The 141,496-nt window shown below is 42.7% G+C and overlaps 1 protein-coding gene across 2 annotated transcripts; it reads left to right on the top strand.

The window, feature by feature from the left end:
* The first annotated feature begins 53,708 nt into the window (after positions 1–53,708).
* Positions 53,709–131,191, top strand: LOC115597193 (contactin-associated protein-like 4). 2 transcript variants are annotated; one of them, XM_030442947.1, is made up of 25 exons: positions 53,709–53,810; positions 54,378–54,693; positions 73,881–73,991; positions 81,258–81,451; positions 85,801–85,948; positions 88,802–89,005; positions 97,435–97,610; positions 97,734–97,880; positions 103,495–103,762; positions 104,220–104,369; positions 104,450–104,621; positions 108,097–108,203; positions 109,542–109,661; positions 109,902–110,102; positions 110,469–110,631; positions 110,767–110,894; positions 111,007–111,177; positions 111,870–112,088; positions 114,034–114,273; positions 116,387–116,587; positions 120,129–120,262; positions 120,725–120,812; positions 124,680–124,895; positions 126,604–126,675; positions 129,388–131,191. In XM_030442947.1, exons 2-25 carry the CDS (start codon positions 54,609–54,611, stop codon positions 129,573–129,575), a joined length of 3,903 nt encoding a protein of 1,300 aa, XP_030298807.1. In that variant the 5' UTR covers positions 53,709–53,810; positions 54,378–54,608; the 3' UTR covers positions 129,576–131,191. The 2 variants fall into 2 exon arrangements, with proteins under 2 accessions (XP_030298807.1, XP_030298808.1); XM_030442948.1 differs by lacking the exon at positions 53,709–53,810 and having other exon boundaries at positions 54,053–54,693; positions 126,609–126,675; positions 129,388–129,505.
* The last annotated feature ends 10,305 nt before the right edge of the window (positions 131,192–141,496 follow it).

The following is a 141,496-nucleotide window of genomic DNA, read 5'->3' as shown; positions in this document are numbered from 1 at the left end:
TAACACAAGTAAGTTAACTTTAGTAAATAGTGTAACTTACCCAGAATCAACTCCAAATCAGCTCATGGCGCTTTCAGCCACTATGGTCCTACTCTCTGGAATTCTCTTCCACATGAATTACGGTCTGCTACAACAGTGTCTTCTTTTAAAAGTAAACTAAAACAATTCCTTTTTTGCAAGCTTTTAGTTATGTTTAAAGAGTGTGTTTTATTTCTGTCTTGTTTGTTTTAAGAATTTTTATTATCATTATTATTATTATCTCCCTTTTTAAATGATGATAATAATACATTCTTGTGTGATTTTATAATGTCCTAAATGTTTTTTATACATGTAATATATATTTTTTTTATCCTATATGCTATTTTATGTTCTACAATGTATCTTTGTTTTAATTTCTTGAAGCACATTGAGTTCACGCTGCCGTATGAAATGTGCTATATAAATAAATTTGACTTGACTTGACTACTTACATTAACACGACGTGAGTTACACCACTTACATTAAGAAACTGAATGTAGAACTTTAACTTACTTACTTACTTTACTATTAAGTATGAGCTTTCAAGTCAAACCAAGTGGTTTTGAGCCTAATCCTAACCAAGCAGTATTCCTGAATTAACCTGACTAAATGGTTTTGAGCATAAACCTAACCAGGTAGTTTTTTGGGCGTAAATCTAAGCAAGCAGTTCTAAGCATAAACCTAACTAAGTAGTTTTTTGAGCCTAAACTTAACCAACTAGTTTTTTGGGTGTAAACCTAACCAAGTAGTTTTACTGAATTATCCTAAGCAAAAGGTTTTGAGCCTAAACCTGACCAGGTTGCTTCTTGGGCGTAATGCTAACGAAGTGTTTTTGTTTTTTGTTTTTTTTTGTTTTTTTTGGGGGGGGGGGGGGGGGGGTGTAAACCTAACCAAGTAGTTTTTTGGGCGTAAACTTAAGCAAGTAGTTTTGACCCTAAACATAACCGAGTGGTTTTGAGCATAAACCTAACCAACTAGATTTTTGGGCGTAAACCTGACCAAGTATTTTTTTTGGGGCGTACACCTAACCAAGTACTTTTACTGAATTAACCTAACCAAATGCTTTTGAGCCTAAACCTAACCAGGTAGTTTTTTGGGCGTAAACCTAACCAAGGGTTTTGGGTTTTTTGGGGGCATAAACCTAACCAAGTAGTTTTTTGGGCTTAAACTTAAGCAAGTAGTTTTGAACCTAAACATAACCAAGTGGTTTTGAGCAAAAACATAACCAACTATTTTTTGGGGTGTAAACCTAAGCATGTTGTTTTGAGCCTAAACCTAACCAAGTAGTCTTTTGGGCTTAAACCTAAAGAGGGGTACACACATAAGGATTTTATAAATATTAAGAGATTTTTTATCTGTAGAGCCCCCACACATGAAGATTAAAAAATCAGCTTTGATCGTACTGTGTGTGGTGTGCTCCGATATTCTCAGCACATGACACCACACACATAAAGATTATCTGTCTCACAGCCGATCTAGAATCTAGTCCTCCGAGCCAGAAATATCGCGTGATCAAACGTGATCTACAATAACCAATGGCAACAACCCCAGCGTCACCGGGCTCTTCATAAACGGAAAAGAGCATAGACTGTATATAAAAAAAGAGTAAATAAACGTTTTAAAACATGAAGGACATTGAAGACATAGAAGAGGGAATGATGGTGGTCCTCGAACTATTGCCGTACGAAAAATCCGGGTAAAAAAAGAGAGAAGAGAGTGGAAAAAATCCTGGAGACAGCGGGAACAAGGACTTTATAGTCTACTGAGCGAGCTAGAGGTGAGTAGATTTATAGTTTATTTTTCGCACTTCTTTTTCTTTTTTTTTTTTACATCCACTTCCGTGTTCCTCAGTCAGCTGGTTGGCTACGTCGCGTTTCACGTCACATTTCACGGAGTAGTGACTCAGGAGTCGTCGGCTTTCCCCACACACATGAAGATTTTTCGGCGCAAATATTGAACAAGTTTAACATTTACGATTGTCGGCCGCGACCCGTTTTCGAGCAAATTATCAGGACAAGATGACTCTTAACACACCACAGACCACAGGATAATCGTATAGGATAATCTTATAAGACAGAAGATAATCTTCCGTGGTCAGGAAGGGGTAAAATCGGAGCAAAATCAGCCCGATTATCCTTAGGTGTGTACCCCCGTTAAGCAAGTAGTTTTGAACCTAAACATAAGCAACTGGTTTTGAGCCTGAACCTAACCACAACGTTCCTGAAGGTAGAGGGTAAGCTTTCTTTTTGTCACAGCTTTGTAAAAACCTCTACTTACTCCATCTTAACAAGCAGCAACTTTATAAATCTCACATCTTTCTTACAATCTGCTTGTGGATCTTTTGAGTGTCATTAAGCTTCACCTGACCCGGCAGCTTCAACCTCACAGGACATTATCCCCACTGAGGTGGTATTCAGCTTGATGCTTCCCAACACATGGCGCCGGTAATGCAGGTCTTCCAGCTGATCGGTGGTCTCTCTCCTCACAGCTTCACTCTCACTTTATTTAATGTCAGTCGCATAGACTCTGCCCCCCCGGCTATCTCCACGTATGAGTTCCTATCTGGAGAACAGTGTTTTCTGGCCATTCGTTGTCCTCTGGATGATGCTGGGGGGAAATGAGCCTTCACATAGGGCTGAGCAACATGACAGCTCCCTGATAGCAGCATGTTATAGTTTATTGCCACAGATCTCAGCTCTCCAGCGCTGACAACATTATCCATCAATCACACATGCACACACACGTGAACGCAAACAAACACAAGCACAAACGTTCATTCATCCATTCTACTCACATTCTTTGGAGAGAAGAAGTTGTGAGAGGGGTTGTGAATGAGCTCAAAGCCTGCCGGGCTGCAGTGGATGATCATTTCATCTATTTCATCACCGGCCATTTCTTAGGAAAGGTAACTGAACCTCAATTTAATCCAAGGACTATTTAACTTAAAGATTGAATCAGTATGATTTGACCGAGCTTTTCGTCAACGCACCACAAAGACAGTTGATTCTCAGGATGTCAAATAGCCACATTCTGGGTCGGTGAAATGTCCCGAGCACAGCAGCAAGCTGAGGGAATAAGAAAACACAAGGGCTGCAGGGTCTCTGCAGATATGACACACTAACAAGCCTCTTCTCCCCATTTCAGTCTCCCTCTCTGTCTGTTTCTGTCTTGCTACGTGAATCTTTTGATGTTGAAAAGGCGACGCGCAATGACGCAGAATAAAAATAATCCATAATTCCCTTCAGATGCATTAAAACTAAAGTAATGAACCTGTTTTGTAAATGTTAGGATTAGAAATGACAGATATTTGTGTTCAAATGTGGTGAGTAAAGTGAAAAAAATGTCAGAAAATAGATCAAATAAAGTACAGATAATTCTTTGTACTTTGTTACTTCCGAACTTTATGATTTAACTTGTCGTTTGAAACAAATGACTCTGCAAAGCATCTGGTTATCACAGCTGTCAGATGAATGTAATGTGATTAAAGGTCTATTTTCCTCTAAAATCTGCTGGTTTGGAGGCATAAGTAGAAGTAGTCAAGTAAATGTACATATTTCCCCACTACTGCTTATATTCATCATATTCTTCATATCATTACAAAGTCCAGAAAATCCTCTTTTTAAGTTTTTCTACCTTTGGGATTCTGTGTGGTTTGCTCTCACCATGTCCAGAATGTGTAACAGCTCATTAAATTCCCAACACAACCTGCAGAGCCCAGTCTGATCACAGTTTTAAAGTTTCTGTGTGGGCTGAGCCCTCGGAGGTCACACATTTCCACACATGGCCGTATGAGTTGAAGCCCAAATTCAGGCTGGCAGGGGATGAGTCGGTTTTATCTTTCTGTGGAAATATTTCAGATGTTGGAGAGATAGGTCGATGCTCCGACTTTGCCCAGCTGCTTTGTTCCCTTCCTCGGATTGACTGCTAAGCATTCTGCTCTTCTGTGTGTGTACGTGTGTGTGTGGGATTCGCAAAACGGGAAATATGCTTTTGCAAAATTGAAGTTTTTTGATTTCCCTCATTCTTTTTGCAGTTTCATTTCAGCGCCTTTACTGTCAGTGGTTTGGGCACTAGGTCTCCCAGTTCTTGGATGCAAGATGAAATTGTCTGTTTTTAACTATTTGTCAGATGTGTTGAACAGATTGAGGGTGGAGGCAGATAGAGGAGAGAGAGGAGAGAGAGGAGGTGGTGTGGCATGCAACAAAGGTAACCGACCGGAATCAGACCTGCAAAGTTGCTGTAATGTGGCATTTTGAAAGTCAAGAAATGAGTATGTCATATTATATGCAATTATTTTCGGTATTTGCTTTATATAACATACATTTATAAATACATAAATCGATTGTTCTGTAAAGTGCGAACAAATCAGAAAGATCCCCCCAGACCACTGAAAGGTGGACCACTGTCCTGAGTTTTCTCACAAGATCCACCTTTGGGATGAACACTTTAGCGGATAAACACATCAATCTCTTTATCCTCGCTCGTGGTTCCCTGCTGCTCTTCTCAGGGTCACCCATCCTCTGGAGCCGCTCTTCGCTGTGACAGTCAGAACGTTTACATGCACAGCTTAGTCGGATAACAGCCAGAGTTCGACCATGCTACTCAATCGGACAACTGCAATTGTCCGGGTATACATGCCTGTGAGAAAATCATACCCCGGTACGATAGGTGGCGCTGTAAATATTTCAACTAGTGGTAATAGAGCCACCTCCAGCTGAACTCTTTATGTCACCAGCAACAACAAACTCTGCCTCGGCATTCGAGAAAGATGGCAAACGAAGAGTGAGACGAAGCTACATCTTTGTACACTTCGTATATGGTGTACATGATAATTACACAAACTAAATGCACAATGTCGCTCTTGCTTGCAGTTATTTCGTAGGAAAGAAGCCTGCGCCACCATCGTCCTTTTACTTCCGGGTAATGCGAGTAATGCAACTATCAATCGAATAATCTGGGTGTTTTAATCCGACTATGAGAAATCCGATCCGGTCCAATTTTAGTCATTCTAAGGTGTATACATGCATCTTAAAAATCCAATCATAGTCGGACTAACCCAATAATTCGGTTTTCTCGAGTGTCATGTAAACGCAGTGATGTGCACAAAGGGGGGGGGGGGGGGGGCAGGGGGGGCAGTCGCCCCCCTTCGTGGCCCAATTGTTGAAAAACGCGCGCTAAAGTGCTCTCCTGAGAACCAAAACGCGCAATAAAGTGCCCTCCTGAGAGCCAAAAAAGCGTGCCAAAGCGCCCTCTTGGTTGGCAAAACACACTAAACTGTCCCCTTGGCTGGTTAAAACATGATAAACTGCCCTCTTGGGAGCCAAAACATGCGCTAAAGTGCCCTCCTGGGAGCCAAAACACGCGCTAAAGTGCCCTCTTGGGAGCCGAAATGCGCGCTTAAGTGCCCTTCTTTTCGCCCCTGCCCTTCAAAAAGTCTGCGCACGCCACTGTGTAAACGCACTGAGTGTCTCTAGGCTCGGTTGCTGCCACCCGGCCTGTCTCGACCTAACGAGCCCAGAGACACTGCAACCGCGACAGCCTGTCAGGATGGCGTCTTTACCGGGGCAACTACGGCTCACACAGCGTCAACCCATTAACACCAGACAACCACTGGAGATACATCCAGTGTCGGACTGCACACAACAAACCAGACAAGAATTAGCTATCTAGCATGCTACTTCCTGTGCATGTAAGTTGTGAATGTTAACTTTGAAATAAATCGCAGCAGATTTTCAGAAATGCTGATGACTCCATCTTCACCCAAACTTCCAGCTTTTGTTGCACAGGTCTTCACTGTAAAGCCGTACCTTATTTAGTTGTGAAAAGAAACACTCTGTGTTCTGATGGGGAGGACAGCTGCAGGAAGTGTGTTTATTTTCAAAAAGCCGAGAACAACAGAGACAGCTTATAAAAAAACAGTCTGACAGGCAACCAGACAGACACACTCGCTTACTCAGCAGCCGGCGAGTGAACGTCAGGACAGCCTGAGATGAGGGTGGTGTTTGTTTTTCTCTCCTTCGATCACATTTATGTAAGAAAGACTATGATGGATGTACCTGCTGTCTGAGAGAGAAACAGATAGAGAGCGTTTCAGAGGCAGAGCTCGGTATTAAAGGATCACCGGTTTGTGGTGGAGTAGGTGCAGACAGTGACACATGAGGGTGTGATAAGAAAGGATCTCATATCGATTCACACCTCGCGCACAAACACAGAAATAGACACAAGCTCACCGAATCGATCCTTGACGTGTTCACTGTAAACCCAGTGATTCGCTTGCGGTGACCTCATATCTGCTTGAAGAGGTCAACAGACAAACGACCAGCCTCTTTTTTAATCCAATCATGAGCTTTTTGAAAACATTGCAGACCAGATGTTCTTTATTCCGCTGAAACCCCGCTGGTTTGAGTGACAACTTATCTGATGGCTCACACAACACCTCTGCCCTCCTACGGCTCCATCGATACTGTTGATCACAGCTTGTTATAACACTGTCTCCAAAACATCCAAGGATCAGGTTAAAGGTGCAATACATGAGTGTTTTTTGTTGAAAACATACAAAAATCTAATTGGCAACAAAACAAATGATCCATGTATGAATGCTTTATAGTATAGTATAGTATTTATTGTTGTTTTTAATGTTTAATGTGTGAGAGTGTGAAGAAACAGTGTCTATGATGTCTTTTGACTGTGTTTCAGAGGCATCGAGTGAAGTTAGCATGCCAACCAGCTAGCTCTGGCCTGTTTTATCTCTTAGCACCTCAAGAGACGACAATCCTGTACTTTCAGCTGAATGATGTATGCGAGCAGCCGTGAGTTTTCTACATATTTCACAAACAAAAAACCTCACAAAGTGTCAAAGGAGTAAATCGTTCAACACATATTTTCCTCATGAAAGAGAAAAATATAAGAGGCTTTAATGTCTCTTTAACTCGACACAAAATACTAATAATTCAAACTTGACGTCGAGAAATTAAACTCATTAATCTATTCTTGGTTTGTCCTTCCATACTCTGGTTTGAAATAAGTCCTCAATTCACAGAATAAGATGTGACCACTCTCCTGTCACTTGACGTGTCTTCTCGTCCCCGGAGTCGTTGTCCTCGTCAGAGCTGCTGTAAATCACTGCTGTGCTGTATCCCCTGTCATCAAACTGGCCCCTGTTGCTCTCAGAGGCTGTGTTCGGTCCAGCAGTGATCACTGGGAGGTTGTTGTGCTCAGCTGAGCTGAGGCTGTTGGCCGCTGGCGATTCCCAAATGTTGCAGTCCAGGCAGAAACTGGTCAGCTAATAGGGCAACTGAGATATACTGCCTCCTATACTTTTGGATCAACATTCATTTACTGCACATTGCCCCTTTAAGATTACTCAACCGATAATGTAGGCTACCCTGTCATCTTGAACTACTCCATCTGTTTTATTATGCTACACACAAGTAATACAAGAGTATACAAGCATTGTTCAAAGGAATTTATTATGGCAGCCATGCACCAGGACTCAGCATCACGTCTCTGTTGAGAAGCTGGAAGCTGAGGTGGATTTTAAATAAAACATTGATGCTGTAATGCATGTCTTTGATTTATGTGTGTGTACAGTATGTTTATGCACATGTGCAAGGGAACCTCATGGTACAAGTTCAACCACCTTTACAGCCTCAAGCTCTATCAGTGTGTCTTGATGTAAAAATATATTCCTTATTGTCTTTTATCTTTAATATAATCATTGGCGTGTTCTTATGATGCAGTTTGGCATAACGAGTCTCCACCTACACCAAGCTTATGAAAGTTTAATACATATCCGACTGTTTATTAAACATGTGGTCTTTACAGAGAAAAATCATAAAGTGACTGTGTTTCACATTTTCTTCAGCAACGGCAGCACTTTGTAAACTATTCAAATAAAATCTGATGCCGGTACAATGTCAGTCATAAAAGGGGTGACCTTGTTTTTTGCCAAACAGCTGAGACAAGAGCAACGTCATGATGTCATTAAGTGATTGCAGCTCAGTGGGTTTTATGTAAATGATGTGAAAGGCAGCCAGAGTCTCTGCTGACATGATACATCCAACCAACACAGTGACACGACCATACCCAGACACATGACCCTGTTTTCAGACCTCTATATGAGACAAGGTTTAGGGAAGTTGCTGAATGCAGCTCTAATCCAAAAGTCAATGATTTAAAAACTTCTGCTCCGACAAAAATCTCCTTCACCAACTCCGACACAGCGCAGAGGACAGCTGCTTCTCTAAGCTTTTCATTCAGAAGCATTTTGGAGAGGAGAAACAGTCTATGCGCAGAGCAAAGGTGCCCATCAGCGAGTGGGAAGCAGAGGAGACGAGACACTGCCGTCCAAACCAGAAAAAAGTTTTTAACAGGTCAAAGTGTCAGCAGGGTACAGTGACTTATTGACTGTCAGGAAGTGCTAAAACATCCACATGTAATCCAAACAACATCAGCTTTTTCTACAGATATTGCAACTTTCTTTCTCAAAAAGTTCTTCAGTCTCAAAATATCACAATGTTTTTCCATCACTGCATTTTCTCTCTCAATGTGGCAATCACAGTTTTTTCTCAGTGGCTGCTTGACATTATTCTTCATGTATATTTTCTTTAAAATGTGTCTATATGAGGGTGACGTCTCCGCGCTGATAGCCAGTCCACTTAACGACCACGTCCCATGCTTCCGTATATTTGATGTCGTATTTTCGCGGTGGAGAGCGTTTTGCTGCTCGTGCAAAGTTTTCAACGGACATCGATGTTTCTTTGCATCTTTGACTGAAATAAAAATATAAATACTGTCAACACTTCCAGCTGTTGAAAGCGTCCCTGTGTCCCTCAGCCTCCATCCGTTGGTCGGCTTTTTTGCTGGTAGCCGACACTGTTTACGTCAACCTCCAAATCCTTTTATTTCTAACAGGGCTCCTGATACAGCATGAAACAAGACAGCTCCAGGAAAAAAAGGAGGAACACATTTCGATCGTTTAATCTAATCGCCGGTGCCCTTTTCAGAGCTGCACTTTCATTGATGCAAGTATCGCCTCATTAAATGTTAGCACGTAACAGCGAAGCACTTTGTATACCGGTGAAATTAGCATAGGGCATTTTGTTCACTGCGAGATGGACTAACTGTTGAACAGCTGAGGGTCGTGTCGCGTATAGCAGCGGCACACGTTCATCTGCTCCTCTGTGAAACAACAACAGGTTCCTGAAGTGTAAACGCTGTCGTTTAAACAGCTCGGGAACAACCGGCAACTGCGTATCTGTGCCTGCCAGGGTCCAGCACTCTTGGCTCGGCCAGCGTTTCCCATCCTGTCACACGGCAGATTGGGTCTCTGTTGACCTTTTCCTGTAATTATGTTCTGTCAGTGTGGCCTGTCTGCTGCTCAGAGTCTAATTCATATTTGGCTCCAGAGAAAGAGCTGACCGACCGCTGAATTAAGTCCACGGTGATGGGCGTTTTAATCAAGACACCGAGAGCGATGATAGAGAGCGGAGAACATAGACGGCAGTAAAAGTAGCTTCAGAAGGAAATTAAACTATCTATCTATCTATCTATCTATCTATCTATCTATCTATCTATGTAAGTTGTGGTTTTGCTATCAAACTAAATGCATCTTTCTTGCTGCCCTCCAGTTTTTCTAGGGCAGTGAAAACTTCCAGCTGAGCGTCGACCCATTTTGCTCTGAAATGAGGCGCCATTAGAAAAAAGCAGCAATGTCTCCATGTGATCTATTAGGTTTTTTTTTAGGGTTCATCGCCCCGCTGCCTGGTGGAGGAGAGGTTGGGGTATTTTTTTTTTAGAGGAAAATCATCTCTGTCTGGAACATTACTTTGCTCTTCCTCCAGTGGTGGAGCGTGCCTCCAGTTTAAAATATCTGGCATTTCTCAGAATAAATGCAAATGCGAGCGATGAAAAAAAAGTGTCAGTAGCTGGCGGGAAAGGAGTCGGAAAATGCTCCAATTTAATAGGTCAGCGCCGGAATTTGAGATATATTGTGGGAGTGAACTGTTCACTTACACTGGTCTTCAGATTTTCAGTCAATTTGCAGCCTCCAAGCTTTGTTTTTTTTAAAAGGAGAGGTTAGCAGGAATGATGACCAACAGAAGAATCACATTAACATTTCATGAGTAGAGATCTGAAGAGTTTGACTCATGAAAACTACAACTCGTGTACAGTTCCTCACACTTCTGGAATCCATTCAATAGCTACAGATGTTTACTGTGATTGAGTGAAGGGAAAGAAAGATCTTTAATGTTTTTCAGAGGCAGAAAATCAAGATTCTCCCCATGTTACCAACAGTGTTCAAACCCTGAGAGATCCACAAATTTACTCAGGCTTCATTTGGTTGCCTGTCACTGATTCTCGGATAGGGAAGTCTGCAAACCATGAATAAAACTTTAAACCATTACCTCATCTGTGAACATTTGTGCCTGAGTCTCATCAGATGGATTTTCATCAGAAGGGGTGGTTGTTTAATGGTTTGCTCACCACCAGCGAGCGTGACCGCGGGAGCATCCGTCTTTATCCGTCCGAACCTGCCGGATTATTTTACTGTACATTAGCCGTAAGCTAACGTTAGTGTGTTTAAATTCAAGTCAACTCTCAGAGGCTCCGGTTCTTTCTCTTCTTTTCCTCTCCCCTCTGTTTAACGACTTTATGAAATAAAATGTATTTGCCCTCCGGCTCCAGTCAACAGGCTCGGCAGGTCGCTGCTGCAGTCAGGTTGATAAATGGCAGAAAGGATAAATCCCCTTTTTAATTTGAAAAGTTAAAGAGCTATCCCTGAACTTTTCTCCCAGATCAGAGCAGAATGTGGGTGTATATTCGTCAGGTCTGGCTTCCTGCGTAACACTCGGCAAATGTCTTTTTGTTTTGTTTTGTTTTGAGGCCTCCAGCAGCATGGAAATGTAACTTCCTGGAGAAGAACACCTGAACTTCTACCGGGCAAACGGGGCATTTAAACTCGGGGTTCAGCGGCTTCTACAGACATCATGACAGACGTGAAGAGATTTAAGAGGATGCCACACACACACACACACACACACACACAGTACAGGTATTACTGTAACTCTTCACCATCTTTTGTTTTTCACTCGGCTTTCACTGCCAAACTGACGAGATTCAATAGACTGCTCGGCCGGAGAGAAAGATCTCGATTAAGATAGGCCTGAGTGACTGCGGGCTTTACGAGCTGAACAGCTTCTCTCCAGCCAGTAATGGGAAGCAATTCAAGCCGGGGCTGAAGCAGGACCGGGAGGAAGACGAGGATAACGCCAGCTACAAAATTAAACCCCTGGGAAGCTGTTGCGCTTCACAGAGGACCGCTTGGTATTTTCTCGAATCTTTTGTCCTATTTATGGACGCCATTAAAAACAACGAGTGAGCGCTTTGTGTCGTGTATTTCACCTGCGTTTACAGTGTTTTCAGCAGCGCCTCGCTTTATTTCTACACACCAGGGAATCCGACAGCGCAGAGGAGATAATGAGAATGTTAATACTGTTGTCATATATGTATATATTTGTCAGAAAATGGCTTGCGCACAGGAAGTGATGCGTCTCATGGGACAAAAGCTGTTTTGAGTAAACAAGCAAACACCTGGGTAATTAGTATGAAGAGTAGAAGCCATCATATGGAATTAGATTTGTGCCAAAAGAAACAAACAAAACTTCTTAAATGTCAAACAAAAACAGGAATTTGAGAGAACATAAAACTCATTTCAAAAATAAAACTTCAATCAAATCAAATAATTTGTCAAATAGTGTAAAATATTGGTCTTTTACTCTTCTAATAATGCATTATTTTGTTTACGGTTCCCTCTGCTGGTCTCTCTCCGCTCAGATTTTTGCGCTGACTCTCAGCTTTGCGTTCTCTCTGCAGCTCTTTCTCGTTTGCGCTCCCTGACTTTTTGTTTGCAGTTTTGGCACAAACCTCTTGGGTGGGCGGGCCTTTTCAGCAGAGCGTCCCCATTGGCTAATTAGATGTTGACTGACACAGCTCAGTACCTATGTGTAGATAGCTAGCGCGCTAAACGACCCTGGCTTTAAAACGGAGAGAAGAGGAGATGACGACGATGACAACGACACTGAAGAACAATATATGTATGTCATAACTACTTACACTTCATTAGTTTTTCTTGTTGTGGGTTGTTACTGTTGGTCTTCATTGTCGTTGTCATCTTCTTCTTCTCTCCGTTTTAAAGCCGGGGTCGTTTAGCGCGCTAGCTACCTACACATAGGTACTGAGCTGTGTCAGTCAAAATCTAATTAGCCAATGGGGACGCTCTGCTGAAAAGGCCCGCCCACCCGAGAGGTTTGTGCCAAAACTGCAAACAAAAAGTCAGGGAGCGCAAACGAGAAAGAGCTGCAGAGAGAACGCAAAGCTGAGAGTCAGCGCAAAAATCTGAGCGGAGAGAGACCAGCAGAGGGAACCGTAAACAAAATAATGCATTATTAGAAGAGTAAAAGACCAATATCTTACACTATTTGACAAATTATTTGATTGCGGTTCTAAGTTTTATTTTTGAAATTAGTTTTATGTTCTCTCAAATTCCTGTTTTTGTTTGACATTTAAGAAGTTTTGTTTGTTTCTTTTGGCACAAATCTAATTCCATACCATCAGAGGTGGGAAGCAACAGAACACATGTACTTGAGTAGATTTATCTGTTTGCCTATATGATAAACTTTGTACTTTTACTCTCTTTTAACACAAATATCTGAACTTTCTACGCCTTCCATTTTCAAAACAGGATGTAGTTTTACATTCATTTGAGGAAAATTGTGGATTATTTTTATTTTACTCATTGCACACCGCCTTCCCATCATCACAAAACCGAATTCAGCCTGTCGGTGCGTATAAAGCCATCAGACGTAGCGAGAAGAAAAGACATGTAAAGAGATGGAAACAGACAGCGAGGGTCACTGGATTTGGGAGAGTTCAGTTGGCCGGTAGAAATGGAATTCAGGAGGATACTTTCACATTTTGCGTACATTTCTGAGCCTGAACTTTTGGTACTTTTACTTGAGAAAGTAAGTTAATTCAGTACTTCTAGCAGTTTTTTTCTTTCTTGTCTATAATATCTGTACTTTTGCCACCTCCGGCATCCTCCACAGATTACTGGGTGTCTTCCTAATCGACTTCACCGCTTTCCTTCACTCCGGCTTCAGGTTTGTCCTGTATCACCAGAACGGATGATGACAGCGATAGTGTGAAGTCACAGCGTTTAGAAGCTCTGACAAGACTGAACACTATCATTGCAACCCAGTCACCAGCATAAAGTATACGTAGATTATAATGAGAAAAAAAACAACATCACAAGAAGTCAGAGGGAGAGTCTGAGAGGACGGAAAAAGACCTCAGTGTTTATAATCATTCAAAACAGACCTGATTCTCCTTCAAGTCCTCAGCAACAGCTTCACATCAACATGAACTAAACAGTAAACACGTAGGCCCATTAGCTCAGAGTACAAGATGTCTTCCTGCTCCACATATCCAACAAACGTCACGAGGCACCGTGTGGTATCTGCAGTTAGACAGCACATATAGAACAGATTATGTAGTTCGACATTCCACCTAAATGTTCATCCAGTGTCACACTTACAAATGTTGAAACGCACCTGTCTCCGGCTGGTCATTGTTGCCTAAACAGTGCACAGCTTACCAAGTCTCCTGCTCTTGCTAAATATAATCTCGGTGTAACTTTTCCGAGTGGATAAACTCGACCGGTCTCCGGGCATGAATTTTACATCGCAGCATTTAAAAGTTTTTGCTACAGAGGCTCTTTGATTACTGAAGTGGAAGCAGAGAACAACTTAACAGCAGGCTTACAGCAACAAACCGCATCTCCAGACTCCCTCAGACAAACTCGCCGTACATTCGTGCATTTATTTCGGTGAACTCAGAGAAAAATCCTCGACCTGAATTTGCAATCACGGCATTGAACGCGCAGTGAAGAGCGAGAAGATGACGACCTTCTTTTTAACATCTTTTTTTTTTTTTACACCCGTGCTCCGAGCACATGAGGAACAAAATAGCGCTAAATGACTGAGCAGTTATAGTTAATGACTGCTAATCACGGGCTTTTTACTCAGAGCTGGCGGTTAAACCGGAGCATCTACTCAGGATCCAGCACAGAGTTCAGGTGTAGAAGGAAAACAGGGCGCTGATTAGCGGTAGATTTAGCTCCTCACGCTCACCTTGAAAGATAATCAAAGAAGGGGAATGTGGGTAAATAAATGCTCAGTGTAACATGTGGTCAGTGGTGTCATTCAAACCACCTGTGAAGAGGTGTTTGACCTGCATTTGTGTTTGATGCTGTTGGCAGTTCAGCCTCCTGATACTGGGCTGAATCCAGCGAGTAAATCCAGTCAGCCACAGAAATGACAACACCGGGATTGTCCTCTCTGTTTGAGCTGCAGGCCAAACAAAGCTCGCCACCCGACCGTCCGTCCGTCTGGTAATTCCTTGCGTTGGACTTTTTTTGAGAGCAGCCTCTCTCTTTCTCTCCCAGATGCCTTCAAAAGCAGCTCGGCATTAGCTCGTGTGTTCTGGAAATGGTTCAAAGCTATTGATTTTCGTCTTTGAAACTTGTATTCCCTCCCTGAAGGTAAAGATACTGAAGACTTGTTTCCAAGCTCAAAAGCAAAAACGCCCCGAGGATCAATACAGGGCATTCTGTTTTGTCTCGCTCTTGGTTCTTTTTTCTTAAAATGTGGAATACAGCAAACTGCAAAGAAGCCCTACTGTCTTTTTGATCCTCTTCTGACAGTATTTCCTCCCTCGTAGCATCTGTCAGGTTATCAGGATGAGACCCGAGGTGGTGTGTACACGTGTCGGACATGTTGGAGTGTCACAGGTTGCTTCTCCTTGGCTTTGTGGTTGGAGAGAAGCCGCCGTGGGTCTGCAGCGGCTCCTCTCACCTCGCTCGGACACCAACATGAAAGCGGCCCTGCTGCTGCGTTTCTTTGTGTATCGCTTGAAGCAACATCCAACATATTTCCGACGCGCAAACCACTTTGTAGCTGCATCTTTTTGGTCCCATCGCAGATATAAAAACAGCTGTTAGGATTGAAACTTCAATAAAAAAAAGGGGGTTTATTCGGTGGTTGCAACACGACTTTTGTTCGCAGCACACACAACACAAGAGCCAAATCAAAACGTCTGCAGACCACATGATAATGAGTGGAGAATTGCTCATGACTGTAGCATGTGAAGAGGACAAACTTTACATTTCTTCAGGGTGAGTTCTTAGTTGTATCTTTTGACATACTGTGCTTATAACCTGATTAAGTTTAGGCACAAAAACTACTTAGTAAGGGTTCGGAAAAGATCATGGTTTGGCTTGAAATACCAGTTTTTACCTGTCGCTGCATATATGGCCGAAGGTATCTTAAAGGTCTTGTTGAAAACATTTGGTTTTGTCACCAAAAACGTGGCTGGAAATGTTCCTGAGGTCTCCTTAAAAGTATCCAGTGGTGCCAGGTTTCCAAAAGTTTAAAAGCTGTGGTCCCTCATCAAACATATCCAGTGTTTTCACACTTATATGTCATGGTTTGGCCATCCTGAACGAAAGTTCATCCATTGATCCACCTGCCTGACATCTCCTGCATTTAATGTCCACCTTTTATGTTCTCAGCGTGACATTATAAATGTTGAACCTCAGGTCTTAAACTTTGGTCGCTCGCTTAGCATCCTTCTCGCCTATAACTCCACCACCAGCCCCTCCATAGCACCATATGAAACTCAGTTCATAAACTTAAAATGTGACCGTGATATAACATGTTCTGCAGATGACAATACACGTGTAGTACAAATGTCAACCTATCCGTGTTTTTTTTGGCAGAATCCTTAACTGCAAGTGGGCTGAAAAGAAAAAGAGTTATGTGGAGGCATAATAAAAACCCAGATCCAATGAAATATACATCACAAATCTGTATAAAAGTCAGTCGTTCTGCAAGTTGTAAACAAGCAAGGCCTCGGGTAATTTACTCAAGACATACATCATTTCTTGCAAAGGCCGGACAGATGATCAATAAGTGCTTTCCCTCAATCAAACTCTGCTGACATCTAATTGGACAAACACGCAACTGATTTATCAAAACCCTCCCCGGACTCTGGATGAATCGAGGGGATGTGGACGGCCTTACAGTTGCAGAGTCACGTTTTATTCCACTCTTCAGTATCTTCTTCAAACAGATGCTGGGGCTATCAATCAAAGGCGGTAGGTGTCTCCTGATGGATGGGATTATACGCTGACTCCCTAAAACCATCTGTTTCTATTCAAATATTGGTGAAGTTGAAGGATCTTTAAGGTAAACACTCAAAGTTCACCGACAGCTGCAGGGCTCATCTGATTCACAAACAGATGTTTACCACGGTAACTTTTTTCACGTCTTTTTCGCACCCTCTTCAAATGTCTTAACACCTTCCCCACGTGCTTCTCTCTAATTTAATTTAAATTCTTTGCTTTCATTTAAATTAGCGTATGTGTTGCCGACTGGTAGTTTGAAAGACAGAGCAAACAGAGTATAGCGGCGCTCTGTGTTGTTCTTCTTCTTTTCCCTCGGACACAAAATCCTTTAAACCCTTCTCGTTTCCAGGCTCCACACTTCGGCTCCTCGGTGATATATTATGAGCTGCCTCTCCTCCTCTATTGTCCGGATGACAAAAGTCATCCCGACCATCTTGCAGGACCACGATAATCTCTGACTAGTTCAATGAAAATCAGATGTCAGGGCGTTCAAGCTTATGAACAGGAGGTTTCTGAACTTTTCATTGGCTCTTACGGATTCTTTCTGCATCCAGAGGAAAAGATGCCAATTTCCTGTGACATTTTGGCTCGATGAGTGACGGAGGAGAATGGCATGTTCCTGAGTTAATGAGATTTATCCAGAAAGGCCAATCTGCTGATCGAAATGGCATTTCATCCCCCCTTTTTAGATTGATCATTTAGTGGCCAGAAAAGCAGACTTCCCCCCAACAGGCTGAACAAGAGGACACGACTCCAACTTCACACCACTGAATCAATTACTGGAACCGTTTAGGGAAAAGAGGCTTTTTTTTTTAGTTCATTTCATAACTACAGTAAAGAGGTTCCTCTGAGCGCTGCAAAACTTCAGAGCCGACAAAACGACAAGACTTAAAATAAGAAGCAGAGGCGCGGATTCATCCTGTTACCGAGCGAGCACAGCAGGTGACGCAGACGACGGATGAAAGCAAGATAACTCATTAAAGGAGAGATCCAACAGGAACATCTTGTGGCGGAGAAAACAACTTTCTTTTCCAATTTTCCTTTTTGTATTCGACTCGAAGGCAGGAGACAGGGTGTTCGGCAGTAAGGTTTGATTTATAACAGCTCAGTAAACACGGATTGATTAAAACTCAGACATCTCACATTACACAGAACCAGAGTTTCGACAGTTTAAATGTCTTTATCTCGATAGCAGATCCTCACGTCTTCAATTGCAGTCATTGAAATCATGTTAAAAAGGCTGAAAAGGAAACGTGTCCAAGATGTCTGAAATGTTTTGACTTTCTTCTTCAATTTAACCTTGTTAGGGAACATCTTCTCTCTGTAATGAGAACAGATGAAAAAAAGTTTACCTGGATGCAATACGATCACAGTTTTGCACGTAACTCACCGTTGCTCCATATCACAGAGTAAATGAGTGACTGTAAACATCAAATCACCAGAAAAAATGTTGTTTCCGCAAATCACGGACATGTTTCTTAATGTGTAGAGCTGCGATATGATTCCTGATCAGTGGGAATGATCATTTCTGCGTCACAATTTTCATTTCCACTGTAAAAACAAACTATTAAAGGAGTCATCACCTGGTTTTTTTTACATATCCAGTCCCTCTTGGATCGCTTTGGATCAATTCTTAAAACATATTAGAAAAAAAAAAATTTTTAAAATCAAACATAGAGCTTGTTCTGACACTTTTTCATACCGCGACTTTCTCACGCGAGATTATGCGCGAGGTTTTGACCGGTCCGGATGTGCATTGTATGAATATGTAATGAGGCGCACGTTGATTGGCCGCAGGAAGGACAGAGCTGGAATGGGGGGCGAGCCTGCATGCACACAGACTCCAAAACATAAACAGCCCCCTGTCATGGCGCACACACTAAATGACGAACCTTACGGAATTCAGGCATTTATGTACGAGCCGGAGTCGGAAACCGAGCGGGAGAGTGAAGAGGCAGAGACGGTGGAAGAGACACGTTTACAGCAGGATGTCTCTGAATGGTAAATTCTTTTTTTTTTTTCCTTCTTCTTACTTTTCACACTCGTGTTTTACATGTAAGACCTGAGTTTTAATGCTGGCGGTCACGATGTATGGCGTGAAAATGACAGCGAAATAAGCAGATTTGGCGTGCTCACTCAGAAACTCTGGCTGAGGACGGCTGTGAGCCGATGCTTATGCAAGTAGCCTCCTGTGGTAACGTCACCACAGGAGCAGAGTCAAAATCTCGTGCTTTAGGAACACGCACCCTTGTGCGCTATTCCTGTTCGGAAAAAGAGCCAAAGTGAAAAACTCCAGCTTTTCAGGCAAGTTTCAACAGAGGTCCAACACCAATATGCATGATTTAACGAGAGAAATTCCGATTTCCGGGTGATGACTCCTTTAAAATCATGATGGTGCCATCTGTTGGGGTCTCTACATGTTCCAACATCTCTGCAGCTCAACAGTTCTTCACTATAATGTTGTTTTTGCTGCACTTTTCACCCTTATCAAATAAACACAGCTTCTTGATATTTGGATATTGTGCAGCCCAACATCTGACATCATCTGCGCTGAAACTCTTCAGTTACTTTTTCAGAGACTTTCATGTGAAACGATGATCTGACTCAACGTTGAGAATTTCATACATCTGACAATCATCTCACTGAAATGTGTATGAGACTCTGTTTTATTCATCCATGTGTGGGCTGTATTTGTGTATCTTCTGTGTGTGTGTGTGTGTGTGTGTGTGTGTGTTACCCCCTGACGGCAGACGCTAATCTTTTTCACTCTATAACCAACAGGCTTGAGGGGTTCACCGCTCTCCACCAAGGACAGATGCTAATCAGATTTTAGAGCAGATTAGCATACAGGCGTCAAGAATCTCTTTTCACACGTTTTATATTTTTCACAAAATAATGCTGCTGGATGTTGATGTCGAGTCCCTGATCCTCAAACTCGTAGAAAGCGAAGTGAAGTTGTCTGTGGTCAGTTTTACTTTTTGAAATGTTTTGTTTTCATTATTTCATAACTTTCGTGTCAAACCAACGTGTGTGTTTTTGTGTACATAAAGATCTACATTAAATACAATCAAGCATTAGCAAACAATATGTGAGTTTTTCTTTTATAAAGCACCTTTTAAAGACAAAAAAAAATGCTTTGACAGACAAAAGCAGATACGTAGATAAACTTGACAGATCGGGCGATGCAAATCGTTTTGTTACAGCAGCGCTATCAACGGAAGATTTAGAGAAACAAAGAGATAAAACTGGAGATTTAATTTGGAGAAAGAACACACACAATCTATTACAACAACATTTAGTGTGTGACAGCCAACGCAAGATGTATCTGCAGCACATCCTCATGATGAATTTCTCTGAATGTTGCTTTGCCTCCAAAGAAATTGGGGCTGTGAGTTATTGGATATTAGAACCTGTTAAACCTACAAACCACAAGACTGAATTAATGCCGCAAATCTTCACAGCATCCGCCATATGTTACTGTGTGAGAGTGTGTGTGTGTGTGTGTGTGTGTGTGTGAGGTTGAGGACAGTTTGTGATATTACACACTGACACACGCTCTTTATATGTGAGTGTTAAGTTTGTTGCCTCCTTCCCTGGTTGTTTCAGCGAGTTCTACACCTCCAGTCGGAGGTCTCGACAAGCTCCACAGGAGCGAAAACAGCAAACACGTCTTCTCTGTTATCATCCTCTCCCTCATTTTTATCATCAAGAGTGCACATTCTTGTATTTCTACACCGCTGAAAAGAAAGTGCCCTGATTAAGTGAAATTTCACTTAGATTAAGTGGGGTTTTTTTTTAGAAGTGAACAGTTTTGTCCATCTGTTCTCTCTGTGTCACATGCATGGAATCGTTAACTGAAAATGTTCTTTTCTTTTCTTGTGTTCAAACTTTTAAAGAAGCATAATGCTCGTCCAACACATCCTCATACTGGAAATGGAAATTGCAAATCATTCCCAAAACAACACGACTTGTGTGGTGGACCACATGTTCTATGCTTGTAGTTTGGTTTGCTGGTTTAGGCAAAAATAAATACTTGGTTAGGTTTAGGAAAACATCATGGTTTGGGTTTAAAGTGATTACATTACTCGTAACTTTGGGTAAGAATCTACCTGTGTTAGCTGCAGTTACGTTATTTTCTACATTGGTGAGTTTACTTTTAGTCTCACAGCGGACACGAACATCGATCTCTTGGGTGGGAGTCCTGCGCTTGTTTGACCCGACTAAACAACCCTGACCTCTTGCATGAAGACTTTCTCTTTCCTTATACAACTTCGTCCTTTGCTTCTGTGATAATTACTACGGCCACTAGAGGTCGCCACCTAACAGGAAAGGTAAATATCGGTTGTAATAAGCTGCTTTCACAGTTGACCTGCTCGTTTGCATTTCAGATGACATTGTCTGCAATTATCTTATCTTGCAACGTAATATCCACTTGTAGCGATGTATTATTACATGATATTTACAGTTATTTTAAGGGAGGTTGCAGGTTGAAACCAACTTGATACCTCCAATCTCACTCTCGCCTTTAGTGGCCACTAGAAAATGCAAAGTAATCTTATGGAGCTTGATGTTTGGTTTGTCCATTCTGGGTTACTGTAGAAACATGGCAATGCAAAAATGGCCGACCCTGTGGAAGAGAACCTGCTCCCTCTATAGACATTAAAGGTTCATTCTGAGGTGACAAAAACACAACAGTTAATTGCTTCAGGTGATTACAGACTAATGAAAACATCATGAATATTACATTTCATTGGATCCTCCTGAATGCTACACAGTGGACCTTTAAAAGTCCTAAGTGACTTGAACCACACAACCTGTCTGGATGCAAAATTCTGTATTCTGCAGTCAAAGTCCTGCACTGTGTTTTCCCACCATCCAATACTTTAATTATCACAACGTCATGGAGAAAACAGTTCAGTCATCTGAGCAGAAAGTCCGTTTTTGTAACAGCATCCGCACACTATGTAGCGATCTGTCTGCTTCATAGAGAATAAAGCAAAAACATAACAATGTGGGAGGTGTCTTCAGAGAAGAGTCTTTCTGTAAATTGGACATTACTCTGTTTTTCTTTTGCTTTGGAGTTTAAGAAGTGTATTCTCCACGCACCCCTCACTAATCCGTGTTCAGAGGCGGTCTCTGCCAACACTCCGTCCTGGCAGCAATCACAGCCACCAGAATCAGTCGGGAAATCACTGAGCAGTCAATCATCAGCACCAATCACAGGGAAGGTGAGTCTAATCAGGCCGGAAAAATCAATTTGCTCCATATAAGGCGCGTTAACGGCTTCGAGGAGGAGAGGAGGCAGCGCTGCTTAAGTGAAGCTATTTTGGAGCAGATTAGTTTAGGACTGATGAGCTGAGTTTGGCTGCACCACACTGCTGCTGCCAGGCAGGAAGCAGCCTGTGGTGGCTCGTATACCGAGTGTGTGTGTGTGTGTGTGTGTGTGTGTGTTTATTTTAGGTAAAGCCTCTGAAATAATTCTCTGCAAAGATTTATTTTTGGGTGGAAATGTGATTAAAAACATTAGTAATATAAAGGTATGGGGGAGAGACGGGTTATTAAAAAAAAACAGTTTGCAGTGTTTTTGCACCATTTCATGTTTTTATCCACTTTTTGATTTGCTGGAACATAAAACACAATAATATAACACAATGCACAGTAATAAAAATGTGAAACCAGCTGAAGCACATCTTCTCTGTTTTAACAATATATGTTTGTTTTTTCTACTTTTTTTCAGAAAATGAGCTTAGAATGAAAAATGACCAGCCTCAGCTGCGGACTGCGTTGTAAAACTCTATTATGTAAATCTTATGAATGCTGATGAAACAGTGCCAACATTATGCAAATCCAGATCCAAACTATCATTTTAAGACAATGGCCAGGATTAGTTTTATACCTGCTCGGGATCACCATGTTGGCGTTCTCATTAACGTGAGCGGACGGTTGTAATCCGGACGTTGCACGAAATGACGAGCAAATGACCTCGCAGGACAGAAAAAAAGAGAAAGTGACGGTGTAAATCTTTTGATTATTCGTCCCCACTGGATGATTTTTATCTCTGTGTGTCTCTGGTTGCCTGGCTTCAGTTCAGATGATCAGAAGAACATCAGAGACCGATGATACAAACAAACATGAGAGGATCTCAGATCTAAAAAGGCCCCTTTTCTCATTCAGGAACACTTTCATGCATCACCTCTTTAACCTTTTATCCTCATCCATCTCGCTCTCGGCCTCAGTTTGGCTGAGATTACTGATGAAAGAACAATGTTAGACCTGAGATATGATGGGCTGACTTAACTACGTTCGATACAATTTCACATAATAACAGTGAACCGAGTGATCTCTTTCTATTTCCGGTGTGTAGGAGTTGCAGAAACATCAATACAAGAGAGTGAAAGAACAAATGCTGGACTGTACTGAGTACACTAACAAATACTGTCTTTCATTAGCCTGTTGAACACATGCGTTTTCTTTCTCCTGAAAATGTCTCCGAGCTGTTTTCTCGCAGCAGCAGCCTTGTTAACCTGTTTAACACGCGACAAGCTACCGGTCAGTTCATTATACAAACCAGGAGAGTTCACATCGAAGAGAAATTCATTTAAAATTCTAGTGGAGATCCAAAAAGTTTCCAAAAGAGGATACATGTGAGAATAAATTACTGTCTGAGATGTGAATGAGAATGATGCTGCATCTTTCTTTACTATCTTTCAAATGTTTATTCTCGTGTAACTTTAATGAGATGAAACACACCTGAAACATTACACCCTGTACTGCGGTTCAGCCTTATTTTACTCTTTAAGGGTTGTAATCCAGACTATTGAGAACTCAGAGTATTGTAGCGCGCTCGTATTTCGCTGCTTGTTCCGTATTTTGCACTTTGACGATGGAAGAGGTGAAGAAAAGAAGAGCGAAAACTTGGTTACTTTACTAGTTTTGGACCGCTACAGTCCAGGCACGGGCAGCAAACATGGGGAGAAAGAGAACGAGGGCTATAAGATGCAGTGCTTTTATATTATACGTGCAACAAACTAGATGTAAAGTTTTAATTAAAAATGATGAACACCTCGTTTTGAAAACCGTCAGTTCTAAAAACGCTTCACCACACCGAGCCACAGTCTCCTCCTGGGCAACTCTTCAGCTCCTTGAGGGCTTTAAATCCTTTTTTAATAAATTGGACCTTCATCTGCGGGATTTAAATGGAAACATCCCTTGCGGTGAATAGCTTCCATTCACATTGTTCAGGCTTAGCACAGGGGGACAGAGCTGCTTTATGCCTTTGTGACTTTAAGCCGCTCAGAATAAAGAATTCATAATTACTTCTATGGGCCCTGTGAAAGGTTTTTCAATGACCCGCAGCACAATAACCTTTTATAGAGTAACTGTTGAGGCTGAGGGCGATGAGTGCAGATAAAACCGAGCACTTCTGCAAAATACAAGCGGCAATAATAGAGGGCCTGCTAAAACTATAATTAGGGAATTTAATGGTAGCTAATGAAGCTGCAGTGGCTCCTAAATGCTGAATAATATACAGTGTTTTAAAGGTTGTGCAAACAGGAACTTGAAGAGCGCACAGCTTCAGCACCTTTCAGCGACACCTTCCTCAGAGAGAAAATCCAGCAGTTTTTATTTGAGATGATGTTAGTAAAAGTAAAATACCTCTAAAGTTCAGGAAATGAATTAAATATTTTTCCAGCATCAACTACGCTTTGTCTTCCCATGAGAGTTAGGTCGGGTATAATTTAGATATTTCAATCCAGTCTGGTTTTAATATTCAAGTGTGAAAAGTCAAAAAGACGAACATTAATTTTAATGTGATAGTTTTACCTTAACATAAATTTGTTTCTGCGGATTCAGTTGTTGGTTTGAGATTGTGTTTGAACGTTTGCAAGTACGAAACTACTGGATATTTTTAGCGAGACGTCAGGTAGATTATAATCCATTCTGTGGCCACAAAACGGGATATTTTTGATGAGACTCTGGGACATATTAGGATGTAATTGTGGCAACAAAACCAGGTATTTTAAGCCAAAACCTCATCTTTTCCTGACTCTGAGTGGGTTTTATATCTAAAGTCAACCAGACCATGAGCACAGCATTGTTAAAACATGACATTTAGAACATTTGGACATGTCTGTTGTATGCATAAACATGCATCGATTGGGTTGGATTAGTATATTTTCTGCCTAAGCATGCACAAATACAACGTTTTCTCCAGCGAGTCACTAGGATCTAATGTTAGCAGTCAACTTCTCAGCAAAACACAGTAACAACCAAGGTTGACATCTATGTATATATCGCATAGACGTTTCTGTGGTGACCAAAATTGGCTATTTTTTACGGGAAGTCGGGCCGTATCTCCATGCGTGATCATGGCAACCAAACATGTATTTTAAGCCAAATTATGATCTTTCTCTAACTCTAACCAAGTGGTGTTTGTGCTGAAACCTAACCAGAATAGAAATGCAGCGTTGTGACGAGAGAGAACTAGAAAATTCAACCCGAACAAACGTAAAGTAGCAAAATACAGAAACGTCCAGTTAGAACTGATCTGTGGTTTTGCAGAAACATACTTCACTAAAATGTATTGTGGCGACTGGGTTGAGCAGAAAAAGTATCTATTGGAAGATTAAGTGAAAACATACATTAAAAAAAAACAACTATTTGCACAAATAGAACAATCTGCTTCTGGGACATTAATTAAGGTCTAAAATAAACACAATTTCTTCTCGAGAAACCTTTAAAAAACAAGCACTGTGGTGATTAATTTGATCTTGACAGTCTGTCACCATCTGATTGGTATATAAGACGATACGACACATTATGTTCAGTAATTTGTTTTTAAGTTGGTGTGCTTTCACATCACCTCAATAAAAGCTTTTATTCACGGCGACTAGACGGCAGCAGGGGTTGTCAGAATGTGCTCATGCAGGACGCAGCGGGCTGAGTGCTGTCACGCTGCTGCGTCTGTAAACAAAACCCGCTGCTCCATTAAAGTCACACCTTTTAAAAACACCATTAAATAATGAGAGGATTAAGCAGGAAATAAAGGTGCTGGGTCACCTCACACTAATCATGACCTTACAGTGTTATTGCCCGAACGTCATCGTAATGAGACAAGACCGGATAATTATTTTTGCATATAAGCATCGTTATTCCCTCAGAGGAGGAGACCCTGCTGCGGGTGGTGGCCGGGCTGAGATGATACGTATCTCAGCCGCTGATCAAACGAATAAAAAAAGCATTTTTAGTTGTTTTTTTTGGGAAAATTGTTGTTGACGTGGATAAATGTGGATAAACGTTGGAGCAATAACTGTGAACAAATGACGTTATGGTTTAAATGTTAAAGGGAATGTCAGTGATGTTGTTGGTTTGCACTGCAGCTCTCTTGTTGTGGTTTTAGTTTTTGTCTTTTTATGGATGGACAACTTTGTTATTGATCATTAATACATTGTCTACTGATAGTTTGACAAATTTGGGAGGAACACTTATTTGTTTAAGAGTTCGGAGGATTGATACCACGCACAGCAAATACATTTTATAGCTGAAGACAGCTTAGGTTAGCGTAACACCAGGACAAAGAGGGAAACAGCGAGCGTGATCCAAAGGTAACAAAGGCAATCTACCATCATATCGTGTTTTTTTTTTGGGGTCCAAATCTGAAGTTTGCTTCAGCTACTCTGATTCTGATTGTGCCCACATGCACATTTGCCTTTGGTCATGTCATCATACAAAATAACCAAGAAGGAGGTTTCATCTTGATCGTTTCATTCCTGTCATCTTAATTGGATGCTTCCAGAGAGGAGCAACGGCAAATATTGAAGTAGAGGTCTGTCAAACAACGACCTCCCTGCGAACTCAGGTTGTCGTGGTTACGTGGGAGACACCTTAGTGGTTCTCAGGAGCTCTTGCAGTGAGATACAGTCAAATAAAACCACTTATGCCATATTATCTCGCCTAAACGAAAAGCAGGATCAGACAAAGCTCGGATGTTTTGGCTCCTTTGATGACATTTAAAGGCTGAATATTCTGAAACCAAAAAAAAAAAGGAGAACAAAAGCTGCTAATGCTTTATTTTTATATAAAATAAAGAGCCAGCTCTCCTCCCAAACAGATGGCTGCTCTTCACACACACACACACACAGACACACACACACTGCCAGCCAAACACACAGAGGCAGACAAGGGCAAAGTGGACAGAGATCCGGGCCAAAAGTGTGCAGCCGGCTGACACTAGTGGGATTAGGATGTCTGTAGTTTTATTTGTATGTATATGTGTCTTCGTCTTCGTCTATAGCTACGTGCCTCGTTATGGATATGGCACCTGGCTCACTGCTACTAAGAAATGCTAAGCCTTAAACATGCAACAGTGAAGCCTTTCCCGTGCATATATAATTGAATAGAACATGAAATATTGAATATAATGAGGAAACCAAGCCAGCACTGAAAATAGAGGGTCTCTGTGGGCAGTCCAGATAGTTCAAGGACGAAGGGTGCACATTTACATGACAGAAATCCAAGAATGTTAATAACTTATCATTCTGACCCGCAGAGCTGTGTTTTTCTTTCTCCTCTGGTTGTTTTCTTTCCTCACAGCTGGCCGTGCTGCGGCGGTGTTTTCTTTCTCCTCCACACTCCGTAGCTGTTTCATTGTTTGTTGTGAATAATTGTGCTGGCGTTTCACTGCATTCACAATTTGCATCATACTGTCATCAGATACACGTTTTAAATACATATTTCGAATGCAGTGTTGGAATCTACTCATCGATTTCCACTCAAGTTCATGAGCGCTGGGGTTTGGAGCCTCTCACAGGACGTACTGGTTCAGACTGAACAGTAGGGCTGGGTATCACCAGGTACCTCGCGATACGATACTATCACGATATTTTGCCCATGATAACGATAATATCACGATACAGCGATTCTGCGATAATCGATATATTGCAAGGAATTTCATCCACGATACATCACGATATCTGTGTCACTGAAGAAATTCAGAATTTATTGACTGCACTGAATCCATTTCACAGGAATTACAAAACATTGTCAATCAGTTTCACATGAATGACAGCCAAGTAAACAAAGAGTATATTGCACAGTGTCTCTTCTTAACACATACTGACTACAACTATCATTAAATATCTATATGTGTGGGTTTCAGAGCTACTTAAACCATTTTTTAAAATTTTATTTGGTTGTATACCTATGTTTGAATAAAGATAAAGCTGTCCTCCGAAGAGGGGTGGGCAAAAAAACCAAAAAAAAAACCAAATTTAAATATCGATATTTGGCACCAGTGTATCGATAACGTACCTCAAGACGAAATATCGCGATATATCGTAGTATCGATATTTTTGCACACCCCTACTGAACAGGTTCCAAGTCTAACAGCATCTTTAATTCCACCAAGAAGGTTGTGTTTCTGCCGTGGTCGGTTTGTCAGCAGGATTACACAAAAACTACTGACTGGATCGCCACAAAACTTGCCATGATGCGTCTTCTGTCCAAGAATAGACCTCACTTTCGATGCGTAGCAGGACTCTTGTGGGCGGCTGCGGCTCAGGGGTAGAGCCAGTGTCTTGTTATCGTTGGGATGCTGTTTCGATTCCCCTGGTCTGCATGTTGAAGTGTCGTTGGGCAAGATACCGAACCCCAGAACTGCTCCTGATGTGCTGGTCGGCACCTTGCATGGCAGCCACCGCCATCAGTGTATGTATAAATCACTGTAAGTCGCTTTGGACAAAAGCATCTGCTAAATGCCCCAAATGTAAATGTTAAAGGGATTTTCCGGTGTAAGTTTAAGCCATGGTCTAAATCACCGTGAAACTGTGTAAGACCCCCTCTCGAGAGATCAAGTTAGCAGACCGCTAATTTACGGAGTTTTATCAACCCCAGAAACGACCGCACAACAACAATACACTGCAGTAAATGGATCCAAATATAAACCACCACCAAAAAGCCACAAATAATGCTCAGAACAGCACCAAACTCCAGCAACAGTACAAATAGGGTCTCAGCACATAGTCCGGGGCATCTAACCTCCGCTAGCTTAGCTGGGAGTACATTTCCCTCACTGGATCGAGTCAGCAGTCGACATTATAGAACATAAACACACAAACACAGTGGTTAGCCCTTCAGGATCGCAGCTGCAGTCAGGTCGATAAACAGGAGTGAAGATAAATCCCAAAAGTTTAAAAGTAAATTCTGAGCTCTCCTCTTGTCAGTAAACGGTTGCCCCTGACTTTACCCGGCCCTCCACTCTACACATGGAAAAGATCTTTTGTCTGTCACATAATATACATTTAAACTATGCCGACTTTCTGTGCTGTTAGACACCTCCAACGTAAGTGATTTTGGACATTTTGTCCTCTCTAACACTCACGCACCTGCATACTGAGAAGATCCGATGCATCAGCCGTGCAGTTGGTAATCATCCCTTCCTCAGACTGTGCGCTGCTGTTTATTCATCTAAGTTGTCTCGCAGATAGAATCGCTTACACTGTGTTGACACTGGCCCGATACAAGTGGTTCCACTGCTGCTTTTTAATGAGACAGAATAACACTTTCCCCTCACCGTCATCCTGTTAGCTCCTACGGTTAAATGTCTGCGAAGCTCTTAACACATTTCCTACGCATTTTCATGCATCCCGCTGCCTTGAGAGGTTTTTACGCGCGCGTGTGTGAGCGCGAGTAAAACGGCGAGACAGATGGAAAGCGGAGAGAGCGGGGACGGAGACAGAGAGGGAAAGACACAACGAGACACGGAGCATATGGAGAACCAGGTGTTAAGCGATCCTGCGTTGCTGTGCTGTTACTCCTCAGTTATATTTCATGCCTGTGTTCCTCTTAACACCTCAACAGCTATCAAATCATTAATTAAACTGCATCATATCTCCAGGGGTCAGTGAGGTAGAGAGGCAGCAGGCATCAGATTCAATCAGCCAGCTGCTCCCGATGTGCTCCAACTAGAAAAGGGAAATAATAAAGAGGATGATGATTTTTACGATAACGCCACTACTATAATAGCTATAGTAGTGGTGCCCTTTTGAATTCAAATAACATACAGTAATGAATATATTCTTGCAGTCACCACCATCTTTGCAGTTGTCTGAGGGTACGTTGCGTATTGACAGTTCTGCAAATCCTGTTATATCGCATTCATATCGCATGTTTATGACCTGACTTTTCATATTAGGGGGTCGAGGTGATGGTGGTGGAGTTACAGTTGCAGTTCGAGCCTGTGTTGTAATATTTGTAAGTGTCACACCGCTGGATATTTTAAAGGAGACCTTTGTGCGGAAAAAACTGTGTGTTTTTAACGAGACCTCAGAACGTCTCCAGCAACGTTTGAGGCGACCAAAACACGATCCTTTTCCTAACCGCTAACCAAGTGGTGTCATGTCCCATCGAGTTTTCATGTGTTTTTTTTTACTTCAGTTTGTCTCTTTCCTGATTTATTGTGGCGTCTAACTCTCCTCTCGTTTCAGATCCCCTTCGGAATCCCCTTTGTGAAAGTGTATATAGTCTGCACGCTCCCTTGTGTCCCCAGTTCATCTTTTTCTTGAGTAGCAACGTTCTTTCTTTGGTATTTTTGACTTCCCATGTTTTGGATATTCAGCCTTTTTTATCTAGCCCTTGTGATTTTGTTTGCTGGATATCATTTTTTTGAGTTCCTGTGTACCGACCTGTTTTTGCAAGTAAAGCCTGAAATTAAGAAAAACCCTGAACTGTCTCTGAGTCGTGCATTTGGGTTCAAGTCTGTGGTTGAGCTCAGTCGAGTGGTTTTAGTGGCTGAACCCAATCAGATCACAATCACAGTGTTGTCACAACATCAAAATGTAAAACTGTCGAGTTAAAAAAATCACCAGTATTTTTGCTGCTGATTTGTGTTGGAGGTTAAATGTACCTGTCAGTTTCACAGGTTCACACTGTGAATTAATTAAGAGGCAGATATTTTGGAACAGCATCTTTAACAACATTACAAAAACGTGTTATAGGAAAGATGAACAAAACATCTCCAAAAGAATAAATTAGATACAATTAATTGAGTGGCCATATTTAGCTACACTGTAAATCACACTGCTGTAGCTGTACGGAAATGATAGCGAGTTAACAAAAGTTCAATGAAAAGTGAAAAGATCTGTCTGGTCCCTCAGAGATTTGCATGTCGCTGTCCCATTTTGCCTCGCCAAAGTAACCTCGGGTTCTCGTTCTTCAGTCAGGTAAGCAAGAATAAATATGCAATGTGCGGGTTGAAATTTCAGATTAAAGCTGGCTGAGAAGCTTTTCAGCTGACGGTGGCCGTTTGGTTATGGAAACCAAAACCACTTGGTAAAGATTCGAAAAAGTTCTGAATGTTACTTGCGTCCCTGCTTGTGGTGTTACGTAACAAACTTACTTATCCCACAGAAATGCCATCAATCCACCACAGCAAACTCTCTGTGAAGACTTTATTGCTCTTTAGCCTGCATATTGCACCTTCATACACGCATATACTTTTCATGCTGAAGCAAACACCGACACTGACTCAAAATCCTCTAATGGATAAATGGGTATTTTACACAAGTTTGATAAATAAAGTTCCCCCAAACACAGACACACAGGCAGGCAAGTCACTTCCCAAGAAGCAAGCTTTAATAACAAACGCTGAAAATATAAAATACCAAAAATGCAAACACAAGAGCTAAGCAAAGTACGGCCAAATGGAAAGTACAAATCAAAAGGCAAGGTTAGATGGAACGGGAATAGACTGATGGTGATTACTAACAACTCACAGGTGAGGAGCAAAACAGACATATGGAGGAAATGGAAAGAGAAAAACTTGACATCTGAGGGCAGAACTTCTATATATATAAAATAAAACAAGAAAGGGCAAAATCCAAAACTCAAAATGTAACAAATTCAACACTGAGCTGTAAAAAGAATATTCTCAGTTATATTTCAGCATATGCATGAAAATGTGTTGATTGCTGAAATTAACAGTCGAGAGAGACTCGTGAATTCAATGTAGAGAATAGAACAGACACTGGTGGTAGTGGTGGAGTAAAACCAGCAGGTGGTTGATGAACACTCCCAGCTGAGTCTCCCTGGACTTCATAAAGGTCACGGTGGTAGGTTTGACAGAATCACAATGATATCTGAAGATGCGCAGCCAGGGAGTGATCGCCTCGAGGTTGGAGGGATTTTGACAGTGTGGGAAAAAGAAAGTGATGGAAGAGGAATTAATTCAGAACATGAGAGAAAAGATCTTTCACCAAAACTTCATTGCAACAAGTGGTCAAACAAGCAATCAATTGAAACTATAATCTTGTGTTCATCACATAACGTGCATGATTGAATACATAGCATGACTAATGCATTTTCACCACAACCCTGCGATGCAGATGTGCTAAAATAGGCAGGAGTCCCCTGAAACAGATGCCTTATCACCGTTTATCTTTATTCTGCGCTCGATCTATGTGAAGCGGCTTTGAATATAGATCTGAAGGATGATGAAAGCTCTGCAACACGCACTGGGGGGGGAATCCAGTTACTTATTCAGCAGATAGAAATCAAACCTTAAAGTCAAACAGATTCCGCTGGAGGCCAGCAGAAGGCAGTGGAGTCAGGTGGGGGAGCGGGCGGCACTGCTGTAGTGTCTTTAAGCAAGATGCCGAATCTCTCTCAGCTCCAGTGGTGCCGCTCTGCTGCGGACCACGACCTCCAACGCCCTGCAGGAGGCCACGTGTAGAGTCTTCCCAGAGAGGGGATAAAGCACATTATTATGATTAAAGTTCCTTTATGCAACTCTTCGCCTTGAATCGCAGAATGCCCGATTCCACTTATACTTGACCTCAGCAGCTCACATCCTTCCTGTCACTCAAGTTGATGAGCTGTCTGCATTGAAATGGCATCAGGCCTGAAGCTGCAGCGACGCACGGCCAGGAAAAGCATCGGAGGAGCCGACGAACGAACTACCATAACACAGCCGTGTGCAATTTTACAAAACAGATTATTTATTATTTCAGTGTAGAACAGTTCCACAGTCTGGCTGCAGCTGGTTAATGATTCTTACACTATTAAATTCTTCTCATTTGATGGAAACATGCGCAGCAGGAAGGAGTCAATTAGTGCAGCTACAGAGCACATATGGGGGCGAGTCAGGTAAAGTTTTGACACAGTTCACTTTGACAGAGTCGTTTCAGCAGCCTTGTGATTCAGCACAGTGTTATCCTCGTCGGCCTTCGCCGGCCATATTTCATGGTACGAATCTGTTAACTTCCATTTCATAGTCTGCTAATGAAGCAGTGCAGGCGGCTGCTCTGACTACTGATTGGTTTGAAGTGCGTGTGTGTGTCTGTGTGTGTGTGAGGAGCTGATGACAGGTAAACTTCACAATCACAGATTCCTTTGAGCAAACAATAGAGGCTAAATCACGATGAGACAGTCGACTCCTCCGTCGGCTTGACAAAAAGTGCTTTTTCTTTTGTCTTTAAAATGTAATCAAAGCTCTCGGATGGGCTTTGATTGCGCAGCGCAGCCAAAATGACACGGTTCCTGTTTCCACAGTCATAAACAGAATACCAAATGGAACGTGGAGCAGCTGCTCTGAAAATAAAAAAAAAAAGGCTTTGAAGAACGCTTAACGAACGAGAGGAAATCCTGGAAACTTCCCTCAGATGCTTCACCCTCCAGGGACTGTGATGGTATGCTGATAGAAAGCTTTGCTCCCTTTGAATAATCAAGGATCAGTTTTACAGTTTTACAGTCTTACGCAATTTTTTTAATATAATTAGTCATCATGTTGAAAGTCAACCTCCGCTTGAAGTTTGCTTGACATGAAAATCCAAAATGCTGTTTTCATTCTTCTTAATATAAGTTTGATCATATTTGCCAGAAGGGATCTTTGGTGAGAAATCTCCCCGTGTGGTGAGTTCAAAGACGGGACTGACCCTGGAAATATGTCCGCTGCCAAACGACAGCCAACCTGAAAGATACTGCCGATCCCAAATCATTCCTCTCATCGACTTTATTGGATTTATATTATTTATCTACTGAGTGAAGTTTCGCTCCCAGATGCGACACCTTTCACAATTTCAAAGCAGAACCTCAGAACTTCACAATGTAGCAAGAAAACCAACTTTGCTCAACATCACAAATTTGGTAACATTTCATTTTACAAGTTCACAAGTTTAATTCTCAGTGTAGGTGGTAATTACAAACTAATTCATTAGAAAGTTCAGCCCCAAATGACCATATTTACCTCCAAATGTATTGGAAAAACACTATTAAACAATGATATTTTGCTATTTTTCAATCAGCAGTCATTCGTTTCTATTAAACTTCAAACCAATTTCTGCTTAACATCTGCTGATCATGCCAGCTTACCTTCCAACTAACTCTACTTATATTCTTATGCCTGCAATACATGTATCGCCAGTAGCCTAGTGGTCAGTGTGTGAGAGACATGTAAAAGTGAACTTGACCGTTACGTGCAGAGTAAACAACCACCGTTACTTTTCTTTACTGGTAAAAAAACAACAGTGCTGATGTCTCAAAATATTTTTAGAAAGCAACATTTATTTGTTGTGTGGTGTGAAGACATTGTGATTTAGCCTCAGTTTGCATAACATGAGATTAACATGGGAAATTAGCAACTGGATTCTTGATTATGAAGTTGTGTTTGAGGGCAGTTCACGGTGGTTTACATTCAAAGAAATTGACTTTTAGGAAAGAATAGAATCATTAAATCGTGTCGGGGGTAATTTTAATACATTTCTTTGTTTTATTGTGGTAATCTTCCTTGTCAAAGAAGTCACTTGCTAACACAGCATCCTGCTGTATCTCTGAAAGCAACCTTTATTAGTCTCACCTAGAAGAGAAAACTGTCCTGTTGCCAGTGAAGGGAGAATGAGGATCAACTGTGTATCTGACTGGGACTTTTATTGTGAAAGGAACAAGAACAGAAAGAGTTGTTTCGGTTCAGACTGTGGATCCTTGTGTTATTAATTTATTAAGCATAGATGTAACTTATAACCTTCTGCCTCAAATATTAATAAACCTGAAAGTTTTGGGCCGCTTCTGTCAGCAAATCATCCTCCACACCCTGCACGGACCATATTTGGATGTTCAGCCTCCTTCACGTCGTGCGTGATGTGGCTGCAGCTGGAAGTACTTCATTAATTCCCAAACTTTCACTTTGCTTTAGAAAAGGCTCAGCTGTAATGGCAGGTAAGCATGATTTGTTAATGCTTTTAAACATGCGAAACACCGACATGCTCCGTTCAGGGACCGCTAATGAGGCTCCAAAATTTTAGAGTGTGTGAGACCTTCCAAAAAGCGAAGGACGACAAGAGGGAAAAATCATTTTTGAAAAACTTGGAGGAGATCCAAGCCTCCCTTTTTCCATTTCCCTTATCAGCGTTCGCAAGCGACAAACTGAACTGCAACAAATGACAAATTTACAAAGGGAGAGGAATACATTAGACAGGCTGCGCGCCGCATGGCCCGGACTGAATACAGACCTTTTATCTGCCTGTGCTTTGTCACCGCTTCTTGATTATCATTTAATGGACATAAAGGACTCAATTTGAGCTTTTTGTTGATAATTTGATACTTTAATTTCGACGATGTTTGGAGCCAATTTTTTGAGAAATTCTGTTTGTCTCTTTCTGAGTGTTTCAAGCAGGTTTTTGGCAGAAACGCTGAGCTGTGGAGTGAGTGTTAAAAGTCCTACTGCAGGAAAAGAAAGGAAAGACGTAAGCACGCACACACACACACACACACACACACACACTTAAATTCATTCATTACAAGCCTCCAGGTGCATAGCAAACACAGCGAACTGGGATGTGCTAATCAATTTTAAATTCATCAGATCAAAAAGCCGCTCCGAGCTTTTATCATATTTTCATAATGTGAAATTGACATACAAGGTCGAAAACTGCACGATTTATCTTTAATATTTCACAGACGTATGATTCAGAGCTTCCATAGAAAAGTTCGTGGACTGACCGCGGCCTCTGCCAGGACTTCAGGAGTTTTAAAAACCATAAGCAGAGCTAAGACACCAAAACCAATTAACAAAACAACCCAAGCATCAGTGTAGAGGTCCCAGGCGATGGCACTGCAATAAAAAAATCTCCTCAGGAATGAAGTCACTGTAAAAACTTTATTTTTTGCTGCACACTGCCGGTGCCCCCACAGACAAAAGGAAAAGTTCAGTTAAATGATTTATCGTCTTCTCTCTCCAGACAGACAGAGAGGGACAGAGATAGAGGCGGGCGGCCAAAATTAATTTCAGCACAGGTTGAAAAATTGCCCACACGACGACCTTCAGTGCAACAGTGAGCAGAAACACAACAGAAAGACAAAGTACAACACTGCAATAAATGTGTATACATTCAAGTCTTAGAACAGAAATCAGAGAAGTGCAGAAAAGGTAAAGTAGGACGAACACTGTGGAGTTTCAGACAACTCTTTTCTGCAGGCAGAAATAAAATCTCATCTCTGTTCAGATCGACCTATCATCACTGAATCTTATATTTCAGAGTTTCTTTTACCAGACTGTCTGAAACACATCATTATCTCACCGCCTCCAGGTACAGCAACACACGATCGACAGCGCTAACAGTAAAATTCGATGGCTGCAAATCCCCAACGTCAATTCTGCTAACAACTCTGCCGATTCAGTCGGTGGTGATTGTGATTGAACTCAAACTGTGATGTGTTCCTCTTCTACAGCACGGTGTGTGTGGGACGGACACCGCGATGACGCCACTGTGAAGCTGTGAACAAGTATAATTGCTTTCTGGGATAACATATCTGGTCAAATCGTGCTTTGATCATGCGTAATATTTGATGTTTTCATATTAACACTATTGTAATTGAAATACTGCATTGCCTACATTGCAAAAGCACTAAAAACAATAAATAAAGCTTCGACTGATGCACACGTTTTTGGTTTACGTCTTTAATGTTCAACCTCCTCTCCTCTCCTTTCCTCTCCTCTCCTCTCCTCTCCTCTCCTCTCCTCTGTACTCCACTCTTCCGCCTCTACATCGCTCTCAGCCCTCTCTAGCAGCATACTTACCATCGCAGTTTTCGACGAGTAATACCCCATTAACCCCCTGAACCTGCAGCCACTGATGCACAAAGAGCCCCATTACCGTCCTGTAAAGTCGTTAGGCTCTCCATTAATTCGTCACCTCGGTACTCTGCTGGTTTACCACAATAAACTTCCACCAGCAGGCATTTTTTAAACAGCCGCGTGATTAAGCGCGCACATCTTCAGTGATTGAGATGGAACCGGTCGCAGAGCCTCATAACGCCCGGAGTGGCGCTTTGAGAAGCGCTGCAGCTTCCAGAGAATCGCACTGATGAATTAACCACTGAGAGGTAGAACGATGTGGAATAAGAGGAAGCAATTTGAGGTGTTTAATCCACTTTGGTGCTTCATTTACAGTGCAAAACAGTTGAGTACAGCTGAGCATCAATTTGGCAAGCTATGTGGAAAAATAAGAAAAGAAAAAAAATCAATGTATGGTGTTTTTCTTTCTTGTTAACAATCTAAAAAACCAGTAATCTGTAACCCTGGTACAAGTGAAAAGTGTCTAAAAAGAAATCCACGTTATCTGCCTGAAATGTTTCTCTCTAGGTGTCTTTTAATAGACATATATGTGTTTACATGTTGGTCATATTGTCCTCAGTTAATTGGGTTAAACAAATTATGCTTTTACAAGATTTCACTTGATCCGTGTTGCTACAAAAATGAGTTGACTAGTTAATTGATGGATGAAATTAACTGATTTAGTTATAATGACACAAAGGAAGAATGCCAAGTCTTCTCTTTGAGCTGATTGGTTTGACAAACAGCCCAGTTACCAGAATACAATGTTGGCATTTTGGCATTAAACGTTACTGCAAATCAGGGATATAAATAATTTTCATACGTTTGCTATCAGCGCATTAAAATGACATGTTTACGAGCGGTGTGATGTCACCAGGTGGAGGGGGATGGGGTGCTGTCACAGGAAGGCAAGTGAGAGACCGCTGTTTGAGACGGCGTTTCGATATTTGTGATCGTGACATTTCGTTATCACCTCCAGAAAAAACAATGTGTCAGATTACTTTGAAAACACGTTTTAGCGGCTTCTTGATTTATTCTAATGAAGTATAAGAGCAGCTGTGCGCATTTGTGATGAGGGAGGTGACACATACGGAAAAAAAAATAACAGAAGGTGAAATCGTCTCCCGGCAATGTGAAAAAGTCAAATGCTTTCTTGTTTTTTCGTGGGTTAACCTGCTTTTAGAAAAACCTGCATATGCACGCTCATTTCGGTGTGAAGTGGTTTTTGTGCCTAGACCTCCACTAACAGAACCCTAAGCACAGCGTTGTCACACATATAAAACTGAAAAATGAAGTTTCAGCATATCTGTGGTTTGCAGAAGCCTCAACTGCAGACAACCACAGATCAACCTGTGATTGTTAAAGTTCTGATAGGGGATTAATCGAAAAAAAACGATAAGTGTTCTTGTTGTATCTGGGCATTCCAACAACCTTAGCCATCTCAAAGATGAAAAATAAACTTAAAAACAGCAAGTGTATAAATATTTGATCGGTGTGTCTTGTAAGCTGACTCGTAGGTTCGTATTTAACGTCGTGTTTGTTCGACTTCACGACGCTGTGAACTTGAAAATTCACTCTGTGTGCTGCAAGAACCGAATCGATTCACATCTACCACGCAGTGACAGTCACTACGAAGGTCACGCAAGGAGCTCGGCTGTACTTTACCTTCCATTCAAGTTTGCTCGGATCAACGCTGGCAGCTCTCGTCAGCGGGAGATCAGCTGATAGGAGAACAGTTGTCGGCAGTGACAGACAAGAAGGATGCGCAGGAAACAAAGAACACACGGAGAGAGTGACAACAAAGGATAGAAGCAGACGGGGAGAGAATCGTCACCCTGGATATGGATGGCGAGTGGGTTGGAGAGCAGAGGTTATCTCTGTCTCTTGTTATTAATTTGCCCGTTCCCGATCTCGGCATCCTGTGCCGGGCAGCGGAGACACATCCTGTACGGAGGAATCAGCAGAGCAACTGCAGAGGGATTTTTAACCGCCTTCATAAATTTAGCGCAGCAGTGAAATAACAGGCGGAGATGTGGGTTATTTATACTGCGGATGTATCGGACAGTGAGAAAGAAAGGAGGAGAAATGTGTGGCGTCGGATTCACAGAATGATTACTCACAGAACAAACCCACTACAGAGGTCAGAGGTCACCGCTGTGACTGATTTACTGCCTGAGCGTAATGTTGGGTAACAGAAACAGGTCCGATAAAGCGATATCAATCTTTAACCAATTTTAATTTACGTGTTAGACATGTATAGTGTAACATGTTAACAACAGTGTGGCGCTGATTTACAACAGCAGGGTGAAAAAGAGAAAAGAGCAGGTTGCTGTTGAGTATTTGGAGCATGTGCGCTGCGGAAGGCAGACTTCAAACTTGTATTAAAATTCAAAGTAAATCCATCACCATAACACAAAAAAAATCATTCTCCTATACGTCAAGCAGACGTTGATTACATTTCGTCTGCACATTTCTCTCCAGGTTGTAATTTGTGCGAAAACAAAACAATAAAAAAAGAAAGAGAGAAAGTAAAAAGTAACACCAGTCTTACAGGGTTTAACATTCTGTTCTGGTTTGGAGTCAGAATGAAAAATGGAACAATTGAAAAACTAATGCATGAAATTATCAGTTTCACAAAAACACATACAGACTGAAATGCGACCCTAACTACTGCCAGCGGACTGGAGAAATATTACTGGAATAAACCGACAGAGTGACTGTGCTTGTACAAGACTGTGTTTTAGGTTTTTAATCGTGTTTTGTATATTTATGTGTTTTGTGTCTTATGTTCAGGAAGTCTGGGAGCGCTTTGTCAGACTTTCAGAGACGCTAAAGGTGAAGTTGAGGTTGATACATCGTTGAAATTATCAATCGTCGCGTTCCCAAAGATTGGAATCGAGAATATCTCTACATACACACAAAAGTTAGGTTGATCGGGTAATCTAAAGGTGAGTGTTGGTTGTTTGTTCGTATATGTCAGCCCTGTGGTGTATCCCGCCGTCGCCCTGGGTGGATGGATTTAAATGTTTCCCAGCGTCGCCTTGTCCCTCAGAACAGAGTTACAAGCAGCAGTGGGTGAAATCTCAGCCTATGAAATGGAACAACTTCCTCATACTTCATCTGTTTTTGTCTATGGCGTACATGTTAACATGACATTTCCAATATGCCGTCTTCAGCTGTCATCACATATTTGTTTATTTACCGCAAGTCATCACATTACCTGGACTCCAGCAGTGTCAGGTGGTTGGTTTGGTGGGTCATCTAGTCCTAACACCTCACCTTACCCCTCTAACTCATAAGAACCTGGATGCCCTTACCCTGGAGCGTAAACGTGCAAAATGTGCAAGTAGGGCTCAGTGGTAGGGGCAAGGGGTGTATTGGGATCGGGCTCAACAATGACCTGATCCAACTTCTTATTAAATTAACAGCAGATTTGGCTTTGAGACCCTCATCTTTCTGCTTATTGTGTACAGTGATCATGTATAATCATTAAAGCTAGGGAAGGTGATTCTAGAGAAAGAAGTTGATTGTTGAGTTTCATTGCCAGGTCATCAAATACCGACGCTTTGAGTCTATCCATGTCCAGAATCGTCTTCTCTACCTTTAAGTGGTTCAAAAGCAACCACATCTAAAAGAGATTAGATAAATCATTTATTCAACAAAGCTTAAAATAGCGTGATATGGTAAATCTTCACTAAAAAAATCTTTGGGATTTTTTAGGCAGGGTGCATCGGATTTCATTATTTAGCGAAAAGAAAACTGACATCTCGTGCGTGCGCTGTACTGTTCGCTCCACGCTGTTCAGTAATCTGTGTCCCAACAGCACTTCTACCCCCCGACTCTCCCCATTTCTAAAAGAAAGTCGTGGCTCAAAGCATCGTTTTCTTCCAGCTGAGCGGCTCCTGTCAGTCACTGCCGACACGTCAGCGCTGCTTCGAGATCGTTAAGGCTCTGAGGCGTTCAGGCACAAAGACTCACACCTAATATCACGCTTCAGAACACCGTCAGTACCACCGCGCAGCATGGAGAAAAAGTCCAGCTCAGCCTAAATGCTCCCCGAACACCGAAGGACACACATTCATTCCTGCCGCTGCTCACCGAGGTCAAAGCCAACCGAGGAGAAGTCAGCTGTCGTTTGTCTGCAGGAAGAATGTAAGAGCAGTCAGTCGGTCAGTTAGTCAGTGAGACAGCCTGTTAGCTAGTCATGCACTCAGTTAGTCAAAGAGGCGGTGCTTTTAGAAAAATGTCAAAGTGTCTCTAGAGTTGATGTCACATCATGTCACAATCAAAGGTGGTCATGCCAAACAAAAAAGTATACCTTTCAGGTTCAAGGACGAAGAAAAATTGTGTTTAAAACAAGTTTATTTAAAAATAAGAAGGCCTAAGTTGGTTGTCTTTGGGCCATTTTGCACTACAACACAACAAGAATCAACTACAGACAAAATAGAATAGAAAGAACCGACTGAAACTGAATAACTGAACAGCCTTCAGATGATAAATGCATGGAAATTGGCTGCATCTATAGCAATTTTCCAGTCTTGGTGACCACACAAAGCACACACTGGCGGCAGAAATAATATAGAAGGCTGGCAGACTTTGAAATGGAAAATACCAGGGAGAAAAAGATTACGTTAAAAATAGATGACGATCTATTTTCTCTCCTTTTCTTTTTCTCCTTCTTAAATTATTGACTACTTTTTTGTAGAAATCTCAGTTTTATTCAAATCTATGATATTGATTTATTTGTGAGGGGTCCCACAAAGAATGGGAGGAGAAGACAATAGGGAAAAGTTGAGGGAAAAACCAAGAAAAGAGAAAAGAAAGGAAAGAAAGACATATACATATAAGTGTTATTCAAGGAGGATAAAAATCCCTCACATTATTGCTAGTCTTTGTTTCGCATACGTACTCAAAGATATCCTTACTGCATATATAGCAGATGGGTATGAGTGTGTGTGTGTGTGTGTGTGTGTGTGTGTGTGTGTGTGTGTGTGTGTGTGTGGGGGGGGGGGGGGGGGGGGGGGGGGGGAAGGAGGGAAGGCGATATCCAGTGGAAACTATTGGCTTTAAATAGCTTGTGGTAAAATTAATTTGCTTATTCGGCTAAAGAGGAAAATAGAGATATGAAAGAACAATTTTTGGTTAATCCCTGTATTGCTTGAGAGTATTGGCTTGCTTTTTTTGTTATATTTCTGATGGATTGCTTTACTAAGAAGGAGAAGAAGCAAAGGAAAGAGAGGAAAAAAAAAAAAAAAAAAAAGTCCAATATAAGCGGTGGTTTTCGGGTTTTTTTCTGTATTGAGAGTATGCACTTGTGAGAGGTAGAGTTTGGGGACATGTATGGATGTATGTAACTCTTCCTGTGTGTGTGTGTGTGTGTGTGTGTGTGTGTGTGTGTGTGTGTGTGCGCGCGCGTGTGTGCGCGCGTGTGTGTGTGCGCGTGTAGAGGAATGCATGGGGGGTGTATGTGAGTGAGTGTATATAGATATAAATGAAAAGGACTAAAGCCACACTGGGCTTTAATATCTTCCTCTTGTGGGGAATATGGATACTAGATACAAATAGATTTAAATTAGGGGGGGGGTTAGGGGGGTTTTCTATTACAAGCTGACACAATAGGGTATGTACATGCTTACATTGTTGGCTGACACCCTGATCCTAAAGATGTTTATAACAACAGTCACCAAGGGATATCACCTCTGCCTGGGGTGGTACAAATGGAACTCAACTTTTATGTTTTTGTGTTTACCTGTTCTCTTTTTTTCAATCATTTCTTTAATTATTATTCTCTTTTTTTTATTTTTTTGGTTTATACCTAATAACTGCATGCTCACTACACAGACGTGTAGGTCCATGTACATACATTCATGCACGCATATTCATGCATATTCACCTGGATACACATATATCTGCCGACACCACTCTGTAGGAGTGCATCAGTTGGATAAAGTCAGACGAATACAAAGGATAGTCTGTCCAAGGATTTGTCAGCTGTTTCATGTGTGATTTAAAGGTAATATCTCTGAATGTCAATGGGATAAATAATGTCATAAAAAGGAGAAAGATTTTGTTGGAGATGGAGAAAGAAAAAGCGGACATAGTTTACTTGCAAGAAACTCACTTGGAAAAACAGGAACATGAAAAATTAAAGAAAATAACAAAGAGTCAAGTATATTATAGTACATATAACTCAAAACAAAGAGGAGTAGTAATAATAATTAAACCTCACGTAAGCTTTGAACTAGAAGACTGTTATACGGATAAGGAAGGAAAATATGTTTTAATAGTTGGTAAAATAGAAGGACTGGAAATTTCTTTTTTGAATACTTATTATCCACCTGACACAGGCCCTGAACTTATGGTACAGTTGATAGACTTATTAGTTACAAAGACAAAGGGAGTGGTAGTAATGGCAGGGGATTTAAACCTGGTGATGAATTCAAAACTAGATTCATCAAGTACCAAGGTACATAGAGCGGAGAAAAACGCCAGCCTACTGAGGAAAGCATGCTCTGAATTGGGACTTGTAGATATATGGAGAGAGCTAAATCCAGATAAAAAGGAATACACTTGTTATTCTGGGAGACATTCAATTTATAATAGGCTTGATTATTTCTTTATGTATAAACAAAATGTAACGCTAGTTAAAACATGCTACATTAACTCAATAAACATGTCCGATCATGCAGCCATCTCCCTGACAATATCATTACAAATTAGTAAGGGCAAGAGATTATGGAAATTAAATAATTCACTTTTGCAGGAACCAGAGTTTATAGAACGCATCAAAAAAGAATTAAAAGATTATGTGGAAATAAATGACACAGAGGACATAGACCCAATTATATTATGGGAAGGAGCTAAAGCAGTCTTGAGAGGATATATTATTTCATATTCCTCAACTAGAAAAAAAACAAGAAGAGCAGAAGAGAAACAGCTAATCGAGGATATAAAAACGATAGAGAATAGACACAGTAAAACTAATAGCAAGGAAGATAAGCTACAACTAAAACAAAAACGGACACAATTAGAAAAAATACGTATGTTTGAGATTGAAAAGTTAATGACGTTTGCAAAGCAGGAAAGTTATGATGGTGGGCCAAAGTCCTTAAAAATACTGGCTTACAAACTTAAGAAACAAACAAAGAAAATGCATATTACAAATTTAAAACCAGAACAAGCTAGAATAATAACTGACAAGGACCAGATTGTAGAAGAATTCGCTAGTTATTATGAAAAACTATATAGGGCAGAGGCAAGTGCAGATTGCGAACAAATTCGGACATATTTAAGAAAACTGGAGCTACCAAAACTAAAACAAGTAAATAATGAAAAGTTAACGAAACCAATAACGGCAGAAGAAGTACATAAGCAAATACAGGGGTTGAAAAATGGGAAATCTCCAGGTGACGATGGTTTTACAAATGAATTCTACAAAGCTTTTAAAGATCAATTAAGTCCGCTACTGATTAGAGCATACAGGTATGCATTAGATACAAGAAAGTGGGCTCAAACATGGTCATCATCAATAGTAACATTGATACATAAAGAAGGGAAGGATGTTACAAAATGTGCATCATATAGACCTATATCACTACTCAACACGGATCATAAGATAATATCATCAATATTAGCGAACAGGCTAAAAGATACAGTTATAGATATAATTAATCCCGACCAATGTGGATTTATTCCAGGAAGACTCCTGGCTGATAATATTAGACGAACATTGAATATAATTGATTATGCACAAAGACAGAAGGAAGAGCTATTATTGATGACATTAGATGCTGAAAAAGCTTTTGATTTAGTAAGTTGGCCTTTTATGTTTGAAACAATTAAGAGCTTTGGTATAGATGACACATTTTGCCAATGGTTACAAGTACTTTATAGTAAACCTGTGTCTATAGTCAAAACAAATGGTACCTTTTCAAGGAAATTTAGCATCCAAAGAGGCACTCGACAAGGAGATCCTCTCTCTCCGTTATTATTTGCTATATATATTGAGGTGCTGGCAATAGCAATAAGACAAAATGAAAATATTAAAGGGATGAAGATAGGGAAAGAAATACATAAATTAGCACTATATGCAGATGATATAATCATTTATCTAACTTCGCCTGAAAGCGCAATACAACACCTATGGAAGGAGATTGAAGAATATAGCACAGTATCAGGATATAGAATAAATGAAGATAAATGTGAATCCCTCAGTATTGGAACACAGATGAATCAAGTTATTAAAGAATGTTATAAGATTAAATGGGACACAGACATTATAAAATATTTAGGTATTTCCATTAGTACAAATTTGAATGAATTGTATAAAAACAATTACTGCACTTTGGAAAGGAAGATAAGGAGGGATTTGAATAAGTGGAAATTAATACCAGACGGGATATACAGTAGAGTGGAAACGATTAAAATGATGATACTTCCACAACTTCTTTTTTTACTTCAAGCATTACCTCTTATTTTACCAGAGACCTGCTTTAATACTTGGAATAAAATTATTGCAAATTTTATTTGGAATAATAGAAAACATAGAGTTAAATTTAAAATACTAACTCAACATAAAGACGAAGGAGGGCTAGGCCTCCCGAATATACAAAATTATTATTATGCAACACAAATTGCAACAATAATGAAGTGGATGGAAGCTGACACACAGATAAAGTGGATAAATATAGAGAACGAGTTGGCAAAAGGGTTAATTGGAACACTACCTTTTTTAAGGAAAGAGAGTCAAAAACAACAGCTACATCTATTCTGTATAGGAAATACTGTAAGGAACTGGAGACGACTGTGCAAAAAATTTAAAATACAGAGTGAGAATGTACAGCTCAGAGAAATGCTGCATGACCCGGACTTTATACCAAATCGAAGTGATAAGATTTTATATTCTTGGGCTGGTAAGGGATTAATTTCATTTTCACAATTTCTCACTGAGAATATAATAAACACATATGAAGCCATGGCTTCTAAGTATGGTCTGGAGCAAAAACATTTTTTTAAATATCTCCAGATAAGAAGTTATATTAAGAAAAATTTAGAAGAAGAAAAAAATGGAAATGAATTATTAAAATATTTGGTAGAAAACCGAAATAAAGGTAAGATAAAACTTTCATGTATATACAGAATATTGCAAAAATTAACAATTGTGGAAAGTAAAGTAAAAGAAAAATGGGAAAAAGAGCTATCCATAAATATCTCAGAGGAAGCTTGGAGAAAATCTTTGAAGGAAAATTTTGAAATGACACAGTCAAAACATTGGAAAGAGTTTGCATGGAAAATAAGTCTGAGATATTTTATGACTCCACAGATCACTGGAAGGATCTCTTCTATAACAGGATCTGGTTGTTGGAGAGGATGTGGGGAAAGTAAAGCAAACCATACACATATTTTTTTTACATGCCCGGTAATAAAGTCTTTCTGGGAAGAGGTAGAGAAAGTCATAAAAGATAGTCTTGACATTAAGGAATCCCTGACATTAGAAAACTGGTTGGGTATCAACATGCATTATAAGACAAAATTAAAGGACCGTAAGGTTTTTAATATGTTGCGCCTAACTGCACTGAAGCAGCTGACCAGGCTATGGAAACAAATTAAAACACCAGAATTACATCTGTGGTACGAAACAATAGAACAAGTATTTGAAATGGAGAGGCTTACACTAGTGGCTAATGGCAACTTGGATAGGTGGAATAGAGAATATTTTGGCTATATTGACAAGGTAATGAAGTGCTTTAATAGTCTGATATAAGACAGATGATGTGTACACGATACTTTCACATGCGCCATATGTGCGCGCTTGCACACATACACACATATTTAAACCAAACTGTTTTTTTTTTTTTTTTTTTTTGTTTTTTTTTTTTTTGTTTTTTTTTTTTTTTTGCTTTTGTTTTATCTTGTTTTGTTGTTTTTTGTTGTTTTTGTTTTTTTTGTTTTGTTTTGTTTTTGCTTTTGTTTTCTTAATTATGATTTGTATGTGTTTTCTTTAGTTGTGAAATGTTATAAAAATTTAAATAAAAAAAAAAAAAAAAAAAAAAAATAGATGACGATGTAGAAGACAACCACTACAAGAAACACATTCACAAAGCTTTGCCGCTAATAAACTTTCAAGACGATTCAAAAGACAGGTTCACTTTTCTCATTACATGGAATATTGACATTTCTACAATGTCACATGCACATTGTTTGTAAGCTATATGAGCTGACTTTCATGTTGGGATGTGGAAGGGATGGTGGTGGAACAACAGCTGGACGAGACAGCTGCCGAGCCAGAGGCCGCTGTTCAAGCATTAACAGAAACCCATGAACAAGTTGTGGTGACAGAAACAGGTATTTTAAGCCAAAACATGATATTCCTGACCCTAACTAAGTGCTTAAACCTAACCAGACTGTATGTACAGCGCTGTCACAACATACGTTTGAAAATTGGACCCAACAAAGCACAAAGTTGCAACATAATGAGTGTGAAGTTTCAGCGTATGGGTGGTTTACAGACACGCACATTGACAACATTTATTTTTCCCATTGGGTTGTAAAAGAAGTAGTTTGCTTCATCTCAGTGGGCAGAGAGTTGGGTGAGTTTGAGAACTTGGTGGGGTCACCTTCGATCAGCGGGTGGAACTCAAAAGCTAGAGAGTCCCATCCACCCAGCCCAGCAGAAACGATAGAAGAGCCAATAAATCTGAAATAATTTATGATCAAGGCCGCTCTAAGCTTGAAATCCGTAGAGATACAGAGATGGCAGCCTCTCCACAGGTAGCAGCCAAACAAGACCTGAATGCAACACAGCCACGGCTTACATCTCTCCAAACTCAGGTCGGCAAGATATCCATCCTCGTCTTCTATGGATTTATCTTTCTTTTTAATGACAGGTTGAGGGGAAACTACAATACGTCAACACACACAGAATTGATGATTCTCACGTTGACCATGTACGGAGTTTGCAGGCAAGGATATTTGAAAGGGAAACTAAATCACTGCCTTTCATTGATGTTCCTCAACATTATTCATGAGGAGATATTATCCAAGGTAGCTGTTTGGAGGTCAGCCATTGCACAAAGAAAACAAACATTTCTTGTGGTCAATAATGGAAAACAAACTGGGGTCAATAATGGAAATGAAGCCACTTGTGTTAAATGAGCAGCACCAGGCAGTGCCGGGCACAAACCTAGAGTCTTTTTACATAAAGGAGTTCTGCTGATACAGAACAGATCAGAGAGAGTTGTGCAATTAATTGGAAAAGACAGTAGTGTTTCCAAACTGCAAGAGGATGCAGTTTTGCTAGGAGGGAAAATAAACAAGGCAAGCTTTTGCTCCGCAGAACCCCCCGGTAAACAAGTCAGTCTTCGTGTAGCGGGATAATCTTTCATTCAAATTGAAGGTGACTGAGGACTGAGCATTAGCACCTCAGTTATTGTCACGGCGTTTGAAAAAGTTTAAACGTCATCATTAAAAAGCCGCAGCAGCAGAATGAAAGAAAAACTCAAATGACTCAAATTCAGAATTAGTTTTAATTGATCAGGATTCTTGCAGCATATGTTAAACTCGGTGTTTTCGCGGGCGTTGCAGTTGATTTCTCTCCTCTTTGTGTACGCAGGCTCGTATCTTTGACTTTTTTTCTATCGAACAGCCCGATATTTCCTCCCAAAAATTAAGCGAAGACTTTCACGCTTGTTAAGAAGTAACCCGGCGCGCCAGGTGGTTTGTTCACAAAATGGTTTATTTCAGGAAACCATCTGGAAAGTAGCTGCCAGAAACTGTTTGGAAAAAAAAAAAGGGCAGGCACTGTCAAAAAAAACAAAAACGTATTTGGCAGGTGATTGAATAAACCATCTGTTCAATACTGACGATCACAGAGCCTGTCACCCGGTTTGGGGTTTTTGGTTTAGATATTTCCTGTTTTACTTTGCTGATGATATCCTCTTGTGTCATGTGTGACTTACGACTTCCTGTCTTCTGTTTTCCCGCCCTTTTCCTGCTAACCTGTCTCACATCAACCTCGTTAGTACTGCCTTGATTCTGGAGTTTTCCCCTGATCATCAGCTCCTTCACTTCTCTCCTGTTTCTCCATGTCCTCGTTTGTTTAGGTTGTGTTCAAGTCCAGTCATTAGCTCGCTCTTTGTCGATTTGTCTGTTTGTGTCCCCATGTCTCCTGTGTCCTTGTGTGTTCCTGATTTGTTCCTCGTGATTTTCTGTAGTTTTTTCCTTAAACTTTTCTTTGCCTTTCTTTTGTCTTTGGATTTCGCATCGGACATCAGCACATTCATGCTCGCTGCATGTGGGTCCAATTTTGAACTGTGAAACTGGACTTTCAGTGTTATTTTCCTAAACCTAACTGTGTACTTTTCTGGCCAAATCCCAGCCAACCTGCAACCATATGCTGACGGTCTGGTAATTGTGTCCCTTGAGTCGTGAGACACTGACAAACGACCTATTAAGTTGTTTAGATATGAGCATGCGTTGATGTCGCAGGCTAATGTCAACCAATAAGATCAACAATGATGCATTCAGTTGGCGAGTGCGTACTACATCTCCTCCATCAACAAAGGCTTTAAGTGCTGTTCTTTGCAGTTTTTTCAATGACATAGACTCAACTTCTGATATAACTGAAGCTATGGCGGTTACGCAAACCTATTGAGAGGCTCCTCAAAGGAAGCTGGTTGGTGGATTGTTGGTTCTAAATCCCATTTTAACTTGATCCTGCGAGTCCAGCTGCCTCACATGGTAAGTTTGGAAGTGCTCCATGAACTGACATCGACTTAACTTTGTCCATGAAGAACATAATAAACACCTCCGACCGCTTCCCTTCTCAGCTCACTATTGAAGACGTGTGTTTATTCCGAGCTCAAGCTGAAAGCGCATTAAAGCCAAACCCTTGCTGTCACATGTTGACACTATCGTTGCATACAGACTGCTGCTAAATCACATAATTACACAGGATTACACAACATGAAAGAAAAACTCCAAAACCCAGTTTCTCTCTTGACAGTTTGTGCTCGCTCTCTCCCTCTGTCTATCTTTACTGTATTTTCTTTATTCAGAATAGTGATAGCTTAAATTAAAATGATGGAAACCAATAAAATCTGACCTTTTATTACCTGCTCTATAGAGAAAAAGGAACACGTTTCTGTGTCTCAAATGTTGAGCTTGTAGCTAATTTATTGTCACGTTCAATAAAAAGGAGACTTGAGATTTGTCTCAAGCCATCATCACACACAAAATGCAATTCAAAAAATCCCTGCTCACCTCCTAAACAAACTAAGTCTTTCCTGTTTTGGCCAACAAGCTTTCAGGCCAAAGCCGAAATCCGTACACAGCCTGCAGCAGGTGTTGTGAATATAAAGTAGAGTGTGAGTGCATCAGTCATTGGCCGGCTTCATTTGGTATGCAAAATAAAAAATGAGTTATACAAAACAAGGCCTGGCAGGAGGCAGCAGAAGGGCTCACATACAGCTGCAGAGCAAAGTGACAAAGTCGAAGCAAAACAGGCAAAAAAGAAAAAAGCACACAAAAACAATGTCAAAGCAAAGTCTGTGCTTTTACTTGGAGGAAGCTAGATGAGTTTATCTGTTGCTTCAGCTGCCAACAGTTATTTTTCACAATAAAAGTGACATTATTAATGACATATCTAACTGCATAATTCTGTTGTGTTCTTGAATAGATGTTGCCTGAGGGGATCAGTCCCTCTTGGTAGCTGACAGAGACTTTTGTGATTTTCATTCCAAATGACAGAAATTGCAGAAGCGTCCCCAAACCTTTTAGCTCCAATACAAGTTGCTCCACAAATAGTTTAGTTTAAATTAGGGCTGCCCGATAAACCGAATTTTCATTGTCATCTCGATATGAACATGTGCAATAAACACATGGCAAAAGACTGCCTGACACGCGATGAATGAGAAAAATCATTTTGTTTACATGCGCCATGCATGCACCTTGAGCATGCCGACATTTAGCCTATCAGACGGAGCCCCAGATACAAGGGCCAATCAGATGAAGTCCCAGCTAGCCGTTAGCTACCCTGACAAAATCAATCTGCATCAGTTCAATGGTGGTTGCCAGGTAATGATGGCTGAGGTAGGAGAGAAAAGCGATGAAAATGTGGTCGACGAAGACCTTGTGGTGAAAAGAAACAGCACTTCTGCTATATGGACTTATTTTGGATTCAGGAGAGACGACGTGTTACAAACACAGGTACTGTGTAAACATGCCGAGCAGTTGTTGCAACTTCTAGAGGAAACACAACCAACCTCCATCACCACCGACAATACAACCATAAAGACCTACAAGAATAATTCAAAACGTACCTTAGCCATCATTAACTGTATAGTTAATAATATGCAAACTTCAATATTTGTTTATTTACCGCGAGCTAGATCGTCATCACAATATTGAAAAGTGTTAACGCACGTCACAGATTTTTCTCATATCGTGCAGTTTAAATCGTTCAAATAGTTTTATTAAGAGCCTAAAGTGACTACAGGAATCTCTTCGGCGAGGCCTCTGTAAGCCCACAGACATTCTGCACAGCCGGTCACGACGCTGGATGTATACACAAACACATTTTTTCAATTTGACCTTTTCTGTGGAACAATTGTGTGGGAGAAAATAAAATTGCAGTATGTCACAGATATCGGATGCTTGCAGAAACTGGATGTATGATTTGTATACGAGCAACAGGCATAACTCCAACAACTGCATTATTAAACAAGACTTTTGTCATGGTGTGGTGTGTTTGATTATTTCCTCTCTTTGTCTGTTTTTCTTGCTTTCTGTCTGTGCACACCTGTGTCTCATTATTTAATCACTCCCTGTGTATTTGTGTACTCCTCACTCTTTGTTGTCATCCTGCTTTCATCCTGCGTCTCCTCTCTGGTCCTCGTAAGATCCCGACGTTCCTGATCTGTTCCACGTGACTGTCTGGTTTGTCCTCAGTTTTCATATTAGTGTTTAGTTTTTTGGACTGTTTTGTTGTTTGGATTTTGGACTATGGATATCATCTTATCATTAAAGTTCGCCTTTTGTTCTTTCACCTTCTTGGCTTCGTGTGTGTCTTCTCTTTGGGTCCAGTTTTTGTGAAAATCTGACAACTATGAGTCTCTGTGATGCCCTGATGCACTGAGTTTGATGCTGATATCAGCCCCCCAACATGCTCCCAAAAATGTTATCATACTGCAGTTTAATGTTAACCTTAGCTTAGTGTGTTTGCATGCTCATACATGGTAATTAGCACTAAAACAAAGTGTCCTAAAGCTGAGGCTGACCTGATCACGGGTTCAGGGGCACTAAATGTTGTGACAATCTGTGATTTTGGGGAAAAAATAACCTCATAGTGGCGCTAGAGGAAAAAACAGAGGATAACCAATGTCTTGAGGTCATTAATGTTAGCTAAATTTAATGGCAACTGATGGATTGTGCTTTTCTCCAGTTCCACATCAGCATTCATCAGACCCCGATTCAGTTAAACACACAGAATTACAGTATTTGCATATGCTGGGAAATATTTTCAATAGAAATGTTTACTGCCACCCTGGTTAGAGTTGATCTGCAGTTGTCCTGAGAGTCTTATCTCAACATTTAGATGAAGTAAACTACTTAGAAACATTGTTGAAATTAAAACAATCCACTCAAACTTGGGCACAAAGACGTTATGCTGGGTGTCATCTTTTCTCAGTTTTGTCCACACTCTCCAGACACAAAGATGAACAAAACATTTGTTTTTAGTCTGTTTCTCTCTCTCTCTCTTGCTTTCTAATTTAATCTATACTTCTAGTGTGTCGCAGGCAGCCGCATCTCCCCCCTCTCTCTCTCTCTCTCTCTCTCTCTCTCTCCATAAACAAGCCTGCCTCATTTGCATGCCGGCTGCCTCTCTGCTCCTGAAAGCCTCTCCAACATCCCTGTGTGGCTGTATGGTAACTCATCGTGGCAGATAAAACAAGCACACTGGCGCGATCCAGGAACAGTAATATTAACTGTGATCACACTGATAAAGACCGCAGCATAATCTCTTTCTTCTCTCCGCAGAACTGAGATATTTACACAATAAAAACCCAATTTAGAGAAGAAATTACATCTCTCACCTTCCCATTGTGTGACGGTTTTCAAATGGCTGCGGATTGATTGTGTTCGATGTAGAAAAAATACTGTCCTTTGAAACGGGATACATATCGTCAGTCCTCTTTTCTCTGTCTTTGTGCGTAATCACAAAGGCTGGAGGTGGTGAAAAAATAAAAGTTTCTTTTTTCCACTGAGATTTTTCTTTTACTCCATTATTTTCATCATTTTAATTTAATCAAAAGTTTGTTGTGCTGAGTTTAGAATATATCTCTTATTTCATTCATTATAAAAAATAAATATTTGTATCTGTTAATATTTGGCTTGAATGACTTAATTGCTCCTAATTAATGTTGAATTTAATTTGATTTATTCATCAGGACAAAATACAGCATTAACATTGCTGTAAATGTGCCAGTTAATTTAGAGCTGCAGTCCTTAAAACAACAAAGTGATATAAGATTATAAAAACTAATGACCAAGTTTGATTATTTATTCGTCATTTTACATCACAGGGTTGCACAGTAAGATTTAACGTGCAGGTACTTCATGGTACACACACTTTTTAGGTACAAGGACAATGATGGCTGTCAATGTTAAATACTGTATGTCAAAATAAAATCGGCTCATTGATTGACACATGTTTTAGTCCGGGAATGTTATCAGGTCCTGCAGCTTTACTCCAAAAGGTTTTCCAATAAAAAAATTTAAACAATGACTATAAACAGGTATTGTGCAGCCAGCTGTGTCTCTTTGGCCGGATCCTGTTGGGCTTTAAAAGTTGCTAAAAGAATCTTAAAATCAATCCTAAATTTAGATTTGGGTTTCAAAGCGCAGCAGTGCCACTGTCACATTCTTTCCGAAAGGCCAGTTACTCCTTAAATCAATACATCCGCATACCTGAATAGACTGAATAGGTCGATTGTCAGCATCTCCCAAAACGACCCACCAAAAACTACATGACCGTTGCAGCGTGACAGCAACATGAGTTCTGGACCTCCTGCGGTGGCAGTTTGGTTAGGTTTAGGAAAACATCGTCATTTGGCTTCAAATCACATGGTAACTTCTTTAACTTCCACCAGTTGGTTACACACTGTACACAAACAGTGTCCTGAATGAAAGACCAATGCTTTTTTTGTCCCGACCGTCCATTTTTCAGTCTTTATACTACTTCACTTCCTTCTTTTCAGCTGTAGTGATCAGTGCAGCCGCTAGAGGTGCCACCTAACAAAACATAAACTGATACGGGTGGTGATAAGCTGCATTCTTAGTCAGTCTTTATTGTTGTTTGTCTGATGAGGACGGGCTCCTTTACATACCATGCACTTTCCGCTTTAAAGGACTTACCTGCAGGACTTACTAAATCTGCATTTTGGCCAGGTATCGGAAGGGAGATATTAATCTCAGTTTTATTGAATATAAAGGTGAAAAAAGGATGAGAAATAGTCATTTCCACAGGATGTCTTTCCCTGGAAGGTAGAAAATTTAGTTAAATCTTCACATTTATGTATGAGATGAGATACAGCGACAATACAGAGAATTCTAGCTATAATTAGATAGTCATTTTAATTCTTGTATCCTCTCTCAGTGGGAAGCCTTCATTTGATCAGAAGTGACTCACTGTGCAGGGGATCCCTCGCGTGACCAGCGGACCTGAACTGCTGCATTACATGATGACAAATAGACTGTGAGCAGCAGCCCGGAGCTTAATGGGACCTGAGATGACTCTTTCTCAAACGTTGTCGGAGCAGAATAGTGTAGCCCGCAGAGAGTTTTTTCGCTGAAGGATTTTGGCAGAGGACAGGGTCTTCAAGTCCTGTGAGTGACTAAAATACCTGGAGCTGTGACAGTAGTGAAAGCTCTCTCTCTCCCTCTCTCTGTCTCTCTCTCTCTCCCTCTCTCTCCCTCTCTCTTCCTCTCTCTCTCTTCCTTCCCCTCACTCTGCAGGGTGCAGCCGAACAGAGAGTATAGCCTCTTGCCTTCGCTGTCATCGCCCGTGAAGCCAGGTGGATGTTGTTGAGCGCCTCGGACGCACAAGTGCATAATTCATCAGGGATCTAGAAAGTGTAAGAGTGTGGAGGAGGAGGAGTGGAGTGGAGTTAAGAGGAGAGGAGAGGAGAGGCAGAGTATCTCTCTCCTTCACCGGCGGGCTTTTCTGCAGCATCCTTCCACTTCATCATGGATCTCTGGAGTAAAAAAGTCCCGGGAATTATTACACAGGTCCTCCTGATACTCATCAGCTCGCACTGGGCAACAACGGGAGGTGAGTGCAGTCAGATCTTTTATATTTGGTAATAGCAGAGATCAGATGTTGGGTTGCTGATCTGATGCTGAGTACTGATCAGTTTACATCTCAAGTATTCGATTAAAGCAATGCTCTTTTGTCTTCTGCAGCAAGAAAGTAGTCAGGGGTTGCTGATCATACAGGCAATTTCTCCCTCTATGTAAAAACTTAGTTTTTACTCTGGTTGTGCATGTTGGGGATGAACTAATGCAAAGAAAAAGTATGCTTGTATCCTGCTTGAGCCCATACATACATTTTCTGCAGGGATTGCCATGTACCAGTCTTCTGTGGTGCACTGAAATATAGTGTGCAGGTCGGGAAAGTTACTAACACTTTCCTCTCAGTCAGCCTATTAAAAGTCAAATTTGTAAGAAAGTAGATTTTTGAGTCTCTCATTGCGTCTCAAAGACTGGTGCTTTGGGACGACCCGAACAACAATCCCAAAGCATCTGTATTTGAAGAGTTGGAAAAGGGACTTTAAAGTCAACTTACTTGCGTCTTTGACCTTTAAACAGTTGCCCTTGAGCAAGACACTCGAGTCACACCCTCTCCACTGGAGCTGCACTGGATGCAGAAGTCCGTGGTGGCACTTTTAAGAATGACTGCACGAGTGGCGCATCATTTTTATCAGTGTAGGTTTTTGTAATTTAATTATTCATGATTTTTTTTTTTTTCCTCTCAGAGGTTTTGATGACAAAAATGCATTCAGTGTTGATGATAAGAGGCGGCTCACCTTTCTCTGCTTAACTGTAGTCAAAAGCAAAAGCAAACTTGAGACAAAGACAGTACGTTTTCGTGTTACCTTCATCTCTTTCGCTGTCAAATTGATTTTTCCTCTAATTGTCTTTTTTGTGGTGTGGAGTTTCATAAGCCTCCAGGAGCTTGTCTTGTTTGCATGTTTGTTCTTTTTAAAATTTAATTTCTCAGTCGTTTTCTGGCTTTAAATAATTTCACATTCGTATCCACTTTCTCTGCCTGAGTAACAAAAGCCCATAATACAATTTATGCTGCATTCGGGATACTGTCCATACACTGTGTTGATGGAAATGTCAACAGGGGAGTCATTTCACCGAGGAGCTGTTTACGTGTGCCAAACACTGGCACGCCAGCAACAATCCTGCTTACACAGCCCGATAAAGTGGCAGTTATACGGTAAATGATGGTCTCTAATATGGCTGATGATGTTTCCTTTTATTTGCTGGGGAGTCGGTTTCACACACGGGGCTGCAGTCGTCGAGGGAATTGCAGATTTTTTAGGTATGAGGACAGGTACGGTGGCTGTCTTCATGCAGGCGAAGTCACTCTAAAGTCGACTCGCTGTTTGCCGCGTCCAGGGATGTTATCAGGTCCGGCAGCTTTACTCAAATTTACTCCGAGCAGGATTTGTCTCACATCCGCTGTAGATAAGGGTTAGGGTTAAAGAGATCGTAGTGAGCATCAAATGTGTTTCTGTCTTTCAGCTTGTGATGTTTTGAATCTCCTGCCACATCCATGGTTCTGTTGGTAATGAGGTTTCTCTGCAGTCTCTGCTGATTTCTGCACTTTGCTGCCTTAATATCAGCTTTCAGTCTTGCTGTGGTGATGTTTTATGCTTCCTTGTAACTAAACTAACTAAAAGGCAGCTTTTAAGTTTTTCACCGATGGTTCGAAAGGATTGAATGTGGGCAGAGCAGGCACAGACTGATGAATGGTAGACATTACATCGTAAGGTTTATATTTCCCTTGAAAGACAACATCTGCCGGAGAGAGACACACTGATATCACAGGCTTTGAGAGGGTAACATAAAGGAGATAAAGAGATTTCTTTGCACTGAAGTAAATAGTTTGGACTCAACCAACTGCGATAACCAAAAGAAAAGAAAATGCATCTGTCTCTCAAATCAATAAGAAGTGCTTGAAACCTATTTTGCCCTCTGAGAGAGCAAACACATAGTTTATCATCCATTTAATAATCTCTCCGATGCCCGGACCTCTCTCCACGCGGCGTTGTGTTAGCGCTGAGGCAGTGCCATGGGCAAGGTCTGACTCAGGCGATTTGTCAGAGTGAACAAAGGAGGTAAAGCTGTCATGAGAGGGCAGATGTTTCTGCTTCTGCAGCCGGTCACGCTGACCCTGCTCTGCACTGAAGCTGCAGCGCACAAAGGGAAACGGTGGGTGGAGTCACTAACTTCTGTGAGATGCTGGTGTTTGAGCCTTCTGATGGATGAAAAGTCTGTCAGTTTTCTTCGTAAAGATTCCTAAAGAAAGGAAATGTGCCACCTACTCATGTGGAGCTTTTCTGCAGAATCGTCCAGTATTGAAATTCAGAGTAAGGGACTATTATTGCAAAAAAAAAAAAAAAAAAAAAAAACATACTGTATGTAGTGATACAAATGAATCTAAATCAAACCGCTCCAAAAAGAGGCCAACCCTTTGCTGATAACCTCATTATAAACCAAGTAATCACATTAGAGACACCTACACGAGGTTTAATTAGAGCTGACATTCAACGGAAACATCTGTGGAGGAGGAGGCTCTCTGTGACAAAGAAAAGTCATGCATCAATAATAATCGAGGTGAGGAGAGGGGAGGGGATCGAGACCATCTTGAAATGTAAAAATTTGGAGGGAGGGGTGTTGTTTAACGTGCTGGAACAGCAGTTGGCAGAGCAGTCGTGGACACTAACTGTGAAACTCAGCTGGTAGAATCCAAAATCTGAGAGGCTAATTGGATGTGTAGGGGAATGTCTCCAACCTCTCGCTGCAGGTTTGAAGCACGAAAAATGCTGCAACTAATTTATTAAAACACTTCCCGACGGATACATACCGCCGAGCAATACATTACTTAACTTAAGTGGCACAGCTCAGGAATAATTTCTGCTGTAATTATCAGCAACAGCAGAGCCTCGTAATGTGCTTCATCAATTTAAAATAACGCCCATTTAGTCATACAGGGCATGTCTCTGAGTTTAATACACAACATGTAGGACATGAAAAGACAGATCAAATCTACGTCTTCAAGTCAATGTATTAATTAATTGTGTACTTTTTTCTGTGAGCTCAGTTGCAGTGTAGCGGTGGGTTTTGTCTGAGGTCCCCAAAGCTCAGAAAAGGAATAATGTGCTGCATTCAGCGACGTTATGGTTGGGGAATAACGAAGCAGCAGTGAGAAAGAAACCCCAGCAGACGCTCCGAGCTGAACAGGTGGAGGGAGGAGACGCCGTTGTTTTGGGTGATGATGTCTCACTACAGCACTGAGGTGAACTGTAAGCATCAGAAGAGCAGAGAATTTTAATGGTCTTCTTTGTTTTGTCCTCTAAGATAGAAAGATATTGTGCTTGCTTATTATTCTTTGCCTTTGAGAAAAGATCCACATAACGGCATTCTCACCATTTATTACAAATGAAGTAACAAGCAAGACAGGAAAGAATCAATCAGCCAGTCTGTACACACCCACACAGTGCTGACGAGGTGAACTGTGGACGTGTCTGTCCACTAAATGTTTACCTGATTAGCAAGTTTCATAATATTCTGATGGCATGAAGTACACTTTGTGATATTTAAATCATCTGGCCTTTAAATTAAAACGTGTTGTGGTGGTGTTGTGCTCTTCTTTAGCAGTCTTTAAAATCAGAAGCTGAGTTCTTTTACCACGCAAAACTGGTCCTCGAATTGTGTGAACCACGAAAGGTCCAGCTGTGAAATCAGAGCCACTTATCTCCTCCAATTATCTGCACAATGCTGCCTCGAATGCATTCGCAATAAGGAGAAAACGCTCCTCGCCGCGCAGGGAACGCTTCAGATGAGGCAAAAAGCGCGCTTCCAGGCCGCCTGAAAGAAAATTCACACACGAGTTCAAGCACACCAATAAGACGAGAGTGACTTTTTCGTCGTGTCTCTCCAGTGTGGTGGCAGAAATCCTCTGCGGGATTGTTATCTCTTCTCTCCGCTGATTTGGAGTCAGCGGAGTGCGCGTTTTAATCGCAGCCTAATGGCAGATAATACGGCTGCTCTCTGCACCCGTGTGTCTGTGGATACGCGCAGGTTTGTGTGTGTGAACATGATGTGAGGAGAGCCGGTGAATGCTAAGCAGCACCGCGGCAGCAGTGTGAGTCTGTGTGCACACGTGTCGTGTCCAGATAACAAAATGATTCAACACTCGCAGTCACCAGATGTTCTCAACTTAAAACTAATGATTCGGTGCTGCAGCTGTAGAGACAAAACAGAGGAATTGTCTTCTGTCACTTGAGAGTCAACTGATTTTGTCCCAGAGCTGTGTAAAGGTGGGAATCTTTGGCTCTACGTGTTGATTCTGGTCTGTTTAGTTATTCAGCAAGAGACTAAGTGAAGTGTTTTTACCGTATTTTTAAAGTGCATCAAATTCTCCGCTTACGCATCCAGTTACAGGACGCTCAAGCTGCCCGATACAAACACGATGTTGTGCTATCAGACTGACAAAATGTTTTAAACGTAAAAACTCAAATGATCAACAGAGGGCATGTGTGAAAAGTTGACAGTGAGCTTTTAAGACGTAGGCTATAAAATGCTGGCAACAAAACAAGAAGGCAACAAAAACTGGTCGACGAACATGAAAATACAGACGAACTGACAATACAGCGGGACTAATTAGCGAATGAAACACACGTAAACAGGAAAAAAGGCGAGAAAAAGACAAAGAAAGGAAGTGTTAAACGAAACATGCCAAATGAGGATGAAAGTTACAAAATAAGACTGAGAACAACGAAACAAAAACACCATGACAAATTACATCATGTCAAAGACGTCCTTGTATTGTGTCGCAGAGGTTTCTTTTCAAAACTAGCATGCTAACCAGCTAGCCGTGGCCCGTCGAGTCTCGTAATACCACTTTCCTTCTCGAGAGGCGACAGTGAGTCAGCGCAGCGTCCCGTCTGCACTCAGTCCAACATGAGAGGATGAGGAATGAGCCAAACTCTAACCACCTGCTCCTGGCAAGAAACCACATCTGAAGGCAAGAAGAGAAGTGATAGAAATAGAGAAAAAGCAGGAGTTTATATATTGTCGTTGCTTTTCCAATAAGGTTTAATGCTGGACTCACAATATTTCTTCTAAAACTGGGAGATAAACAGCAGCAAATGATCTATAGGAGGGACTGTGCCTGTGATGCAGACCGTAAGCTGTTTTTGTACTTTGCTTGTGATGAACACTGATTGAAGGAGTTGTTAACATGAAACTGCTGCATAATCTGCGGTGTGTCTCACTTTCTTACGAATGAAGCGCGTTAATTTCAAGACATCTGCATCATTTTGAGGACTGGTTAAGAGCACCCTGACAGAAACCATGTCGGGACCGCGGCCTCATGTGTGAGTAAGTCGGTACAGTAATCCAGGCTCTGACCATCTGAAGTGTTCCTGAGAAAAACTTTGAATCTCCAGCAGCACTGCAGCTGTGTGGTCGATCTGTGCCTCTTTTATCTGGGAACAAATCAATAAACTATCACATCATTCCATTATTATTCACCTGAACATGCAGCCTTGCAGAAATCAGCTCGCGTCAGTTGGAGGAGACCGTGGGGCAATATCACAGAGTGTGTTTATTATTAAACTATAATAAAAAGCGCTTTCAATTTGTGCCAATCATCCAGATTCTATCCCTCCCTGAAGGTGCCCTGAACTCAGAGAGCAGAGCTCCACATTTTTAAAGAAGATCATTTTGCTGTCATTCATGTCTTTTTTTTTTTTTTCAGATCCATCCCTGTGATCATGAAGCTTTAATTTCATTTAGTTTGAACTTGCTGTGCCTGAGATGAGTTGTGTGTTTTCATGTGGTGCTTCCTGTCAATCACCGCTCAGAGGGAGAGATGGAGGTCTCAGCTGGGTAAAAAGGAAAATCTAATCTTGCATCTCTGATGACATCTGTGTCGTCTCCTTGTGGCCTCCAGGTTTGATTCAAAGTTTGACTTGTCATCTCAGAATTTGTATTTTAGAAATGTTGCCCTCATTGTGGAAATACTAGGATGTGAAAACTGGAAGGAGACAGATGCAAATTTTGGTCTCTAACTCCAAACTTAGATTTATTTCAATACACATCAATACTTCTTGGAAAAGAGATTTGTTCTTCCCTGCTGCCCATTTCCAGCTGAATTTAAGAACTCAATGTTTTGTCAGTCAGCTGGATCTTGACTGGAACATAAACATATCATTATTGTGTACGTGTTGTGTGCTTCCTCGCAAAACCTCGTCCGTCCTTCATGATTCACGAGAAGCTGAAGTTTGTGACAGCGGAGATGAGAAAAAGTGAGAGGAAGCTGAGGTGAAACCCCGTCTCATATTTCTTCTTTAGTGTCATTTATGAAAATGTGTGCTCAGAGAAGAGAAGCCATGAAAGCCACCTGATGAAGTCAAGGCTGCATTGTGGCGGCGGCGGCGGCGGAGGCTGTCGGGGTAAACTTGTAACCGTCAGTCAGGAATTTGGATTTATTAACCCAGGAAAAGCAGTTAAGTGATGAAACCGAAGCCTGCAGTCCATCCATCTGAGTTTGTGACGCACTGATATTTGCTGAAGGCCAGTCCCACTAGAGCTCCGGCTCCGTAAACACACACACTCATTCATCACACGGCTCTGTCAACACCTGGGACGACTTGTAGTTGGTCCAAAAATCTGTCAAAGTGTGCTAAGGTCAAAGTGCTCTGTCACTCCGGGTCCTGCTTTGGACTTAATAAGAGCAACACTGGCTGCAGGTGCACGAGTCAGGAGAGTTTACAGATTTACAGATTCAAACCCTCGTGGAGGAAAGTTTGACGTTTTCCTGAGCAAAACATTCGAAAAACACGACAAGCTTCATGAACGATTATCTGAGAGTGAAATGATGAGTGTCAACATGTCGAGTGATGAGTCATAGATAAAACATTATTATTATTAAAATAGAGGAAAAGATTATGGTAAAAGTGAGGAGGAAGAAGAAGCCATGAAGAACAGGAGGACGGAAGGAGAAAAAAGTCGACAAACTGGAGGAAGAAGAAGAGGAGTTGGACGAGGAAAAAGAAGAACAGGAAGAGCTGGATGAAAAAGAACAGGAGGAGGAAACTTAACACAAATGAGAAAGAAATTAGAAAGTAAGGAAAAAGAAGAAGATGAAGAACTGGAGGAAGAAAACAGTATTAGTAAAAGAAGAAGAATAGGCGGAGGACAAGGAAAAAGAAGAAAAGGAAAAAAACAGGGTGAGTAAAAACAGGAAGAGGAAACTTATGAGGAAGAAGAAGAAGAAGAAGAAAGAAAGAAAGGAAGAAAAAGACGACGAACTGGAGGAAGAAGAAGATGAGCTGGACAAGGAAAAAGAAGAACAGGGCAAACTAGAGGAAGAAAGGAAGAAAAGGAAGAGCGGGTCGAAAAAGAACAGGAGGAAAATTAAGTTGAACGAGTTAGAAATAAGTAAGGAAAAAGAAGAAGATGAAGAAATGGAGAAAGAAAACCGTATTAGTAAAAGAAGAAGAAGAACTGGAGGAAGAAGAAAACAGTATTAGTAAAAGAAGAAGAAAAGGCGGAGGATGAGGAAAAAGAAGAAAAGGAAAAAACAGGGTGAGTAAAAACAGGAAGAGGAAACTTATGAGGAAGAAGAAGAAGAACAACAAGAAGAACAAGAAGGAAGAAAGAAAGAAAGAAGGAAAGAACAAAAAAGATGACAAACTACAGAAAAAGAAGAGGAGGTGGACTAGGAAAAAGAAGGGCAAACTAGAGGGAGAAAAGAAGAACAGGAAGAGCGAGATGAAAAAGAAAAGGAGGAAACTTAACACAAACGAGTTAGAAATAAGTAAGGAAAAAGATGAAGACGAAGATGAAGAAATGGAGGAAGAAAACAGTATTAGTAAAAGAAGAAAAAGAGACGGAGGATGAGGAAAGAGAAGAAAAGGAAAAACAGGGTGAGTAAAAACAGGAAAAGGAAGAAGGGCGGAAGAAGATGAAGAAGAAGAAGAAGAAGAAGAAGAAATGGGGGAAGAGAAAAAAGTTGAATACTGAGGAGAAGAAGAGAGAGTAAAGGAAGATAATGAAGAGAAGTGGTGGAGGAGAAGAAACAGTATACAAAGAGAGAAAAACGTAACAAACATTGCTCTGAAATCATCATCAGTGTGCGAACACACAGCAGAAATGTGACTGTATAGCTCCTGTCTCCTGTTCCTTCATCAGCCACACAATCACACACAGTCTCTGCAACTCTTGGTATATTTTCCTGCATGTGTTTGGTGTTTTTAATCGACTTTACGGAGCTTGAAAGGACGTTGATGACAGTTGAGGGCTATCTCTATACGTTTCTGAATAACAGCCAATTTGACACATTCAGAATTCGACAGACAACCACTCTGTTATTCAGTAGTTTGCCAGCATCTACTTCTGAGGGCATCTGGAGGAGTCTTGGGCATAATTCAACAACACACGTACACGCTGAAGCCGTCTTCCATTTCCCTTTTAGACTGTAAATTGCCATCTGTTCTCTCACACTCTCAACGCCGCCACGAGGGATAATTAGATTAGATGCAGTGTCTCTGTAAACGTAAGAGCAGGAGAAACGTCATTGGTATGAAAGCTTGTAGCTGACATTGAACGCCACAGGACGAGGGCTGAGTGGAAGCCAAAACTTTAAGATTGCAACCGGGATAAGGCACCTGATGAGCAAGTTAATGACTGAATGAGTTAATGAGGTGGAAGAGGGAGCTCGGAACGAGGAGAGCACACCTGCAGTTCCTCCAGTAGTGAAGATTGTTTCTAAAACTTTTTCTCTTCGCCTCTTTTTTAATGGCACTTCAGGTCAGGGTCATGTACAGAACAGCAGTCCTGCAGCTGGCAGGGATTCAATGACGAATCCACGACTCTCACCTGCCGCGGCCCCAACAGACCGACGCTACCGAAGCTTTTTGTCACATTAATCACGACTCCTATCATCTCAGTCGTTTGGTTTTTGTTGCTTGGATTCCCATCCTCCTCTGGATCGTGCATACTAAGGAGAAAAACTCTCAGGAGGAAACAAGTCGGGATTGTTTGTAATGATCATAAAATCTGTCAAAGCGCTGACAGCGGTGGCGGCAATGCGCCGGGATGATTAAGCATCAAAGCTTCCCCTCCCTTATTGAAATATCGAGAAATATATCTGTCTTTCCAAATTAGTTCTCCACATCATCCAGGTCAGGAAAACACGACACCAATGATGACAAACCACGGTCGGTCACACAGCCTGATAGCTTGGATATATAGGTATAATGGAAACCTAATTAATTCAAGTCAAACGTGATTAAAATTCTGGAGGGATTTTTTTCAGAAACTTCATACTGAAACACTTCCCCGAGAACTGAACTGTACTCATAACTATTTCAAGAAAAGTGTCGGTGTCACCGTCATCGCCTCCATGTAAATTTCCTCTCTGCTCCACAGCGGGAAATGTTGTTAAATATGCATAGGCTGAGCTTTGCATATTTATAAAAATGTTATGCTGAGCTCAAACAAACTGCGACACCAAACAGCCCAGAATGTTTATACGGTCATTAGGATACTAGGCTGTTTAAGGAAATCGTGACTTTTAATAAATATCATAAACGGTTTCATGATTGTTGTCAGTCTTGTTTCATTTGCGTGCTGATTTTGAAGGACGTTTAGGTGAAGGGGGATCTCACTCCGGCCCGTTCCGAGTCAAATCTTGCCTCGCTGTTTTCGGTTTAAGCGTGCCGAGCTGATGGACTCGTGATGGATCGAGAGTCGGGTCGATTCACGCCAAGCTGGCTGCGGTGAGGACAACCCCCCCTTTCATCCCTTCAAACAAGCGTGTGTTGTGATTGACGGTGTCTGTGCAGGAGAGCAGGAGTCTCTCAAGTCTCTCAGTAGTTTTGTAGCTCCTAAATTAATCTTTTTAGTTTCTCTCCTGTGCCCCTGACTGTTCTTCCTGATGTCAACTTTATTTAACTGTTTCATCATGCTCGTGTTCAGCTGTTCAGCAGAGAGTCGTTTTAAGTTACTGCTGGGGAAAAAAACCCCAACATTTCCAGGTTTTTGCCGCTTCTTAATAAAAGCTCATAAATGCCTAATTACTATGAAAACTTTGATAGGAAATGAAAGGTGTCCATCACTGAATTAGCGGAGCTGTGTTAGCGGGTGCTCTCAGTTAAGACTGTGGGGCAGAACAGTATTAACGGCTGCTTCATAGACCACCAATAAAGATAAGACAGGCCTGTTATCAGTTTAAAGGCAGTTTCAACCAAGAAGCACTCGAACACGCCACAAAGACTACAGCCAACACCTAACAAGTCTGTATAAGTTTATATATGTATAGAAATGTCTATACCTCTGATGTAAAAAACGTTGTTATGATTAAAGGGTTTAATCCATGGTCTAAATCACCGTGAAACTGTGTTAGACTCCCTCTCGAGAGATCAAGTTAGCAGACCGCTAATTTACGGAGTTTAATCAACCTCAGAAACGACCGCACGACAACAATACACTGCAGTAAATGGATCCAAATATAAACCGCCACCAAAAAGCCACAAATAATGCTCAGAACAGCACCAAACTTCAGCAACAGTACAAATAGGGTCTCAGCACATAGTCTGGGGCATCTAACCTCCGCTAGCTTAGCTGGATTTCTATTGTGAAGCTAAAAACAGATTTCAACTCTCCTCCATCAGCTTCCGGGTCGGGGAAGTCCCGACGCGACGATTACCGAGTGCGGTTAGAAATGCTCAGTTCCGTTCTTTTCCCTGTCCGCTCTCGATAATAACTGTTATAAACTGGCAGGTAAGACACATATGAACTTTGATTGCTTTTCCATGGAGTCATAATCATACATTTTCATCCATGAGCCGCGGAACTCTACTGCACTCGGTAATCGACTCGTCTGGACTTCCTGTCAACAGGAAGCTGCTGCAGAAGAGTGGTAAATTTAGTCAGCTTTAGAAATCCAGCTAAGCTAGCGGAGTTTTAGTGCTGAGACCCTATTTGTACTGTTGCTGAAGTTTGGTGCTGTTCTGAGCATTATTTGTGGCTTTTTGGTGGCGGTTTATATTTGGATCCATTTACTGCAGTGTATTGTTGTCGTGCGGTCGTTTCTGAGGATGATAAAACTCCGTAAATTAGTGGTCTGCTAACTTGATCTCTCGAGAGGGAGTCTAACACAGTTTCATGGTGTGTTAGACCATGGATTAAACTTACACCGGAATATCCCTTTAAGCGGCATTTTTTGACACCATTCACGTTAATATAGCCGATTCTAAGAGAGAATATGTCCGTAAAAATGAGGGTAAACAGCTCTAAATGGGTGAAATCATGGATACTACAGCGACAGGCTCAACGGGCTTCCCCTTTCTGTTTCTCTTTCCGTGCACTGATCCACTTAGATGAAAAGCCAATCAGAGGGATTTCACTCACAGACAAGCGTCAGCCTGTTCTACATGCTGAATTGGCCAAACAGCCTCCAACAAGGGCTGTGCAGGGTCAGCGGTGCGGGACAAACCGGCAGCAGGACCACTGATACTCACTGACGACACTGACGATGCCCGACAGCCAACCGTACCGTCAAGAAGTTTGCCTTGTTGTGGAGGAAATCCAAATCCCATCACACATGTTAATGGAAATGCCCACTGGGTGTAATTTCTGGGTGTCTGTGTTCTGTGTGACACTGAACGCCTGCCAGCTCCAGAAGTGCTGATCACTAGCTCAGTCTGCACGCTAGATCTACCTGAAATACTGCCTCAGAGATCAATAGTCTTAACGCACAAGAAGGAGATTGTGATTATGAGTGCAGAACTTTTCAATCGATGAGAATGTTTTAATGTTTCCCGGGCGCAGAGGCTCGAACGCGAAGCTATAATGAAGTGTGACTGCAGCTCCGGCGCTGGCAGTGAAATGAGGCGCTGACCTCCGTGACAGTGGATGTTAATGTGTATGTATAATTTAGGCTGCTGCAGTGCCGGTGAAGGCTAAATGAGTGCATGTGGCGCGCGTTGTACAAAACCTGGATGGTACACAGACCAGCTGGCCTCAACAGCACGGCCACAGCGGTGTCGTCTGTACCGTACTGTTGTCCTCATTCGCCTGATTCCTTACTGATGCCGTTAACAATGTTTTGCATTGATTCGACGAAATGAAAGAGCCTCAAGACTTTTCTCTAGTTAAGTAAAATGTGTTTGAAATGAGAAAAAAGTCACCTGCTGTGACACCATACCATGTTCTTGTTCATATTATTTATTAGCTGCAAGCTATTCTGACAAAATAAAGGCAAATAATACACCACATTCAGGGTTTTGATGGGTTTAATGCTTTTTAAATTGCGGACATTAAAGAGAAGTTTTTTTTGTTATTGTTGTTTTGAACCATTTATTCCCTCATCGCTCCACTATAAAAGCTTGTTCAAGGGTGCAGGGTCATTTGTATTTTTTCCTGCCTGGGCGGCGATTTAAAGTCTGTAACTTTCTCTTCGTGAGCCAGATTCTCAACACGGCAGCTGTGAGGGCTTTCAGTTCTCTGTCTGTGCAGATGAAAGGTAAATCTGGCAAATTCAGAGTGAAAAGGAGTTGCGGCAGATTGCTGCTCTTTTTGTATTCAAAAGACTCGATCAGTCTGTAAAAAGTAGATGTGTTGATGTCAGAAAACAGCAGGAAACAACAGTTCGGAAGTGGCTGCAGCGGCTGGAAGCTTTGATGCCTGTAAATGTTTGAATCTTTCGTGCTGCTTCAGAAGAGAAGTACAGCGGCGGAGACTCTTGACATGCTGCCACAAGCGGTTCTAAAACGAGAAAAGGTGTTGAACACAAATCCCTCTCTGCTTACGCTCCCCAAGGTGCCGCTTTGCTTTTGCTACGCCCTTGTCCTAAATTAAATGTGGGCGGGGCGGCGACTACACTTAGGACATGCATCAGTGAACGCAACAGAAGCACCATCAGACTCCCGGCTCGGCTGTTGCTTTTACAGCATTAGAAATTCACCGCCATACAGAGAGTCAGCGCCCTCTCACCGGGGGAGGAGACTGCAAACAGCCCGGTCTGTGTAGGACATACAGAGAAGGATGTCACCAGGAACTTGAGCTTGTATCTTTGTTTTTTGTTTTTTTTTACGTTTGTAAGTGTTGATGAGCTTTTGGTGCGAAGTGAGCGACAGACAACGAGGCTGCAAATTGGGTGCAATTTGAATCTGGGTTTCAGGATTTGTAAGCGTGACACCACTGAATAGTTTGAAGGCGACGTGGACACATTTGCAGCTGTGTTTTTGGTGATAGAACGGGTGTTTTTTAAGGAGGCTTCCCGACATTTCCAGCCATGTTTGTATTTTAAGCCAAACCATGATGTTTTCCTAACTCTAGCCAAGTGGTTTTTGTGGAACAGCCTTTCAAACAAGGGAGAAATAGAAACATTGCACCCAAACTTACATAAAGTTACACTAGAATCAACTTTTTTATTCTTGTCATTGGGGTGCATTCCAATATGGTATTCAACGTAAAAAGGCTTCTGCAATGAGCGCCTTTACGGTCCACATATTGCCATATTCTCTTTTTCTAAAATAATATCAAACTGCATGGTTAGTTTTAAAAAATATAACTATATATATTTCCAGGAGCAGCTTGTGTATGTACTGCATATATACCGTGCATGTTACACTAACTGCATATTGAGCTGACGGACACTTTCTGCCTGGATGAGCTTCAGAAGGCCAGAATCACAGGTGTATTTATGACTGGCAGGTGAAAGGCTCCAAACATAGCTCAGTAAACGTTCAGCATGTCCCACAGGTTAGAACTAACATGTGACGGCATGTGACACAGCATCTTTCTCTGAGTTAGGCGGGACGGCTTCGCTCGGAGTGCTTTCAGGCACTGGGAATGTAACGCAGGACACAAATTACACGTCAGACATTTAGAATGTAATGTAAGTGTACATTGAATGCAAGATTTATGCCGCTCTCTCGCTCTCTTTCTCATTTAATCCTTACGTTGCATTTGCATTTTAATGCCTGCTTCGCTGGCAAGGAGAAGTGCATGCATGTAATTACTGAATTCATAACCTCAGACTGCTCAAAGTTTAAACACATTAAGAATAAATCCATTTTAAGAACGAATGTACGAAATCAATCGGAAGGTAGATCAGCCTCGGCTCCTCTTCGTCACCGAGGTTGAGCAGGTTTGTTAAAAGATCACCGCGCTTCTTGGTTGCAGGATTATGCGTGTGAGAACAACCCTGGTGTGATTACTGTGCTAAGAGATGCATGGCTTAATGTCATCACTGTGAAAAGATGCAGATGTGTTCAAGGTCCTCCAAGAGCTCCGAACCTGTACAGTACGTCTCCCGACTGCTGTTGTTTATCGAAGTGGAGGAAGATGCTCATCAGCTTGATTTAATCACGAATGTTGTGGACACTGTGCTAATGCAGGGAGATGAGTAAAAATGGATGCAGATGGAGAGATGGGTGGATGAGAGGATGCGTGAGAGGGCAGTGGTGAAGCTCACTCTGCTCGGTGTGAGAGCTGAAGGTGGGAGAGACAAATGATTCACAGCACAGGGGCAACGGCTGTCAGGCTAACACTCCTTTAGCAGTGATGTCACTCTGTGTGCCTCTGAAATGCCGCTGCAGTGTGTTAAGTGTGTTAAAAACAGGCACACTGTGAATGTGACAAATGACAATGCTAGAAGTGCCTAAAAATACCAAAAGTCAAGGAAAAAACTGAGCAGGAGCCAGCAGCCGTAAACCAGCGGTACTGTGGCTTTTACAACAGACTGTGTGGAGTCATTTCTGTTCAGTCTTTAAAAGAGAAGCAGAGCCTCGGTCGTCTTTGGTCGTCAGGTATTTCTTTCAAAGCTTTGAGGTGTGTTCAGGCTCATTATCCTGCTGCGGTCTTAATGCTTCTCCACAGAGATCAAACCAGAGGGTGGAGCATGTCTCTGAAGAATGGAGCGGTACTCCACAGTAGGCAGAATCTCCCCGGACTTGAAAAATGACCACCATCACGTTCAGGGTTGATTTGATGCACTGTGGTGTCATCGTCTCTCCTGTTACGGGCGGCTGTAGAGCCACCATCTTGTCTCGGAAGATCGATTCCCCTGGTCTGCATGTTGAAGTGTCCTTGGGCTAGACATTGAACCCCAAACTGCTCCTGATGTGCTACTGTAAGTCGCTTTGGACAAAAGCGTCTGCTAAATGCCCTAAATGTAAATGTTACCGCCACAAGTCTCTAGCCTGGATCCATCAGTAATTAGGACTTTTTTCCGGTCATCCGCCTGGAAATTCTGTTATTCTTAGCTCACCTCAAGGCATTTTTTTCTCTATTGAGAAGTGGTTTAGAAACTGCTCCTCGTACGTTAAGACTACCACACAGGAGACTTCTTTTCAAAGGACTTTTGCTGATTGTGTTTCTTGTGTTTTGTGTTTCTGTTGTTTTTCTTTCTGTATCTGTGAGTAAGTTGATTCTCTATCTCTCAGGGAACTGAGCTCGATGTGTGATCATGGTGGTGCGGCCACTTTGGGTCTGATACAACCAATCTAGTTTCCGTAAACCCTGAGAAACCTTGAGTCACGCCAAGATTTGAGGCTGGGAATATCCTCGTTTTTGGACTTCCAAGACTTTCATTTACTTTTTGAATCCTCTAACTTTCTGATTGTTATGAGATGGCTGTGGCTCCGGAGGTAGAACGGTCTGCCACCAATTTCAGGTTTGGTAGTTCGTTCTCAGCCTCTGCAAGTCTACATGTCGAAGTATCCAAGATACTGAACCCCAGTTTGCTTCTGATGGCTCTTCCATCTGTGTTTTTGAATGTGTAAATGCTGACTCGGGTTGTAAAGCGCTTTGAGTTAGTGAAAATGAACACAAAAGCTAGTGTCTTTAAAGACATAACACTCCAAACATTGTGTAATGTTTTGTAAAACCATCAAAATGTCTTATTAAATACACGTTTAAGCGCTGTGATCAATGAGATGAGTCGTCAGCGCACGCAGGGGGTCGAAAACAAACCAGAATGACTGTGAGTTTAAGAAGAGATGAACATAGGGAGTTGTTTTTCTGCCTTTAATGACATGAATCATAAAAGCAATGAGTGGAAAATGTTCAATTTCAGAAGTAGGGAATTGTCAGATTTAGCTACTGGCTCCGGTGACATGGTCAGAGCTCAGCATTTTAATGAGGTATTTGAGGGTTTTGCTCCTGAAACTGCAGGAAGGAACGTCTGGTTTTTAAGGTAAGACGGCTCACACTGTTCAAGGCTGTTGAATAAAGAGTGCAAACCTTTGTTAAACTCTGTGGTCGGTCAGTTTAACAAGCTTCAGTTTGACTTGACGGCATATAGAAGTGCAGAATGATGGCTTCGGGTGGGAACAGCATTCCTGTTATTGCGCGAAAAGGCAGGAAAACGTCTCTTTTCAAGACCTCGTGTGGCTGATCAATAATATCTATTTAACCTTATATGAGTGAAGCTTCTCCTGTATACAATGCAATCATCTTTTCCCAAGTGCCACAGCAGGATGTCCATACTAATGTCACAGATATTATAACTGGAACGAATCTGACTGTGCTCTTCTGCGCAACAGTCGACTGCAGGAAATTTCACGCTGATTTGATCATTATCACTGCTAATAGCCGCCGTTTCGCACTCGAGTATGTGTCCTGATAGCTGACAGATGTCTATCACAGCTGGCACGGGGCAATAAAGAAAGACAGAAACAGATTTTGAAGTGTTAAAAAAAAGTCTTACTGATAAATTCAGCTCTGAAAAGCATGGACAGCTGACCTCAACACACAAAAAGAAAATAACTGAAAAGTAATCTCTCATGTCAGAGTATTTAGGCTTGACACAGTGCGAAGGAGACTTCAGCAAAGCCCCTGGGATAAGTCAAAAAGATTGAGTATCTTAACATTTCTCAGGGTGTCTGTCACTATATTCAGGGTCAGGGTTGAGCCGTTGGGGGTCCAGCTTGTACTCAGAATTTATGTCCGCTTCCTGTTGATGTGTCAGGGGATTTCGTGCTCCACTGGTTGCCGTCAGCGACCCAATCTCAAGTGAAGAAAACTTTGTTTTTGTGCTTCATTTTCCGTCGTCCACATGAACTTCTTTTTAGCGGTCTCCTGCAATTCCCTCCGCAGCTGCGAGCCGCTGAACCAGAAGGGGGGCCTCGCCCTCGAGGTTCATAAAATAATTTCTGGGTCAAAATATACGGTAATTTATAGTTTCTACAGTGATAATCGTTTTCTATTCCGCGAGTTAATGCGTGCGGCTTCTCCCACCGCTGAAAGTGAAAGAGGAGGTCAGCCATGTGGTTGTTGGCTGTGAGAGTCTAATGGTTTCAGTGTTGGGCTCTTCAATTTATCTTGAGTGGGGTCACATCTCTCTGCTCGTGTTGTGAATTCATCCGTAACATTTAAATGCACGGGAAATCACTCTGTTTTTATAAAGGCAGCACAGTTAAAACTTTGGTATCTGATGCAGGAAAACTACTTCTCTTCCTTCCTCTTTATATGAAGTGAAGACTCACAAAGACACTGATAATCAACTTGCAACCAAAACTTCAATACTTGCACAATTTAATCTTTTTTGGGGATAAACTTACAACACTGTGAGACTTTAATTAGTACTTAAGGCAAAATATTTTACTCAGTGTTGAAGAGGACACTGTGGTTTCTTTGATTGTGCCTCATTTGCTCTTTCAGGGTCTTGTAATTTGGCAGCGCTGCTTCTCAGGTTGACGTGGAAACACCTGGGCCTCGTTCAGACCACCAGCACACCTGATTTCAACTCACATCAGCTCACTGACACCTGAATTTACTATGATCTATAGTAAATGGATTTATTTCCAGCGATTTATTTACAACTGTGTGAATAAATCAGTTAGCCGAAGTGAATTTTGGTGTCTCCCCTTTATGTGATGCAGCAATCGTGCACAAAACAAATGTGCTCTTTTAGTTTCACTGCTCCAGGAAAAGATGAGCAACAGTGGGGAAAAATTAAACCTCAAACAAAGGGCGGGCAGGGCGACACAAAGCTCCTCCTACCCTCTGCCTCTCTGTGGTTTGATGACTTTATTTTGTTTTTGTTTTGTGCAGATAAAGGCGTGTCAGGTGGCATCTTGGCTCATGGGAGAAAAAAATGACTTATTGCAAAGAAACAATGGAAAATCAGAAAACACACCCAAAACTTTAAAACATTTTTTTCCATTTTCAGAGGACATCGAGGGAAAGCCTTTCAAGTATTGCCTCTGCATTTTATAATCAAATATTCTCTTTATTACACAGAGCTGTTCCGCTGCGCCATCTGCAACAATATGTTTTTATTTGGAGATGAAGGGCACAGATGTTGCTGGATATTAACATAGAAAATACGATGCTATTGACTCAAAGCGGCGTCTGTGCGCTCAAGCTTTTTACTAATGTTCTAGATTTCAGTTCCATAAGCTGTATGAGTCCATCGTCGCGTGTCCTACAACACTGTACATAAATATGTCAGTTTTTCACAGACTCAGTGATTGATGTTTTTATCCCATGAGCATTATGTTGCACGGTTTTCAAAGTTATCGTAGCGCTCTGTAATTATGTGGCACTGTGTAGACAACAGACAACAAGGAAAAAAACAATCCCCGGTAACTCCCCTGAAAGAGAGACCAAAGTCAAAGTCTTTGTTTAAGTTCCTGCGACAGGCAGAAATCCAATATTGAAGCAGCGAGGCCACGTCTGATTACATCTCGACTAAACTAAGTAAAGACGGCTCAAGATCCTTCATTAATTTAATCTCGGCGAGAGATATCGCGGCTCCGAGAGGTGTTTGGACTGTCAGGGGCGGAGTCGGTCAGTCCAAAGAGAGAAAATGTGTTTGTGCATCAGTGTTAAGACGTCTATAAAGATCAGACTGTATTTTATATGCACAGCCTCCTTTGACATCGCTGATCAACTCCAATGGCCAGTTTTATGTAATGACTGAGTCTGCTCTGTCAGGCAGTCAGGACTCAATGCTTTTTATATCAAGTAAAGACTCATTATAGTCAAAAAGCTGTTAACATCAGGCAGATAGAAGGCCTTATAATTAAGCTTTTATGCTCCATTAATCTCAGACAATCACTTTTTCAGCACTGGAGTCGAATAATGCGTTCTCATTGTGAGATGTAGCAGAAAACACGACGGTCCAACGCCAGCGGTAGCTCGTGTCCTGCAAATTATGTCATGATTTTAAATTGCCTGTTCCCTCTGTTCTGTGATTCGCAGAGATCTGTCACAGTCCGCTGGTATCGAATCTTCTGCCATCGTCCTTCAGAAGCTCCTCACACCTGTCCGGCAGCCACGGGCCAGGATTTGCTAAGCTGAACAGGAGAGAAGGTGAGTCCAATAATGTTTTTTCTCCTTAATAAATGTGCGTGGTGTAGGTTGACTGACAGCTGTTGATCAGTTTGTTTGGTTTGCATCTTTTCTTGAGCTGCGTTTAGATCACAGCCTGTGAGGCGAAATTTACCAGCGTGGTGCGGCCGAGAGCAGGAGGTTGTGAGAAATAACAAGGGCAGGATTGTAAACAAAACCAGCAGTACAAGCTGTTAATTATATAAATGAGAATATTTCAGGGCTTCCCCTGGAAACACATGGTGAGCCTGTTTCTCAGTGACACCTCATTGTTGCATTTCACTAATTGCAAGTCAATATTTGAACAAAAGGACCAAGAAATTTGGCTTCAGTTATTATTCCACCTCTGGTTCTCTGTGACAGCTTTGTATCAGGCATCTATTAAAACACTGTATAGCCCCTTTTAGATAGCAAAGGTGGCACATTTGCAGCAAGGTAAAGGCTGCAATGTGCCGCCTTGTCTATCTAAAAGGGAGGTGCAATGTTCCTTCTTTTCCAAAAAGCCGCCAATTGGCCGCCACTGGGGTAGGCGTAAACATGTGACGTGACGTGAAACACGAAGTTGGGCAGTGAACAGTGGAGCAGGTCCAATTTGTCTTCAAAATAAGAGCTTTACATTGCACCCCATTGTAGTTTAGAACTGGGTTCTTAGCGGGGGGCTTTTAATTTGAAAGTAGCGACAGCAACAAATGGACAACGAAGACAGCAACAGAGACCGAGGAGACGCTAGCATCTCCTGGATCTCAGCAGCTGTCCAGTTGCTCATCTTGACGTCCGCGGATGAAGTGATGGACTGACTGCTGTGATCAGCTGTTTCCTGGTTTTAAAACTCCCCGGCTGTGGGTTGCACAACAGTGCAGGTCATCAACACCTCCGCCCATCTCACGCAATTGCCGGCACATCGACGGCTCGGATTTACATAGCAATGGAGGTGGAAAAAAGTGTATTTTTACCAATTTACCGCCTTCTGTCTAAATCCACGGACCTAGCGGCAAAAAGGACAACCAAATTGACAGCTTGCTGGCCAGAATAAAAACGGCTCATGTTAGCTAAATTAAAAATGTGGGTTTTCATAATACTTAGATTTCTGTCCTGAGATGCTGGAGAAGCTTGAAAATGCATGTTAACAATGCTTGCAAATTGCTTGAATTTGAACATGTAAAAGGTGCAGGAGTCCTGAGGCTACTGTTACTTCCCACTATGACAATACACAGAAGAACCCAGTCAACAGAATAAATGTTGGCAATGTATGATTCTGCAAATTCTTTATGTTCATTATGTCCATTTTTCCTTACAGCCAGCCAGGTGTTTACCGCTTAGAAATGTTGAAACGCAGTCTCAAACTGGAGTCACTGGCTTGGAACCTTCCGATGCTGATTTTGGTCTTTTGGTCTGGACGTTTGAAACAGGAAAATGTGAAAAGCACTGAGCTGTGCTGGAAGTGTGTGATGATCACAGTCTTATAGCCGAGCCACATCTGCCTCACCTGCTGGACAGGAGCCGGGGTTAACTGCCAACATTTTATTCTGTTGTAAAGTCATTTTGCCCCCCTCAAAAAGATGTGGGTGAGAGGAGCCTTCCCCAGCTGTTTCTCCATATTTATAGAGTCAGAATCATCCAAAACAACTGTAGCCTTCCACTTCAGGTGCTTCAATAATGCAGTTTGGAGTGGAGGACATGCACGGCCCAAACGCACCTCAGTGGAAGCCGTTCTTCCACCAGATTTTCTCATTTCCAGTCCAAAGATACCGCCATCGTGTTTAAAGATGTAGAAAAATTACCATCTCATCATGATTAAATGATCATAAAGGGCCCGAATGTCACTGTTAATAAGTAGCAGGAGGTCTCTCTGTCCTATAACACAGCGTGATCTTTCAACAACTCCATCTCCTGCTCAGTTATTCTCCCTGTAGGCCTGTTCACATATAAAATTTAGCAGCTTAACATCAATAACTCATTGCGGTGTTCCTTTCTTCTTCTCTACTCTGTGTTCTTTATTTTATTTTTTTTACCCCCCAGTGTTTTAGTTGGTTGTGCAGAGAAAACCAGCTGTAAGGGGAGGCTTCCCTCTGTTTCTGTTCCGATGTATTGCGGCAACGCCGTTCACCTCGTGATTCAGTTCGCTGCAGGACACACAGCACGCAGCTCAGAGGAGCCGGAGTCACATCTCAGGGTGAATGACGGACAAAACGACAGATAAAGCCAAGTGCACAGCCTCGTTAGGGCTGTGTTATAGGTACATCTGTTGCAGGTGTTTTAGATAAGTGAATAACGCTTTGCAAAACTTGCATGTCATCAGAAGAACTGAGGCAAAAGTTGGATTTGAAAGAACACAGTAAATGTGCTGATGCGGAGGCTTAGAGAACACACCCCTCAGAGTCGGCTGCTTTGCACTCGTACCAGCCACAAGAATCAGACGGGAGCACTGTGATGTCTTTGTCTGCGACACGACGGAGGATCTGGGTGATTCTCATCCACCTGGGAGACGGCAGGAGGCACAGCCTGCAGGTTTCTGTTTCCATGGTGTGTTTGATGGCGAGAGCTGTGAGAGAGACTCACCCGCTGTGATCCCTCGCTTCAGTCAACCCACTCTGTCTGTTTACCGAGCTGAGTTTGATCTGCGTTAAGGAGGATCAGATGCCTCTAAAGGACCATCAGACGTATCTGAATGGCAAGAGCATAAGATATTTATCTGCACGGATGAAAAGAGAGAAGCCATGAGAAGAAGAGGAGGAATAAATAAGATATAACCTAAAAGGAAGGACGTGTGAAGATGTGTTCTGGTCTTTGTTGAAAAATTTTGTCTTACACCAGAACAAAGAAAACAAAGATTCTGCTCAATGAAAACACACGTTTAATACTCTGCAAACATCTCTTTAAAGTTATTAAACAGTACTAAATGTGCATACACTATATAGATAAAATATTAAGCCTGTAATCTTGCAATCTATTTCATATTGCGAGGGTTTAACGCTTGTAATTCCTCGTCAAGGACTTTTTCCTTACAATAACACCTCGTGGGTTACAATGCCTTATTCATTCTCAACCTGAGATTTCGAGTGAATTACAGTTTGAAAGTGAATTAGACCGATCAATAAATCTAATTCAGGCTTGAAAGCAGCATCACACACCTCAGATGTGAAAAAAATAAATACTTAAAAGCTTCAATTGAAGAATACCAGCTGTTCTCTGCAGAAATCGCTGAATAAATTAAAAACCCCTGCTCGTTTTTCGTCTCCCCCCCAGCTGCTGCGAGCGCTCCTCACCCTCTCCGGAGTCACCCTCCGAGGAGTCGCCTCATTCAGAGTTAATTTACCAGCAAAATGAGCAGAGACGCTTACAGCGCAGCACGCGGCTCTGTTTTAGAGAAAACACGGAGCTGCTTCCTTCAAACACAGCCTTGTTGCACTATCAACCTGTGCGTTAGCCCATGAAAGAGCAGTGTTAATAATACAAATTGTGCTCTAATTCCTCAACCAGTCATCAGCTAGAGAAGTGGTGAGTCAATTATCTGAATTATAAATCAAAGTAGGATTTAAAAATGTCTGACGATGCGGACGAGACTGTGGCGCAGATCAGAGGGTGAGTGGGCAAAAAGCTGTGTCCATCAGAATAACTCGAAAAGGCCCTAATCACACCTAAATTGTGATGTTAGGCTCAACTGACGCCCTCCACGGATCTAGAAGATGACAAAGAAGCACCAACAACAGGCAGAATTAAATACACAGTGTCTCATTTGGGTTAATTACATGTAACATTTGAACTGGTCACTGCAACAATCCAGACTCCCTTAAAAATAAGGAACTTAAGAAACTTAACAAACCTTGTCAAAAGCCTCAGCTCGTCAATGCACCGGCCTGTCTGCTTCTTTCCTGCCAACATTTAGCAGCTGTTTGAAAACAAAAAAACAATTGATGCTAATTGTCAGATTCACAAAAGTACGCTGGGAAAGCCCCCAGACTCCATGAAAGATTAATTACATTTTGTGATTCGCTGGGTTAACTTTGTGAAACACTGTCGACAACAAGTTCTTAAATATTCTGGCATTCTTCTTCATTTGGCAAATGTTCTGCACAAAGATTTTTCTATTTGCTTAAATAACATTGTCGTCCCATGTGGGTAAGTGAGATCTGATCACTAGAGATGCATGTTATTGCCATTTGTGAACTGATGGATGGATGTTAACACCAGATCTGAGTCCACTCATAGTGCCTCTACACCAGCACTTCCAGCTGAAATTTAATAAAACAAAATCCATGAAATATTAAATCTACTAATGCTTAATAAACAATAAACTACAGGTTCCTTAGAGGGACATAAATTAGATGAGAATATATGTAAATAGCCGGACTTTTAACCTTACTCTTGTGTATTTTGTTTTCATCAAACCCGTCATGATTAACATCTGAAAGCAGAATGATTTTTGAATATTATTCCATGTTTCTCGCCCCCTACATTTTATACTGTGACATCTACAACATTTAAACTCCAGCTTCTAACTGTTTAAAATTTTGCCGAGGACATTATTTGACTGTGGGCAGACACATACTTGGGTAGTGTCTTGATATTTGATTCAAAACACTTATCTCTGGCAGCGCTGTGTCGTTTTTCAACCGTGTTCGAACCAACCTACATTACAATATATGCCTGGAGAGTGGGGAAGTGTCTGCTCTAATGACTACGATATGCCGGCTCTGAAAAAAACACTTCTGTCTGAAACTAAGAACATATAAAAGAAGCTCAGACGTCTCTGGCAAAGTTGATCAAGTTTTTTTCTACTTTAAATTGGGGTCTGACTCCGCCGATGTACATCCTGGGGAAGTTTTGAAACTTCTTCCTCGTATGTTGAGGATTCAAAGACGAGGACTGGAGGGGATTTTCCTTTAATTTTCCCAGAGGGCTCTTGCTCAGCCTCTGACTCTCCTGATAACCAAGTGGCTCAATTGGCAGAGAGCCGGGGCTCAGAAGTTCTCTCTAGAAGAACTTTGTCAGAGACATCAATACATTTCTACAATCTATGGCTGTCACAACAAAAGGAATTGTAGCGAATAAAGGATGACACTGATACGGTCAGTGGCTGTCAGTATTAATTAGAGATTTGTCTTCAGTCATCAACGAGTGAGCAGTTTTAGATCTAAACACATCTCGGCCTGTCGTATATCAGTCTGAATTATGGTCTGTTATGACTCATTGCAGTTACGTTATTTTCTTGTTAATTCTTTTGTGTGTACTTCTATTTTTACGTGAGTACATGTTGTCCGTTCCTTGTCTTCGCAAGACTATCTGAAGGTTGTAACTTTAGTTCAGTTTATTGTTTCTCCCCTGGCTGTCTAATGCAGATGTCTCCTTCAAACGTTGCTACTTTTTGATTTTTAACCTGTTTTTTTTGTCCGGCTTTATCACTGGAACATGTCTAACCTATGACAGAACTACATTTATCAGTGTTTGAAAAGGAAGAGTAAGTTTTGGATGATGAGCAGCAGACTTTGAGATCTCTGACCACGTCCAACGACTATTTTTTCACTCTCTGAAAAAAAAGCCTGGTTGCAAGGGAATGAAATGGACAAAATGGGGCTCCAAATAACTTTACTGAGGTCTGTCTCCACCACAACATCATGGATCAAGGTGTTGCACTCAACAGGCTGACCATGTTCTGAGCAGACAGAGTGCAGGACTCCGACAGGATGAGGAGAGGCGGACTCTTTGTTTACGCCATTGATGCTTGGTGCTCAAACTCAGGCACCTGATGCTTTAATGTGAATATGCTGACCATATTATGATCACCATCTTGTTGTGGCATTCACCCCAATAGAGAGGTTGGTTGTTGGTGTTCCTGCTCTGGAGAAAGGATGTGACAGTCTAGCGAAAAGGTCTGTGCAGGTTTGTTGTTTAACTGAGTTGGCCATGGCCGGCAGTAGCCAATGTTCAGTTGCAGCACTGAACCGAGTAGCTTCATTTTTGAGGGATGCTATAATATGTTGAATGCTTGAGTAACCATGGTGACTATGCAATCATGTGTGTAATGACAAATAAATGACCTTGTAACCTTGTTGTTACCTCGTTCCTACTCAAACGTTACCCAAGACTCTCTCCCCAATGGGAACAAGAGAAAAATAATGATAATTTTGTTTGGCATTCAAGTAGAAATGGTTACCAGAGAGCGGGAAAAGGCTAATTTTGGGCGAACCATTCATAGATGGGAAAGGTGCTCTGAGGATGCTGCAGGGCTTGTTAAATCATCTAAAAGGAGATTGTTAAAAGGTTCTCGGTGGAGTTTTGTTTTTCATATTCAGTGTTTTCAACAATAACTTGAGTGTATCCTTGAAGTCTAACAAACGCGTCGGGAACAATATCCCAAGTCCTGCATGGTTAACAGCTCTTGGTGTTACCTTGCCAAGTTTGTTGGCATCTTCAGTTTGAAACCAAGGACAGGATCACAACCCTCCTGTTCTTACATGCATGTGTGTCTTCTTTTAAACAAACAAATTGGGGACCGACTGGGAAAACGTCCTCTAGTTGTCCCCAAGTTGTGGTTGAAGTTGGAGACAGCGAGCAGTAAAAGAGGCCAGGTGAAGGATTTTATGAAGAGAGACAAGATCAAATCTTTCCAGATGATGTTCAGACAGCACCATGTCACTTTGGCCACACAAGCACTCACACCTCATGGCATTTTAATTATTCAACGTGTCTTCTTCTTATAGTCCTCGGCCCCCGTACTCAGATTATATGAACGTCTGCTATGAACTGGCCACTTTAATATTACATAAGTCTTGCAGTGTTGACCGTAAATGCCTCATCTGCAGATTTTATTATGCGGAGAACAGTCCTAAAGCTGCAGATTAAACTCTTTTGACTGTTCCAAATTAAACATCAAAGAAACGAGTTGATAAAGCCTTTGTGCTCAGGGCTTTTAAAACTCTGGAAAAGTTTGAGTCTGATGAGATGAGTTTAGTGAGATTGGTCCTTTTTTAAGAAACAAGTGAAAACGCTGCATAGATTTTTGTGCGTCTGAAAACTTTTTTTGTTAATGAACTGCAGATCCGTCCGTGTACCTGAGTCGATATGATGGATGAATTTTTATCAACCTTTGATTTTCCAGCACTCCTAACTAACATTCTTGAATAAAGTGACCTACAATTAAGATTTTAAACAGTGTTTAAAAGAGCACAGATATTAATTTTACGTTGAGAAAAGTCAGAACTTTCTTCTCTGGATGCTGAAAAGGTGTTTCTCTCTTTCTTCCTCCAGGTGCCGGAGGTTGGTCTCCTCTCAGTTCAGACGGATATCAGTGGTTGGAGGTCGACCTTGGTGAGCGAACACACATCACCGCCGTTGCCACGCAAGGCCGCTACGGCAGCTCTGATTGGCTGACGGCCTACCTGCTGATGTTCAGCGACACAGGGCACAACTGGAGACAATATCGACAGGAGGACAGTATAGACGTGAGTGCATTGTGTTGTGTGTAATGACTTGTCAGCGTTAGGAGGAAAAGTGGGGATCATCAAAACAGAAAGCGAGAGAGACAAAAGCCTGTTTTCAAAGCAGGCAGTTTGACATGTCACAGAAGGAAAAGCACAGGTGTTAGTTATAATAACGCTTCAGTTGTATTGATGTGTCCCAGTGAGCCTTGACAGTGATGCACAATAACAGGACCTTGAGACCGAAACACTTCGGGACACTGTTTTTGTTATTTTCACACCTGTTTTTCCAGCTGGGATACAAAAAAGATGACACAAATATTTTTTGCATGTAATGTGCTGATAACTGATTTAACATGCAGTTGTTCAACATCCTTAGACACTGTGCTGACTGTATTTTAGCATTCACCGCACCAAAAACAAAAGAAACTGTGAAAGGACAACGATCGAAATTCAACGAGGATGTCCCGGATAAAAAAAACCTTTGAGGGTTTTACAGAATTTTAATATTATTGATATGATTAGAAGGCAGGACGGCACGGATGGGGAAAATATTCAGCTGTAACACACAGTTATAGCTGAAAGTAGCACTGGTGTAAATGGTACAAAAATACACAAAAAAGCTTTACTTTAAAGCTGAAATAGGCAACTTTTCCGCTAGCAGCCTGGTTTGACCAAGAAATCCCAGTCTCAGTGCTACGAAAAGACTCAGGTTTCGTTATTTACTGATCTAGTGGAAACTCGAGTCCCGGTGCGAAGAGGAAACACATATCAACAAGACTTTGACAAAACACTAGAGCGTTCTTCATCGAGGGAATTCCCATCTGTTCACTCTTGTTTTACCTCAGTTTCTATCACTTTGCCAGAGCTTCTGCTGCATCTCCAGGAAAACCCTACAATGTATTCAAAATTAACAAAGAAAACCAGCATCTCATACTCTCTCCTTTTAGAAATGTACTTTTTTTCACCCAGGAGTCTCTCTCTCTTGCTGTACTGACCACATTACACTCGGATATGTAAAGGCAGTCAAGCGTTACCTCGCAGGCAGCGCCCGGTTTAGACAGAAAACTCTCCCCATTACAGTGATGCTGTGGCGAACAGCTTCAATTTAAAGCTGATGCGAGGTAAGAATCTCCCAGCGAGGGGAAGACTAATGTCAGGCTAAGGCTCCTTCAGAGAGAGAGAGGGAGCGAACAAGAAAAAAGGCTTCTCGCGGCTTAAAAGCTTGTTGATTCCACACTCAGCATAAATCAGGATAAATCCGCAGCATGTCTCGAAAGTCCTCCTAAAGCTGCACATATTAGTCAGCCTAGTTTATTTGGCTTTCGGGGAGCAGAGTTGACTGCTGAGCTGCTTCATCAGTCACAATTCCTCCAGGACCTTTTCTTTCTTTTAAGCTTAGAGGCCAGAGAGTTTGTAAGGCTCAGCAACGCTCTCCCCGTCTCTAATTTTCTCTTCTCTCCTCTGTCTCGCTTCACATCCACTGGAAAGGTGTGAGAGAGCAGATGGAGTTGGGAATCTATACTATCCTATTTAGGGAATATAGCATCCTGGGGTGTTAATAGAGGTAAAGGAAGTAGAGTACGTTATAGATTTCCCTGTAGGACAGTTGAACAATTCTGTTAATGAACCCCATCTTGAAGCGCAAATATGGATTCTTTGTGCTAAACAGGAGAAGAGCTAGAAACCGGCGGTATGAAGTGAACATGTGGAGGGTTAACGTAGTGGATGTGAGTTATATTTAGTTACATGAAACTTTACGGATGAACTGATTTCACTACATTCTTCAGTGATGTTTTACAGTGAGAGGAGACTTGTCTATTTCTGCTGCTGTCAGTGGTTTGAAGTGTTCAGAGGTAAGAGGGCTCAGGTGATTTTCCTCGGCCTTGGTGGAAAATGTGAAGGAGAATTCATTCAAGGAGAAGACAGCTTTCCGTTTTTTAAAGGATTGGCGGTCTACTGCACCCACTAGGTGAATGGAGGAGGGGGATTCGTTTTTAAGGATCCCATAGGTTATTTTTCTCTTTTTTTGCAAGACCTGCCCAACTCTGCCTTTGATTGAGGAGAAGGTGATAAAAAAAAGACACAGACGATGGTTGGCCAGGCCGAAGGGGTCGGTGTGTTTGCTGGGGAGACTACAGCTCATAATCCGCTGTAGTTAACAGTTTGAGACCAGCATAGAGGAAGCAACCCATTGTCAAACTTTTAAAAGGAAATGCAGTGTGATGATTTGGAATGACGCAGGAGTCACCAATCACCATAACCTCCCCTCCCTCTTCATCCCCCCTGAGATCCACGGTGGACGGGGGATCTTCGTTCTCCCCACAGGCCGTTCAAAATCAGTTTGTCCATGGTGATTTTCCCAGAATCCCACCGGTTCTGTCAGTTTCGTCTCGGGTGTTTAATTGTCTCAAGCGGCGTATGGTGGTGGGATTCACAATTTGCTTGCTAAGTGAACCATATGCTGCAGGAGAGAAGTGGCTTTCCTCAGCGTTTGGAGAGTTCGACCAGCTCTTATCATGACTGCCACTCACTTCTGGGTCACTTCACTCAGGAACCTTCTTAAGCAAGAAGCCAAAATGTGATGACTTAGGCTTATGTTGCCAGTTCTGCCAATCAAACATGATCAAACCACCACACGGCCCACATGACGCAGAGTAGCTGCCTCGCTTTGACGGCACATATTTAGTCATGAATATTTAATGTTCTAAATATTTAATTTTAAAGTGAAATCCTCAATACAAGAAATGAATCTTCAGGGGCTTTGATTTTGAAAATACTGACACACATGGGAACTGATTCCTGGATCTTTAAAGTGTATTTCTTGTTAAACTTTGAATCATTTTACCAACATGTCAATGGAAGTTGTATTAAAATGTGTTGCGTCTTCAACCTGTTATTATAGGAGGACGTTATATTATTTCAAATGCTAAAGGTTAGCTGCTTTAGCTGATACTTTGACTGTAGCGTAACTGAGGTGTTCTGTGTCGGCACGAGTTAATGCAGACTTTTGTCAAGTTAAGTTTTGGCGTGACTCTCTGACTTTGGCCCTCTTTCACTCTCAGCTCCCATATAACAGCTTTTCTCTCCTTGCTTCGCTCCCTGACTTTCCCCTCAAACCTCCGTCCTTCAGTCTTTAATCAAAACCTCCCGTTGGAGGATTTTCTACCTTTACTCAGGTCGTATTTCAAAAGCCAATGCCTCAACTAAATGAAGTGTTTGTTCTCCGCGCCCTCCTCAGCGGGACTTTGTGGAGGTTAGGACTCTTTTTAAAGCCGTGAGATCACCGCCACAAAGGCTTCCAAGTGATAAGAATTCATTCAGATAAGACAACATGTCAGCCGAGCAGCAGCACACAGCGAGGCGTGTATGCAGATGTCCTTCAGTCGTCACGCTATCTATTCAAAAACAGATCGTCCTTCTCTAAGGAAAGCAAATCTCATGTGTGTGTCATTCTCATATAAAATCACAACACCGTGTAGACATTTTTATGTCACGAGTATTCAAAAAATCTCTTATGTTGCCTTCCTCTGTACGGAGGTCAGAGGTCCATATCAACTATAGACCAGCGATGTAGATCCAGAAGGGACTCAGTGGTTTGTTCAAGGACTTTTCAGCCAGGCATTTGAAGAAAGACATCGCTCAATAAGCCACGCTACAGCTATTTTCCTTGCAAACAGTGCTGGAGTTCTGTAGTAATTGCATGTTGAGCTTACTGTATTTGCATATAAATTAAAAAAAGGATGAAGTGCCCAAAGCTAGAACAAAGTTTGGCATTTGGCCAAGAGTAAAATAAATCGCAACTAAAATCAAACAGACACTGAGTCACAAACATGTGACCAGGCATTGTTTCCTAAAAACTATTTTACGTCATTGCTGAAGATGAAGCACCTGAAAAGAATAATAAAAGTAGATGAAAAGTAGAGACATGGATATGGTTTATAGATTATATAAAGGCTTGAGATCAAGCACAGCTTGAAGCTTAAAAGGTAAAGCGTGTGTGAGCACTGCAGAGGTTAATAAATGTTATTCTCCGTGGACTGAGTGTGTACCAAAGCGTCTAAAACATATAAAACTACACCTAGTGCTTCACAAATCTAATTTTCTACCTGATTGAGAAAGCGTTCAGCAGGAACGTGGCCCTATCTCCACAATATTCCCCTCATTAAGAGGAAAATCAAACGTATCACTTCTCGTAAAAGCCCCGGGGACCGCACTTCAACTTCAATAAAAAAAGATGAAAGAAAATTGACGACAATAAAGATCCAGAGGGAGAGTTTAACAGTTATCTTTGAGGTGTCACACAAGCAATAAATGGAAAAACAGAAAATCCGCTAACACAATGTTGTTTTTATTTTTATTTTTTTTTACAGGCATTTCCAGGGAACACCAACGCAGACAGTGTGGTCCAGCACAAGCTCCAGCACCCGGTGATCGCTCGCTACGTCCGCCTGATCCCCCTGGACTGGAATCCCAACGGTCGGATTGGACTCAGACTGGAGACCTACGGATGTCACTACAGTCAGTTTGGGCTTTTTTGTTTTTAATCTTTCACTTCCAGACATAAACTGAAGAGATGGCAGTCGACACCGGAACATGAGTGTTATTTATTTGATTCTCTATGTTTGTTTAAATCCAATTTAGGAAGGGCAGCCATGTTTTTTAATTGTTAATTGGATGAACTTCCATACACAAAGTTTAGGAAGATTCTTTAGACCACACAATGTTTTTGTCTTGCATGACGGTCACTCTGCCAGATCGTCTGATTAAAGTCATTTTCAGTATTTTTGCTGTGACTTGACAGAACTTGCCATCTTTTACAACTTGCATGATGTCATCGGGAATGAGGAACGTTGTTTATCCCCAAATAACAGAATAAGAACGTCGACTAAGAATGAAGTGATTGATGATTCTGGCTTCTGAAGTTTGGAAATAAAATGACTGTCAGCTTCCATGCTACATTATCATTTCTCTTTGCTTGGGTATGATTGCAATTCTACAGTTCTGTGATCCGATTGGTCACCAAACACATTGCGGAATCTGTTGCAGAGGGTCAAAATCAATTGTTGTGCCCTTCGACCATTTCTGCTCCCAAAACCCCACCCGGCTGATATCATGAAGTCTGAATTGGGCCTTAGATGTCTTAATTTTTCATCATCTAAAGAAGTCTTGAAATGCCTGGGATCTTTTAAAGGACCTACAGTTCATCAGGGGCAGATTGTACAAGCGAACCTCGACTTTCTTAGGCATGATACATGATGGCATTTCTATCATCTAAGATGGCATTCACAGTATTTTATTTCATTGAATTAATTTGTCTTCTCTCATCCGCCCGTACCCTTTGGCATTTTTATTCATTAGCCACGGCTGACACAAAGGAGAGGAGGCTGACATCAAGCACGGATCAGCTGACTCTCCATCCTTTTGTAATCTGTAATTCCTTTTTGGGGGGTGAAACATGGGTGGCTCGCCTACAGTCCGTGAACACCCCATAATGTCATTGTTTGTTCAATAAAATCGACTTCTTGTTACCACCGCAGAGGACGTTATGGTTGATGGTTGACTGGTTGGTTTGTCAGCAGGATTACACAAACAATACCAAACGGATTTACTGTATTTGGATGGAGGATGGGTCTGTTCAGGCCGTTTTTCTCCTCATTTTGTTAAACATTGCAAGATTGGGCATTTGTCAGGGAATAATTGATGGATCTTGGGCCTTGGCGGAGATTTGTGCTCTACTGAGTGCCACTCTAGTTTGAATTTTCTATTCATCAGCACAGAAACTTCCATCTCACCCAAGCAAACAAACCTTTTTTTGCAATAATCATCTTCCAGCATGTCAAATTTCAAGTTTTAATTTGTCTAAAGATGGACAGAAACACACCTTATATCACAGTATACACTGGTTTGCTGATGTGGAGCAGATGGTGAGCGGGCAGCAGATCAGGGTTAGTTAGGAATGAGCCAAGTGTGACAAACTGCGGGAGCCCAGCTGGCACCTGGTGGACAGGTGAGGAACAGCGTGTGAAGAGAAGGAGTGAGGGCAGAGGAGGCAGGAGAGGACACAGCAGCTGTGCTCGCTGCAGAAATAGAAAACCTCTACGCTGTTTGCGAGAGGAAGTTTCATTATGTTACATGAATGCATGCAGAAGTAATTTGTAAGAAGTCAAGCCAGTGTGAAAAAAAGTTAATCAGTTCTTCCTTGGCCCCAGACAGTGTTCATGCAAATCCATCTCTGCAGCTGGATAAAAAAAAAACACAAATACACACCCGGTCCCACACACCCAACTGAGCTGGAACAGGCAATTACAGAATGAGGAAATGACACGACTAAAACTATGAGATTGTTGTAAATCGCGTTGTGATATCAGACAACTCAATGCACGAAACATTTTATGGAGTAAAGACGATCTTGTTTACCAGCCGCGACGCCCATCAGCAAGGCACCATTCTGACCCATGACTACTACTAGTCAGTGTTCATTTTGAACTCAACTACACACCTGTAACGTTTCATGACTTTTTTTTACTGGTTGTGACTCTATGATGTTATCAAAATCTAGAATATACTCAATGCTAATGTATGCAGTTGAGCTGCTTGGTCAGTCGTCAGTCGTTTGATGCTACAGGTAGCCCTCTATTGTCACTTCTTGAAGCTCCAGAAATCGAAGTCTATGTCCAGTTTGACGCCAAGAGTTAAAAGTGATCTGTTCTAAAGTTATATCATGTAAGTAAGTTAACGTATGTAGATTACGTCACTTAGCTAAACGTAGTTATTCTAACTCAACGTATGGTGATTTTCAAAACCCAAACCAAGTAGTCATCTAACGAATAACAGCACAAAACTCACAATATGTGAACCGTTTGTCAGCAAAAGTGTAACATTAGATATTGCATATTCTTTTTGCTAACTTAACACGGCGCCATTGATGTGCAAAACTGACACAAGAGATGTAGACAGCGCATTGTAGTTTGAAGCCACTGACCAAGCTGCTGTATTTAAATATTGAAATAGCAGGCTTGTCTGTTGGTTCAGATTGATGACACGGTGTAGAAACAAGCTTTAACTTCGTTTCATCTGAAGAGAAAAGTGGAGGAGAAGTGAACTTTACTGTAATTTGGCGTTTGTGCTGTTTTCAGCAGCAGCGTCAGCAGTAAAGCCTCAGACTCATCGCATCCAGTAACTGACGCATCACAGCTGACATTTTTAATTTGGTGCTTCGATAGTGACACGGTGGGCGTGAGACTCGTAGCAGAGCGGCACTCAGCAGCACCATGACGGTCAATGTTAGTGTATCATCTTCCTCAGAGTGACGTGACAGACACAGACAGCTGTGAACTTTGTTTAACGTGTGTGTTTTTCTCGCTTCCTCAGATTCCGACGTGGTGAGCTTCGACGGCCGCAGCAGCCTTCTCTTCAGGTTGAGTCCCAGGCCGAGACAGATGGCGCTGGAGAGCATCTCTCTGAAATTTAAAACCCTGTGGAACTCTGGGATACTGCTTCACGCGGAGGGACATAGCGAGCACAGCCTCACCCTTGAGTTGGAGAAAGGAAAGCTCCTCCTTCTCCTCCGCAAAGGTAAAACTCTTCAGATCCTCACGCACGCCATGTCATGTCTGCTCAGAGTCAGACCAGGGCTGCGCTGAATTATAAAACAGGTACTTGAAGCCGGTTTCTGATTGGTCAGACATAATTTCAACCGATGTCGAGTGTGTGTGTACTTTAAAGAAGCATTTGTAGATGATGCATATATATTGGTAACTGTTGCATTAGCAGCCATGACACCTTCCAACACTCTGAGCCTTTTCTGTCACCAGGCCAAGTATTTACTGCATGTGATCACATTCTTGTCATGAATGTTGTCGCTCTGATTTATTTGTGGTTGTGTGCTTAGCAAGATCAATAATCTATGAGATTGCTGAACCTCGCTGCATGTTTTATTGCTCTCCCCACAGATCTGTTGGTGGATAATATCATGTTGTTTGTTGACCACTAGTTTCTGTTCTTTTCCTAGTACATGTTCTGGTATCGTGGCTTTAAGGGATGCTCTGCTGATTTTGCACATTAGATAAAGTAGGTGCAGCCTGTGCAGACAGTTGTTTAATGTCTTGTTTCGCTCCGGAGGGAGCTGAAACAATAACCCAGAGGATTTCATCTTCCATATTTCTAAATGAGCTTCAGATTTTTTGCACAGAAAGCCTGCTTTACAAAGTGTTTGGAGCTCAACTGATACAGTCTGTCGTCACTGATAACGCATCAAATACAACAGCCTGGTCAGTGGAACTATGCTCCTGAATTTGACGCTGTAGTCAGCCTTCTTGTGTCACTTCTTGAAACATCCCTTTAGTGCAGTAGTATAAAGAACAAGGATTTGGGGTCAGGGGGTAGTCAGGCTGGTTTGCTGGGACATACATTCGACTTTCCCTCTGTGGATCAAGGTTTGCATCCCATTTGTCAGCAAGAATGAAGACTGATTTGTTTTAAGTTATGTGATATGTAAGCTGATGTGACTCACGTAACGAGACATAAGTAGTAAGTAATTATGTATTACCGCTAACTTGAGTGCAGAGCCTTTATTTTGAAAGTCTGGAACCACATTGCATGTTACGTAGTATTGTCAACCTGGCTGTGGAGCCATTATTTTGAAAGTCTAACCCTATGTTGATTATTGTGTGCTATTGCTAACTTGGCTGTGACGCCTTTATTTTGAAAGTCTAGCCACAAGTAGCATTTTAGCTATTATTGCTAACTTAAAGGCGGAGCCCTCCATCTGTAAAGCTGACACTGAAGATGGAGGTATAGTGTCATATTTTGTTAGCTGACTGAAGTTTTTTCAATCTAGTAAATAAAAAAAACATCAAAACATTGACCTGATTAATAAAGATAACGCCTTACGTTCATTTCAGGCTTATAGCAGCTATTTTAAATGAATAACACCCTCTCTGGTTTAAGCACCTCCCACATGCTTTTTAAGCCCCGCCCAATCCGAGTACAGATTCGGATACATATGATTATATAATGGTGAATAATGGTGTTATTGCTCATCACTACTAGGTACTATATGTCAGGATATTTCGATATCTGCTGACCATTCGTTTGACTTCTCTCAACTTTGGAAGTGGAACTAAACTGCTGGAGAGCTCATTTTGTCGCTGAGCTCATCTTCTTTCAGTTGTTGTGCGGTTTATATATTCTGGTATGCTGTTGATTTACATAGCAGTGAAATACCATTCAGACAAGTGGTGGAGAAATATTTCCACTGGCATTCGATTTATGTGTCACACTGCTCTACTATTCTTCATTTCAGCGGCTTCTAAACTGCTGAGCTCATGTCCTGCAGTTTATGCTGCTTCATATCCATATCCATCCTGAAGTCATTTGTTTAAGAGCAACAGAGAGAGACTGTCCTCCTCACACGGACACCTACATTGCTTTTGTGAATTTAATAAGCATGATTAAAGGTCTTAGCCTGCTGCAGCAGTTGGTGGACTAGATTTATGCATGAATTCACTAAACAATTTATTCTCTTCGTGGTCGCAGGAATGTAGCAGGAGGACACTCGTGTGTGCACAGTTGAAAAACTGGCTTTGACTTCTAAATTAAATGCTTTTGGAGGGGAAAACGTGTTATTGTTAGTCTTGTGTCTCTGCTAGGCTGAATTTTGGGAGCACGCCTGAATAAACTGTGGACAGTTATCTACCACATTGACAAGAAGTTGTGTCATTTCACTTTTCCAATACATACTGGCCTCCATGTCGGTATGGTGGAGGGGATGGTGGTGGAGTTTCAACATTTCAATTAGTGCTTGTGGTAAAGAAATAAACAGATATTTATGACGGGGAGTCAGGATATCTCTTTCTGCGTTTGTGGTGAGCACAGCAGATATTTTAAGCCAAAGCATAATTTTCCTAAACCTAACCAAGTGTTTTTTGTGCCTAAACCTAACCAGATCAAAAGCGTTGTGACAAGAAAACTTTGCCAAACAGCGACACAAAGTTTTAACACATCTGTGGTTTGCAGAAACCAACATAACCAACCTCCATTCTGGCGGTTGAGTTCGTGGTGACGGTGGTGTCCTCACACCAAATATCAACTCTGTACATAATCTTCTAGCTTTATTCGCCATCTCTCCTCTACCTCCCTGTTGTTTTGTGCCATGACAGTCCACCTTCTAAGATCTTTACTTGAGGGGACATAAAGTGGAAGGTGTCCGTCAGATTATCATGAGGTGATGAAGGAGTTACTATGACTTTCACTTTCACTAATGATTTTAATGAATAAGCAGCTGGTTCACAAACGACTTACGAGTAAAGTTTTTATTTCAGCTCATATAGATATCTACAAACTAATCATTCAACCACCTCTCAGCCTCAGCGTTCATTATTCTCTGGTCCTCGATTCGGAGTTATTCAGGAGCTGCTCATTAATCATAAGAGAAAACAGACTGAGGGGAAGATTTTCCATTTGTAAACCAGTGTTTTACTTCTCTTTCTGCTGTGCTATTAATGTGAATTTGAGGCTTGAACTTGACTTGATTCATTTCAGACATGCCGCTGCTTTGAAGAGTGACAACAAGGTTAATTGTGTTTCTCTTTCTTCTTCGCCGCAACGCTATGATTTTAGGATTTGAACATTTGGTTATTCAGCATTGTCTGTCACGCAGAGCTCCTATACATCATCATCAGAGTCCGTGATACATAAGTGGACGCGTGTCTTGACTCAAACCGGGGAGAATCGTTGCTCTGTGGCTCTAATGACGTAATACTTAGGCCACTTTTGTACCCCATTAAAACTTTTACTTTGAAAAACAGAGATAAATAACATGCACCTTTACCTGCATTCCATTCTCATTAGTGTGCGCACGTCTGGCCCCCACTGTAAAACCCCATTATGAGGGTTTTGCTCCCCGGTGTACCCTAAACAACCTTCAGAAGCACTTAACAGAAGACACTTAGTTCCACTCTGTTTGCCTGGAGCCGTCCAAACTGTTTGAATAAATACACTGGCTTATTAAAATTCATGCGCTCTCTCCAAAAGCATCTCATTTCCTTGCTGCTATACATTCATCATAATGTTTGTAGTTCCGTAGCTCACTGGCTCATAATTACGCTCAGCTTGTTTCTCTACTTTTGGGAGAGTGAGTGTGCCAGGAATCAGTGTTCGCTGATCTTGTGCCTTCTGGCTGAGCTTTTTGTTTGTTAAGGATGAAGGCTTCAGTAAGAAAAAAAAAACAAGTGTTTCTTTTTCCTGAAGATGAGAGAGCTTGCCAGAAATGCATAATGTATAGGATGGTCTTATATGTTATGTATGCTTAATTTAAAGTTTAGAAACTCTGAAATGGGAAAGTTGTTTGCATGAAGGAAGGCACGCTGTATGTGCAGTTCATGTACGTTGTGTACACGTATGGACACAAGACAAAATTATGGAAATCCAACCCAACAACTGAATGTGTGGACGTCCAAACCGACAGACGTATATCAGTGTTTCCTCACAACATCCGTTTCCTCCGTTTACTGGGTGTGGAGGTCGATGGGTCACGATCAGTATTCTCATATCTAGGATCAACGTGATATAATGAAAATAAGTATAGCAGAGGAGTTTGACCGACAGGTAACGTTAGCTAAGTCAGCAAGCGAGTTAGCTTACCGATCCAGGAGAAAGTTCGCCATTTCCGCGTGTGTTTTGATGCCGTGGAAATCCTTTACCTGAGTCCATCGAGCGTATGCTTCACCGATATTTACTCTGGTTTTTGCTCTTCTCCGGTCACTCAGCTGCTGGGACAGATAACACACCGTTCGCTGAGGCTCTGAAGAGCTTGCAGACTCCGCCATTTTACCCAGTGTCAGCCTAGCTGTGCCGAGCTTTGCCGAGCATTGCCAAGGTTGCGAAATTGGCAACCCGCAATGCCGGCTGCTATTTGGCTGGTACGATGTAAACAGGAAGTCATTGTCGAACCCGTCAACATTTCTTAAATTATTTATTTCAGACTAAATATAATTTTTCAAGGAAACGCATTACTTTTAATCTGCGCCCCTCTAAACGCCCCGTGGATGTATTATTTTTGAAAAAATATAGCTTTTAATAAGCATATTACATATTCAACCTTTAAGTTCAGTTTTTTTATTTCTCTCTTGTCACAACGCTGTGTTTATGCTCTGCCAGGAAACACTTGGTCAGGGGTAGGAAAACATCATGGTTTGGCCTCAAATGTCTCTTTTGGTTGCCATTAACACGGCTTAAATTGGCCGATTTCCCGTCAAATATATTCGGTCTTTGTCGCCATAAACAAGACTGTAAATTGCCCCCAGCTCTCCGTAAATATATCCAGTGGTGTCACACTGACAAATGCTGAAACGCAGACTCAAGCCGCGGTCACCGGTTTGGCGGCCTTGTCGCCTCTAACTCAACCCATCTGCTTCCCGCTATGACAGTCAGGTAAACATGTAATGTGAACGTGATATGACAAATTCTGTACAAATGTCAACATTGTGCCTGTGACACGTACGTATACATATTGACTCTCGGTTCCTCGCTGGGCATGAGCAGCGGTCTCCTGGGTGACGGTCCCCTGCTTGTTTGACTCAGCCATCAAACCCAACCTCCTGTGGACTTGTTGCTCTCTTACACCCCCGACTTCCTCCTCTACTGACAAATTGCTGCCTTATTACTGCCTAAAAAGAAACGGAAATATGAGACATAATAAGCTGCTGTCATAGTCGACCTATTTGGTAATTTTTTCTGATAAGGGCAGCCTGCAGAGAGCAGAGGGAAAAACTGATCAGGGAATTGAACTCTATCGCGCTCTCTATCTGTGTGGTTCAGTTATAACCTGGAGGAATAGGGCTCAAATTCTTCCCAGAGGAGTTGACAGGAGCTGCCTCTGGAGCTCCGAGTTTCAGATAGAAGCTGTTGAAATGGAGAAGATTGATTTGTGGTCGTATTAAAGCTGCTCTGCCTGGAGGCTCGAAGGCATTTGGAACCACCATCATGTACAGACTGCATGGACTGTAAGCACCAGAAATATGTCAGAAGCACAGGTCTGTCTCGCTCCTTTTTATTTGATTTCATTTATTCTCTATACAAAAATTGAGAATTCTTGAGCATTGAGAGCGTTTCTAAGCACCCACATATACACGTACAGATGCTCTTTGGATGCTGATGATGACTCATTCTGGATACAGACTGTCAGCTCAGCTGTCTCAGTGAATGGTGAGCTGTGTGTCATGTTCAATACTGCAGTATTGACTTACCATGCTATTCTACCCGGCTGGATTTATAGGAAGGCGTCTCACTTGTGTTCAGTCTTACAGGGTCGTAAATAAAGAGCTTAGCCTTCATCCGAGAATCAACACATTCATGTCGGAGAGAGCCGGCTGTGCTTAATTTTACAGCTCAGAGCCGACTCGCTGCACTAACACACAGTGCCATGTTTGACTCACAATGACAAGCTGATTAGCCGCAGAGCCTGCGAGGCTGAAACGGGCCCTCCATTCAGTGGCTTGTTTTATATAAATTCTTGAAGCGAGGCGTCTTCAGACACTTTCTGGAGTCGCGTCTGTGGATATGTTTAAAGATTGCTGATTGTTGCCGATGTTTAAAACTCGCCGATCGTGTTGACTGATTTTGTAGACAGCCGCGGACGTAAAATACAAAAGGAACAAAGAAACAATTACAGCGTCTGCTTGATTCTGGCAGCGCGCAGTGTTCTGACAATTTGACAGCACCTGTGTAATAACAGAAAGTTTTAAATTATTGTCAATGCATCTCGAAAAAAAAGTCGCCCAAAAGTAAAACAGAGGTGGAATGTTAGTGTAATAATAACCTTTTGTCTGATTTCTCAAAAAGATTTCATACATTTTCCTGCAGTAGAACTTGTTCTTTCCGGCCCGAGTTGACTGATTGTGTGCGCCGTCCTGATCATTTAAGCTGAACAGACTTAAAATGAAAATGCTGATGTGATTACAGCCCCGCTGACATCTGATAAGACCTGTCAATATCTCCCAACAAAATTAGATTCAGAGATGTAGCAGCAGAAGCAAGGCAGCCGATGATTAGGTGATATTGCCTCGGGGAGCTGTCTCGAACGATCTAACGCAGAACGCCACGCTGTAAGAAGCAAAGCCGGCTTTGAGGAACTTGAAACAGCTTCTCGTGTAATAAAAACGGGAGATGTTTCCGACAGTTCGCTTTAAAAGATTGTTTACGTGCTGGGAAAAGGATGAGATGGTTAACGTCGGAACAACAGCACATGTTGGAGAACGTAAATGTAAGATGGTTTAATGCTACATGACGCTACTGAAGCAATCGTCTTAATCACCTAAAGCAGAAAGAGAGCAACCTTCACATCCGTCTTTCAACTTTTACATGTCTTGGTAGATGCCTCCATCTCCCCATCCCCGGTCCCGTGCCACCTGTCACTGATCGCAGCTAATAGTGTTGCGTGTCTTTGTTTCCAATTTCCAGAGCCAGGGCTGAAAAAATGAGACAGGAAAATGCCACTTCAAAATAAAACAACAACAAAAACAATGAATCCAAGATGTTTAGTCAAACTGCCGATGGAAAAAAAGTGAAAATTGCCTCTAATTAAATCCCATTTGTCTCACTGAAAAGCCACTTTCTAGGTGGAGTTGACTTACATTAAGTGTAATAAGAGGTTTTTGTCTAGATTTTAAACAGATACTTGGTGTGATTGTTATTTTTTTGCAATTGGCAGGTTACTTTCTCTCGCAGGGATTTAATGCCATGCTGCAGAGCAAGTTCCCCCGATGCTATTTTGCAAGAACCATCACTTGCATCCTGCCAAAGACGATTATGATGCAAGAGAAGATTTTTGGGGCCATTTTTGTAACATGACGTGAAGAATGAGACATTCAAGTCTCTCTCAGCTGCATATACAAGCCTGTTTGTTGTTTGTGGAAGTTGTTAAATGCTGCCAGACTTCAGGGATTGGATGTGGATTTCTATATGAAGGACTCGGGTTGTATTTTCTGCGACATCCGCGTTCTCGAGTGCCTCGTCTCAGTAGCTTATGTTAGTGTAGAAATGGGGTCCAACAGCCGGCTTCCTGTACATGTTCCTCGGAGCCTCTTTGATATTTTGCAGCTGCGTTCATCACAAACGTCGAATGAAAGATTTGTGTATCAGTAACAATTAAATACACTCGACCTCGCCTTCATTTCCCTTTTTCCCTCTCCTTTTCGACATGTGCTCACATCTGTCGGCTGATGATTAAGTACTCGTCACTCTCTCCCTCTTTATCTGTCTGTCTCCTTCGCTCTCACCCGTCTCTCTCTGCAGTGCCAAAGTGTCTGTCTGACTGATCAGCGATGATTGATGACTGAACACATTTGACTCTGTCTGGGCCCCTGTCTGTCTTCCCTCCCCTGTCTCTTTTATTTCCTCTCCCACAAAGACAACGTTGTCTCCTTTCAAACAATATCTAATTCATATTTAATGATCGAGTGCATTTAGGTCTGTCTTCACCTCCCTCCCCCCGGCAGATCTGCCAACACTTTGGGGGAGTGCAGAGAGCCAAGAGCATTTCCTTTGTCATTTATTTATGCCGTTCGATCTCTTTCTCTATTACCTTTAGTGTTTGGTGTTATCACCTGCCTTTTCTCGGGCTTTCATAGCTGTAGATGTAGATTTGGTTCTGCTTCTGAGATGTGAGGCCGGTCACGAGTACGAAACTAGCAGGTACATTTTGTTCCCAGAGAGAGAGAGAGAGAGAGAGAGAAGGAGACAGAGGAGAATATATCAAAGCAGGACTTCTTCCCTGAATAAAATATGAGGAAAAATCTTAAGAATTAACAAAAGAGACAAGCTGACAGCCAGAAGAAAGAACATTCAGCAAGCTCAAATATTTGATATCAGTATCAGTTTTCAGGCATCTGCACTCATTTATTGTACTCTTTTTTTTGTTTTAAAAATTCAATATCTTAACTTTCTCTGTCAGATTGTTCCCATTATTGTGTTTTACCTCATCTAGCTGCGTCTTCCTCCTCCAGGCAGGCGCTCCTCTCCAGACGCCCAGCATCTGGTGTCTCTGGGCAGCCTGTTAGACGACCAGCACTGGCACGACGTCACGGTGGAGCATCACAGCACCCACCTCAACCTCACCGTGGACAAAAACACACTGTGGGTGCAGATTCCACCAAGATTCACCCACTGGGACCATGACCAGGTGTGTTTGTGTCAGTGTGCACACAGACATCATAAACACCCACATGGAGTCACAGTTGCTCAAGTTTTACAATATAAAATGTGGTTTTATGTGCGTGTTATGCTGAAGCTTGTCTCCGTGCAGATGAGTGTGGGAGCAGATCGGGCACTCGGCTCTTGGAGGTCAGTCGGGTCACACAGAAACTTTAAAGGCTGTTTGGAAAACCTTGTTTATAACGGCGTGAATCTGGTGGACCTCGCGAAACAGGAAGACCAGCGGGTCACTGTGAAGGTAAACCGGCTCACAGAGTGCAGATGAAATGTGTGTGTGTTGATTTCTGTTTACCACTGTGGATCCACAATCTGAGGGCTGGTATGGGGACGTAGATAATAACTCTTGGTTGGACATGAGATGACATGAGAACACAATGTGACCTGGGACATTTAGCACCTAACATACTACCAAGACAATTGACAGTGGTGGATGATTAGTAATACCACCAAACACTAGTATCCTGATATACTTAATGCACTGAAAGTAAAAGTTGGGCCCAGGTGAAAGAAATAGCCTACCAGAATTCCCTTTAAATCTATGAAATCTAACAAATAATTTGTTGATAATATTTAATATTGATAAAAGTGACTGAAGCTCTCAAATTAATTTTGAAGGGTGAAAAGCAAAATAATTCCCTCTGTGGTGAGGGAAGAGTGTATCCCCAAATTGTTCTTGAACTGGGCTGGCAGCCTGGCATCGTTTGTAGGGGAGACTGGGGTAAGTTGAGCCACCCCTTGTTGCTGGGAAACGGTAAAAAACTTTGATCATGTGACCAAATATTAAGGAGGAAGGCATCATCTCCTGTAGTCTGTGAAGGTAAGAACCACATGGGTAAAGTGGTTCAACATTTATTTCCAAAAAAACATTTTTCACTCTTGAAAGTGAATTTAGTCTATCATAAGTTTCATGAGAATTATGTTTAGACCAACATAGATCATTTTAAATTTGTTTTATACATTGTGGTATCTATGAGCTAGCTCAACTTACCCCGCTCCTATGCACAACTTACCCCATACACGGGGTAAGTTGTGCCACAAGACCACTTTTTTTGGACATGCTATATTATCGACACAGTTATGTTTACACTCATTCTGTTTGTTTGAAGGGATGCACAACATCCTGAAATACATGCAGATATATTAGTTAGTGACAAAACAATGATTGCCTTGATGTAGTGATCCTAAATATGAAAAATGGCTCGACTTACCCCAGTCTCCCCTATGTGGTGCCAGGCTGCGTCGCTGGTAGTTGTGGCGCTGAGGAAAATGGAAAAAGATCCAGTTTTCTATTTGAAAGCAAAGTCAACAAACCACCGGAAAATGTGTAGTCTGTTACCACACTGTACTTTGTTACCTCCCACTACCACCCCTTGTAAATGTCAAATCTTTGACTGCCTGACAGGTGTTCATTAAAATCATCCAGTTAACAGTTAAACCACGGCCCTTAAATCACGCTGCAAATTACTGCTTATTAAGCTGCCGGTAACCGTGGCAACATAACTTTGCTGCATCAAAAGCACCTGAACCGACCGTGTGTTTGGCTGACCGCAAGCAAACTGATGATGTCAGTGCAGAAACACGATAATACACTTTGAGGTGTCCTTGAACTATTGTTGCTTACACTGCAGATACTTCACTTATATTGTCAGTTATGTATCAGTCACTGTTATCTGCAAACTGTTGACCACGTTATGATCAGAAGATAATAAAAGCGTTAAGGCGAAAGACTGAGATAAGTTAAGTACACAATCTTCATCTCTGAAAGGTAAACATGTTATCTTAAAGTGCACTTATTAACATTTGAAGAAGTACAGTTACATCCTCCATCCATCCATCCATTTTCTTCCGCTTATCCGGGGCCGGGTCGCGGGGGCAGCTGCCTGAGCAGGGACACCCAGACTTCCCTCTCCCCGGATACTGCCTCCAGCTCTTCCGGGAGGACCCCAAGGCGTTCCCAGGCCAGCTGAGTGACATAGTCACACCAGCGTGTCCTGGGTCTTCCTCGGGGTCTCCTCCCGGAGGGACATGCCAGGAACACCTCCCGAGGGAGGCGTCCCGGGGGCATCCGAAACAGATGCCCGAGCCACCTCAGCTGGCTCCTCTCGATGTGGAGGAGCAGCGGCTCTACTCTGAGCTCCTCCCGGGTGACAGAGCTCTTCACCCTATCTCTAAGGGAGCGCCCTGCCACCCTGCGGAGGAAACTCATTTCGGCCGCTTGTATCCGGGATCTTATTCTTTCGGTCATGACCCAGAGTTCATGGCCATAGGTGAGGGTCGGAACGTAGATTGACTGGTAAATCGAGAGCTTCGCCTTTCGGCTCAGCTCTCTCTTCACCACGACAGACCGATACAAAGACCGCATTACTGCAGCCGCTGCACCGATCCGTCTGTCAATCTCACGCTCCGTCCTTCCCTCACTCGTGAACAAGACCCCAAGATACTTAAACTCCTCCACTTGAGGCAGGAACTCTCCTCCCACCTGGAGGGAGCAGGCCACCTTTTTCCGGTCGAGAACCATGGCCTCGGATTTGGAGGTGCTGATTCTCATCCCAGCCGCTTCACACTCGGCTGCAAACCGCCCCAGGGCATGCTGGAGGTCCCGGCCCGAAGGAGCCAACAAGACCACGTCATCCGCGAAAAGCATAGACGAGATCCATTGGCTCCCGAACCAGATCCCCTCCGGCCCGTGGCTGCGCCTAGAAATTCTGTCCATAAAAGTAATGAACAGAACCGGTGACAAAGGGCAGCCCTGCCGGAGTCCAACATGCACTGGGAACAGGTCTGACTTACTGCCGGCAATGCGAACCAGGCTCCTGCTCCGGCAGTACAGGGACCGCACAGCCCTTAACAGAGGGCCCCCGACCCCGTACTCCCGGAGCACCCCCCACAGTATGCCACGAGGGACACGGTCGAATGCCTTCTCCAAGTCCACAAAACACATGTGGACTGGTTGGGCAAACTCCCATGAACCCTCGAGCACCCTGCGGAGGGTATAGAGCTGGTCCAGTGTTCCACGGCCAGGACAAAAACCGCATTGTTCCTCCTGGATCCGAGGTTCGACTATCGGCCGAATTCTCCTCTCCAGTACCCTGGAATAGACTTTCCCGGGGAGGCTGAGGAGTGTGATCCCCCGATAGTTGGAGCACACCCTCCGGTCCCCCTTTTTAAATAGAGGGACCACCACCCCGGTCTGCCAGTCCAGAGGCACTGTCCCCGACTGCCACGCGATGCTGTAGAGACGTGTCAGCCAAGACAGCCCCACAACATCCAGAGACTTGAGGTACTCAGGGCGGACCTCATCCACCCCCGGTGCTTTGCCACTGAGGAGCTTACGGACTACCTCAGTGACTTCGGCTTGGGTGATGGATGGGTCAACCTCTGAGTCCCCAGCCTCTGCTTCCTCAATGGAAGGCGTGTCAGTGGGATTGAGGAGATCCTCGAAGTATTCCTTCCACCGCCCGACGATGTCCCCAGTCGAGGTCAACAGCTCCCCACCTCCACTGTAAACAGTGTTGGTGGAGGACTGTTTCCCCCTCCTGAGGCGCCGGATGGTTTGCCAGAATTTCTTCGAGGCCGACCGGTAGTCCTTCTCCATGGCCTCCCCGAACTCTTCCCAGACCCGAGTTTTTGCTTCCGAGACTGCCCGTGCTGCCGCACGCTTGGCCTGCCGGTACCCGTCAGCTGCCTCAGGAGTCCCCCGGGCCAGCCAGGCCCGGTAGGACTCCTTCTTCAGCTTGACGGCAACCCTTACTTCCGGGGTCCACCACCGGGTTCGGGGATTGCCGCCGCGACAGGCACCGGAGACCTTACGGCCACAGCTCCGGACAGCCGCGTCAACAATGGAGGTGGAGAACAGGGTCCATTCGGACTCTATGTCCCCAGCCTCCCTCGGGATCTGGTCAAAGCTCTCCCGGAGGTGGGAGTTAAAGATCTCCCTGGCAGAGGGTTCTGCCAAACGTTCCCAGCAGACCCTCACGATACGTTTGGGCCTGCCAGGTCTGTCCAGCTTCCTCCCCCGCCAGCGGATCCAACTCACCACCAGGTGGTGATCAGTTGACAGCTCAGCCCCTCTCTTCACCCGAGTGTCCAAGACATACGGCCGGAGGTCAGATGACACGACCACAAAGTCGATCATTGATCTCCGGCCTAGGGTGTCCTGGTGCCACGTGCACATATGGACACCCTTATGCTTGAACATGGTGTTAGTTATGGACAAACTGTGACTAGCACAGAAGTCCAGTAACAAAACACCACTCGGGTTCAGATCGGGGAGGCCGTTCCTCCCAATCACACCCCTCCAGGTAACACTGTCATCGCCCACGTGGGCGTTGAAGTCCCCCAGGAGAACGACGGAGTCCCCGGTTGGAGCACTCTCCAGTACCCCTCCCAGGGACTCCAAGAAGGCCGGGTACTCTGCACCGCTGTTCGGCCCATAAGCCGAGACAACGGTGAGAGCCCTATCCCCGACCCGAAGGCGCAGGGAAACGACCCTCTCGTTCACCGGGGAGAACTCCAACACATGGCGGCTGAGCTGGGGGGCTATAAGCAAGCCTACACCAGCTCGCCGCCTCTCGCCGCGGGCAACTCCAGAGTGGAAGAGAGTCCAGCCTCTCTCAAGGAGTTGGGTTCCAGAGCCCAGGCTGTGCGTGGAGGTGAGACCGACTATTTCTAGTCGGTACCGCTCAACCTCCCGCACCAGCTCAGGCTCTTTCCCCCCCAGTGAGGTGACATTCCATGTCCCCATGGCTAGAGTCACCATCCGGGGATCGGGCCGCCGGGGCCCCCGCCCACGACCGCCACCCATATCCCTCTGCACCGGCCCCTTCTGAACCCTCCCGCGAGTGGTGAGCCCACGGGAGGGCGGGCCCACGTTGCTCGTTCGGGCTGCGCCCGGCCGGGTCCCGTGGGCAGAGACCCGGCCACCAGGCGCTCGCCTGCGAGCCCCAACCCCGGGCCTGGCTCCAGGGTGGGGCCCCGGTGACGCCGATCCGGGCGACGTGCACGTCCTTGGTAGTATGACTTTCATCAGGGGCGAGTGAACCGATCTTAGTCTGACCCGTCACCTAGGACCTGTTTGCCTTGGGAGACCCTACCAGGGGCATTAAGCCCCGGACAACATAGCTCCTCGGATCATTCAGGTGCTCAAACCCCTCCACCACGATAAGGTGCCGGTTCAAGGAGGAGTTACATCCTCGTCAGTGTAAATGAGACGATGTGTGTGTGTGTGTGTGTGTGTGTGTGTGTGCGTGCGTGTGTGTGTGCGCGCGCCGCTGAATCTCTACGGCATTCTCCTCTTCAGTCTGAGTTACTGTATATCGCTTTAACTCCCCCGCAAAGAGCTTTTAGATTTGATCAGGTGTCTGTGTGCTGCATACTCCACTGAAAATAGAAACCCAGTAGGGAACCTGGGATGTAACATATCACTGTTGTTGCTCTGGCAGTGGACTTACTGTAATTACCACTTCTCAGAACAACGAGCCTGCCCGCAGAGACGTCCGACTGCTCCCGGTCCCTTAATCACAGTTTTATTTCCCGCTTTCTCTTCTTCACTGTTTTCCTGACTCTCAGCCCTCCTGCTCCCCCCCGAACTTCCTCTCTGACCTTAGAAAGCTGTTGGGTGACATTGCTGCCTTTAGTTTGCTCTGCCTTGTGCTTATTCTAAGCCGGGCTATTATCATTATGGTAATAAGCTCATGCTCTTTAAGGAGACTTGCTGATGAGATCTGTGTGCATCACGGCGCCGCCACACAGCCTCGGAAATGAATTCATATCCATTCATTATCGTGTTTTTCCTTCTTTTACTGGTTATCATCCCTCTCTCTCCACATCTCTTCCCCCTCCACCTATCTCAGGGTAACGTGACCTTTTCCTGCTCCGAGCCTGTTTTTGTCGCCATGACCTTCACCAGCCCCGAGAGCTTCCTCTGCCTGCCAGGGGTGACAGAGCCGTCATCAACGGGCGCGTCGGTGGGGCTTCAGTTTCGGACGTGGAACAAAGCGGGGCTGCTTCTGACCTTCGATCTCCCAAAGCACGGGGGGACGGTGTGGCTGTACCTGAGCAGAGCCAGGCTCCATTTACAGATCCACAAGTCTGGCAGGGCGCCGCTGGAGCTCAGCGCAGGTCAGTCTGACCCTGAACCCCCGAATTAGTTATAGAATATGTAACACTTCCACAGTGAAATGTCTTAAAACCACGAGACCTTTTGTTATATATTTTAAAAAGTTGTTCGCTCCTGTATTCTAAAAGTTTGCTCAAGGTAACGATGGGTTTCATTTGGTCCCCCGTCGCTCTAAATTCAGGGAGTCAGGCAGTGAGGAAGGATGTCGGCGAACAGGACAAAATGGAATTTGAATAAAACTTTAAACATTAGCTTGTATAATATTTCTGCCCGAGTCACGTTGGTAGAGCAGAGCTAAATTACTGAATCGGGATCAGTTTCAACAGTCAGACCGACCTCCGGCCTCGCCGCGACACAAGGCAATCACGGAGAATCGATAAATGAATGACTGAAATTCTAATCATAACATTCATGAAATTCAGATGAAGACAGTCGATATTTGTGAATCTTTGTCCTCAGGTTCTGCTCTGAACGACGGTCAGTGGCACTCTGTGGAGCTGATGTCCAGACGAGGGCATCTGACCGTCACCGTGGACGGAGACGAAGGCGCCTCCGCACACGCCAGTCCCTCGTTTCCTGTCACCACAGGAAGTCAGCTCTTCTTCGGAGGTCAAACAGATGAACGCATGCATAATCAGGCTTTTGTTCTTGGATTTGGCCGACTCATGTTGTTTCCTCTCCTGTTGCAGGTTGTCCTCCTGAAGACAGCAGCCCGGAGTGTTTGAACCCCTTCAGGGTTTTCCAGGGCTGCATGCGTCTGCTGGCTGTGGACGACCAACTGGTGGACTTGATCATGGTGCAGCAAAGGATGATGGGAAACTACAGTCACCTGCAGATCGACATGTGTGGCATCATTGACAGGTATATTTGTTTTTTAGCTTCAAGTAGGAAATGTTTCTATGTAATACTGAATATTCTGTGTTAGTAGACACTGTCAAGATTTATTTTCTCGCCACTCTTCCTTTGTAAACCCAGTTAATCTCCCTCTGAAGACTCTGTGGCTGGTTTCCTGTGAAATGGGGTTACATATGGATTATTAGACAGCGGTGGATTGGATACAGAGGGATTTATTTGGCTCAGCGTTCCCCAAAATGTTTCCCCGCTAAGAAAACCGTCCAGTTATTGTTTTGTCCGTCTGGCATCATATGAGGAGCGGCGTCTTTTCTCTCTCTGAGCTGAAATGTGGTTTTGGCTTTTCGTTGATTCCTCAGAAAGTGATTTATTTGCGAGAGGCAGCGGTAGCGCACTTTATGGACTATTACAGAGAGAATAAACTATCCAGGACACACACACACACACACACATTTAGACTGAGTTGGCTCTGTGCCTCACTGTGTGATTGAGTTTGGAAAAATCCTGAGATATTTTGTTCCAAGTCAGTGGACAGAGACTATTGGCAGGTTTGGAAATAAATTTCTTATTTGCCCGCTTCGCTTTCTGCCTCTGCCTTCTCAATTGTTGTTGCCAGACGATCATGATCACTATTATCATCTTGCTAACACTTTTTTTTTATTTCATCTGGACTCCAGTGCTCTTTTCAAAACTATTTCCAAATGTTAAATAAAACTTTGCTGTGAGTGAAGCAGGATTTAAAGTGTACATCCTGAAGTGCTGAGATTTAGTGTAAGCTGTGCTGCTGGTGCATTATAACAGCCTACCTGCCATAATATAATATATAATATGGAAATGTACATTTCTGCAAATCATGTACGCTCAATACATGGCATAAACTTTTTTTACAATTATGTATCATATAACCTTCAAATTACACATATATGTGTTTAGCTTTATAAAGCCTTGCGTGTCTTCTCATCCCCAGAGTTATAGTCCTGGTCAGAGCCGCCGTAAATCACCTCCATCCCTGTCTTTAAATGACTTGGTGCCAATTAGCTCCACAAGAGTCCATTAGTGAGCTGCAGTAGGGGGGGTTCTGCTGCCCCCCCTATAGTCCCTTCAAAATCTGGTGATTGGGTTCATTATAATTCTGTTCTTAAAGGTTTCTGTGCATCTGTTTTGGATGACAGTTGCTTGGTGGGCAATATTATATTATATTATATATAGGACATAAGATCTGTCAAACCTACAAAGACGCTGTTCATTAAAAAATCCACAGGAGTGCTGGACAGAATCAATAATCCGGACATCTCCATGTCATTAAACACCGGAGAAACCGCGGCCTCTAATATTCCTCGTTGCTCTTTCTGCGTTTAACTAAATGTCAGGTCGGGCTCCAGCGTCTCACCTGAACGCTGTGTTGTGTGTGAGCACTAACACGGGAACCTGACATCATTACAGCCCACTGGCGTGCGACGTACACATTATCCCTCCGAGCAGCTTTTTGTTTCAAGAAAATGTCAACTTGAAAAATCGATTTGCACCTCTCCAGGCCCCTCACCTCCAACCCTCGTCGTCATTCGCAGGAATAAGCGCTGCTCGGCTGCCCGTGCGCACAGCGAATCCATCAGCGCACTCGGAGAAAGAGACACATGTTTCTGCACGACATGCATATTTGCAGATAAGCGCGGCCACAATGGGCTGCCAGAGTGTATAATGCGTATATTTTAAAAGCACAAAGTAGTGGAGTCTATACAAAGTGCTGCACCTGCCTCCATCCCGGCTTACTTCCAGATAACAAGCGAAGCAAAGAAATTGCTGCTAAAAAGCAAGCGGTACCATGTGACGAGCCTGCTGAGTAAGGCTTTTTCTAACACCGACTAAAAGATTAAAAATACATGCTGCCTCGCCCCTCTCTCTTTCTCTTTTCGGTCTCCATGCAGTCACAATTCGCTGACCTCATTTCCCCCTCCGAATATGTTTACCCAGTCGTCGGCGAGCTCCATTCATCCCCACCGTCATCCCATTTGTCGCCCCCCCCCCCATCCCTTCGTCCCCTCCTTCGGTCCATCTCTCAACTTTAATTCCTCTCCCTCTCTCTCTCTTTCTACAGCATCTCCATCATTTTGTCTCTTTGTCCCTCTTCCCTCCTCCTCCCTTCCTTGTTTTGTTCGCCACCCCCCTGTTCGGTCCCGACGCCGAGTTAACAGCAGCGGAGTTTGCTCAGACGTGTTGGACGCCACGGAACCGTGAGGGAAAACCCGCGTGAAGTTTTTTTTGCGGGCAAAATCGTAACTCCGGGATTATTTTTTTCCAATCAGAAATAAAACAGCGGAGTTCCTACAAACACGCTGTTGATCAACGGGAAAGCAAATATTCCCCTGAGTGTGTGAGCATAGTTTACAGAGCTTTGTTCCACTCTGTGTTGTGATGAAAGTCTGGAGCCTCAGCTGTTTGTCGGTGCAGGAAAAGACACTTCACACACATGTAGCTACACATGTTCACGCAGAGGGAGTCACTGCTGTGCTCCGCTGCACCGTGACTGCTGCTGTGGAGGGAAAGAGGGAAGGAAAAACAAGAGGGGGAGTATTTTCTGATCTTCTCCTACTAGGCAAAGAATGATGTCATTTTTTATCACGTCGATCTGATTCTTCACAAATTGCTTGAACAGATAAAAACAACAATTATCCAAAAGTCTGTTGATGTGGTTTCGATGAGGATGGTGAAATAACACGCAGAGTTACTTTCGTCTGCGGCGACAGTAGAAGTGTTCGATGCGTATCATCAGGAAACCTTTCCTAAACGTTTACATAATTGTTCTACCTTTTTACATTTATATCTAAGGCCCTTACACTGTTGGAGGTTGTGTCTAATTTGTGCTCTTGTCATGCAATTCTTATGACTTTGGTTACCATTTGCAATCTTTAATATTTCGTGCTCTTTTCACAAACGTTTCTGGGATTTTCTGGGGTGTCTTTATCTCTGATTTACCCTCATTTATAAAAAAGGGCGACGGCCGAATCACTGCACCCTAGTGATGAAAAGAGAAATCCCCCAATCTTTTCCTCGACCTGAGCAGGTAGTTCTGTCACCTAAACCTAACCTCCCCAAGTCTGATAGTAAAAAATCAAATGGGACACAAACTTACTGTAATCCACATGGAAGTCATGTGTAAGATCCATTCAGTCAGTCTTTCCTTGAACCATATCACCTCATCAAACTTCTCCCAAAACCAATCTCACTCTGAACACCCCACAAAGTTTAACTCTGAGCAGTAAAGCGGCCCGATGTCATTGTCGAACTGTCCCTCAAAATGAATCATAATAATAAGCCTTTAACCGACCGTCATCCAGGCGCAGCTCCCGGACCAGCCGGTGTGTGATTTCCTTAACGTAATCCATGTTTCATGTTCGTACAAACTGCACTGAACTCCCCTCTGAAACTCGGGGCAAGGTCAAAGTGAGCGTTGGGTCTGAATGTTTGCTTTTCTTCTGTCTCTCAGGTGTTCTCTGAGTCACTGTGAACACGGAGGCAGCTGCAGTCAATCATGGAGCACTTTCCACTGTAACTGCTCCACCACCGGCTACAGCGGCGCCACCTGTCACAGCTGTAAGGGCCCGAAGCTTTGTTTGGTTGTTGTCGTTCTATACGTCACGCACGCAGCACGGGCTCTGTTTGCACATGTGCTTCCTCTCACAACACATCCTGCTGCTGTACAAGTTGAAGTCCCCGCAGACGTCGCGGCGGTGGAAGGTCAGGCTGAGATCAAACCTCTTTGTCGCAATCACACTTGTGCGAGGAGTTGAGAGAGAGTCGACACAAGGAAGGAGAGGGAGACTGAGAGGAGGAGGAGATGCAAGAGAGGAAGATGAAGAGGAATAAAAGCTTTTTATGTGGCTCTAATGTGAAAGAGACTTGCTAGAATTCAGATGTAGTGTTATTGTGTTGTTTTAAAGACCAAGCAAACTGTTCCCTTTGCAATCATCCACCGAAATGTCATTCAGGATGGATTCCCATCTTCAGAGACTGTTATCAGCCCAGCCAGCAGAATAAATGTTGGCAATGTCTTTTACTGCAGAGCGCGGATATGTTGAAACGTCGGCTTTTGATTTGTTGCAACTTTTCATTTCTTCCAGGGGTGCCACGAATCCCAGTATGATGATAAACCAGCATCTACGCTTCAATATGTACTTATTGTTTGCATATATTTTTGGTTTTGCAGTTAAATTTTGTGTGTTGTATGTTTCTCTCTGATTATAAATGGGCTACCATCTGTGAGCTGTCAGAATAAGTGCACTTTTAGTTTTTATCATACCAGTGGTTGAGGTTAAGAGGCATTTTTTCACACTTTCCTTATTTAAAAGTGTTTTTATTTGTATGTAATTTTGTGTTTTTGACATTATACTATACATCAGAAATGTAAAACTTTTTGGAAAAAGTGCACAGAGGATTGTTTCCACTCTCGCGTATGCATTAAATACAAAGCTACAACCAGCCGCCGGTAGATTAGCTTAGCATAAAGACTGGAGCAGAGCGATAACCCAGCTCGGTGTAAAGGAAACAAAATCCACCTAACCTCTAATTATCTTGTTACATCTTGTTTTTTTTAAATCGCTGGTTTCCCAAAGGGGTTATTTGCCAAACTATTCTGAACTCTGGAGCCATGACTTTTTTTTTTTTTTTGTTTCCGTGAGGTGTTTACTCATTCTTCTAAATGTTTTCCGGCGCGGCTGCAGTTTCGGAAAAAGCAATTTTAAAAGGTTGATAGCAGAATGTTGCAAACTGCATTACAGGTTTCCTGTGATAATGTTTGATTATTTATTTTGTATAGTAGCTACTTTGTATGATAAGTGTTGCGAGGGAGCTTCAGTTTAAAACCAATTACGATGATGATGATGATGATGGTGATGGTGATGATGAAGGTGTGTCTCCTCTTTCTCTCCTCAGCGATATACGAGCAGTCCTGTGAGGCGTACAAACACAAAGGCAACACATCGGGGTATTATTATATTGATGTGGACGGCAGCGGGCCCATCAGACCTCAGCTGATATACTGCGACATGACAGGTAGCCGACACACACATCAAACACACACACACCCCACACACACACACATCAAACACACATCAAACACACACCACGCGGGCCCACTCGTGTCCACTCTCGCTCTTTCATCCTGCCTCTGTTTCTCATGTGTGAAGAATCTCAACGCTGGATTTTCCAACACAATCACATACAAATACAAGATATAAAAATAGATCATCTTCTGTGTTTTGTGCTTTTCTTCTCTCTCTCTCTCTCCATAAGAGGACAAAACCTGGATGGTGATCCAGCACAATAACACGGAGCTGACCAGAGTCCAGCCGTCGCCGGGGAGGAATCAGCACTCGGCTCACTTTGAGTACAGTTCTGAGGAGGAGCAGCTGGCGGCCATCATCACCCAGTCGGAGCACTGCGAGCAGGAGCTGACCTACCACTGCAGGAAGTCACGCCTCCTCAACACGCCGGGTGAGGCTTGTTGGTATTCCGTGACACCAACGTAGAGATTATTTAAAACAGATGGTTCTATGAGCAGGAGCCGGATGGACGATGATCACAGTGAAGGCCTGCCGCTGCCTGGTCCGTGTCACTGTGTGTGTGATCTCAATGTGACCAGTCGTCTGAGTTTACACTTGATGTTATGTTCACTCCTAACGAGGGATTACGACTCAGCTTTGAGAACAGATGTATAATGTATCCGGTTTACTTTCCATAATCATCTTTTGTCCTACAGAAAAGTTCCTTGTAGTGGCTTTACAGTTGAGAAAAGCTCCCACTGTAAGTCAATCAAATGTTCAGGGAAGTGAGAGGAACGAGTGTATCTGTGTGTTGCAGACGGCCCTCCTCTCAGCTGGTGGGTTGGGGGTCCAGGTGGAGGACAGGTGCAGACGCATTGGGCCGGGGCTCCACCAGGAAGCCAGCGGTGCGCCTGCGGCCTGCAGGAGAGCTGTGTGGACCCCAAACACCACTGCAACTGTGACGCAGACCGCACTGAGTGGTACTGTGTGTTTACTCCAGAGTTAAACTGCGTCGTCTTCCTGTTTTTTTTTTTTGTCTTTTACTGCAGCTGATGGAAAACTACTCAATCTCATTTGGCTTTTTTTGTCTGCGTCTTCCTTTCACTTCCCTCCAGGGCAAACGACTCGGGCCTGCTGACCCATAAGGAGACCCTCCCTGTCAGGTCTCTGGTGCTGGGTGACGTCCATAGACCCGGTTCAGAAAGCGCGTACAAAGTGGGGCATCTGCGTTGCCACGGAGACAGTAAGTCGGGGTCCAGAGCCCTTAATGTCGCGTTGCACGTGTCAGTACAACACAGACAAATTGTAGTTGTAAAAGCTGAATTTTAAACGAATAACTTTGACTGTATTTGCAGAAAACGTCTGGAACGCTGCGTTTTTTGACAAGGAGACGTCTTACCTCCACTTTCCCACATTCCACGGAGAGCTGAGCGCCGACATCTCCTTCCTGTTTAAAACCACCTCGTCCTCCGGGGTCTTCCTGGAAAACCTGGGCATCAAAGACTTCATTCGGATCGAACTCAGCTGTGAGTGAAAGCGCTCAGGTTAGACGTCTAATCCAGACTTCAGTAGGATGTGGGTGCTACCTAAGGATCATCCTCGGAGTTAAAGTTTCTTCCGGATTGAACTCAGCTGGAGGTGACGCTTCTCTCTGGGACTTCCACCTCAGACCTCCTCAAGCCTTAAAAAAACTTCTCCCACATCACTTCCATTTAGTTTACCTCTTGTGGGAAATCATTACAGTGGTATTGGATTACATTTCCAACCAGTTAAGCAGTTGGCCAAGTGGTGCTTTTTTTAAATATATGTGAAATTGAACCTAAACAAAAGTTGCAGGACCTTCTTTGCTAGCGTGTATTCTGGCGACTGGGTTGAAATCGCTTCACATTCATCCCTCACACAGATGGATGAAACTGTTTCAGGGAGTGATGGCTCAGTAAAGTGGAATAAAACAAGCAGATTATTCCAGACAGCAGAAGGTTTGAGAGGATAAAAGGTACTTTATACTCTGGAAATCAATGAGTAAACCAGCAGGTTCAGTGCATTTGCAACAAGGCGGCGTGTTTCCGCAATGTTGGCACTGTTGTTGTGTGTTTGTTGAAAACACCTGGCCTGTCAAACGAGTGAGGAAAAGACTGTAGGGAGATACAGGAAACAAGATGAATAGATTTATTGATTGCGTACAGTTAACCTTGATTTCCTTCCTTCCCTCACACAGCTTCCACCGAGGTCCTCTTCTCCTTTGACGTGGGTAACGGTCCGCTGGAGGTTCGTGTCGAGGCCGGCTCCCCGCTGAACGACGACAGGTGGCATCGCATCCGAGCCGAGCGGAACGTTAAAGAAGCCTCGCTTCGCCTCGATGAGCTCCCCGCTGCCACGCAGGAGGCTCCAGCTGACGGGCACATCCACCTGCAGCTTAACAGCCAGTTATTTATAGGTGTGTGTGTGTGCGTGTGTGTGTGGCTGTGATATATGACTGCGGCTCAACAAAACAGCCCAGACTCCCTTAAAAAATGATGGTATTTTGTGGATTGTTGAGTTAGAGGAACATTCTGTAAACTTCAGAAAATGATGTCTGCAATAAATTCTTAATTATGTGTACTCTCTTGTAATTTCAGCATATATAATACACTATATTAAGTTAAAAATAGAGGTGAGGCTGTGTGAGTTTGTTGCAGAAGTGGTGCGTTCGCTTCACTGTGACTAGATAAAATAAACGCTTTGGTGACAGCAGAACATCAGCACAGATGATCTTAAAGTATTTCTTTCATTTCCAATTAACTTCCTTCCTGCATCGCTTTAATATTTCACGCTGTGCAGTTGTAACGCGACTTTTGGCACTTTTATCTCAGAAAATAGGCATTTAATCATCCCAGTCTTCAGCTTTCTCCACCGCTCGCTCACTCTCTAAATTTGAACAACAACTACAAGCTAATATCTGTATCGGCGTTGTGTACTGATGTGTACAGATGACGGCATGTTTCACAGATTGCATTTACACCTTCCTTAGACGGATCCAATTACATCATCATCATCATCATCATCAACAAGCATTGCACCTTGTTTTAACATGTATTTTTCCTTTTTTTTAATCAAATATTAATACCAGCTGTCAGTGAAGTGTCGGTGTCAGCAGCTGTCAGGCTTTTTCTCTTTATAGACTTCTTGAATTGTTGCACTACTCTCTGTCTTTGCCTTCATCTTGCCTTCCTTCTCTTTCTCCATCGGTATGACCAGCAAAAACAATTTCATCGACCCCTCGCGGTCGAGGCTGGTGGTTTAACATCTCTGTGTCCTCTACTTCTTCTGAAAAATATCAGATAGTGACAGAAACTAAACCCTTTTGCAAAACTCATCACCCTTCCCAGCTCATCCTGCACAGTGCCGTCTCCTGTTATTGATCCACGTTGAAAGTGACAATAAATCCACCTTTAACAATCCTTGTTCCTAAAGCCCAACAATGTGTGGTACACAGCCGGACTTTGTGGAAGTAATTCCTTTATAAACACTCAATAGACTGACAGAAAATCCTCACAAATTGATAGAAAATACCTTCAGCTGATGCAGTGAAAAGTTCTGTTTTTAGTTGAAATTCCTTCCAGTAACCTTGGTACCGTTTTTGGACCCAGTCCATTAGTTCAGGAAGTCCTGACAGCTCCAGATGAAACTCTGGACCCCGATATGAACCTCATCATCCTCGCAGTCTTGGAAAGCTGTTTATCTCATCACGAGAGTCTCGAGTTTGCCAAGTTTGGCTCTCTGAGACAATTATAATGTTGCAGAGCCTGAACTCTGAGGGCAGCTGAAGGTCGTAATTCGAGGAAGTCGGAAAACAATAACTTTTTGAGTTAAGATTCTGCCCGAAAAAAAGGGAGAAAATGTTTTCCTGTAACAGTCAGCGAGTGCAGCAGGACGAGCAGACTGTCACTTAGATTGACAGCTCGCCAAATTTCCGCAAGTCAACGATCAGCAAGTGCTCGGCTGACAAACAGAAAAGCCAACTGCATGAATATTTCACCTGCCAGTTTGTGTTTCAGCGTGTTTCATCACCTCGTCATTTTAAAACACCGGTATGAGGACTGCGACAAATCCTCTGGAGACGCAGAGTGTTTTCAGCGATTAGAATCATAATCAGGTATCAGTCAGCGTCACCTCCACGTTTGATCACAGAGATGGTGTGATTTGCTTTTCATTCATCTCTGCATGTTGTGAATAGACTCTGCATTTGTTTTTGCTGGAGTTGTCCAATTTAAATCTATGCTTTCAAAAGTCGTCTGCGTTAATGACAAAAAAATGATAGGTATTGCATGTGTAGCCTTCGACAGGGATATGAGACAAGACGTCTTCCTGCCTGCTGAAGTTGATCCTCTGTGTGTCTGCAGGAGGCACGGCGTCCAGGCAGAAGGGCTTTCGGGGTTGTATTCGCTCTCTGCAGCTGAACGGTGTCACGCTGGACCTGGAGGAGAGAGCGAAGATCACCCCCGGGGTTCAGGCCGGATGTCCGGGTCACTGCAGCAGCTACGGTTCCCTCTGCCAGAACCAGGGTCGATGCGTGGAGAGACCCGACAGCTTTTCCTGCAACTGCAGCCCATCTGCTTACACTGGAGCCTTCTGCGACAGAGGTACGCAGGCTTTGTCATCTGGTTCAGATGTTGTATGCTGTATAATGTTGTAGCTATGAGTCAAATTGTTCTTACATTTCAGCACCTAGATCCCAAAAACCTGCACAGGTAACGATCAAGTTTCAACACTGAGCTGGTGTGATGTGCAGGTACCAAATCGAAGATACTAGTGTTTTAAACCCTTAAAGGGATATTCCAGCGTAAGTTTAATCCATGGTCTAACACACCGTGACACCGAGTAAGCACCCCCCCCCCAGAGAGATCGAGTTTTCCAACCGCTAGCTTATGTAGTTTTAGCAACCTCAGAAAAGACCGCATGATAACAATACACTGCAGTCTATGCCTCCACTAAGGAACCACCATCAAAAAGCCACTCATAGCCACAAATAATGCTCAGAACAGCACCAAACTTCAGCAACAGTACAAATAGGGTCCAAGCACATAGTTCGAGGCATCAAACATCTGCTAGCTTTGCCAGATTTTTATTGAAAAGACAACACAGCTCACCACTCTCCTGCAGCAGCTTGCTCTCGTGGGGAAGCCCTGACGAGTCAATTACCGAGTGCAGTTGAGTTCCGCAGCTCAAGGATGAAAATGTCTGATTTTTACTCCATGGAAATGCAATCAAAGTTCATATGTGTCTTGCCTACCAGTTTATAACAGTTATTATCGAGAGCGGACAGGGAAAAGAACGGAATTGAGCATTTCTAACCGCACTCGGTAATCGACTCGTCAGGGCTTCCCTACAATGAGCAAGCTGCTGCAGGAGAGTGGTGAGCTGTGTTCTCTTTTCAATAGAAATCTGGCAAAGCTAGCAGATGTTTGATAAAACTTTGCTAAAACTACATAAGCTAGCGGTCGAAAAACTTGATCTCTCGAGGGGGGGCCTAACTCGGTGTCACGGTGTGTTAGACCATGAATTAAACTTACACCAGAATATCCCTTTAACTCCCAAACTGTAAGAAGCTATTTTCAGCTGAGGTAAGCAGCATGAGTTTGCGATTAGTATTATCGAGGTTTAGGAGGTTAAGCTGGTGCAGTGCCATGCAAAAATAATTTACAGAGGGAGTATCAGAGGTTAAATAATCAGTCCGCAGTCAAATGCACAACTGAACCACAAGCTTTCAGCCAGCTGCTGACCCACAACATGGCCGCCTGAATATGTGTTCGAGTGCAGCACCTGAAAGTGGTCTATAAATAAAACACACACACACACTTAGATCCCAAACACTAACACACTAAAGCCTTGGAGCTACACAAACACACACGTACAGTAGCCTTACAGTCGTTATCACAATAAACAGAGCTGCTAATCATCCTGATCGTGTGGGAAATGTGATTTATATCTTAAAGACATTTATAGTATATAGTCATTTATCTTGTTTCATTCTACGTCTGACATTTAGTCGCCTGAATGTGCCCAGATCTTTCTTATTCGTGTTGTTACGGTCTGAACAATCACTGAAAATGTTTTAGTAAACACGGAGGTCAATATGCTACAATTAAGTGTCCGAAAACAACTGAGAGTTTCCCGAATTGTATCGTGGAATCGTCCCAGTCTCATAAAGTCGTCTTGAGAGCACACACCTCGACTTACTCCCGACTCTTACTCACAGGAACATTGGATCGTCACATCAGCACACTAACACCGCCCCGCGTGTATTTTATAATTAACAACCCAACCTGAGTTTTATCCATGACGGAAATCACAACTCCGACACACAGCAGTGATATAATTAGCAGCCATATTTTTTTTTTATTGTTCTTTTCAGCTGTCAGACGCTTTTTTTTTTTTTTTTTTCTGCGCCGGCTTCTTCTCCTGCTCACTAATTAGGCGTTGTCGCTGCAGCTGAGGCGCTGTTACAGTCCAGTCCCCTACAGGATTAGTTGCTACTTAGATGCAGTGTGGAGACATAGAATATGCTATTACCAATATATATTCACATTTAAATGCAAATCATCCTGTCATGTGAGCTGTTAAGTGGGTGTACGCGCGAGGATGAAAAAAAAAGTTTTTTTATAACAAGCAAGAAGCTGTAAGGCGAGAAACTTTCCCGTCAGTCTTTTAGCAGCCAAATTTAAAATCCATTCATCACGTCTCCCCTCGCTGCAGAGGTTTCAGCCAGCTTCAAGCCGGGAACATCCATCAGCTACACCTTCGAGGAGCCGAACAGGAGCAGCAGCGCCCTGCCTGACACGACCCTGAGAGCAGAGAACATCTCCCTGAGCTTCAGGACCAGCCAGAGTCCCGCTCTGCTCCTCTATGTGGGCTCGCACCGCAGGGAGTACCTGGCTCTGCTGCTCAACAAGCACGGTGAGCATCGGGTCCTGCCAGTGTGTGTGTGTGTGTGTGTGTGTGTGTCATAATGGCACAATCTGGTCCTCGAGATCCCTTTTCTCTATGAGGGCCACAAATGTGCAAGATACCGTCATGAAACTTGAAAGGTGTGAGCTGAGATCAAAGATGTAAGCCACATTCGAAGATGGGCGTCATCAGAGTAAAGAGTGCTGGAAGTAGGAAAGGGCTCGCTACATTTCCCCCAGGTCACAGTTTCGATCATTCCCGTCCACTCACACGTTGCTGGTGTTGTTTCCACCTTGCCTTACTGTCTCTGAACAGATGTTGTCAGAGTAAAAGCATTGCAGCCGTGCAGGATGATGTCCAGAAGCTCAAAATGAAGGCTGAGTTTGAAGATGGGTGTGGCCTCATGTAATGATGTAACAATGACTACCGAGCAGTGATTGGTCAGACGTCGGACATGTGGACAGGCGTGGCAGTGGGTGTCTGTTGTCTCCAGTTTGTTGCATCATCACAACGTTTATCTTTTCTCTCCCCTGAACGAAGGAAGCTTTTCTTTTTCTATTGTACCCAGTGATGGAATGTAACTAAGTACATTTACTCATATATTTTACTCAAGTACAGTATTCAGGTACTTGTAGTTTACATGAGTATTTCATTCATTTGATAACTTTAGTTACTAGTGACTTCGGAGACGACATGCTGCATCAGAGCCAAAGTAACGTATTTATAAACGTATTCATTTTATTCGCAATCAATCGACATACGGTGTGTACAGACATGTCAGTATATGTGTAACTCACTTTTGCTACACACAAAACATGCAGCACATTTAATATTAGATCCTTTCAACTTTTATTCAGGTATTCTGGGTGACTCTCATATCTTTACTTTTACGCACGTGTGACTTTTGGTAGCTGATTCTACTCCACAAACAGACTCCACAGCTTTTATAACCTTGTTATTCCTGCTGTCAGCTTCACTGTATTCCCCTGTTACATTATGGAATCCATAATGTGCACGGTGCTGTCACATTCAGGGTTTTGTCTCCCACAATTCAATGTGTTAGAGGGTCCATAGATCCACGTTTTAATCGGAGCCTCTCTAAAACAGTTCCAATAAAAACCGAACATTACGACCTCCATGAAGTGAAGATTTACCGCAGGACTGTTTCATTAGAGTGCACTCGTTTGAGCTCACCGTGCCTAATAAAGTGAGAGCGAGTGTGTAGATATAATTACTAATTAAATGAAACAAGCTAACGGCTTTTTATTCAGCGCCTTATTAAAATAACAGGTTTAATTGCATTTTCGGAGCAGGTAGAGATATTTTCACTGCATGTTTTCATCGGTTTCGTCCGCGATCAGACGCCTCTTGATCAACAACGTCCTCTTCGCTGAAAGCAAACCTCCTCTCATCCTTCACCTCTTCTTCTCCTTGACTCTTCCAGCTCTCCTTATCATTCCTTTTCATCTGGTCCTCTCCTCTCCTCCGCTGTTACACACTTCACTGTTTGAACAACCTCTAATGGGTTCAGTCAGAAGAAGAGCAAGCGGGGTCATTTTTGGATTGGAATAAAAAGGGACGACGAATTCCACCGACATTAGCGGTAAATAGACTGTGAATAGGCCGCTGTAATAACCCGGACTGCAGGGTTAACCAGGATGATGATGATGAGGATGATGAGGTGGTCGGCAGTTCATCAGAAACTCAGGAGCAGATTTGTTTTTGGGGGATAAAACTTAGAGCATCTCGGTCGATGCTCTGAGAGAAGCTGTAACCTTCACATTTTAAGCAAACAAATTGTGCACTTTGGACTGATTTGGTCATTTCTTTCGTGTTTTTGAAGCCTTCCTTTTCAAGCATCATGAAAAGAACAGAAGATGTAAAATCCCCCCTCAACCCATTTTGACATAACGTTCAAATCACCCAAGAGGATTAAAGATCTGTGAACCCGAGCTGCTATAAACACGTTCTCTTGTGTTTAAGACTCGTTTTTCTCGTTAAAGTAAAAAGGCTTCGGCGGGAAAACGAGGACAGGTGAAACTCTTGACGTTGCGCCATCATCAGCTTCTCACCAGCCCGCGAGCTTGTTGAGACTGTCGGCTGTCTTGTGACCTCTTCATCGCGGTCGTTACCGTGTGAGGATGCTGCCAGACGCTGACTCTCTCCTCTAATAAGTATAAGTGGTAAAAAAAAAAATAGAAAAGCAGGCGTAAAGTGTTAAAGAATAATTAGCTGGTTGGAAAAAAATGATTCATGTATGATGTAAAAGTTTAATCTCTGGTTCTGCTCTCACGTCCTGCCTCTTCTGTACACATTGAACGTCTCCTATCCAATCACACTGTGGCCTGACCAGGAATACGTGCATTTACAATTATCATCCAAGATATGCTCGTATGAATAAGTCAAAATATTTCACTACGCACTGGTTATTATGCATTAGCGCTGTAGAATGGAAAAATGTACGTTTTCCCGTGTGTCTCATCGCCCACACAGACATGACGGGGTTTTCATGTAAGTGGAATAAAACGTTATCCGGCCGAGGCGTCGTGATAATCATACAGATTAACTTGATTCTGAGGGCCGTCACTGGCAGCACTTTGGCACAATACTGAATACTTTCCCGGCTTGTTCTTCGGCTGCTGTTGCTCTGGAACATTCAGTTCCCTCCTGATGCACGCTGATACTCTCTGAAATAAAACATCTCTGTTGAAAAGCAGATGATGGGTGAGAGGGCGGCTGCAGCAAACTTTAGCACTTCTTCTTCTTCTTCTTCTTCTTCTTCTTCTTTGTTATAAAGTGGGTGGCTTTTATGCAACTGAAATGTTCACTGGAGAAGTTAAAATCTTGAATATTCAAAGTGTTAAATTAAAGCAAAGAAGTTTAAGTACCTCGGGGTCTCGTTCACGAGCGGAGGGAGAATGGAGCGCGAGATGGACAGCTATTGTGGGCGAAGCTTTTCGATTCATCAGTCTATGTTCCGACCCTCACCTTCGGTTATGAGTTTCGAGTAGCGACTTAAAGAAGAGCACTGTGGATACACGCGGCTGAGATAAGTTTCCTGGAGCTGGAAGTAGAGCCACTGCTCCTCCGTGTCGAGAGGACCCAGCTGTGGTTGTTCAGGCATCAGTTTTATGGGCACGGCCGACTGGAAGGAGACCCCCGGGGCAGAACCAGAACTAGCTGGAGGGATTTTATACCTCATCTGGTGTTGGAACGTTTTAGGATTCCCCAGAAGGAAGCTGGAGGAACCCTAATTTCTTCTGTCAGTCTCCAGAAAGTTATCGATATCTCGCCATGTCAGAGAAAGTCAGAAAGAATCCCTGCATCTGCCCTTTAATCGAAACTGCACCAACAGTTAATGGGGTCTGTTTAAGGGCCGAGACTCATCATCCATCTAAGTTTCCAGGAAATCTGTTGGTAGTTTTTCTGTCATCCTGCTGTCAAACCAATAAACATACAGACAGACACGGGTGAAAAACATGACCTCCTCAGTTTATTTGTTTATTGGAAGGGAACAAACCAGTGTTGTGTTTTGTCGATCTCCACACAGACAAGCTGGAGGTGAGGTACCGACTGGACAGCACCAAAGATGCCGAGGTCCTGAGAAGCAAAGTGAGGAACCTCGCCAACGGACAGCTTCACGCCGTCACCATCAGCCGACTGGCAGACGCTGTCTCTGTGCAGGTAACACACACACACACACACACACACACACACAATAGTCTGAAATATACCTTCCAGTCAGTTCTAAGCCCCGAGTCACGCTGGTTTTCTCAACATCCTCTCTGTCAGTCGACTTCAGTGAGGAGCTGATAATAAAGGCTGAGCTGTGGTGAAACATGCTGGCGGCTGCTCAGAAACCTCTGAGAAGTGATTTTATTTCTCAAAACTTCAGAAGACTTTCTCTGCTAGATTTGAGTTCTCCTCCATCCCCCTCCATAAAATGCTCAATTGGTTTCTCAGGCTCAGATCAACGTACAAAGTTTCCGCAATCACGAGGAAAATCACAAAACCAAAAGGCGTCCCGTTGTGTAATCGGTGTCTACGCTTTTGATTTATTTACTTTCCTTTTGATGTCGCTGCGTACTTTCTCTTCAGATCTGATCAACTAAACTGAAACTTTACATTTTTTTTTTTTATTCTCAGATTGACCAGAACGCCAGAGAGGACTTCAACGTGACGTCTGATGTAGAATTCAATGCCATCAGGTCGCTGGTTCTCGGCAGAGTGCACAGTAAGTGAGGCGGCCGCAGCGATCCAGACGATGCCTTTGAGGCGGCAGAGCACTCAGACACAGACTCATTTCAAAAGATACTCTGCCATACCAGACAGTGAGGTACTGGAAAGTGTTGTCTGGAGGATTAAGCGAGTGAAGATCAAACATAGACTGAATATTCATACCTGGTGCCCTCGGCACTCGGATCAGAAGGGATTCAGATAGTTAGTTTTTGGCAGAGTGCAGTCGGACTACCGAGGGTAATTAACTTTCTATTTACCTTCCAAATAAGCATTTTTCAGCTTGATTGTGGTGTAAAGTCTGCTGTTGTTACTTAAGTATAATCAACATTAATCTCTTTACTGTTACAACCAGCAGCTGTATTTAAAACGTGCCTTTTCAGGAAACTGTCTGTTCTTATATTCTTGGGATTTATAGTAGATCATAATCTGTGTTGATCTGTGGTTTGGGCAAATTAGGCCAACCTTCACCGAGAGTTCGCGGTCAACAAATCAGAAACCAGTCTGACGTAAATCTAAAATATTCAGGGGATCAAGAACGTTTTTGCAATGTACCCTGATGGGCACACGGAAAATCTGTGGCAACTGATCTAATAGTTGTCGAGTTAGTTTTATCTATACAGCCCGAAATGAGAAATGACTTTGCCTCAGCGGACTTTTACAATCTGTAATGTGTACGACAGCCTCTGTCCTCGCATCCTCGATTCGTGACAGAATAAACTCCCCCGAAATAAACTCTTTTAGCAGAGAAGGGGAAATAAATGTTAGAAACCTCAGGAAGAGCCACAGAGGAAGGATCCTTCTCCCAGAAAGGACAGATGTGCAGTAGATGTTGCATCAGCAGGATGGACAAACAAAAGTGTAGGGATGGTAACCTCGTGGTGGCACCGGGGCAAAAAGTCAGGAGGTTCCCAAAATCAGTCTTATTCATCCCTCAGGCAGAGGTAGAATATTTCCTGCCAATTTACCTAATATTTGTTGAAATGTTTAAGACATGGGACCAAGTGGAAACCCACCGTAACCTGATGGTTTAAGAGTGCAGAGGAGTCGGACTTTTACATTTCCTACCTCTGACCTGTAATACCTGTTTTTTCTCCACTTTGTTTAGTCGTTTTCGCAATTGAAAAAGAAGCATTACATAGTCAAAAGTTCAGGAGAAGAAGATGCACTTTTTAACCCTAGAGGCAGGTTGTCTTTAGGTTGCTGAAGGGCTGCAAAAGTATGTTCAGTATGTCCGTCCTCGAGCTCACCCTGCTTTATCATCTATTTTCCTCCATGGGACCATAATTTACACACAAAAAAAGATCATGCTGTGTTTAGGAAGACTTGAAATTCGCTACTGAAACCTTAAACTCATTAGGAAACTGTTCAAAACTTGTTCAATCAAGTGAGAAGTAAGGTGATTTTCTCATTAGCTTAGATTCAATCTGATTTCTTTTTGAAGGCAGTGTAGTCGCCTCCTGCTGGCCACCCAAGAGAATTCATGTTTAAGACACTAAGACTAATACTTTAAGGATGTTGTTTGATGATTAATCATCTGGTTCTCATTAAGTCTGCTTCAGTTTGCCCTCCAGTGTGGCTTTTAAAAGAGTCTTGCCGTGACTCTGTATTTCAAGGCTGAGCTTTTATGGTGGAATAATATTCCACAAACAAAAACAGAGCTCCTACTTAGCAGCTTATACAGGAATCCATGGAAAAAGTGCATTCGTCACAAGTGGAGATAACAGACTTTTTGTTGCGATGTATTGTCACAACATTGCTCTGGACGCGCGCCCATTATGCCACTTGGGCTGAACGCCGATCAGTTTTAAGGCCAGCGCTCACTGCGTACAGCATGCCGTCTAGATATTCATCAGACCAGCTGTTGGTAAGCGATGTGTTCACAACGTGCTGATGAATCCTCCGCTCGTATTCTGCGACTCAGCTCAGCGAGAAGGCTTTTCCTTCTTGTTTGCCGCTGTGCTCGTGTACACAGCAACTTCTCAAACTTTCCAGACGGCGCACTCACACTGCCAGACGCATAAAAAAACCCAACAATAGGTCCGAGGATGTTCTGTTGTGAGGTTATGGCTTCCCAGATGATCCCACCTCATACATATTGCATCCTCTGCGGACCAATGGTCAGGTACCACCAGGGTATGATGAATGTTTCAGTATCAGTCCGATGCTTTCATACAGAGTGGGTTTAATGCAGTGTCGAACAAAGAAGCTGTTGCGTCTGATTCTCCCCGACCAGACACGGACAAAAACAAACATCAGACCACTGATGTTGCATTAGCTGGAATCCATCCAGGGAGTCCGCCTCCCTCGGCATGAAAGACTTTGCCACCAATTACCCCTGCTCGTGTTTTCTTTCCACACGGTGAGCCTGTGAAACAGATCAGATATCTAATAGAGACGTAGCTCCGCTGTAATTTACTCTGTCATGACCCAGTTATGTTCTTTTTGAGCAGCACCTTCAGAGACGGAATAAGAAATAGGTTGTTAATAAGATGAGAGGCTGTGGGACTTCCCAGATCCAGGTGTAGCACTGCCACCCTGTCTTTATCAGCATCATTAGACTCACACGTTGATATGTGGGTTATAAATCAGACAGTGCAGTCGATGTTTCATCTGCTACAGGTTATATTGAGGGAGGATTGCTTTGATTTCTTTGATTTACGTGTCGTTCACACAGAGGTGAAGGTTTAGTTATTTTGCAGCCCTGTCACGAACAAAATATTCTGCCTTCTCTCTCTCTGTCCCTTCTTAAAGGACAAGTATTTCATAATTATCATGCCAAAAGATAATTAGCATAATTGGAGGACATTTCACAAAAAAAAAAAAAGTGCATCCCTTACGTCCTAGCTGACAGAAATGCATAAACAGAGAACTACATGAAAAAAAGTGACAGCCGTGTTTGGGAATGATCCTAATAAGGGCTGTCACTTTTTCAAAAATCCAATGATTTTTTGTTAACTTTGCAGCCCGTCTGACGTCACATTCGTCCCCTTCCTCTTCAAGAATTATACTGTTTGAACAGATGTATGAAGTTATTTCTTCCTACATGTCGGTCACCTCTACTTTCCCTCAACCGTTATGGACTTATCGAAAGCCTCAGAAAGGAGGGCATGCAGCCAAACGAGGTTGCACCAAGCACAACTCCGCTAATCTGTTGTGCCTCTCCTGCCACGGTTGGACATTTATTTAGCAGCAGAGTCCGCAGATTTGTTGTTGTTGTTGAAGAGTGATCGTTGTTAACAGTCCTGCCTTTGTTTGTGACTTCACCCTCTGCATTGTAGAAACACAAAATGCTTCCACACGTCGCTTTTCACGGACGTTTTTGTTGTCGGCTCTGCTGCTGCTGCTGCTGCCCTCCATCCTCATAGCAGAACAGCGTAACATTAACGCTGAAGCTTAGTTTACTGCTGGTAGAGACGTTTCAGGGCGCCCTCTGCTTAATCAGCCTAATTTGCTTATGGACTGTAAGTAATCTTTTCCACGTTCCAATATGTTTGAGTTTTGTATAAACTCACAAAACATGCCAAATCCTTCTCTTGGAGGTAATTGTAATGTTCCTTTTCTATCTCTTTTTTAACATATACTTGTCAAAAGGTTTGACACTGTTTATGTCACAGAGTGTATATAACATACAGTATATCAACAGATTTGTTTCTATGCACAAGAAATATGTTGCTCCTGATCTCCTGAATATCACAAAATACCTGGAAAATGACTTATAAATCGTTCAAATAGGGGAAAGATTTCAACTTGTCTGACCTCACGATTTGTCCCAGTAAAGATCGTTTCTCCATCCGAATACTAGATTTTCTTTCACGTTCTGATAAAACACCAGGCTCTGTTTCTCTCTTCTTCTCCTCCTCAGACTCTGGTGATTTGGACCCGGAGCTGTCTCGGATCGCCTCTCTGGGTTTCACAGGCTGCCTGTCAGCTGTGCTCTTTAACTCCGTCAGCCCTCTGAAAGCCGCTCTGCTCCACCAAGACACCAGCCCTGTCATTGTTACCGGCCCGCTGGTCCAGTCCATTTGTGGCTCCACGTCAGCCAATCCCTATGCAGCGGAAACAACGCACCACCTATCAGGTCAGAGGAAACACTTGTTGTTTTTAACTGTCTTGGCATTGTAACCGCCTCAGGCTCCATTTAACTTTCGTTCTAGTATCCGTTATGCAGATGTGATTTAAAACACTACTGTAGTCTTTTAGCCACATATTTGCATTTTCATTGTTGTTTTTGGCTACATGCAAATCAGGGTAAGCTTGGAGGGTGGTGGCGATGATCGCCCCGAGGCTGTTTGGTTAGCGACAACAACACCAAACAAAGATTTGTGTGCTTCAGCAGTTTGGTAACAACAGCAACAACAGGGGAAGTTTTCCCGTTTCTGAGTGAAATACAAACTTAACCGTACCACGCATCGTCCAAAACGCTGAGTACGAATGTTTGAACAAAAAAGACTTGTAGCGACATTCAAAGTCTGCGTCATACAGTATGACACGCTCCAGTCGGTAGTGCACCACAATAATAAGCCTGCAACAAACACTGGCTCTCAAATGTCAACAGCTGCTGTGGGAAATGGCATCCCAAAAGGCCTCAGACATGTTTATTCAAATGTGTCCGAATAACAGCTTTGTCCTCTCTGAAACAATGGAAATATAATCACACAGTAGCTGCTGAATCATCATAGTTTACTCTTACTTACAGCAAAAGGTGAGAAGAGCTAAAAGTTCAGTTTAATTTCAACACTCGTGAGACAAAAGTTTCTAACATTACAGTAAAAACTATTAATTTATGACAAACAGTGTTGTGGATAAAAATTGCTCATTGGAAAATAGAAAATCAAGACTTTTCCTGGTCAAGAATGGTCGACAGTTTAAGAGATATAATATATTAGTAGGATGAATTTGCGTGGATTTTTCATTTTTCTTTCTGGATTTTCTGATTTACATACATGATAAAACAACATTTCCACATTTAAGTCTAACAAAAGACGAGACCTTTGCTCTCTATTTTGTTAACTTGTGTACATAAATGATCCCAATCGTTTCCAACAATGTTCAAACTCGCCGTCACATCTGTGAAAACGCCAGATGACACATCAGAGAGTGAGGAAGGAGGACGGAGCGGCACAGTCGCCAGGACAAAATGTCAACTGTTAACTTTTCCCCTGCAAATCAGTGATGCATTCTAATGTTTCACGTGGTCAAGACTGTGTTTCAGAAACTCGCGTGAGTCTCATATTAAAGGTGGATGCCGACAATTACAGCGCGCGCTTTCTCAAGGGGCTGAAGTTGATGGATATTATTAAGGTTATCGTCCAGATCTCTGTGTGGGTGCTACCTCTCGGCCTTTTACAACGAGACCTATGGGCCTCTCATAATGTAATGGCATCGGGTTAATGAGCACTGCGTGAGGAAATGAATTCAGACCTGGGTAGAGTTTGCTGTGCTGCATCTTCCCCCCCTGTGGTCACGCATACAGAGGATAGTGTGGAGATGTGCTGCGGTATCCAATAAGCTTCCTCCGCCGTGATGGTCGGCCCGTACATGACTCCTGTTTGCCTCAGCGTGTCTCCTGTGATCATCCCTCTGCAGAATCTCTCACATTTCTATATTTCATGTCCTGATTGAACTCCTTTCTTTTATTTTATTCTCATCTCGTCTTCTTGTTTTTATTTCTCAACTCTCTTTTTTATTCCCCGGTGATCCTTCCTCCGTATCTCCACTCTCCTCTCTTTTTTCTTTCTACGTCTCCGTCTCTGTATTCTACCTCTTCTTGTCTGTCTTTGCTGCAGGCCAGTCTGGATCAGTGGGAACCGGTCAGCCTTTGGTGAATGCCGTCAGGAGTGACTCAGCTCTAATTGGAGGTACGATAGCAGCGAGGCTTTTTTCATCAATCATGATCAGTTAAGACGCTGTGTAAAACTTGTGTTCCTACCAGGTCTTTGTGCACCTTTACACAAAGTTTTGTGTAGACCTTTTCATTTGTTGTGAAATATTCTTTTCTCGTCAGGCAGGAGCGTGCTCATAAAATTTGCATGCCGCGCAGCAGTTTAAATGAAGCCCCGAGTCGTCCCTCAAACAGCGTGACTGTGTCTAAGCACACAAAGGAAACCAAACTAATTAGAATACAAATGACTTTATTGTCCACATTAAATGTGTTTTTTTTTTAAGCTAACATTGGTTCAGAGACCCTCTAATAGATGAAATTGCCGGGGGAGTCTGGGGAAAATGAGCTGACTGCATAACGAATGATGGAGCCGAAGCAATCGGATGTTTTTCTCGCTGCCTGTTGGGTCACTGAACAGTTTTTAACTAAGAGTTTCATCTCTGACTGTAATGTTTCATCCCCAATTTGAAAACAGGGATTTTGAAGTCACCGAGCTGTCACTTGTAATCTGCTTTTTGCATGCTAACAATTAAAAATGTACCAAAGTATGAATGTTTTAAGACCTTCACAAACTTGCGGATCCAAATAGATTTCACTCGCTGTTTTCTGAAACTCCCACTTGACTTGTTTTTGAGCACCCTGCGGTGGAATCTGTAAAACTGAGGCAGTTATCATATTAGCCAGTGTAAGTCTGAAGCACGGCTACAGGAACGTTTGAATTTAGCAATAAAGGATTGCAAATCAAAATGAACACATCGATAAATGATACCTTTCATTCTTGGCTTATATTTTGCAGTTCAACTTGCTGTCTCTTTGCATATTAAAGCCCCTGTACAGACTTTTCATTTAGTGTTGATTTTGGCGGCCCCGCTGGACGAAAGCGGTAGTGTTTTGCCGGAATGAAGACTGCATTTCCCATGAGCTCTAGTGCCCACTGTCGTGAAGACGTTTGTCTTCGGCGAGTGTAGATTTGTTTTGGAAACGTCGGAAAGACGATGGGACTTGCTTTGAAAACTTTTTTTTTAGCAGCTATCTGCAGCGTGCATATGGACGAGGTAATGTGTCTATTTGTATTTCTACTTAATATAATATGCCGCTGGTGAAACAAAGTAATGCTGCTGTTGCGCTGCAATTTCCCAGCTATATAAATTACCCACGGTGCTACAGAGCTAGCGTTACAGCAAAGTCACAGTGATTGTGATGGATGTTTTGTTCTAAGTAAGAAACTGAATCATTTATAATGACAGAGGATATTACCGATGCATCGTAGCAGGTCGGCTGGGCTGATACACACAGCTGAAATGGATGCGTGATCTAAGACGTTTGTTGTCGTTTTCACGAGTGTAGTATCAAGAGCTAATCTAGTGGTAACGTTAGCCAGCTTTGTTGTAACAACATAAATTCATGTATTGCTGTAAACTACGTCCCGCATTACATTTCATAAATGAAATAAAATTTACAAACCTGTCTAGGAGGAATCGGGCGAATTCTGGATCCGACCCTCCCTTCAAGCCCCGCAGCTCTCTCCATCTCTGGAAGGAATCGCCAATGTTTATCCGTGTTTTAGCCCTAGCTCGATCGGATTCCCTCTTGGCCTTTCATTGGTCTTCGGTTCGAATTCTTTTTCTTTTCTTTGTCTCATTATCAGCCATGACAAAAGTTTTAGCTCGGTTAGCACTGGCTAGCGTAGCAACAAAACAGCTATGCCGTATCCTGAATGTCGTCAGTTCCAGTCTGACTGCCGTAAATCGTTTCGTCAGTGGTCCGACCCGACCAAGGCCTTTCAGAGGTATAGAATTAGACTACTTAGAAAAAGCGTATCTTCACGCGGATGGGCTCATTTGCTGTTGTAGATAACAGAGACACATCAGCAGAAACCAGAGACGTTTCTATATCCAGTTAAAAACTCCGTACAGGGGCTTTAAAGTAAAGTTATGTGACTTAGTATAAAACACCTAGTGTCAACAACTGATTTGCCCCAATCCTTTTCCAAATGAAATCTATCTGAGGAGCACTTTACAAATAAACTAAAGCCAAAGTGTAAAACGACAATGTTCAACCCATTTCCACTGTTGTTGTCGCCTCAGAGTGAGACACAAAGGATCTCACTCTTTACAAAAAAAAGGTTTGTCTGTGTATGAAACAAGTGTGTAATGTGGCCGGACACTTAGAATAACAACCTCGGCCTGTGAGTGGCACAAACAAGCACTTTTAGAGGATGTACAAGAACTTTTGTGTATTTTTCGTCTAATTTAGGTCTATTTTCTCTCTTTTCCCCGTAAATAAAAAGCCCGTCCCAACTTTTGCAGCGAGAAAATCAGAGTCTCGACCTTTTGTTTTTAATGGGGCTCTGAGGAGCTTCTGTGTTCTGCAGGAAGCCAGTTGTTAGTTTATGCTAGCTTCTGTTGCTCCACGGTATCTGAGACAAGGCACTCGAGAACATGCATGAAGTCACATCCGCGGTCCGTCATATAGAAATCCAACAGTCCAGCAGCATTAGATAACTTAAATACATCATCCAGACTTGTATCGGCAACCGAGTGTCGTGTCACGTTACGTATGGCTGATAAAAAAAGTGATTAATACCCCTTTAATGACCGACTGCTCGCTCTTACATCGGTCTCAGCTGTAAAAAGTAAAGAAGGTCCACGTTCCCATCTTTAAAGTTTGCTGTTTCTCTCCTCTGCAGGCGTGATAGCAGTGGTGATCTTCGTGGTTCTGTCTGCATTAGCCGTGATGGCCCGAGTCCTCTACAGGAGGAAAGGAACGTTCCAGAGCCAGGAAGTAAAGACAGTAAAACCCGAAGACAGCCCGGAGCTGGCGTTCGGCGGCTCCCAGAACGGTCCGAGCGAGCACCAGAAGGAGTATTTTATTTAAGGTGGAGGTTTGACCTGCTGAGGGGACGGACGGAGACAGAGATGCCTTGTCAAGCCTCAGTGCTTTACGCCACAAACTGAGCCCGAGCGGCGGCTCAACAAGACGGGAAGACACAAACAGAACCGTTCACTCATGTTCTGTCGTCTTCTGTTGGGTTTGTGTTGTTTGTTTTTTTTTGTTTCTTCTTCTGTGGTTGTATTTTTGTAAAGACTGTATAAAGATGCACAAGAACAAAATGTCAAAATTGATAATACGCCAGAACAACTGTAAATATTGAATGATGTAAATCTTATAATTATGACTTTATATCACTCAGTCTTTTCTCTGTGCTACTGAAACGTTTGAAATGATGGACTGTGTTTTTGAGGCGACCGAAAAAACATTTTACTCACGCTGGAAACGTTGGATGATAATTGTAATGTAATTGAGACAGTGAGCGTAGTGACCAGTAATTCAGTCTCAGTTGTTTCATGTTGTTTGCACCGACTGTGAGAAAGCAAAACGTATCCGTTCACATTGAACATTTCTCATTCTTTCATAAATTCTTTGTGTTTCATTCACCGTGATTCTGTTTCTCATTACGTTACAGCCTGAAGCTCAGCTCGAATGTTATTTAACTTTTTTTTTTGCTTTCCGTGCCTTTTCCTGCCTCCGGCTCTCCATATAGATTTGAATGGTAAAGGTATTGAGACAGATACATTCGCCATCTTTAACTACAGAGGATTCCATTATTTCTTCCCCAACATTGTTCCAACTAAAGCATTTTATTTGTATTTTTAACCGGAATGTCATTTTTCTGAAAGACAGATTTCCGAGAAGCAAAACAAGAATGGAGGTGTGAAAAGAAAAACCGTGTTTCATCATCTGATGGAGCGCAAATAATCTTAATGTAAAGTGACAATAATCAATAACGGCTTATGTAAGTAATGATCGTCCCCCTGTTGGACGCCCCTGTGGTAGATAAACCATGAAACGTGCCCTCCAGGTCGCCTTCCTCTGGAGGAAATGAGTCATGAGTCACATTCCTTTAAATAGAGTTAGCTTCTTACTTCTGTCGATTGCATTCATGCTTCAAAAATCACCATGGTGTTCATTTGTGAAGATTATTTTGCTGAACCAAATGTGAAAGTATCATTATTTTTTTATGGTGATAATCCAAAATCCACTTGAAGAGTCCCACTTTCTTTGTGTCGAGGGGAACGAGGACGACGCTAACTTCAAAATCCTCCCTGCAGCACTCGGAGGGGAGACGTGACGCGCCGCTCGTCGTTCCAACACATCGGACAAACGTGAAACTGAACATAAAACCAGTGAACATGATCAGATTCAGTGTATTGTGTTCTGACGAAGCCCTGTCGTCTGTGAAACGTATGAATACACAAACTGAGGAGCAGCTTTACGCAGTGTGGAGCGTTTACTGGACGTCACTTTGAATTGTTCTGAGTGGTTTCTGGTTCCGGGTGTCATCACTCCTGAATCTATAACAACACAACGATGTCAACAGCATGGAGGTTAACTGTACATGAGCGACTTGCTGTAAGATTTTAATTTGTACAGATATTTTAGTAAGAAACAACTCTGTTCAGTGAAAATAAAATGTTTGATCTTTTTTCCGAGGCCGGCTCGTCTTTTCCTTTCCAGCTGCACTTGTATCGCTCCTTTAACCTTTTTGTTCACTAGTTTCTTCTTTTATTCACCGCTTCATTTCAATTAGCGCGTATTGTAAAAGCCGAGTGTGTGAGTGTGAGTTAAATCAATGAACTCCTTTCAAACAAAAGAGTGAAATCATTTCGGTTTTAGAAACTTAATGTCTGAATCAATTACTCCTGCAGAAAAACAGTCGATTTGATCACCATAAATTTACATCTGTGCTCGTTCGGTCTTTGAAAAGTTGCCTCTGAATGGGTCTTTTCTTCGCTGTGTGACATTTCTGCGGGATATTAATAAGCATCTGTCTGCAGAGAGGAGATAACTTCACCGTCTGCTGCTTTGTGAAGCATTCATGTGCTGTAGATGTCAGGCTAATTCTTGTCACAGGCCCACCTCTCCTCTCTTCATGCTGAAACGATCACGCGGGGACACAGAGCTTTGAGATGTGATGGGGCGTCACGACGCCTGCTGTCCGCCCGCTATACACACAAATACCCACAAACACACGCACACAGACAGGACTCTGATGATGTGTGGTTGTCAGCAGGTATAATTTACAGAGAGGGATACATCCAGTGCTTCCAATAACACCTCATTAGAGAGAACAACAACAGTTAGTTACATACAACGCGGCTGCTGGCCGACCGCAGTCCGAGTCAGTCGTGTTTGTGGTTACAAAAAGAGGCATTTAAGCCAAACCACGATGTTTTCCTAACCCTGAGCAAGTGTAAGCGCAGCATTGTGACGCAAGAATTGAACCTAAACCAACCTAAAGTTGCAACATAAAGACACGTACAGCTTCAACTTATATGTGGTTTTTCAGAAACCTCAGGACGCGACACACATCAGAAGGAGATGATGACATCCGACCATCCTAAATGTTGTGCATCACACTCTGATTCAAGCGGGTCGTCATCTCTCAGCAGCGGTTGTTTTTGCGAGACCACATTGTGGCTGAGAAGGCGAGAAAGCGCTGCATCGCCCCCTCCGTCAAACCACAAGGTTTTTAAGCTGGCGCAGAAAGTGAAGCCTTTGGTCAACCTACATTACCAACCGATCACCATTTCATGTGGGGACTCGGTTGGACGTGGGCGGGGAGATGAACAACAACAGGCGAAGTGTCTCATCGGGACACTGCAAGCTCCTGAGCTCTCTGTCGATACCAGACCTTAATCTGCAAAAAACGAAAGTTTTTTTTTTTGCCTGTATCCTTCTCAGTTAGACCGTGTGCAGGAGTTTGTTTGCATCTTTCGTTGTGCCCGTCCCTCCTCTGTGCAGCTGTCTCATGCAACAGATGTGCAAAAAAATTTCTGTTTTGAGAAACTAGAAGCTCATCCTTGTGGACATTATGCATCGTGGATTCGTACACTCTGATGCAGCTGTCAAGCCTCAGAAATCAACAAAACGGTTCATTTAATAAAGAGGTTATAGATAGATTTGTGATGTCAATAAAACACTATGCGGTCCGGATAATTAACAGCCGCCTGCGATCTGATTAGAGATCCCACGAGGCTGCAGCAGCACAAACACAAACAGCTCCCGAAAAAACCACCTGATAACAAACAACTGCACAGACCTCTGGCTCCGCACCGCCTGTACATCCATCATAATCATGGCGGGAAGTGTGTCCAGCATATGAATGTGACATTTATTGATGTTAAAAGACTTCTCAGCTGTGTGCTGCTGCTGCTGCTGCTGCTGGCAGTGTAACAGTCCCTTTGTTAAACAGCCCGGCTGACAGCATGTTCACCGCTGACAGGGCAGTCGTCACGGGTCAGCAGCGCGCGGGCCACAGGTTGGATCGCTCAAGCGAAACTCCCACTGAGTCAAAATGTGGCTCATGACAACTTTTTCTTCGCTGCAGATGTCAGTTAGGAACGACACAGTGGCGGCGCGACCCGCCACATGACACCGGAATCACGGTCTCTCCTTTCACTTTTAGCTGTCATCGCCGGAGGCTGTTTTTAGGTGGAGAGAGTGACACTAATAGTTCCCCGCCTACATCACACCGGAGAGCGCAGCGTGACTGTCAAGCCTCTCTTCACCCTCCTCCTCTTTCCCCTCATCTTACTTTTAGTGTGCAGTGTTGCAGCACAGATGCAGTGGAAGGTTTCATATTTGGGACGTATATTAACCTCCAACCCACTCTCACGACCAGTAAAATATGTAATGTGTAAAAATTCTGCGGTTCTCCGACAATGTTAAAACCCAGAGGAATCCAAAAGTTTACCCAAGCTAACAGAGCGTTTAAACTTCCTGGCAGAGTCAACGAGTGATGAAGTAACATTTGCAAAACATTTCCTCATGCTTGAACAGTTGTGCCACTGGCTATACAGCTAACTGAGCTATAACATCCATGGTTAGCTAGCAAAAAGTGGTGGTACGCTGCCTCATTTGTTTTTGGAGCTACAATTGATTTCTGGCCGTATGTAGAAATTACGCCTTTAAACTATTCAGATTCAAAATGTAATATATATAATAATAATAATAATAATAATAATAAACTTGATTTCTATAGCACTTTTTAAAAACAAGGTTTACAAAGTGCTTTGACAGACAAAGCAATAATACAATTTACATGGAATGGTTGAAATAACAGAGGTAAGGATTCAAAATTGGTAAAGTGGGTGGAGTGAAAGACATAAAAATAAATAAAGTAGGCGAAATAACAGAAATATAATAAATAAAATAACACAAAAACAAGACTCAAAGACAGTTGAGAGTAAAAATAGACACACAAGGGCCACTTCACATAAAGGCAAGTCTATAAAAGTGAGTTTTAAGAAGTGATGTAAAAGAATATGTTAAAACCAATGACAAAAACATGACAATTATATCTGAATTCTGCTGATTCAATAAGTACAAGTCCCGCCCTTCCCTTTGACAAACTCTGACATGTTTTCTGGTTAATGTCTTTGTGTTTTGAGGAATTTGCAATTGTCTTGTCGGACTTGCTGTTGTGATTTGCACCCGTCAGCCACTGTGGTATTCTTCCCAGTGTTGAGTAAATAATTGCTTCACAAACTCGTTTCAAACAACTTTAAGCACGAGCAGCTTTAAAAAATTAAAGCCCAGCTGTATAACTCATTACATTAAAATGAGGGGTTTTATTCAGGGCTAATTTAACTGGCTCCTTTAAAAGAGCTTCTGTCTGCTGTGGTCATAAACTGCCAGCGGTCTGTTGGGGATATTAATGTGACTCACAACACCGCTGCACATGACTCCTATATTAAGATAACAGCGAGAGAGATGATGACGGATGGCGTGCAAAGTTTGGCTAATCTCCGACCGCCATAATAACAATTCTAGAGGACGGCTTTTAATCACAGAGTCTCTGAGGATGAAATGGAATTTATCGCTTTGCGTTTTAACAAAAAAAAGCCTCTTTACTGTTTTCATCCCCCCCCAAAAAAACTAATTATTGGGTGCATGGAAATATTAGTTTCCTATATTCAGTTTCACATAATTTGTCTTTTCCTCTCAACAGTAGATTGGTGTGTTTTTCCAAATGACTAAATTAGCATTATTGGTCTTTTCAAGTGTCATATCTGCCAATGGACTCATTATTGTTCATCTGCTGCTCATTATAAGTGAGGCAGGGGGTTTATTTAAATATTCCTCAAACGTAAGGCTGGAAATAAAAATAAACTTTCGAGAAAAACCTCATTAAAAAGACAAGAAGCGGCTTCGCCGTGCAAACTAACCACAGTTCAGTTCATCAATGAGAAAAGCCCTCGGGTCACCTGCCTCAGCGCGCACACCTGACTTCTATCACCTCATTAACGGAATCCTATAAATGCTCCTCTCTGTCGCCGCGCCTCTTCTCTGCTAACATCTCCCTCCTGTTCATATTTAACACCTTACCTGACAGCTGTCATGAGAACACACAGAGAAAAAGCTATTTTGATCCAACGACTGCATAGGAATGTGAAAGAAGTGATCCTGAAGCAATGTTAGTTGTTGTTGTTTGGGGGGTAACTTGTGTTTTTGGTGGGGAATTGATTCCCTCTCGTCTGGACATATTCGCAGTTTTGGATTGCAGTTTGTTGCTGTTTGACCCTCCTTCTCCTCGCTCCTGTTTGTGGTGTCAATCAAATCAATAAGTCCAACACCAAACACCACAAGGCCTCTCTCTACGCAGGTCACGATCCGTCCAGCTGAAAACACATTTCTCGTGCAGAGGTAAACAGAAAGCAGATTTGTCTCTGTGGTTGCTAGTTGCAGAAAATACTATAAACAAGTTTACTTTTATTTCATTTTGCAGTACAAAAATGATGAAACAGTGAAACATGGCTGCGCTTCATATTCACCAATGATGCTACACACACTGATAAGAATCAATCAGGGTGAGAAAGGCGTGTTATTTTTCAGAAAACCTCCAGAAGTAAACTCTGAACATCTGATATTTTGGTAATATAAGACAAACGAGCCACCGTGTAAGTCAAGTGGGAAATCAGGGAGCTTCTCATCCGATCAGGAGCAGCCAGTCGGTGTTGCGTAGATCCAGGACGCCACTAGTTACCGCGTTCAACACACGTACAAGTCAACTAGTCTGTCCTTCAAAAATCATGAATATTAATGTATAACAACAATGCGACTTTGACGATCAGATAAACCTGATTAACAAACACATGAATGCTCTTTGACTGCCACCAATCCACTGTAATCTAGAAAGGCGACTGCAAAACGTGAGGGGATACTGTGTCTTACAGTACTGTAATCATTAGTGGCAACATGTTTATTCAAAAAGTTTGTATAACTTAATCTTTAACACTCCATAAGGTCGCTGATCAAATGTACTGATTACAGTTATTTGCCAGGATTCTCAGTTTCACGGCCGACACCAGAGGCAGCGTGGGAGGAGATCACTTCTGACACAAGCTTGTAGTTTTACCTCGATTCAACTCAGCTCAACTTAAATCTCACAGAGAAAAAAAAAAAATTGACCCTCAATCATGAATCTTAATCCAACATGATAACATAACATCTGCTGGAAACCGCATCAAACTGACTTTTGAGGAGCGTTCGTTCCTGCCGACCTGCTCTGAGGTGAGTTGAGTGCTCTAAAGTAAAAACATATGTACCCAGTACGGAGCAATACAAATATTTTCAAGCGCTGTATCAAAGATGGAGTTAAATAATAAATGTTAGTGCTTCCCTGGGGAATGCGAACGTTGCATGTTGCAAATGGATTTATTTAAGCCCAGATGAGTTTCATACATTTGTTTTTACAGACAGCTCGCTGCGGCCGAGCAAACAAATATCTCCAGTTTGATTTTATCTTTTTTATTTTATTTTGCCCCACAAGGTAGAATCAGCCCATTCGAAAATGTAGTGGGAATCATTCATGTCTCTGCAGGGAATAAACTGCATGTACACATAAAAGTGCTCAATATAAGACCTAACTGACAGAAAAACTAAATGCTGACTCTCCAGATCTATAATGTAGTTAAATTACTGCAGCCGGGACTCTTTAAAGTAGGAGGAAATACTGAAACCATTACCTGTAAAAAATAAAAACACTGACCACCTGTAGCAGCAACTCCTCCAAAATAAAATGCAGCATTATGTTGTATATAGGTGCTGATGTTGTTTATCACATTTATAGACAGATTCAAGTGGCCAGTCCCGGAAATCCAGTTTCGGGTGCATCCAAGGTTGCTGCTTTTTTTGCATTTTACCTCACAGACTAAAATCTCATCTGTGCAGACTGAAGTACTTTTGCTTTGGATAAAATAATTGGACGAATGATTCAAACACTGAGTTTCACAACAAAGGTTATGTTACCGTCACACTGTCCTCTTCACGTGGGTCACAGGCTCTGCTGGAATACGTTTCCGTTTTAATTTATTTCTTATGGAAAATGAAATAAAATAAACAAAAGGAAGCTGTTTAGTGGAGTTTTCTTTTCATGTGCATTTCTTTCCGTACCCTGCCATGTTGCACACAGACGTGAATATCTCCCGTCTTCACGTGTGAAACTGTGATTAACCACAGGTGAAGCGCCTCCGCCCACACACGAGTTAACATCACAAAACCATCTCGCGCATTGTCGTATTCCTGACACTGTCACAGTCGTCACTCGTGTGTGTGTGTGTGTTTTTTTTTTGCAGCCGTGTACATATTCATTTAGCACAGCTGAGGGGTTCAGAGTGACAGCTCGGCATGGAAGCCACCCGAGTTGGCGTTCCGGCTCAATCACAATCACCGCCCACACGCCGCTTTTCACTCTGCATATAATAAGTTTCTGCAGTGTTCAAATCATTCTCCATCCATATTTATAGCAGCGCATGAGCGAGCCGGGCGGCGTGCTAAAGGTCCCCTCCTCTTCTGTGTAATTATTCAGTCTCAGTTGCTGTAATACATCAGTAATGCTGTTTATGGCTCAAGGTCAGAGCCAGGAGTCCACCGGGCCAAGGCAGTGATGGATTACTGTTTTCCAGATCCTTGAACTCTGCAGGACAGTGACAGATTTCAGCAAATCAAGAATAAGGCTTTTGTTTCTCTCTCTCTCTGACTCCTTATTGACACCTCCAGAGTGCCCGAAGGATAAACAGCCCGCGAGTTTTCCTTGCGTGTGATGCTCTGATGTGGACCCTCATCATCCCGTTGAATAAAGTGTGAGTGTGAGTGTCTCCTTTTGAGGAAACTCTAATCTCCTCGCTGTTAAAAGGGAAAATATGCCCTTCCTGCCACAGTCAACCTCCCTCATCTTCCTCCTCCTCCACTTTGTCTAATGGCCTGTTGCTTTTCTGGTAATCACATCTGCCTGCTCTCAACACTAATGTCTCTCCATGGTGTGTGTCTGTATGAACATCTATAATCACCACATTGTGTGACAGTCGTGTATCTACAGCACATTCTCTTTTCATCCGTGACCTTCCGGATATACGCAGAGATAAACCGCTGTCGAGCTTGGACTGTCGTGCTTTTCCTGACTCCGGCTGAGAGAGTTACCCATCATCACATCACGTGTGACATGTTCTGTTATTAAATCTGTGCAGCACACGGACAAGGTACTTGTGTCAAGAGTGGTGATGTATGAACTACAGGGGTTTGCGTAAGTTTGCGTAAGTATAAAAGAAAAGCGGAACACAAGCACTTGTGGTTGAAACGTCCACTTGCAAGTGCTTGAGTAAAGAAAGGACTTCTCTCTCCTGTGGTCAGCCCTTCGTTTTCCAGAAATGACCACAACATCTTGAAAAAGGAAGACACAGCTGCTGCAGACGAAAGTAACGTCAAGCTTGCAGCAAGTGAAATTTCGAATTTGCCCACTGGAATCAGCAGAAGCCAAATCAAAGGAGCTTAAATTCCGTATTTAATGGATTTACCAAGATGCAGTGCAGTTATACTTGATGTGTGCTTAATGGGAATCATAAGGCAGAGCGGGATTTACATAAGAATTTTGATAGTGGGCATTAGATTTAACTTTGCATGTTTGCACCTTCTGTTCTGTCTTCTGTTATATTCTGGTTTAAGAGTTGGTGAACGTGTGTCGGTGTGTCTTTATTTTAGTGAGTTTTTGTTTTTTGTTGATAGATTTTGCACAATTTGCTCACCACATCTGTCCCAGTGTCTGTCTCTGGTGAAGGAAATGAAAAATACATCAGCCTGAGACAGATTGTAGACGGATGTTTTGTGGAGTATTGGCAAAAGAAGAGTGAATATCTGACCGTGTATTATGTTAATCTTTGTTTTCCTCGTTGTTCTGGTGTTTCTTTGGCCCCCAAGTGGACAAAAACACCAAGTGCAGCTTTAAAATACGGCTTGTCAGTCAATAAAACACACTGTTTTACTTCAACTTCAACAACTTCCATCCCACACAATTTCCCAGCTGTGCTCTATGTTTTTGATTTTTTCTTCCTTTTTTCTTCTCTCTTTTTACTCAGATCTCCAGGGGTTTTTCACCGAGCACAACTCAGAGCTCCGCAGGGCTTCAATAACATCAAGACAGCTTGATACGAAACATAAAAGTGGCACAGATCAGAGGCTGAGGGCTGGTGGGCTTCCACAGAGGCGGCTTTTTTTCTTCTTATCATCAGCGTGAACAGGTGAGTTTTAGAACAAGACGCAGAGATGTGATGTAGGAATCGATGGACTCAGCAAAGATTTTCTGCTGCATCAGAGGAATTCTTCTGTTTTATTGGCTTCTTTGGAGAGGACGCTCGTTGTCTTGGCGTGGTGACAAAGACGAATACCGTGCAGCCGTGCCGGCGTATATGCACACAATCCATCACGGCCTTAACGCACTACGTATTCAGCAGAAAGACGTAACTCTGCCCAAATTAGAACTTACATGTATTTCCCTCTAAAATCACAGCAGCATCCTAATCAGCGGTAGAAACTCACACTCAGCTGAAACACTGCAGCTGCAACGAGATCTGAATCGATTCATCATTTTCATTTCATGGTTTCATTTTTTTTTAGCCAGACGTGTAGTTTGTTTGCCATGTTTGTTAATCAGTGCGTGAGGATCAACAGTGACCTCCGTTGGCTCAGTCAGCACATCAACACGCTCTCAGATATCCTCTGTTTTTCGCCAGAAAGACAAAAAAATCCCATGAAGCTTTATTACATCCTCCACTGGACGTCATGTTTCCACTCCCAAGCTCAGTCCCCTGAATGTTTCTGTTTGTGTGTTTGGTGGCAGGCAGGATATCTCCAGACTTTAATACGATTTGTTGTTCAGCTGTGGGTCAACCAACAAGTGATTTGTTTTTTGAACGGCTCAGGGGCAGATACAGGAATGTTTTTTTATGAATTTCTGTTGGACGCTTTTAGGATCTGCGTTTACAAAACTGAAAAATATCAGGCACATGTATTTACCTTATCATCATCATCATCATCATCCTGCATGTTTGAACAAAAATGTATACAAAGTGCCCTCTTGATTTCCCGTATGGTTGATAAAACATGGTAAAAAAAAGCCTTCTATGCTTCCCGATGTGCAAGAAAACACGATATCATGCCGCGTAGCAGAGCTGGTGGATTTTTATTCATTTATTCACTGTTTCATCCATCCATCCATCTTTAGAAAGAGCCAGGATAGTTGTTTCCCCCGTTTGTTGAATTATAGACATTTTTACCGACAGTTAAATCGAACTTGTCATCTCTCAGTTGGACTTTGGATGAGCATGTTGTTAAGCTTGTCAAACAGCATTTGAGTGAAATACGGATCTCCTGCTAGAGAAAATTAGATGTTACATCTTGGTTCGAATGTTAAAAATCTTCAAAAGCATACTATATGAATCTGGCTGATACATCACGATGATGGTTCAAAAGAGGAAAACACATCTGGAGATGGAAACGAAGGCAAATAACAAATCTAACTTCATACTTTACGCCCTCGCCGTGAAAGCAAAACATCAGCAAAAACCGCCAACTGACTCAGCTCAGAAAATTCTAATTTCAATAGTTGCGAGCTCTGATAATAGATCATAACACAGCTGTCTTTGCCTGCTTCTTTCTGACGATGTTTTCATTGTGCTCGAAGACGGAAAGACGAGCCCGCTCGTTCTTCCCCACGTAGGAGAGCGCCTGGCGTTTGGGGAGTTGTGTGAGGAGAGCGCCGTGGAAGACTTCCAGTGCACCTGCTTGTAGAAAAATCAAGGGAGCAAAGACGCAAAATCTGAAACTATGATCATTAGGAGGAACATTTTAAAAGTGAGAAAACTAGCGAGGAAAAACATTCTCACCTGTATGTTTTGAGCATCCATCCATCCATCCATCCGTTCCTCAACAGTTCGCTGCCTTTCACACCGTTTGTCTCCGCGGTCTCTTTTCATTCTTCACGTTTCTTGACAGTTAAAGAAGTGCACGAAGATTCTGGTGCTGTTGTGTGTTTTCTGTCCATCCCGTGAACAACACGGTGAAGTCACGGTCCCTTTTTTTTCCCACTCTGTACTGTTTTCACACTGATTTGAGGGAGAAAAAAGTAATCACGGCCTCGTGTTTACTGTGATGGATCTTCTTCTTTTTCTGTGGATGTTGTTCGCACTAAATAAAATGAACGTGGCGAAGCAAATATCTTCTTCTGAGGGGGATGAAAAAGAGCCGTAATATATCTTTTGGTACGTGCTGATTGTGTGCAGACACCAGCTGGAAGATTGAAGGTTAGAGAGGAACAAAAGAAATGATCAGTGAAGGAATATTAGAACTAACCTTGAATGCACATTTTTCATCAGTTTCAAAGGCTTGGCGTTGATAACATTCAGCTCCGCGGTGGTGTTGCTGTTGTGTAGGTGGAGTGATGCGCTGAGTATCACATCACG

Source organism: Sparus aurata, chromosome 15, assembly GCF_900880675.1.
Source record: "Sparus aurata chromosome 15, fSpaAur1.1, whole genome shotgun sequence".
In the NCBI taxonomy this organism is placed as follows: Eukaryota; Metazoa; Chordata; class Actinopteri; order Spariformes; family Sparidae; genus Sparus; species Sparus aurata.
The sequence above is the reverse complement of the archived record's forward strand: the minus strand, read 5'-3'. Positions and strand labels throughout refer to the sequence as shown.

Coding starts and splice junctions, on each gene's coding strand:
- LOC115597193 (XM_030442947.1), top strand. CDS start 54,609: ATGGATCTCTGGAGTAAAAAAGTCCCGGGAATTATTACACAGGTCCTC. Junction 73,992..81,257: donor TAAGCTGAACAGGAGAGAAG/GTGAGTCCAATA, acceptor TTCTTCCTCCAG/GTGCCGGAGGTTGGTCTCCT. Junction 124,896..126,603: donor AACAACGCACCACCTATCAG/GTCAGAGGAAAC, acceptor TCTTTGCTGCAG/GCCAGTCTGGATCAGTGGGA.